This window comes from Bubalus kerabau, chromosome 20 (assembly GCF_029407905.1).
Source record: "Bubalus kerabau isolate K-KA32 ecotype Philippines breed swamp buffalo chromosome 20, PCC_UOA_SB_1v2, whole genome shotgun sequence".
Lineage (NCBI taxonomy): Eukaryota > Metazoa > Chordata > Mammalia > Artiodactyla > Bovidae > Bubalus > Bubalus kerabau.
The window spans coordinates 1,658,081-1,779,976 of record NC_073643.1 but is presented as its reverse complement, the minus strand read 5'-3'; the positions used below and the strand labels follow the sequence as shown (position 1 = coordinate 1,779,976).

The following is a 121,896-nucleotide window of genomic DNA, read 5'->3' as shown; positions in this document are numbered from 1 at the left end:
TGTTGTTCCATGTCCAGTTCTAACTGTTGCTTCCTGACCTGCATATAGGTTTCTCAAGAGGCAGGTCAGGTGGTTTGGTATTCCCATCTCTTTCAGATGGCTTACAAATAGTTTAATTGTGCAACCAAATTACTTTCACATTGATAATGATTAAAAACAGAATTGAGAGGTGAGGAGCAAAACAGAGCAGCCAGAATAGGGAAATGACTGATAGAACCGAATACAAATTCATATTTTACATTTTTTATTGTTTAATTGAAGACACATACTTACATTATAAACATATGAGCTTTGATATAAAAAATATATGATAACCCATGATAGATAAAAGAGACTGAAGAGATTTATTTTCTTAAAAATATATTTAATATTAATGAAAAATATATTTCACTACACTTCCACAGGTCTTATAAGTAATAGGTTTTGTTTTTATAGGGAACTGGGAAAATAAGAGGACATAGCATCTTGTTTATACGTAAGGAAACAAAAGTCAAAAAGTGAAATAATGGTATTTCTGATTGGATCATTCCCACAGATGAGATATGAAGAGATGGAAGCAGAAGACAACGTATCCGCAGTGATACAACTTGTTCTCCTGGGGTTTTCTGACCTTCCAAACCTTCAAGGGCTATTATTTGGGGTGTTCTCCATCATTTACATCATTATCTTAACTGGAAATAGTCTCATAATAATACTAACTAGGCTTGACCCAACTCTGCAGAAACCCATGTATTTCTTCCTGGCAAACTTTTCCTCCTTGGAAATCTGTTCCGTGTCCGTCACTCTCCCTAGGATTCTGGTGAACCTTTGGACTCAGGACAGAAGCATTTCTGTGCTGGACTGTGCTGCCCAAACGTGCTTCTTCCTTATCCTCTGAGCCACTGAGTGCTTCCTCCTGGCGGTGATGGCCTGTGACTGCTGCGTGGCCATCTGTGGCCCTCTGCACTGTCCCCTGGTCATGACCCCAAAGGTGTGCCTCCAGCTGGCTGTGGGCTCCGGGTCAGTGGAATCCCAGTGCAGACAGGGCAAATGTGCCAGATCTTCTCTCTGCACTTCTGTCATTCGAACGAGATTAACCACTTCTGTGACATTCCCCCCATTCTGAAGCTGGCCTGCAGAGACACTTTTGCACATGTGCTCTCAGTTTGTGTAGCAGTTCTGCTGGTTGCTGCAGTGCCTTTTATATTAATACTTGCCTCTTACAGTAAAATCGTCTGCACTATTTTAAGGTTGCCAACAGCCAGAAGAGCCAAAGCCTTCTCCACGTATTCTTCTCACCTGTTGGTTGTGCTTTTATTCTTTGGCTCTGCTACCATTACCTACTTAAGGGCCAAATACAGATATTCTGCAGGAACTGACAGACTCCTCTCTCTGTTCTATACCGTAGTGACTCGGATGTTCAATCCCATGATAGACAGCCTTCAGAACAAGGATGTGATTGCAGCATTGAGAAAGTTGTTACTTAAAGTATGGATTGAAGGCAGGAGCAGATGGGATGACAGAAGACGGGATGGTTGGATGGCATAACCATCTCAATGGACATGAGTTTGAGCAGACTCTGGGAGTTGGTGATGGACAGGGAGGCCTGGCTTGCTGCAGTCCATGGGGTCACAAAGAATTGGACTCCACTGTGTGACTGAAAACATAAATATAGCGTGATGAGTATATTTATAAATGTTTTAGCTGTTTGTCACACAGTTATCAGAGAAAGATTTTAAATATCTATATTTTCCCCTTAAAAACTTAACTATTTCTAGCTTATAAGATACTTTTAGATACTTTAAAATAACCCACAGTTGACTGTGCTTAAATATTTTTTGGGCTTCCCTGGTGGCTCAGCTGGTAAAGAATCTGCCTGCAATGCAGGAAACCTGGGTTTGATCTCTGGGTTGGGAAGATCCCCTGGAGGGGAGAATGGCTACCCACTCCAGTATTCTTGCCTGGAGAATCCCCACAGACACAGGTGCCTGGTGGGATAATTAGTAAAATTGTCTTCAATATTTCATACCTAAATAATCCTGTATTGTGAATAACCAACAATGTTCATGACATACTTTATGAAAAAAACAAAATAGAATTCAAGCTCTTAAGACTTTTGGCTTAAATATACCTTAAAACATGCAAGATTCCTTACCTAAATCACAGCTTCTATTTTTCTACTTCTATTGTTGGCATTTTTTGGTTCAATTGCATGGAAACTGACCAGTAGCAGTTAAGTAATGACCATTTGAAGGAGGAATTGAACAAGTGAATGAACAAATGCATATTACCCTGCCCTATGTCAGACTCCTGGCAAAGTCTAAAACTTCAAAGAATCAATAAACACTAGGAGTATGTTTATTTAGCCCACTGTTCCCTCATGAGGAATTACTTCAATCATCATAGCAAAAGAAAATCTTTTGTGTACTGAGTACTTTTCCTAACTGCATGTTATAGAAGAATCTCCCTGTTTGTCTCAACACTTTTACTTTGTATATATTTCTATATACTATGCAACAATTTTGACCCCAAAATAATCTGCTTTGAATTATTTCATCACTGCCTTCCAAACTACCCCAATGCTAATTCATATTTTAAAAATAAAATATATGCATTTTTAATGTAAAGAAAATGTTAGTTCTTTTCAGAATGGCACAAAGTTTCCACAATTGCGTTTACATTAGTGTGCCTTGCCTAATCCTCCATAGTTTTAACCTTCTATAAGTGATATAATTTTTAAACCTTTGAACTGATATTCACAAGGAAAATGAGCATCTGTCAATAGAATCATTAACAGGTATCCTCCCAATTCCATTCAGATGGCACGGTGGTAAAGAATCTGCCTGCCAATGCAGGAGATGCAAGAGACACGAGTTCGATCCCTGGGTCAGGAAGATGCCCTGGAACAGGAAATGGCAATTCACTCCAGTCTACTTGCCTGTGAAATTCCATGAACAGAGGAGCCTGGTGGGCTACAGTCCAGGCGGTCTCAAATACGACTGAGCGACTGAGCGCGCGCGCGCGCGCACACACACACACACACACACACACACACACACACACTCAGCAACTCATTTAGAGATTACGTCTGCTGGCAGTGCTTTGGACAGTATGCTCTTTTGTTGTTTTAGTTATAATTGTCCACATGTGTTAAGGCAATGTTAGCTCCCGTGGTGAAGCTAGGCATAGTTCACGTCTCAGTCTATTTGCTTCCTTTAATATCTAGGCAGTACGAGGTTTAGTTATTTAGGCATTTTATTCATAGTGTCTATATGCACATATACCTTCTAATTAAATGTTTAGTATGTTTATATACTTTTATATATAGTCTGTAATGTAATCTAGGATGAGGATTATAATAGTGATGATAAAGATGATGATAGCAGTTTTGTTTCTGAAATTTAGGAAAGCAGGAATCACAACGTCGTGGGAATAGTGCTGTTCCCTAAATTCACCAAATGTCATGTGTAAAGCAAGTGATTCAACTATACATATACATGTACCTTTTCTGTTCCAAACTCTCTCCCCATTTACATTGTTACATAATATTGGGCAGCACTCCCTGTGCAGTAGGTAGGTCTTCATTCAACATCCATTTTAAGTATAGCAGTGTGTTCGTCATATCTTTTCTTTTTAAATTTCTGCATGTAAATGATACCGTGCGATATTTCTCTATGTCTGACTTCACTCAGTATGACAATCTCTAAGTCCATCCATGTTGCTGCAAATTACATCACTTCATTCTTTTTAGCAGCTGAATAATATCAGTTTTTAATACTTTTAATGTGTGTGTTATGACTGACATTTTGGGTGTTCCAAGGGACGTGTGCGTTTCTTTTCTGTGCATGCGTTCAACCCAACTTCATCCAGTTTCTGAACTTCTGTGGATGTAGATAGCTGTGAATATAGACACATTTCATAAGCATTTTGCAAGAATTTAATATATCCACAATGTCAATGGGAAGAATAGTAAGAAAGGCCCTGGAATGATCTCTTGATATTTCACAGAAAAGAATTGCATGCTTCTGTAAGTGTGGCTTTCATAATTATGATATTCCACAGCTAGGAATTTGATGATCTTAAAGCAGTTGTTAGACAAATCCCTTACATTTTAAATAATATTTCATTTTATAATCAATTTTGTTGTTGTATAATTCTGACATGTAAAAGCATTGTTAAAACTGCAGGCCTTGAACTTTTCTTATAACTTGGTTCATGACAAGTATGACCCCTTCATCATTACTTGAAATAGTAGCCCAAAGATAAAAATGATTTCAAGAGACGTTGTTAATAATACCTGTATCTGCACTGATCTGTACTTATTTTCAATCTATTTTTGTTTTGAATATTCATAGAGTCCTAATAAACTCCTACATCTAAAATTTTATCATTAAGATAAAGTCGGCAAAATGTTTTTGAAAGGTCTCTAAAGGAGGAGTCAGTTGTCCTAATTGTCTTCACAAATATAAAATGAAGGTGAAAGTTGCTCAGTTGTGTCTGACTCTTTGTGACCCCATGGACTCTACAGTCCATGGAATTCTACAGGCCAGAATACTGGAGTGGGTAATCTTGCCCTTCTCCAGAGGATCTTCCCAACCCAGGTATCGAACCCAGGTCTCCCTCATTTCAGGGAGATTCTTTACCAGCTGAGTCACAAGGGAAGCCCAAGAATATTGGAGTGGGTAGCCTATCCCTTCTCCCGCGAATCTTCCCAACCCAGGAATCAAACGAGGTCTCCTGCATTGCAGGCAGATTCTTTACCAAATGAGCTATCAGGGAAGCCCAAATAGAAAATACAAGCTAAAAGGGAAAATATTTGAAAGTCACACATTTCAAATAAGAAATATATAGAAAGATGATGCAAAGAAGTCTCAAAAGCAACAGGAAGAAAAGAAGCCATCTAACATCAGTGTACAAGACTTTTCTTTTTTCCTTCATTGGAGTATCACTGCTATTCAGTACTGTGCTAGTTTCTACTGTATAGTGAGGTGAGTTAGCTATATGTTTGCATACATCCCCTCCTTCCGACTCCTGACATCCCATCATCTAGGTCACCGCAGAGCACTGAGTTGAGCTCCCTGTGCTTTACAGTAGGCTCCCACTAGCTCTCTGGCCATCATCAAAAATCTACAAACAAGAAATGCTAGAGAAGGTATGGAGAAAAGGGAACCCTCTTGCACTGTTGGTGGGAACTTAAATTAATACAGCTACTGTGCAGACCAGTATGGAGGTTCCTTAAGAAACTAAAAAAGTAGAACTGCCATTGACTCAAGAATTCCACTACTGGGCATATACCCTGCTGCTGCTGCTAAGTCGCTTCAGTCGTGTCTGACTCTGTGCGACCCCGTAGACGGCAGCCTGCTAGGCTCCTCCGTCCCTGGGATTCTCCAGGCAAGAACACTAGAGTGGGTTGCCATTTCCTTCTCCAATGCATGAAAGTGAAAAGTGAAAGTGAAGTCGCTCAGTCGTGCCTGACTCAGCGACCCCATGGACTGCAGCCCACCAGGCTCCTCCGTCCATGGGATTTTCCAGGCAAGAGTACTGGAGTGGGGTGCCATTGCCTTCTCCAGGGCATATACCCTGAGAAAACCACAATTCGAAAGGACACATGGACCCCAATGTTCACTGCAGCACTATTTACAACAGCCAGGGCATGGAAGTAATCTAAATGTTCACTAAATATACACAACTCTTAAATAGATACTTTACTAAAGGAGATAAGCAGAAGTCAAATGATCACATAAAGGATAGTCACTGTCATTAGTCATTATAAAATGCAAATGAAAACAAAAATGAGATTATGCTAAACATGTATTTCAGTTGTTAGAGTTAAACAAATTGCAAAATGATATAATTCAAAATTGGTTTGTATATATATAACTTTTGAATAGCTTTCAATGCAGGGCATCAAATTTCTAAATTATCTCTTTAATTATTAATCTTTGTAAGAGTATAAATCTATTCCTACTCCGTATGCTGCTGCTGCTGCTAAGTTGCTTCAGTCGTGTCCAACTCTGTGTGACCCCATAGATGGCAGCCCACCGGGCTCCCCCGTCCCTGGGATTCTCCAGGCAAGCACACTGGAGTGGGTTGCCTTTGCCTTCTCCAATGCATGAAAGTGAAAAGTGAAAGTGAAGTCGCTCAGTCGTGTCCGACCCTCAGCTACCCCATGGACTGCAGCCTTCCAGGCTCCTCCGACCATAGGATTTTCCAGGCAAGAGTACTGGAGTGGGGTGCCATTGCCTTAGTTAAATCTAATATTCTTCTCTATTGCATTTTGTGAGTTGGTGTCTATGTGTGTTTGTAGGGTGTGCTACAGAAAATACAGTTCTATTACTTTATAATCACTGTACCAAGAGTTGCCACAATTAACTTAAGGGCATGCTTGGCTGGGAAGACAGTACAGTAACTTCTTGAAGCTTTAGTTTGTGACAACTGAGGGCAGTTGATAGAAATGGGAGTCTTGGCTGGACACACAGCAGCACAGCTAGAAATATTTCCATCCTCTCTTCCAGTTTAGCCTGATATTGTAACTAATGTTGATATGAGGGGTCATGCCTGGAAATTCAGTATTCTGTTTCCAGTTTGTACATCTGAAAAGGAGTGAGTGAGCATTCCTCTGTATCCCCCTGTAGTCTGGGAGGTGGTGAGGACTATCTGGCTCATGTGGACGTAGATATGGAAGATCTGTATTGAAGATGACACAGCTGCCCTGACAGTCCTGGATTTCTTACTGCAGAACACTTAATGTCAGAAAAACAAAATTCCCTGTAAGACAGTGTATATTTACATCTTCTTAGACCATCTTTATTTTATAAAAATAATATATCATCTTGAATTATTGTTTTACAATGCTTATATTTCTTAGTAATTACAAAAATCAGCAAGAGATATAGAGAATGTGGAGAACACGTGCTGTAGACAGGTTTGGTTTTGCTTGTTGCACCAAATTTCTTAAGTGGCAGGCAGAAAGGTTTAGCTCAATTAGAAAGTGACCTGGGGAAGAAGCTGATGCCAAGGGTAAGAATAATTCCTATTTAAAGAGCCCTATTTGTTATGAAGATAGAAGATATTTTAGAGGGCGGTTAAGCCTGGTATCAAATTCTTGGTATCACTAATTACCTAACTGCCAAAACACACACACACACACACACACACACACACACACACACACACCCCTTTCACAGTTTCTATCAGCTTTTAACTCAATAACTCAATTAATAAAGCTAAGCATCATATTTAACTTCAGTCTAAACAGGTGAGCATGCCTCATTTTAGTCCAATGTCGAATTTCGTTTTAAATGTATCTGTTTATATGTAACATCAGGCAAAAACCACTCATTTCAGAAAATTTAGCAAGGAGACTTTTGTTGTTATTGTTGTTTAATTTCAAAACCCTGATTCAGATAGTCTTTTTACTTTTCTGACCCACATCATTATATTATCAAATAAAAAATTACAAAAGTACTTTATAATATAGTGGGCTAGTATACCAAAGTTTACCAACTTCTGCATCACTATCATAATAATTTAAATGCTAACTTTTATTAAGTGATTGCTATGTGTTTGTATGTATTTAAGAAGCTTGCATGTATTAAATCTGGCAATATCTCATTAAAATTAACTGTATATAACTAAGGAATAAGATAGCAAATGAACTTTATTAAAAGGATTTTTCACCCTATTTACATCAAATCCAGTTTGTTAAAAATAACTTTTATGGTAACTGAATCTGACAATATGAAAGAGATTTTGGTATGTTTTCATTTTAATCTTTAGAAGATTCAAATAAGGAATTCAGTTCCGATGCTTTGTGACCCCATGGACTGCAGCAGAAAAGGAATTAGACTTCTGGAGTCACCAATTTTAGACTTCTATTTCCTATCTTCAATTTGATTTTACAAACTTGCTTTCAATAAGCATGTACATTTTAAATCCCATGGACGGAGGACCTGGTGGGCCGCAGTCCATGGGGTCGCTAAGAGTCGGACAAGACTCAGCGACTTCACTTTCACTTTTCACTTTCATGCATTGGAGAAGGAAATGGCAACCCACTCCAGTATTCTTGCCTGGAGAATCCCAGGGATGGGGGAGCCTGGTGGCTGCCGTCTGTGGGGTTGCACAGAGTCGGACACGACTGAAGCGACTTAGCAGCAGCAGCAGCAGCAGAGTACATGCTTATTATCATCCTCACATAGTGGAAAGACTGGAAAAGCAAACATGACTTATTTGGATAAAAACAAAAGTGGCTGCATAACCTGAACAAGTTAGTGGCTCTTCTTTCGAGTGTAGTAGTCATGCTATCTAAAGGTTTCCGGAAGTTGGAAACCAGCAGCGACATTGCAAGATTTGAGAAGAAAAATTTTGATGAGATTGAGTTTATAAAATAAGTGTAACTTGGGTAGGATTTGAATAGCTTTAATATTTCTTACTTTAAATATGATTTTACATTGGTAATTCCACTTAAGATTCATAAAATCTTGGTCTATTTGACAAAGAAAAGCAAAGTTAAGAATAAAAAAATATTTCAGTACATTAAGAACACTGTATTTTTGATTGCAAGTTCTGTATTTTTACTTCTTCTGGCTATTTTTTGAACCTGAGTTTCAGTATAATTTTCAAATGGACTACCCTGTGTGAAAAAATGAAAGTGTTAGTAGCTCAGGGATGTATGACTCTTTGTGACCCCATAGACTGTAACCCACCAGGCTCCTCTGTTCATGGAACTCTCCAGGCAAGAATACTGGACTGGGTAGCCTTTCCCTTCTCCACGGGATCTTCTTGACCTAGGGATATTCAAATGTACTATCCTACTTGAACAGAAAGGAATAATTTAGACAGAAGTCCAAAAAATTAGAGAAGACCTTATATAAAAAGAAGATACAATAAAAGAAAACAAAAAAAACTGACGGTAGTTTCTGAAGGCAGAGGTTAACTCATCAAATGTAGGGTATGATGCGTAATGGACTGAAAAGATTGATAGCTCATTCAACAAGCAATTTTAATCTGTATCCAAGTATTACACTCTAATTTAAATTAAATAGGTGAATAAACATGGATAAAGGTGTCAGGATAAGGTAATGAAAAAAATAGGCACTGTTTCACAGTCTTATACACATAAAATCATATCTTAATAATGTCACCTATCAGACCCCTGTTTCTGATCATTTTAAAGACTCAGTCAAAGCATTTTTATATTTTTTAAAATCACATTTTCATTGGGAAAATTCTATAATAATAAGTTTAAATACCTTCTGATCCTTAATATATATTATATGTAAAATATAAATATATATAAGTAGCCTGAAATACTGTAGCTGGTAAAATAGATTCATGTTCAGCTTTCCTTTTCCTAGGGAAAAGACATTCCCCAGGGTGCTCAAGTGTTGGATGGACTGTTCCTTCTGCCCCATATGTGTGTCTACACTTCTGTAGCTGAAATGTTGACCCTCGTCCTCACTTAAAACTGTTAGAATATGGATATAGGCGTGTCTCTTCTTTGCAGTGGCTTCATCTCTGTGAACTTTCAAATTAGTTAACACATACCATGGAAGTTATGTATGATATACTGAAAACAATGATGTAATTTGCAACTGCTACAAGAGTGGGTGAAAAGAATATAATTTCTAGACACACACACCCTCTACACTTGAACTGTACTGGTCTAAAAAGACTGATGATTCTTTCAACAAGCAATTTTAATCAGTATCCAAGTACTACAGTCTACACTGAATTAAATAAGTAAATAAAACAGGAGGGTACAGGAGGTTGTTCTGAATTTTGGGTAGAAATCCTCGCTTACATCTTGGGGTCTATTGTAAAGAAACAATCAAGTTGACTCATTTTAATTTATTCAATAAATTAAGAAATTGCTTTTGTGAGAAAATATACTATATACTCCATAGAAAGATGTATGACTATCACAAGAAGCTCAAAATCTAGCTATAGCAAAGGACAAGTACTTAATGAAGACGGGCAACCTCAGCTCAACATATTCACATTCACATAAACAAACATACACAAAACAAAAAAAACCCCACAAGAATGAATGAATTAAATGGGGCCAGCAGAACAACAGCAATTATCAAGGATGTGAGTAATTTAGGAAGATCGCGGAGGTGAATTGTGGCTGATGTTTCTTTCATGCAGTAAGTATGTGAGGGGTGAGCATTCTAGTTAGAACTCCTAGCTGAAACCTAAGTGCTAGATGTACCTACTTCTTATCTCTTGGGTGTTCCTGGACAGAAAGATCAGCTTAATTACTCTTTTGTCCAAGTTGGAAAATCTGAATAAAAATTATGACTACTGGGACTTCCCTGGTGGTCCAGTGGTTAAGACTCCCTGATTCCACTGCAAGGGTCCAGATTTGATCCCTAGCCTGGGAACTAGGATCCCACATGCCTTGTGGCCAAACTGAAATAAATAAATGAATAAAAACAGAAATTATATATTAAAAAAATGACTGTTGCTTTTATAGACATTACATTGAAATACACACTTTTAAAAAATAAATAGTATCCCATAATACCCAATGGTCAGCTCACTGATTTGGTTTTATAGTAAAAGGGCTAAATATGCATAACATCAAAGACAAACACGATTTGGAAATACCACTGAAAGATCATTATTTTAAAATTAACTATCTTTATCCCCAAAACAATTTTAAGTGGCTTACAAAATATTTACAGGAACAATAAAATTAATTTTGAATTGATAATAATGGAAAACAGAATAGAGAGGTGAAAATAGCCCCCAATCCCTCCCAGCATCAGAGTCTTTTCCAATGAGTCAACTCTTCATATGAGGTGGCCAAAGTACTGGAGTTTCAGCCTCAGCATCAGTCCTTCCAATGAACACCCAGGACTAGTCTCCTTTAGGATGGACTGGTTGGATCTCCTTGCAGTCCAAGGGACTCGCAAGAGTCTTCTTCAACACTACAGTTCAAAAGCATCAATTCTTCAGTGTTCAGCTTGCTTCATAGTCCAACTCTCATCCATACATGACCACTGGAAAAACCATAGCCTTGACTAGGCAATAGCAATGAAGTTACTGACTTCATTCCATTAGCAAGTGTCAAGTCTTCTGCAGCCAGATTTAGCTAATATATTCTGTTCAGTGCCTACTTCAACAGCCTTTCAGAGGAAGTTTGCTTTCACCTCTAAAGGGACACAAGACACTTTACTTGACTACTCATAGGGTAGCTCGGCCATCTCATACAATTTTTTCAAGATATTAACTGCATTTAACTCCTTCTGGAAATATGGATATGACACTGTGTATAAAGGGATTCAGGCTTCCCCAGTGGCTCAGCAGTAAAGAGTCTGCCTGCTGAGCTGCAGGAGATGCAGGTTCAGTCCCTGGGCCAGGAAGATCCCCTGGGGGAGAGTATGGCAATCCACTCCAGTGTTCTTTCCTAGAGAGTCCCATAGACAGAGTAGTCTGGTGAGCTGCAGTCCAGAGGGTCACAAAGAGTCAGACACGACTGAAGCAACTTAGGACTCATGCACATAAAGGGACTCATTTGGCAGATTCATTTAGGACCATGGGAGGAGGTCATCTGGAGAAGGTGACATCTGGTTGACTGGCACACTGGACCTGTGTGCACCTCACCCTCTCCCTTGTCTTTAGAATGTGCATTCTGTCCATCATTCCTTCAGCGAGAGAGATTTCCAAAGACCACACAAGCAGTCTTGAGAGAGCAACTTGCTGTTGAGACCATCTGGACAGTATACATGCTTGAAGCTGGTCAAGACCTCTATATAAATATTTGAAATTCTGACGGGTGGGTATTGAGATCTACTTGTCTCACAGCCTCCCATGAAAAGCCCTATATGTGTGACTATAAGAAATAGTTTGATGCTTATTCTGGAACATGAGTTCAACTTTAATTCAATTGTATTTTACTGACCTGCCTTAAAGTTAATTCAACTTATTGGGATATCAGGGCTTTCCCAGTGCTTCAATGATAAAGAATCCACCTACAGTGCAGGAGACCCAAGTTTGATCACTGGGTCAGCAAGATCCCCTGGAGGAGGAAATGGCAACCCACTTGGGTATTCTTGCCTAGAGAATTCCATGAGAAGAGGAGCTTGGTGGGTTACAGTCCATGGGGTTGCAAAGAGTCAGACATGACTTAGAGACTAAACAACAACAAGAATATCTGGGTGTTGACACCAAGAATGAGAAGAATCAGGACTTTTTGTTTGATGATGGTTTACTGGAACCTGAGAGTCACAGTTTCCTGCACAGAGAGGAGTGTTATCAATTTACCAGGGAATGAGAGAATTTCTTAGAAGAAAATTTAAATTTCTGAAGAAACATATATATACAGTGAGAAACAGAGTACTAACATAATTGGAAATCTCAATTACACAAAAATCTTTAAGAACACTGAAAGTTTATTTTTCAGGACTGACTCAGAGGCATAGTGACTAGATTAGATAGTTGTCTCTGGTGCCATCTATTGTCTGAAAGATGTAAGAATTCTAGGATCCACAGTATATGGGAAGCACTTTTATTTTTTTTTTTTTTTTATTTTTTTTTTTTTTTATTTTTATTTTTTTTAATTTTATTTTATTTTTAAACTTTACATAACTGTATTAGATTTGCCAAATATCAAAATGAATCCGCCACAGGTATACATGTGGAAGCACTTTTAAAGTTCATTCCTCTCAAGCAGTGCCAATGTGAAAGAGCATTTGCTAGGAAAGTCTACTTTCTTAAGGCTGGTTCATGGTGAGCATTTAAGTATTTGAGTGGAAGTAGCATATATTTTCTTGATGACCTCCTTTACCACATTAGTTGCCAAGTTCCAAACCAAAGATCCTTAATACAAACCCTTTTGACCTTGTCATTTTTCATCCAATTCTTTGCTTTTAAAAATTCAATGTATCAATAAATCCATTCAATAAGTTGCTAATTTAGATGTATTTTTCAATTCTATTTTATTTTCTAAGGTTTCCAATCATTTGAGGAATGCCTCCCAACTTTTGTCATTTTCAATTTTTTTTTGGATAATTTTCTTTAGGATGTTTTTAGAATTATTTTTAAATTCTTACTTGCCAACTCCAATTTTGGTTCAATGTGTATTTGCTTTTGGCATTTTCCCTCTTGTATGGGCATAAAATCTTTCCTGTTTTCATGCTTAGTAATTTGTTTATTACATGCCATACAGACTACAAAGATGTTCTACAGGATTTCTCAAATCAATGAAGCTTCAGTTATTTTTCTGATGCAATTAAGAGTGATAAGCTCCATTCAATAGAAAACAGATTCCTTTGGTTTTGGCAACATGCACTGTATCTCCAGTTCACCCCTCTTACTAGGGCATAGTGATCTAGGACTTTCACATAAATACTTGAGCTTTCTTAGTCTCTTCAGCACGAAAGTAATATAGAATTGTCTATTCTTGTATTTCAGAGGTTTTGACATATCTTTAACCCCTCACTCCAAGCAATTTAAAATTTGGCAAATGCTGTGAAGGGAAGACAGCTCTGTGTTTGTAGCCATGCAAATTTCCCAGTTTGAGTACTCTGCTGCTGCTGCTGCTAATTCACTTCAGTCGTGTCCGACTCTGTGCGACCCCATAGACGGCAGCCCACCAGGCTCCCCCGTCCCTGGGATTCTCCAGGCAAGAACACTGGAGTGGTTGCATTTCCTTCTCCAATGCATGAAAGTGAAAAGTGAAAGTGATGTCGCTCAGTCGTGTCTGACTCTTAGCGACCCCGTGGACTTCAGCCTACCAGGCTCCTCCATCCATGGGATTTTCCAGGCAAGATTTCTGGAGTGGGGTGCCATCGCCTTCTCCAAGGGTACTCTAGTACTGTGTAATCACCAAAAGCTCTGAAAGTTTTTCTGAGAGCAGCTGAAATATCATTGTTTTAGTGAAACCGTCATACAAAACGCACATAAGAACAATCAAGTTGATGATGAAAAACTGTATTTATTTAGTAACTGGGATGGTTTTGCCTCCCTTTGGTGTGCTCAGGCATACGACTCTTATTTAAAAGTCCTTCTGGGACTTCCCTGGTGGTCCAGTGGTTAAGAGTCCACCTGCCACTACAGAGGACATGGGTTCAATCCCTGGTCCAGGAAGATAACCACAAGCCACATTCCATCTAAGCTGTGCACCACAACTGCTGAACCTGTGATATTAGAGCCCGTGGTCTAGAGCCTATGGTCTGCAACAGAAAGTAGCCCTACTCTCTGCAACTAGAGAAAGCCCATGCACAGCAAGGAAGATCCTGCACAGCCAAAAATAAATAGATAGGTAGATAGATAATTTTTTAAAAATAAAGTCCTTTCGTCTTCTCAGAAGGCACCTGCGATAACAGGTTCTATAGCACCCCCTGTGGGTCTCACCCTTCAGTGCAACAAAAAATATTACATTTCAGTGCTAAGGGCATCAAGTAACATTTTTAGGAACTTCCATGTGGTTTTTGAAATACTTTAAATGAGAGCTACATTTTAAAATATATGAACTATTTAAAAGAACCTCTACAGTATTAGAGTGTAGGACTCTAGTGGGATTTCAAGTGTCAGAAAAAAACAACCACAATATTACTGAGAGTAAAAATTGCCTCTTCAAACTAATGCAAACAGAATTGCTATTATAATTATGAAGCTGTTTCAAAATAATAATTCACAATAACCTACTAATTATTCCCTAGGAATCTCTTGGAAATGAACATGTTTGGAACCTTCAGTTAGTAGGTCCCTAATGACTTGAGAATGTATATAAAAGTCCTTGGTTCTATTGGTGAAATTATTCATCTAGGTAATAGGAAAATGTCTCCTTCTTTGGTAAGTAGCTTCTGTGTTTACCAGATTGGCTTTATTGATGCAAAAATAGACTTTTATGGATCTGAGGCCTCTTACGTGTGTTAAAATAGTTACAAAGTCATATGTATGAGCATATTACCCACAAATAAATTTACCCGTGTCATTCTTCTATAGCTTCTACAGGGATCCGAGACACTTACCTTGTTTAAATAATTTTTTTTTGTTAACAGAAATAAACTGAAACATGATTGGCTAGCATGTAGCCAACTGAAACATGATAGTTTCATTTAATTTATTTTCTATTCTAACATTGTTTTGCTATACATTTATGAAAAATTTAGCAAATCACTTCAGTTTTATTGAATCTTTTTGGTCATTCCCATTGAAAGCAAGAATCCAAGATTCACTCTCATCTCTGACTTTTCCCCTCGTGCTTCTCTTCTCACTCATGTTTCTCTACATGGGTGGTGGTGGTGGTGGTGGTAGAGGTGATTTAGTTACTAAGCCGTGTTCAACTCTTCATGGACTGTGGCCCCGCCCTGCTCCTCTGTCCATTGGATTTCCCAGGTAAGAATACTAGAATGGGTTGCCATTTCTTTCACCAGGGAAATCTTCCTGACCAGGGATCAAACCCAGGTCTCCTGCATTGTAGGCAGATTCTTTAAGGGCTGAACCACCAGGGAAACCCTTCTTAGTCTATTGGAAGGGATGCTTGCTGTGAGTCCCCAAGAGCAATGGACTGTGTTTTCAGGAAATAACTGAGTCATTCTGCGCTGCCTTCAGCAAGTCTGCACCACAGCCTGTCTCATGGAGGCTGCACTGTTAATTCTCTAACCACCTTCATGGTTGTCCTCATGAACTTTGACTTCACACATATCTGAATTTGAATTATACCTGTCAACTACTTGCGGAGTGACTCGGAACATTAAGCTTCAATGTCCCCGTGCAACATACGGAATCAATAATGAGAATCTAGCTTACACAGCCAATCTGTCTTGAAGTTTTGGAGGCAGGAGCCTGGGCTCCAATCGTATTTTCATCACGTCTTAGGTCTCCGCTCTCTGTGCTTTAGCTCCCTCAACTGTGAGAGAAAGACGGCAGTGACAGCAACTGCATGAAACTTTGTGCGTGTACTTCTGTGCGACAAGTAAATAAATTATATGTAAAGTGTTTAGAATATTGCATTCACATCACAATCATTATATAAATGATAACTATTATTTTTAAAATCTAGTGACATAGTTCTAATTATTAGCTAAGGATAAGCGAGAGCAGTGGGTTGTTTCTGTCGTTGTTTAGTCATTAAGCCGTGTCTGACTCTTTGTGACCCCACGGGCTGTAGCCCATCAGGCCTCTCTGTCCATGAGATTCTCCAGGCAAGGATACTGGAGTGGGTTCCCATTTCCTTCTCTAGAAGGTCTTCCCAGATCAGGGATTGAACCCACATCTCCTGCTTTGGCAAATGGATTCTTTCTTTACTGCTGAGTAGAGACCAGTGGAGTAATTGAAACTAATCTTCACTCTTTACCTATTATGTGCCAGTCTATCTAAAGTGAGACAGCAAAAAAGTATAGATAGATAGTTTTCCTAATTTAACCTGGCAGAGAAACCATGTGAAATACTATTGTCATTATTATAGTAAAATTTTAAATATATATAATGTTATATGTAATAATATACATATAGTATATGTATTAAGTATAGCAGATTCTCTCTCTCTCTCTCTCTCTCTCTCTCTCTCTCTATATATATATATATATATATATATATATATATATATATATATTATACACACACACACATAATTTTGCAAGGTCATACAGTCCAGGTGGCTAATATGAGATTCTAACCAAATGCTTATTAACTCTAAATTTAGGTCTTATCATTTCTGAACACTCTGATTACCTTGAAAACAGGCAAAGTAAGAATAAATTAACTACTATTTTAACAAGGTACTCATCTCATGCATACTCTTTGAGGTAATAACATAAGACAGCATCCTAACCCTTCTAATTCTCTTAGACTTTTCTGTGCCTATGGTATAGCATACTTTTAGTGATTAGATGATGTTACAACAATGAAGTTCTTAGCCCTGTACCTGTCTCAATAAGTTTATATAAGTGAGAGAATGACGCCAACCATTTGTTCTAGCCAACTGTGGCACTAGTAGCAAAGCTCATTGGAGGTTTCACTTGCTTGTTTTATAGATTTCCAAGTCATCTTTCAAGGTTACAATAAAAAGTCTTATACTTCAAAGTCATGTTCAAATTCTCCTTGCTTCCAGAAAACCTCTGAGATTACAGAAACAGAAATTGACAAAATTCTTAGACTCAATTAACCTGAATTATATTAGGATAAAAATTAAACACAGCTATTTTTGTTTGCTCACATATATAATTAGTGAGGAGGCTATATAGAGTGATTTTTAAAGATGAGACGTTAACTTAATACTAATTTTTTGCCCACTTTACTCAGTCATCTAATATTTATGCTGTGCTTACTAGAAGCCAAGAATGATAAAGAATGCCAAAGAGAAAAGCAGTTAATCACTTTAATCTCCTTGACTTAGTATCTTGACAGGATTTAAGGAATTTCCTTAAACTCATCCCTGTCTAAAACATGCTCTCAGCTGATGATTACTGACATTTGCTTTCATTTCACTAATATTATTTCTTTTAATGGCTGAAGTATATCTCATTGCATCAACCTAATTACAGTCAAGAGTGCAACACACTTCTATCTATTAAATACTGGACAGAAGGAGTACATTGTTCTAGAATTATCATTGCAAGATGTACTCAAGTTAACATACTTTTAATAACAGATATATTTTTCCTTTTATCATCATTTCATTTATTACTTCATTATTCATTTAATCCTCTGTACTAGCTATAGGTCTATACTTGAGAATTAAAAAAAGTAAGAAATATGAGATGTTATCTGCACATGTCTGTCCAGTGGAAGAACTAGCTATTACTCAAACAAATAAAATAAAACTATCAACCATGAGATAAAGCTAGTAAATTCTGAAATATGTTTCTCATAATTTATATTTGGAAGGAGATTGAAATGGAAACCCATTCCAGTATTCTTGCCTGGAGAATCCCATGGACAAAGGAGTCTGGCGGGCTACAGTTCACGGGGTTGCAAAGAGTCGGACATGACTGAGAGACTTCACTTTCACTTTGGTCTGGGACTCTTGACTTGATTGCTTGTTTTTTTGTTGAAACAATAAAATAACCTTATAACTATATCTAATCTTTTTCTCTATCAATATAGCATCTTAGGATGTTAGAATTCTCATAAGAAGAAAACAGCACAGAATATGGACTTTTTAGATGGAACCTATACCTTAGTAACAGAATTTATTGTTAGGGTTTCCAACTCGTCCTGAACTGCAGATTGTCCTGTTTCTCCTGTTTCTGACTTTGTACTCTATGATTTTAATGGGGAACATTGGATTGATGATGTTAATCAAGGTTGATCCGCACCTTCAAACCCCCACGTATTTTTTCCTTAGTAACCTATCCTTTGTAGACCTTTGCTATTCTTCAGTCATCATTACCAATATGCTTGTCAACCTCCTCTCTCAGAACAAGTCCATTTCCTATCACAGCTGTGCCCTGCAGTTCTATTTCTTCTGTACTTTCGCAGATACCGAATCCTTTAATCTTGGTTGCCATGGCGTATGACCACTATGTCGCCATCTGTAACCCTTTACTGTACACGGCTGTGATGTCTCGGGGCATTTGCATATGGTTGATCGTCTTGTCTTACACTGGAGGCAATATGAGTTCCCTGGTGCACACATCCTTTGCGTTTACTCTGAAATACCGTGATAAAAATGTCATTAGTCATTTTTTCTGTGACCTCCCTCCCTTGCTTAAGTTATCGTGCACAGACACATCACTTAATGAGTGGCTTCTCTCCACGTATGGCAGCTCAGTGGAAATTATCTGCTTCATCGTCATCATCATCTCCTACTTTTACATTCTCCTCTCAGTCTTAAAGATCCATTCTTCCAGTGGGAGGAAGAAGACCTTCTCTATGCGTGCTTCTCACCTGACATCCATGGCCATCATCCAGGGAACTCTGCTCTTCATTTACTCACGACCTGGCTACCTGTATTCTCCCAACACTGATAAAATCATCTCAGTGTTCTACACCATAATCATCCCAGTGCTGAATCCCTTGATTTATAGTTTCAGGAACAAATATGTAAAAGACGCTGCTAAAAGGGTCTTAAAACCAAAGCTAAATCCCTCCTGAGATTCATCTAAATCCCTGATTACAAACCCCAGCTGTGTGTATGCTCAGTCGTGTCCAGCTCTTTGTGACCCCATGGACTATAGCCCGCCAGGTGCTTTTGTCCTTGGAATTATCCAGACAAGAATACTGGAGTGGGTAGCTATTTCCTTCTCTAAGAGCTCATTACCAACCCAGGGATCAAACCCAGGTCTCCCTCATTGCAGGCAGATTCTTTACCAGCTGAGCTACGAGGGAAGCCTACAGCATTTATTATCACTCATCTCATTTCCATTTTATAAAGAAAAAGTCTTTTTTATATTTCACTGGAGTGGGTAGCTGTTCTTTTCTCCAGGGGATCTTCCCAACCCAGGGATTGAACCCAGGTCTCCCACATTGCAGGTAGATTCTCTACCATCTGAGCCACCAGGGAAGTGCAAGAATATTGGAGTGGGTAGCCTATCCATTCTCCAGGGATCTTTCTGGCACAGGAATCGAACCAGGGTCTCCTGTATTGCAGGCTGATTCTTCACCAGCTGAGCTACAGGGTAGCTCAAGAGATAAAAATATATGTGTTAAATAAGTTTGTAGAAATGTTTCCCTTCAATGAGTAAAGAGACTCTTTCTTTGGCACCAGATTATTCCCACAAAAAGGTAATTAATATTATGACAAAACAAAAATACACATCTAGAGAACTGCTCATTAATACTTGCTTAATGTCTCACCAAATACTGAACATAACATAAACCCAAACCAGAAACATAATTATTGTATTATGATCAATCCATGATATGCTGATTATTTCTGGAACTGATACAGATACTCTTAAAACAATCATGGTTTTGAGAAATATTAGAATTGTTATCTTGGTTTGTATCCACATGAATATTCACAGAAAATGTTTAGTCCTGAAGCTTACAGCCAGATATCTCTAACATTAGAGTCTCACCCACATTATTTTGAAGAGGAGAAGACAGGTAAATTTGTCAAATGTATTCTTTGAAGTAAAGAAAGGAAGGCTCAGAGACAAGCTTGTAGAAAGTAACATGCCTCACAAATTACATTTAGATTTGGCTCAGTTTCCCAACGTTCTATACCAGGTACTTGTTTTATTGAGTAATAACAGTTATGCCTTTTTCAAGAGTGTGTGCATGAATGTATAATTTTCTGAATATGAAGACAATTGCAGATAGAATTGTGTTCTATCTTATGATATACTGCAGATGTGCAGAAGTGTTATACATCCATGTGTCCTTTTCTTGATCATTTTCTGAAAGCTTAGACAAGAACAAAAAAAAATGGGTGGAGGGAATTGCTCCTCCTTGACTGGATTCATTTTCTTGGGAATTACTGATAACACCGAGGACAAAGCGACCATACTTACCATGGTTCTAATTGTTTATCTCATTGGCCATTTGGCAAATCTTGGGATGATATTCCTGATTAAGATGGATCCCCAGCTGCACACATCCATGTACTTTTTCCCCGGCCACCTCTCCTTCTGTGTCCTCTGCTATTCCACTGCAATTCACCCCAAGATGATCATGGACCTATTTGCCAAGAACAAATCAATCCCCTTCTATGGCTGTGCTCTGCAATTCTTCGTCTTCCATATCTTTGCAGATTCTGAGTGTCTCCTGCTGGCAGTGATGGCTATGACCAGTACAAGGCCGTCAGCAGCCCCTTGCTCTATGTGGTCAGCATGTCCAGCTGGATGTGCTCCCTGCTCATGGCTGGGGTTTATCTGGTGGGAATGGCAGATACTCCGATACACACGGCATTAGCATTCCACTTATGTTTCTGTGGGTCAAATGAGATTAACCATTTCTTCTGTGATTTACCTCCACTTTTCCTCCTCTCCCGCTCTGATATACAGGTAAATGAATTGGCGTTATTCACTATTTTTGGTTTTATTGAACTGAGTACCATTTCAGGAGTCCTTTTCTCTTATTATATCATCCTATCAATCTTGAAGATCCACTCTTCTGAGGGGAAGTTCAAAGCTTTCTCTACCCTCACCTCTCTTTTAAATGTTGTGACAATTTTCTAGGGAACTGTACTTTTCTTGTATTTCAGGCCAAATACTTCCTACTCTCCACATCAAGACAAAATTACATAATTGTTCTACACCCTTATGATTCCCATGTTAAATCCTCTGTTATATAGCCTACAGAACAAAGATGTGAAACAGGCCCTGAAAAACTGGAAAATGAAAGGTGGTTTTAAAGGGTGTACTATAAATATATAGACACACATACATATGTCTGTTGTTTTTGTAAAATTGTATTCATGATCCAAGGGAAATGACATTGTTTCAAATACTTTAAAGGAGTGAATAACTATTTTTAATAAAGTGTAATCTTTAAAAATACTACCGTTCCAAAACACAGCTTTCATTATGTATAACAACTAATATATAGCACTTCCTTTTTGCCAAATACTTCCAGAATCTTGCAATTTTGTCAAATATTATGATTAATTCTTTCATTCAAATATTATTTCAATTACACTAAGATTTATTGTATATTTACTGAGAGAACTTTGAGCATTTAGGTCCTTTATATTCTATGATACACACTGCATTTTCTATATTAATAACTATAAGTTAGAGCTAATAGCAAGCATTAATTAACTACACAGTCAGGTAATTCCTAAGAAGCCTCAAAATCACTCTAAAATAAAAATTGAGGACTATGAATCCAGCGGAGGCAAGACTATCAAAAGAGAAAAGGCAGTCTCTTAAATAAGTGGTGCTGGGAAAATTGTACAGCCCATGTAAATGAATGAAATTAGAATATTCTCTAACACTGTATACAAAAATAAGTTCAAATGGATTAAAGATATAAATATAAGATGAGGTATTACAAAACTCTTAGAGGAAAACATAGGCATAACAGTCTTTGACATTCATCACAGCAATATATTTTTTTTGTATCCACCTCCTAAGGCAACAGAAATAAAAACAAAAATAAACCAATGGACTTGATTAAACTAAAACAACAACAAAAACTTCTGCACAGCAAAGGATACCATAAACACAATGAAAGGACAACCCATAGAATGGGAGACAATATTTGTAAACAATGTGAGCAACTAGGGATTAATTCCAAAATTTACAAAGAGCTAATGCAGCTCAGTATACAAAAAAAAAAAAAAAAAAAAAAAAAAAAAAAAATCCAAACAAAAACATGCACAGAAGATCTGAATAGACATTTCTCCAAACAAAACATTCAGGTGGTCAAGAGACACATGAAAAGATTATCAACACGTGAATCATTAAAGAAATGCTAATTAAAACCACAAAGAGATATTATCTCACACTGGTTAAAACGGCCATAATCAAAAAGCCTACAAACAATAAATGCTGGGGAGGGTGTCACTTCATTTCAGTTCAGTCACTCAGTTGTGTCCAACTCTTTGTGACCCCATGGACTGCAGCACGCCCGGCCTCCGTGTCCATCACCAACTCCCGGAGCTTACTCAAACTCATGTCCATTGAGTCAGTGATGCCATCCAACCATCTCATCCTCTGTCATCCCCTTCTCCTGCCTTCAATCTTTCCCAGCATGAGGGTCTTTTCAAATGAGTCAGCTCTTCGCATCAGGTGGCCAAAGTATTGGCATTTCAGCTTCAACATCAGTCCTTCCAGTGAATATTCAGGACTGATATCCTTCAGAATGGACTGGTTGGATCTCCTTGCAGTCCAAGGGACTCTCAGGAGTCTTCTCCAACACCACAGTTCAAAAGCCTCAATTCTTCGGTGCCCAGCTTTCTTTCTAGTCCAACTCTCACATGCATACATGACCACTGGTAAAACCATAGCCTTGACTAGACGGACCTTTGTTGGCAAAGTAATGTCTCTGCTTTTTAATATGTTGTCTAGGTTGGTCATAAGTTTTCTTCCAAGGAGTAAGCGTCTTTTAATTTCATGGCTGCAGTCACCATCTGCAGTGATTTTGAAGCCTAAAAAAATAGAGTCAGCTGCCGGGAGCCGGCATATTGCATATTGAGTGAGGATGTGTACTAGCTCAACTGGAATTCTATCACTGCCGGGAGCCAGCGTGAGGCACTCCGCCCATGACAAAGGTCATGAGGAAGGAGGCTCGGCATACGCAAAGGCGGGATCGAGCCTCAGGAGTCCCCCTGGAAATTCTCGAGCATCTACCCCCCAAACCAGAGTCTGCCTACTTTCTGCTTTGTGCTTTCACCTACACCTCTGACTTTACAGGGGGCTGTCTCCCACTACCTCTCTCTGAAAAAAGAGTTAGCTTACAGCTCCAGTTAATAATTCTTGGATGTGACAGTGTTTCAACCTACAAACTCCTTTGGAAATCCTCTAGCCTGCCTGAATGGGTTTTTCCGGCCACATGTGATTGTTCAGAGCCTCCCAACTGTGAGAGGCAGGAGATGTTCTAAACTGCCTAAACACAGATTCCTTTGAGTAGTTAAAAGATTGATTAGAAATTGTATTGGTGAAGGGTTTTTCACTTGTTGGGCCAATGTTTGCTGCTAAGTCTCCATTCCCCTTACCTACTGTGTCCTTGGCAGTGTATTGATTGATATAATGGGTGTATAGAAATGTAAAATGCAGCTTTGTCCAATGCTTTTTTGGAGGCTGATGCCTGACTTTGGAATAATCACCTTTAGAGAAAAATAAGTTTCTTAAAATGTTAACAGGCCTCCGGGCCAGAAGATGATGTCAATCACCTGAACTTTTGCATATGATAAGTTTGCAGGAAGAAAGCCTGGCTTGCTGCATGACTCTACCCCTTCCCCCATTATCCTCTATGCATAACTTAAGGTATAAAAACTACTTTGGAAAATAAACTGCGGGCCTTGTTCACCAAAACTTGGTCTCCCCATGTCGCTCTCTCTTTCAACTTCTGGCTGAGTCTCCATCTGGAGCACGGAACCCGCCATGCTTGCTAATTATGCCTGGGCTTCTAAGATCCGACCGGTGAGGCCTCAGTGTCTCCTCTCCTTCGGGAGAACGGAAGGACACCTGCGGCCTACGTAAGTGGTGCAAACTTCTTGTCTTGAAGTTTTATTGGTCTCCCGTGTAAACCAAGCTACTCAGCCTCTTTTCTCCACTGAATTTTCCTACTGAGCTATCCTCATTCTATTACTCTTTATATCTTTGATGAATAAATAATTAAATAGGTCGCCGACGCCGTCCCCGCTTCGAATACCCTGGATCAGCCGGGGCTGGACCCCGGCAGTCAGCCACTGTTTCCACTGTTTTTCCATCTATTTGCCATGAAGTGATGGGATCGGATGCCATAATCTTTGTTTCCTGAATATTGATCTTTAAGCCAACTTTTTCACTCTCCTCTTTCACTTTCACCAAGAGGCTTTTTAGTTCTTCTTCACTTTCTGTCATAAAGGTGGTGTCATCTGCATATCAGAGGTTATATTATTTTTCCTGGCAATCTTGATTCCAGCCTGTGCTTCATCCATCCCAGCATTTTGCATGATGTACTCTGCATATACGTTAAATAAGCAGGGTGACAATAAACAGCCTTGACGTACTCCTTTTCCTATTTGGAACCAGTCTGTTGTTCCATGTCCAGTTGCTTCCTGACCTGCATACAGATTTGTCAAGAGGCAGGTCAGGAGAGGATGTGGAGAGTAGAAAAACCTCCTACACTGTTGTGGGAATGTAAATTGGTACAGCCACTATGGAGAACAGTATGAAGGTCCCTTAAAAACTTAAAAATGGAGCTAGCACATGATCCAGTCATCCCAATGCAGGGCATATATTCAGAGAAAACTGTAGTTTGAAAGGATATGTGTACCCCAATGTTCATTACAGTGCTGTTTACAATAGCCAAGACATAGAAGTAACCTAAATGTCTGTTAACAGAAGAATGGATAAAGAAGATTCAGAACATATTTATAATGGAGGATTTGTTGCTATTCAGTCACTTAGTCATGTCCAACCTTTTGCGAGCCCATGGACTGCAGCATGCCAGGCCTCCCTGTCCTTCATTATCTCCCAGAGCTTGCTCAAACTCATGTCCATTGGGTCACCATCCAACCATCTCATCCTCTGTCATCCCCTTCTCATCCTGCATTCAACCTTTCCCAGCATCAGGGTCTTTTCTAAAGAGTCAGTTCTTTGCATCAGGTGGCCAAAGTATTGGAGTTTCAGCTCCAGCATCAGTCCTTCCAATGAATATTCAGGACTGATTTCTTTTAGGATGGACTGCTTTGCTCTTATTGCAGTCCAAGGGACTTCATACTCAAAGTTTGCTCTAAGATCTTTGAATCTGGTATGACTGGGCTACTTCCGAAGATACCAGAACTATGATTCATTGGAAAATGAGTGTCCAATGATTATGATTGTCATTGGAAAAGACCCTGATGCTGGGAATGATTGAAAGCCAGAGGAGGAGGGGATGACAGAGAATGAGATGGTTGGATGGCATCACCAAATCAGTTCAGTTCAGTTCAGATGCTTAGTCATGTCCGACTGTTTGCAACCCCATAGACTGCAGGATGCCAGGCTTCCCTGCCCATCACCAACTCCCAGAGCTTACTCAAACTCATGTCCATCAAGTAGATGACAACATCTGGCCCCATCACTTCATGGCAAATAGATGGGGAATCAATGGAAACAAAGTGACTGACTCAATGGACATGAGTTTGAACAAGCTCCTGAAGTTGGTGATGGACAGGGAAGCCTGGCATGCTGCAGTCCCTGGGGTAGCATAGAGTCAGACACGATTGAGTGACAGAACTGACTGACTGAAAGAGTTCCATTGCTGTCTAGAAGGGAGAATTTGGAAGGACGTAAACAAACAATTTGGAAGGACATAGCAAACAAATAACATTTTTAAGAAAAATTATGAACTCTATTTACAAAAATCACTTGTGTAAAAATTTTTAAATGAGTCATCTTTGCATATATGAACTTTATCAGTAGAAAATTCTGGACACAGTTACATTCTTATTTTTGTTCCTCAGCCTCCACTTTAATAGACAGAAATATTACTACTATACTTAGTAGTAAATGAACATTTAGATAGTATTACCTTTTCAAATTCTTGCACTAGAAATTTTAGGAAATGAAAAAAAAATCATTGATTTTTCCTGAGGTCTTAAATGTAATATAAATATTCTTATATAAATAAAATGTAATTTAGAAAGAAAAAAATGCATTATTTAAGAAATGTGAGGGAGTCATAAAGTCAATGAAATGCCTGTAAGTAATGTGGTAGGATGAGAATAAGATAATGTGTGGTGATGATTGTTACTAATGTTATAGCATCATTATTCATAGTAGATAAAAAGTAGAAAAAACCTGATAGTCACTTAACTGAAGAAGGGATCTACAAAGTGGTATTGTATCTTTAAAATGAAATATTACTGTCCCAAAATGATGAAACAAAATACTGATATGTGGAACAACATGGATGCAACTTGAAAACATTATCTTCAAGGAAAGAAGCCTGACAGGAAAATAAACAAATAAACAAATGAACAAAACATATGAGAACAAAAAAAGGTATCACATGATTCTGTTTGTATGAGACATCCGTAATAGGAAACCACATAGAATTAGTGGTTGCTATGGGCTAAGGAAGGAGAACTGACGGGTAGCAGGTGGGCACTTCTTATTGAAGTGATGAAAATATTCTGGATTTAGAGACTGGAGATAATTGAACAATCTTGAAAGTATAATTAAAAAACAATAAAAACAAGAACTGCATACTTACATAAGAAAGATCAATTCTATGGTATATGCCTCATATTTCAATAAAAAAAGAAAATACGGTCAAAGTGTAGCAATATTTCTAAATGTATTGAAGGACACTGTTTCAAAGACACAATGACCAATCCAAAGGAGCTGAAAATGACAGAGGAAGGATCTTTTTGAGTTTCATTAGTTTTCCTCTTTGACTGGACAAGGAGGAGATGGAATCAGGGTGACTGTGAAGCACACCATACAAACCAATTGCTGTTTTCTTCTACCATAGATCAATTTGGCAGCAATAGTGAGGCTTCAAAACTCAGCCTTTGCAAAGTTGTTTCTGAATTCACAGGGGAATACACAGAAGCAGAAACATAATTAATGAAATGTTTGCTGACATCAAAACCCAGGGGCAGTAACTCAGGGATTTAAGTCCCCATATACCTGGTAAAATAAAAGATCATCTACTTATTATCATTTAGCTACCCAAGACCTGCTCACTTCAGGTAGGTTTCCAGGTCCTATCTTAAAGAATATAAGAGGAAATAACATTTTGAGAAAGAAAAAATGTATTTGTAAGTGAAACATTTATGCCTACTTACTCAATTAAATTAACTCTGCATTTATTTGCCAGAAATGATATTGATTTCTCTGATTGGGAACCATCTTCCTGAACTTGTTATCGTTGGATAAGTGTATACATGAATTGAAGGTTTGTTTCATTTTGTTTAAAAAATAATACAACCACCACAGTAAAAATAAAAACTTTCAAATTAATTCTCATGTGAAAAAACATCATATCTATTTAGGCTTAAGGAAGAAGTTCATTAAATGCATTCTATTCTTATATACATCAAAAACATATACAAGTCAAGAGGGAGGTGATATAGTGGCTGAGTTGCTTTGCTGTATGGCAGAAACCAACAAACACTGTAAAGCAATTTTACTCCAATTAAAAAAATAGGCATAGCAAACATGACACACACACAAAGACACATACATGAGAGAGGGTGTGTGTCTCTCAGAAGAATTTATTGTCTCTCGTCTCATTTCCATTTTATAATATTACAGCCCATTTAAAATCCAAACAGATGCAAATGTGTTCTATTGTTTTTAATTCCTTTTAGATCTTTTCTTTCACTCATCAAGCGACTTGATTTTTGACAACTATCTCTGCAAAGGGGTAATGAGTATTGTGACAAATCAATAATAAATTACTAGGAATAAAGGTTGATAATAATACTTAAATGTCTCACTATTAAATACAACATAAAACCAGTAACAAAATAGTGATCATTATTATTAGTCAGTGACAGAGTCATTATTTCAGGAATTAATACAAATATTCTTAAGCCAATCATGTAGTGAGAAACATTAAAGCTGTAATCCCATTTTGTTTCCATGTAAATACTTTCAAGTGGAGAGAATCCTTAGCCCTGTCTACTGCTCAGCATCTCTAATACATTACGGTCTTGTTCATATTATTTTGAGGAGGAAAAGAGAGATCAGTTCAGTTCAGTTCAGTCACTCAGTCATGTCCGACTCTTTGCGACCCCATGAACTGCAGCACACCAGGCATCCCTGTCCATCACCAACTCCCGGAGTTCACTCAGACTCATGTCAGTGATGCCATCCAGCCATCTCATCCTCTGTCATCCCCTTCTCCTGCCCCCAATCCCTCCCAGCATCAGAGTCTTTTCCAATGAGTCAACTCTTCGCATCAGGTGGCCAAAGTACTGGAGTTCCAGCTTTAGCATCATTCCTTCCAAAGAAATCCCAGGGCTGATCTCTTTCAGAATGGACTGGTTGGATCTCCTTACAAGTCCAAGGGACTCTCAGGAGTCTTCTCCAACACCACAGTTCAAAAGCATCAATTCTTCGGCACTCAGCCTTCTTCACGTCCAACTCTCACATCCATACGTGACCACTGGAAAAACCATAGCCTTGACTAGACGGACCTTTGTTGGCAAAGTAATGTCTCTGCTTTTCAATATGCTATCTAGGTTGGTCATAACTTTCCTTCCAAGGAGTAAGCGTCTTTTAATTTCATGGCTGCAGTCACCATCTGCAGTGATTTTGGAGCCCCCAAAATAAAGTCTGACACTGTTTCCACTGTTTCCCCATCTATTTCCCATGAAGTGATGGGACCAGATGCCATGATCTTTGTTTTCTGAATGTTGAGCTTTAAGCCAACTTTTTCACTCTCCACTTTCACTTTCATCAAGAGGCTTTTGAGTTCCTCTTCACTTTCTGCCATAAGGGTGGTGTCATCTGCATATCTGAGGTTATTGATATTTCTCCCGGCAATCTTGATTCCAGCTTGTGTTTCTTCCAGCCCAGCGTTTCTCATGATGTACTCTGCATATAAGTTAAATGATCAGGGTGACAATATACAGCCTTGAGGTACTCCTTTTCCTATTTGGAACCAGTCTAAATTAATTCAAATATATCCATTGAGATAAAAAAAAAGCCGGACTCTGACATGATCTTGTAGGAAGTAATATGCCTCATAAATGACATAATAGATTTGGTTCAGTTTCTCAGCAGTCTATTCTAGGCGATTTTTGTTATTGGGTAATAGATACCTGAAGAAGTGTTAGTCACTCAGTCATGCTGGACTCTTTGTGCCCCCAAGAACTGTAGCCCACCATCCTCCTCTGTCCATGAAATTCTTCAGGCAAGAATAGTGAAGTGAGTAGCCATTCCCTTCTCCAAGGGATCTTCCTGACTTTGGGATCAAACCTGGGTCTCCCATGTTGCAGGCAGATTCTTTATTGTCTGAACCAACAGAGATGCCCCAATAGATAGCTTTGCCTCTTTAAAGAGTGGGCACTTGACTGGATGCTTTTCTGAATACAAAAATACAATTATAGAAAGAAATGTGTTCTGTCTTATGATATTTTGCAGATGTGCAGAAGTGTTACCTATCCATGTATCTTTGTTATTTATTTTTAAAAATATTTTTCTAAGAGTATAGATAAGAACAAAGAGGAATGGACAGAGACAATTGCTCCTCCGTGAATGAATTCATTTTCTTGGGAATTACTGAGAAGACTGAGAACAAAGTGACCGTATTTACCTTGTTTCTCCTTGTTTATCTCATCAATCTTCTGGCAAATCTTGGAATGATAACCCTGATTAGGATGGACCCCCAGCTGCACACACCCATGTACTTTTTCCTCAGCCACCTCTCCTTCTGTGACCTCCAGCGGGGCGTGCTCCCTGCTCGTGGCTGGGGTTTACCTGGTGGGAAATGGCACCATTTGGCAGATGCTCTGATACACACGACATTAGCATTCCACTTACACTTTTGTGGGTCAAATGAGATTAACCACTTCTGTGACTTACCTCCACTCTAACTTCTTTCCTGCTCTGATACACAGATCAATGGATTGACAGTATTTATTGTTTTTGGAGTTATTGAATTGAGCTCAATTTCAGGAGTTCCTGTCTCTTATTGTTATATCATCCTTGCAGTCTCAAAGATCCATTTTGCTGAGGGGAGGTTCAGAGCTTTCTCCACCTGCACCTCCCACCCAACTGCTGTGGCAATTTTCCAGGGAACTATGCTTTTTATGTACTTTAGGCCAAGTTCACTCTACCCTTTAGATCAAGACAAAATGACCTCATTGTTTTACACCCTTATGATTCCCATGTCAAATCCTCTGATTTATAGCCTATGGAACAAGAATGTGAAAAATGCCTTAGGAAAACTAAAAATAAAAGGTGGCTTCAAAGATTTATATCACACATATGCACACACATATAGTAATTACTCTTGCAAAATTATATGGTATGACACATGAGAAATATAATTTTATCAAGTTATTTAATAAATGAGTAGCTATATTAAAGTTCAGCATAAGGAATTGTTGCAGTTTTCAAAACTTGTCATGCTTCATTGTATGACTTGATCTTATCTATGAAACTTTCTCTGTGCAAAACTTCCTGGCTCTTCAAATTCTATCATTTTTGTGTGTATCCATTCATTCAAACTTTATTATTCCAAGTATATTAATATTCATCAAATATTTAATTATTCTTTGTCTGCCTCTAAGTGCTTTACATTTCTTGAAAAACTCATTAGTTTGTGTAAAAATGGACCTTATAATCTAGATGAATAAAGAAACATTTATTAACTAACCACACATACAATTCATAATAAAGTTTAAGACTTTCATCAATTAAAAAAACAGGGTTAAAAATCTAGGAACAAATGTCAAAACATAGTGTGCAGAAGAAAGGTTTTCTTGAATGGAGATATTAATTGTCAGATTCAAAAATTTGGGAAGGAAATGATTCTAGGAAGATAATTTGACACTTGCAGAGGTCTTGAGTTGAGCAGCTGTATACCTTTCCAGGGGATTCCCAGTGGCTCAGTGGTAAACAATCTGCCTGCCAATGCAAGTGATGCAGGAGTCTCGGATTCAATCCTTGGGGCAGGTAAAGCCCCTGGAGTAGGAAATGGCAACTTGCTCCAATATTCTTGCTTGGAAAGTTCCATGTACAGAGGAGCCTGGCAGGCTCACAAAGAGTTGGATGTGCCTGAACACACAGACACACACATACACACAGCTTTTTAGAATTAAGAAATCCAAAACTGAAAGCAATTTAAAGTGCCTTGGTAAATTGCTTAGTTTTCTTTAATAATTAGCTATCAACTCCTCCTCTTCTTAGCTCTGATTAAATGTTCCTTTTTATAGTTCACAGACAACCATTTCCTTTAATCATTCTATTTGATATCGTCCTGTTTGTGAAATCATGGCCTACAATATGAGATTGTGAACAACCTTTGCTCAAGGATTCTGCATTCTGTCTGTATTATCCAAAGCACTTACCTAATGTTTGGGACACAAATGGAGAAAGAGAGAGAGAGAGAGAACAAAGCAAAGAAAAAGGAAGGAATAAAAAGAGTAGATAACATTTTTGAGTGTTTATTAGGCATCAATAATTAACAAAATAAAATTTAACTGAAGATATGGTATGTGCCTTGAATACATATATGTAATAAATTTTAAGAAAGAATATAAAATGGCTGTGAATACTAAGGTGCTTATCTATAAAGAAGATACACATCACACTAGAAGTAAAGAGCATTCAGCTGTATACATTCTTAACATGTATCTATTTTGTGGGTTTCTGCTCTAGAATCTGATGCTAAAGCACTGAATCAGCATGTCTAAACAATACAGATATATTTGAAGAAGCATGTAAAATTCATGTACTTATTTATTACAGTTGCAAAAGTTAGAAAACCACTGTTTCTTAGATTTTCTAGCTATCATTGTAGAGTGTCTTTGTGCAAAAACATTTCAGAATGAAATTAAAGCCCAGGAAGATTCTCTGGCTTCCACAGGGGGACTTTGTGAGAAACTGACCTCTTACACAGAATCACACTGGAAAGAATTTATGAAGAATTGTTTTTTTTAATAAAAGACTTCAGGGGTTTTCACCTCTGATGTGTTTTCTCAATTTACACACAATATTTTAGAACTGTTATTTATGAGCAGAAACATGGTAGAAATCATTTTTTGAGATATATTGTCCAAGAAACGGAGAAGGCAATGGCACCCCACTCCAGTACTCTTGCCTGGAAAATCCCATGGGTGGAGGAGCCTGGTAGGCTGCAGTCCGGGGGGCCGCTAAGAGTCGGACATGACTGAGTGACTTCCCTTTCACTTTTCACTTTCATGCATTGGAGAAGGAAATGGCAACCCACTCCAGTGTTCTTGTCTGGAGAATCCCAGGGACGGGGGAGCCTGGTGGGCTGCCGTCTATGGGGTCGCATAGAGTCGGACATGACTGAAGTGACTTAGCAGCAGTCCAAGAAAAATGGAGTGTTGGTGGATTGTTGCTAATTTAGAGAATATAAATGTGTAATCTGGTTAGGTAATCTCTCTCTTTTTGACTGCTCTGTATCAGAGCATCTAAAGATTCATTTATCTACATACTGGCTGTTATTATGAGATCTAGTGGATGTGAACTAAAGGCAAGAATATTTTAAGTCCTATAAATGGAATTATAAAATTAAAAATTGACTTATTCAATTGTCTGAGGGCCTCCCACCTCAATTTACCAATATCTCCCTGGAAGAAACTTGTACACATAGATACACCTCAGCTTTTGTGACTATCCTAAGGATATGGTAAAGAATCTGCCTGGAATATGGGAGACCTGGGTTTGTTCTCTGGGTCAGAAAGATCCCTTGGAGAAGGGAATGGCTACCCACTTCAGTATTCTTGCCTGGAGAGAATGGACATAGGTTCCTGGTGGGTTATAGTTCATGAGGTCACAAAGAGTCTGACATGACTGAGTGACTAACACTTTAAGGGTCGACATGTCTCCAGATCATCTGACTCTGACAGACAGTAAGACCTTCATTCAAGAATGTCACAGAAAATTTAAACCATATCAAACACTTTCCCAACCATGACAGTATAAAACTGGAAATCAGTTAAAGAAATAAGGTTTAAAATTTGCAAATGTATAGAGATTAAACATATCCCTGAACAACGAGTAGTTCAGAGAAGAAATCAAAAAAGAATTAAAAAATATACTGAGACAAATGGAAATAGAAAAATATCATGCCAAAAATTAGAGGACAATAACAAATTACAACAAACACAGCTTAAGAGAAAAGTTTGTAGTGAAAAAATGCTTACATTAAAAAAAAAAAAAAAGCTAGACCTTTTATACCCCAAGGAGCTAAAAAAGGAGAACTTTGAGCTTTAAGCCAACATTTTCACTCTCCTCTTTCACTTTCATCAAGGGGCTCTTTAGTTCTTCTTCCCTTTCTGCCATAAGGGTGGTGTCATCTGCATATCTGAGGTTATTGATATTTCTCCCGGCAATCTTGATTCCAGCTTGTGCTTCTTCAAGCCCAGCATTTCTCATGATGTACTCTGCATAGAAGTTAAATAAGCAGGGTGGCAATATACAGCCTTCACGTACTCCCTTTCCTATTTGGAACCAGTCTGTTGTTCCATGTCCAGTTCTAACTGTTGCTTCCTGACCTGCATACAGATTTCTCAAGAAGCAGGTCAGCTGGTCTGATATTCCCATCTCCTTCAGAATTTTCCACAGTTTATTGTGACCCACACAGTCAAAGGCTTTGGCATAGTCAATAAAGCAGAAATAGATGTTTTTCTGGAACTCTCTTGCTTTTTCGATGATCCAGCGGAGGTTGGCAATTTCACCTCTGGTTCATGTGCCTATTCTAAAACCAGTTTGAACGTCTGGGATTTCACAGTTCACATATTTTGAAGCCTGGCTTGGAGAATTTTGAATAAACTCTTCAGATTTTCTGAAATCTGTATTAGCTTAGAAAGGGCAAGATCTCTAAATTGAATATGACCAGTGTTAATAAACTATATTCAAGGACTATTTGTGAGAGACACTTTTGATAATGGAAGTGTCATTTCTGTGGCTCTGAAAACTGCAAAAGAGTCAAACAGAACATACAGCTATTTATAGAACATACAGCTACAGCTAAAGACTTAAAATTAGGCAAAGAAATATATTCCAAGATACAGTACTTGGCAATAGAAGCACTCATATATGTCTTTGAGTGTATTATTTATGGTATTTTAGCTTTTTAAATCTCATGTGACAACTATATTCATTAAGGAGACATCATCTAAAGTCTTACCCAGATGAAGAGTTAGTCACCTAGTCATGTCCATCTCTTTGTGACCCCATAGACTGTAGCCTGGCTACTCTGTCCATGGGATTCTCCAGAGAAAAATACTGGAGGGGATTGCTATTCCTTCTCCAGGGCATCTTCCTGACCTAGGGATTGAACCTGGGTCTCCTGCATTGCAGGGGGCTTCTTTACCAACTGAGCCACCAGGGAATCTCCCTTACCTAGGTGAGCACAGTACTAAATATTATGAATTTAGTCAGAAGTTTTCATTTCTTTTCATCTTTTATTCATCCAGCAAGTATTCATTGAAGACCAAATGTGTTTTCTAGGTAATTTTCTAGGCATTAGAGATATAAGATACAGTAATAATACCAGAAATTTCTACTCTCTTGGAGTGTATAGAGGGAGAAGGAAATGAGACAAATAAATTATTGCATGTAGTTAATGTATCATTTGTTTCTAAGCAAAAAAATATATTGTTAATGGGATAAAGAGTGATTGTCTCATTATATTAGATTTTCAGAAAAGAATTTTCTTGGAAGGTGGTATTTGAATAGGCACATACATGATTTAATAGGGGCTTCTCCGGTAGCTCAGACAGTAAAGCGTCTGCCTGCAATGTGGAAGATCTGGGTTCAATCCCTGGGTCGGTATATATACTGTATGTCACTGAGTTCAGTGTGAGGATTGGCATGGTATAAAACAGACTCTACTTGAACAATCACTTATGAGCATTTGGAACTGAGCATACTATAGAGGACTTCCCTGGTGACTGAGACGGTAAAGCGTCCGCCTACAATGTGGGAGACTCGGGTTCGATCCTTGGGTTGGGAAGATCCCCTGGAGAAGGAAATGGAACCCACTCCAGTATTCTTGTCTGGAAAATCCCATGGATGGAGAGGCCTGGTTGGCTACTGTCCATGGGATCGCAAAGAGTCAGACATGACTGAGCGACTTCACTATCTATCTATCTACACTATAGAGGGCTTCCCAGGTGGCACTAGTGATAAGGTACCTGCAGGAGACGTAAGCAATTCTGGCTCAGTCCCAGCGTCTGGAAGATCCTCTGGAGGAAGGCATGGCAACAAACTCCAGTATTCTTGCCTGAAGAATCCCATGGGCTGAGGAGCCTGGTGGGCTGCAGTTCAGGGTCTCAAAGAGTCAACAGAGTGAAGTGACTTAGCACACAGCACGCACGTGCTAGAGAGAAAGGATGACGATGCGTGGAAGGGATAGGTAGACAGGACTCTGTGATGCCCACAGGTAGAAACTATTTTTAAAATAGCGACAGAAGGGAAAGCTAGGAAATGATGACTATGAACTTTCTTAGTTCATTGAATTGGCTAAAGTAAAACAAGATCCAAAAGGGCAGCAGTAGGCAATACAACTGAAAGAATGAGTGTAAGAAACAGTCTGTGCTCAGCTGTAGCACCAGCCAGAAAGATGGAACACAGCTTCTGGGGCACAACAGCTGTGTAAGGCACAGGTTTACAAACAACCAGGAAGCAGTGATGTACCAACAATACTAAAAATTAGTTTTGTTTTTTTTTAAGAATTGTGTGTGGTTTAGGAGGAAAGAGAGAGAAGCAGAAGTCACATACCCTCCTTCCCTGTGTGTCTCTGTGTATCTTTTTTTGTTTTGTTTTTTTTTGTGAATTTTTTTTAATTTTATTTTATTTTTAAACTTTACATAACTGTATTAGTTTTGCCAAATATTGTCTCTTATAAGGACACTCTCATTGGATTTTGGGTTCACTTTATGCTCATCTTGACTCTTACCTTAATTATATCTGCAAAGATCTTATTTCCAAATAAGGTGACATTCTGAGTTCTGGGCGACATGGATATTTGGGAGACACTATTCATCTGCAGCTCTTCCATGTTGGCTCAGAAGTTGAAGAATTTCCCTGAAATGCAGGAAACCCAGGTTCAAACCCTGGGTCAGGAAGATCCCCTGGAGAAGGCAATGGCTACCCACTCCATCATTCTTTCCTTGAGACTTCCACGGACAGAAGAACCTGGCAGGCTACAGTCCGTGGGGTGGCAAAGAGTCAGACATGACTGAAAAACTCACAGTTTCACTTTTCATACACCCACAACACACATCATTTTACACATGATATACAGCTATTTTATTTGACGCTGAACTGAACAAAAACTAAGAGATCAAATAGCCAATTCATGACTCTAAATTTATGATCTAGTGAGTTGACTACATAATTTGAGTCTTCATCTCTACAAGAAGATTTAATCAACACTATGTAATGATCAAATTTCTTTTGGACATACAAATCTTCAACCAAATTGTATTCAGTGATTCATTAATTTCCTGACACTCTCCTTCACATCTTTGTTCCTGAGGCTATAGCTCAGAGGGTTCAGCATGGGACTTACCACTGTATAAAATACAGAACCTACTTTGACTCTGAGCCATGAGTTTTTGGAGCTGGGTACACAATGAAGGAACAGGACAGTCCCATGGAACGTGGTGATGGTGGTCAGATGGGAGGCACAAGTAGAGAAGGCTATTTGGCGGCCCCCGGCAGAGCGCATTTTTATGATAGTGACAAAAATGGACATATAAGTAGTAAGGATAATCTCCAGGCTGCTCACCTCATTGAATACAGCAATGGCAAAACAGAGCACTTGGCTGATGAAGGGGTCAGAGCAGGAGATGGAGACAATGACCAAGTGCTCACAGAGGAAATTATTTATGATGTTAGACCCACAGAAGGATAATGCCAGGAGAAAACAGGTGAGTGTCAGGGAGGAGACTATATCCCATGTGCAGGAACTGGCCACTAACGATGCACAGAGCTTTGGGGACATGACCACTGTGTAGAGTAGAGGCTTACAAATGGCCACAAATCAGTCATAGGCCATCACTGCCAACACGAATGCCTCTGCCACTGCAAACATACAAGCTGAGAAGAATTGCGTGATGCATCCTGTGAACGAGATGGTTCTGTCTTCCACACCAAATTCTGCAAGAGTTTGGGTGTAACTGTGGTGGAATAGCAGAAATCAACAAAGGACAAGTGACTGAGAAAAAAGTACATGGGGGTGTGGAGTTTGGGACTGATCCTGATGATGGTGATCATGCCCAGGTTCCCCACCACGGTGACTGCATAGACAGTGAGGAAAGCCAGGAACAGGGGAACCTGGAGGTCGGGATATTCTGAGAAGCCCAAGAGGGTGAACGTGGCTCCTGCACTCCGATTTCCTTCAGCAAACCACAAAATTGTTGTTGGAGAAAATCTGAGACAGTGATAATAAAATGATAACAATGATAATGATGACACTGCATGGATATCACATTTATCGTGCAGCAGACATTGTATTAAAATGTTGGTGCATTAGTTTTGACCACTAAATAAGACTTATGAATTTCAAAACAACTAGTCTCATATTTTACAAAAGGAAATGGAAGCATATATGAGTTAAGACACTTGTTTGAATTAACACAGCCTGCTAGTGATGAGTTAGGTTTGAAGTTGATCATGAGTGACAGAAATTGAATTTCGTGTAGAGTTAGAAATGTTTTCTATAGTGTTGCAGAAAAACATGTTTTTCATAGTTCCACCATTCTGAAGGTCTGTGCTGTTTAGTGCGAGTAACATAACAATAAATGAAAACATAGCACTCAAATTTATTTTAAAAAGCAGGAGGAGTAATATTTTTAGAGGTCGTAGTACTTCTATCATTATATTCAAACTGAAGATCATCGAAAAGGCAGAGGTCATGAGTCATCACAAGAATTTTCACATTTTAGAAAACATAAATGAACATTGAAGGAAATAAATCTCTATCTTCAAGTTTTCCAATGCTTCCAGTTTGATGCTAAAATTATTGTCTTTGTGTTCAATGCAGCGACCTGGTAAAGCAATGAAGTTGTATTACAATTTGTAGTACCCTCACTTTTGTTTTCTTTCCTATTTGACTGTCATTTGTCTCACTGCCACTGATGCTCTCAATATAGTCTTTTAAATTCTTTGATCAATATTTCTTAACTTGCTATCAATATTTTTAATCTAATAAATTTATTAGGAATATTATACATTTAAATGGTTATAGAATATCTGAATTACAGAGTAACTTAAAATATATTTTGCTCAACTCTTTCACAGTCTATACTGTTTTTCAAGAAAATCAGAGAATACGGTAATAAACACAAGTGGTTACATTATCACCCTCAAAACTTCTGGTGACAGGAATATTGAGTTTGATTAAAACTACAGGTGATAATCTTACTTTGAGTCATACAATCATTATTTGTGTACATTATTTTGAGAAAGCAAAAGCATCTTGTACTGGTAAGCAGTTTATAACAACAGAAGTATACTTATTTAGCAAAGATTTTTAAATATGTTAACCAATAACAAGCACACATCTGAAATATTCATTAATAAAGGGACTATTTGTTTGAACCTCATAAACACAGATGCAATTTTAGTTTTGTCTGACCATGTGAAGGGAGAAAAAAATTCATTATTTCTTGAATAGCTTTATGGTACTTTTGACACTCAAAAAATGTATTTCCTATATGCAGAAAAGGGAACGGGTGGGAAGTGGAAAAGAGTTAGTGACAGACAGACTGGCACAATAAAAGAAGCAAGGAGTTGGAAACATAAATTTAACTTCAGTTCCAAGCTTTGGCATTTACTGTATGATCTTTGGTGAATCACTCAGATTTTATGAGCCTCAACTTCTTTATCAGTAATAATGACATGATAATATATATTTTATAGGTGTATAAGTATAGGAAATGGCATTAATATAATTTGCACAAAGTCTTACAGTTATGCAGTTCAAAATATATAGGTTTTCCCACCCTCATCCATTTCAATTCTTAATACTCTGAATAATTGGTTTTATTTTTAAATGTATTATTTTAAACAATCTAAGAAACAGGTCAAGGTTCAAAGTTGGCAGCAGCAAAACTGTAGGAACAATTTGTGATGTCAAAGAGTAGCTCAACTCTTTTTCTGAATTTCCTCTTGGCCCTGTTCATGTTAATTCATCAATCACTATCCTTCAGTAAATTGTCTCTGTTTCCCCTGTGTTTTCTCATTATTATCTGACTCTTATTAATCATCACTTTTTAATCTCATGGTCACCTAGGCTTAGCCAACTTCCCTGTGATGCTGCTAACCTGCACTGTGAGAAAATCAATTTCTTGTCTTCTTGATTACTGTGGTTGTTATGACATTTTCTGGCTCTTAAAAACTTTAATTTCTCCCACTAACTAATTTATCGAATCTAAATTTCTCTGCTCAGTTTTACCTAAACCCTTATCCTAGCTATATTCTCCAGTTTTCAACCTTCTCTGCTCATGTCAGTATTCTCAGAATATAATGCCTACAATTTCCTCTTTTTCTTACATACTGATGCAGCACTTGAACAAGATATAAAGCATTTCATGAAAATTACTATCATGAGGACACTTTTCCTTTTCACTTCAGCCATATTTTCCACACCCTTGACATACCTGAAGACATTACTGTCAGAAAAATGGAATTGTATATTATGGTATTTATTATTATTTTATGCATATTATTCTTATCTTCTTTTGACTCAATTTTGAGGTGTTGAGGAATTACCAGGCATTATAATATTCTTTTTAAAAATTTCATTGCGACTACTCTGCTAAGCACAGTGTGGATATCCTCAGAGCAAAAATCAGGATGATACCCCAGTGAAGGGGGAGGATATCAAAGCTCAGCCCTCAGGAAAATGGACTCAGGAGACATTATCACACAAAGACTGACAAAGAGTGTCCACTGCTTTAGAGGTTTCAGGATCTCAGAGTTCCACAAGGAGAGAAAAGAGACAAGATAGATCATCCCGCCTGAAACCAACTCACCCCAAGATCCCATTTCTACTATGAATTGTCTCCAGGGCAGTTCCCACTCAGAATTCAAACATCATGTAAAACATTAAGGAGTTAATCAATATAGCAGGAGCCCACAAAAATTCAATGTGACTGGAATATACTTCTTTCTTAATATCCAGAAAAACTCAGAGAAAGGAAGAAACAGAGAGAGAGAGATTTGGAAGCTGAATCTGATTCCTATGAACAAAATGTAGGGCTCCCATAACCTCAGGGATTTAGACCCCAGAGAATATTTCTTGAGCTATTTATTTTTGTATCACATATCAAGAAATTAGCTTGAATGCTTTTTTTATGTGGCAGCTTGCAAGAAGGTAGGTTTTTTTTTTTTTTTTTCTGCATCACTAGAAATGGTGCCTCAAATAGTCTATTTCATGAATTTCTTTTAAAAATAATTATAAAAAAATACATGAACTGAATAAGAAAACTTGGTGACTACAGTAAAACCCAAAATGAATGATAAATAAGCTAAAATACAACTGTTCAGAGATATTAACTGCTATTATATATATTTACTGTGTGATTTTTCTTTCCCATTTTGTGTATGAAGTGCATGTGTTTTGAGATGTATAGCAATATAACTTGGTCTCTGGTTTTGTTGCTTAACCTAAATAAATATTGTCTTCAGAAACAGTGATGTTCTTTACTGAAACTAAATTGTGCTTTCTTCTAAATATAAGCAATCCACACTTCCTAGCTTATACAATTAAATAATACAGTCTCTTAAAAATGGCAAATGCATTTTGGAAACTTATTTAAGTCTCTAAAACCTCTGAGTGTCAATCTACTGGTTCTACTACAGTGAAATATCACACAGGTAGACCACTGGCTTGCCTGGTGGCTTGGTGGTTAAAAAAAAAAAAAAAATCAGCTGCAGTGCAGGAGACGTAGGTTCTATCCCTGCCTGGAGTCGGGAATAACACTTGGTGAAGGCAATGGCCACCCACCCCAATATTCTTGCCTGGGAAATCTGTTGGACAGAGGAGCCTGGTGGGCTGCAGTCCATGGATACGCAAAAGATTTGGACACAATTTAGCGACTAAACAGCAGCAACAAATGCTTTCCCTAGGCTCCTGACAACCTGACTAACACTTGCCAGACTCTACCAGGAAGGCATAACACCAGAGGCTGTTTCCCACCAGGCACAGAATTATTGTACATAGTATGGTCTTGATCCAAAATCCCACAAGTCTGCATGGTTATTCTCTCACTGAGATAGGCTTGAGTTCCACAGTACATCTTCCCCCCATTGCTGACACCTCTGTACCCTGGTCTAGCTTTGGAGCCAGTATCCACACCCTAGTCACCCAGAGGTAGCAACCTTGTTGGATATTAGTTCTCCAGGCTGCACAACAAATTGCCACCAACTTCGAGGCTTAAACTGCTATCACAGTTTCTGTAGCATAATAGTCTGGGAAGCATCACTTCATAAGATACTGCTAAACTATTTTCAAAGTTATTTAACCCTTATATGAAATGCATAAGCATTTAACTTGCTCCACATTTTCACCAGTATTTGAAACTCTTATTCATTTTAGCTATTCTAAAGGGAGTACAATAGTTTCTCCTTGTAGTTTAAGTTTTAATTTTATTTATTTATTTATTTTAATTTTATTATATTTTTTAAACTTTACATAATTGTATTAGTTTTGCCAAATATCAAAATGAATCCGCCACAGGTATACATGTGTTCCCCATCCTGAACCCTCCTCCCTCCTCCCTCCCCACACCATCCCTCTGGGTCGTCCCAGTGCACCAGCCCCAAGCATCCAGTATCGTGCATCGAACCTGGACTGGCAACTCGTTTCATACATGATATTTTACATGTTTCAATGCCATTCTCCCAAATCTTCCCACCCTCTCCCTCTCTCTCAGAGTCCATAAGACTGTTCTATACATCAGTGTCTCTTTTGCTGTCTCGTACACAGGGTTATTGTTACCATCTTTCTAAATTCCATATATATGCGTTAGTATACTGTATTGGTGTTTTTCTTTCTGGCTTACTTCACTCTGTATAATAGGCTCCAGTTTCATCCACCTCATTAGAACTGATTCAAATGTATTCTTTTTAATGGCTGAGTAATACTCCATTGTGTATATGTACCACAGCTTTCTTAACCATTCATCTGCTGATGGACATCTAGGTTGCTTCCATGTCCTGGCTATTATAAACAGTGCTGCGATGAACATTGGGGTACACGTGTCTCTTTCCCTTCTGGTTTCCTCAGTGTGTATGCCCAGCAGTGGGATTGCTGCCTCTAAGAATGTCATTGATGACTAGCTATACTTAGTATTTTTTCATGTGTTTATTTGTGTGTTCTGTTTTGTCAAATGTGTGCTCAGATAGTTCATTAAAACTTTAAGTAGGCTTTTTTCTCATATTGAGTATAAAGACTTCCTCTGTATGTTTTACATTGAAATCATTTATCAAATATGTTTTGCAAATACTTACTCACAATCTATGGCTTGTATTTTCAGTTTATTAATGGTGTTTATGCTTAAGAAACTTTTATCAAACATTTTTAATGGCAATGAAGCTCCTTTTTTGTTTTTTAAAGATCCATCCTTTTTATGTTCATTCAAAGAATTATCATCCTAACTTTTGAAAGATTTTTTCTGTTTTATGCTAAATATTTTTCAGTTTTCATTTTTATGTTTACATCTATGATTCATTCATCTATGATTCCTTGGAAAGAAAGCTATGACAATCCTAGACAGTGTATTAAAATGCAGAGGCATCACTTTGTTGACAAAGGTCCATATAGTCCAAGTTATGGTTTTTCCAATAGTCATGTATAGATGTGAGTGTTGGACCATAAAGAAGGCAGAGTGCTGAATTGTTGCTTTCAAATTGTGGTGCTGGAGAAAACTCTTGAGAGTCCGTTCAAACCAGGTCAATCCTACAGGAGATCAACCCTGAATTCTCATTGGAAGGGCTAAGGCTGAAGCTGAAGCTCCAACACTTTGGCCACCAGTTGAGAAGAGTTACTCATTGGAAAAGACCCTGATGCTGGGAAAGGTTGAGGGCAGGCAGAGAAGTGGGCAACAGAGAATGAGATAGTTGGATAGCTTCACTGACTTGATGGACATGAGTATGAGCAAACTGTGATATAGTGAAGGACAGATTGCTGTCATGTGTGCCTAAACACTTTAGTCTAAGACAATACTTGGTCATTGTATGATTTGAATAATTGTGTTGTTGATTGGTCACTCAATAAAATTGGTCATTTTATCGTTACTGTGTGTTTGATTGATTAGTTCTTGGAGTCTGTGTTGCCCTCCTGTCTTTAATTTTCCCAGACTAGTGTTTTGAAGAGGACATCATAAACAGTTTATGCCTTCTTTGCAGGAAGCTTGAACTTTCTCCTTAATCATTTTTCTTATGAGGTATATGCCAACTGTCCAAAGCAGGAAAAATAGCTTATTTCATCATATACCCATAAAGTTTTAATACAATTGAATTCACTCAAAAATAATTTATAAATACTACAAAAAGCAGTCATTAAAAAAATTTTGGTTTACATATGGTTTACAGCTATTTTACTAAACACTGAGGTATGCAAATATCAATAATCATCAATAAAATGCTATCCTGCCATAGATATACTAACTTAAAGCTTTATATTTATCAAAAGATTTGAATCATCAATTACACCACAAGAACTGAACAATCTGTAGCATAGGATATCAATTTTTTTTCAGAAATAAAATAATGAATTTAAAAATATTATGTGGAGTGACAAAGTGGTTTTGTGAAAACTAATCTTGTGAATGTATTTTTTACTTCTTTGTTCCTCAAGCTGTAGATCAAGGGGTTCAGCATAGGAATCACTACTGTGTAAAACACAGAAGTCACTTTGACTGTGAGCCAAGAAGTTTTGGGGTTAGGAATGCAGTAAAGGAGAAGGATGGTTCCATGGAAGATGCTGATGGCTGTCAGATGGGAAGCACAGGTGGAGAAGGTTTTCCAGCGCCCACTTGCAGAAGGCATCCCCATAACAGTGATAAACATGACTATATAGGACATCAGAATAATCACTAGGCTGCTCGCCTCATTGAACATGGCGATAACAAAACATAACATCTGACTGATATAGGGATCTGAGCAGGAGACAGAAACAATTACAGAGTGGTCACAGATAAAATTATGGTGCTACACTTGCAATAGGATAATGCAAGAAGAAAATATGTGTGTCATGGAGCACACTACACCCCATGAGTAAGAACCAGCCACCAAGAGAGCACAGCGCTTCGGAGACATCGCAGTGGCATAGAGCAAGGGGTTTCAGACTGCCACAACGTGGTCATAGGCCATTGCTGCTAACATGAATGTTTCTGCTACACCAAACAGGCAAGCAAAACAAAAGTGCGCAATGCAACCAGAGAAAGAGATGGTTCTGTCCTCCACAATCAAATTCTCCAACAGTTTGGGTGTGATCCAACCAGTCCATTCTGAAGGAGATCAGCCCTGGGATTTCTTTGCAAGGAATGATGCTAAAGCTGAAACTCCAGTACTTTGGCCACCTCTTGCGAAGAGTTGACTCATTGGAAAAGACTGTGATGCTGGGAGGGATTGGGGGCAGGAGGAGAAGGGGACAACAGAGGATGAGATGGCTGGATGGCATCACCGACTCGATGGACGTGAGTCTGAGTGAACTCCAGGAGTTGGTGATGGACAGGGAGGCCTGGCATGCTGTGATTCATGGGGTCGTAAAGAGTCAGACATGAGTGAGTGACTGAACTGACTGACTGACTGACAGTAGAAAAACAGAAATTGACAAAGGACAAGTGACTAAGGAAAAAGTACATGATCGTGTGGAGTTTTGAATTGACCTTGATGATTATGATCATACCTAAATTCCCCACCACTGGAGAAGGCAATGGCAACCCACTCCAATACTCCTGCCTGGAAAATCCCAAGGACGGAGGAGCCTGGTAGGCTGCAGTCCATGGGGTTGCTAAGAGTTGGACACGACTGAGTGACTTCACTTTCCCTTTTCACTTTCCTGCACTGGAGAAGGAAATGGCAACCCACTCCAGTATTCTTGCCTGGAGAATCCCAGGGACGGGGGAGCCTGGTGGGCTGCCGTCTACGGGGTTGCACAGAGTCGGACACGACTGAAGTGACTTAGCAAATTCCCCACCACAGTGGCTGTGTAGATAAACAAGAAAACAAGGAAAAGTGGGACCCGGAGTTCTGGATATTCTGAAAAACCCAGGAGAATTAATGTGGGTATGATACTCTGATTTCCTTCTGTTAGCAGGATGATTCCTGTTGAACAAAGGACCAAACATTATTCCTGAAAAATAGAAATGAATACAGAAGAGAAACAGAGAAGGCAGAAGCTTCATATGTCTCTGGGGGAGCTGGTATATATTCTCCAGATATGGTCCTCAAACCAGCAGCAGCAGGGACGCCTAAGAATATGTTAGGGATGCAAATTCTCAAGCCCTGTCTCCAACTTCCTGAATCAAAAACTATGGAAAGTAGCCCACAATTTGTGATTTATCCAGGCCTCCAGGTGATTTCTGATGCATGATAAATTATGAGAACCACTAAAATACAGACTATTCATGCTATCATTTAAAATTTAGCCCTTAGTATTTTCAATATACAACTAAAATATAAATTTGGAACACAAAAGAAAGTGTAAATCTCAAAATTTTGAGATGCCAAAAAGAAGCAGAGTACTTTGTTATGGTTCTAACAGTTACACTAAGGATCAAGGAGATCACATGGTGTGTAAAAGGTGCCGTATAAATCTCAGTATAATTTTTTCATATTCTAGTCATATTAAAGAATTGACTTTTAATTGACAAATTAAAAGTTTGTGAATTGGCATAAATCTTAAGTTGTAACTAGTTTATGCCTTTCATCTTGTGCTTAAATTAATTATAGAATCTTATTCATGAAATAATCATGTACCTTCCATCAAAACCTCCATTAAGGTTATACTGCCTCCTGGGATAATTTTTGGGTTTTTGTATTGACATTTTGCTTAACATTGACTCATTCATTAATTTAATCTAATTAACTTATATTAATTATTTGTAAATGTGATTTTAGATCATCTATTTTAATATATAAGGCTTCCATATTGGCTTAATGGTAAAGAATACACCTTCAATGTAGGAGACACAGGTTCGATTCCTGGGTGGGGAAGATTCCCTGGAGAAGGAAATGGCAACCCACCCCAGTACTGCTGTGGGCCTCTCTGGTGGCTGAGTCAGTAAATAATCCACCTGCAATGCAGGAGACCTGAGTTCAATCCCTAGGTCGGGAAGATCCCCTGGAGAAGGAGATGGCAACCCACTCCAGTATGACTTAGCAGCTAAACATTTTTTATATACATCTAAAATTATAAGTGAGTGTTAGTTGCTTTCTCGTGTCTGACTCTTTGAAAAACCATGGACTGTAGCTCATCAGGTTTCTCTGTCCACGTGATTCTCCAGGTAAAATTACTGGAGTGGATTGCCATTGCCTTCTCCAGGGGATCTTCCCAACTCAGAGATCAAACCCCAGTTTACTGAAGACAGATTCTTTACTGTCTCAGCCACGAATATATAATTAAATATATAATATAAAGTATATATAATGTTATGAGAAACAAATGATATAATTTATATTTATAAATTATATATAATTATATATAATTAATTATTATATTTACCAACAATAATTTTATACAAAATGCATTCAAGATACAGTGAAAATTACAAATTTTCTCTACCAATGAGTAAACCTCTGTTATGAGGAGGCAAACTTGGAGAAGATGGGGAAGCAAGAGCTGCAATGCCTTAAAATGAATGGCCCTGAGATATAGACATAAAACTTCAGTAAAATTAGATGGATGGTCTGCTTCATCTTTGTTTTGTCCAGATCAAGTGTCAGGCTACAGACTCAGCTCCATGAAGGCCTAGTTGATATCCACTACAAACAACTCTAGACATAAATAATATGTCATCAGAATATTTTTTCCAATAGCAAGAGGGACTGGGCAGATACTTTGTAAATATCCATTATTATTCAGGCTATTTTAACAAATGGCTTTCCTTCAACATTTGAAAATATTAGGAACACCCTGGTATATTAGGAAGACTGGAACCACTGTTTTAGTTTACTGATGCAATACTCATATCAATAACCAAAGAGACTGAAAAATTGATTTGGTATTCAACGTTAGCAATTTCAAATGATTTTGCAGAAAATCAGTGGATTAATGGTAGGTTTGTATTCAAATTGGAACTGCTGCTGCTGCCAAGTCGATTCAGTCGTGTCCAACTCTGTGCGACCCCATAGACGGCAGCCCACCAGGGGATTTTCCAGGCAAGAGTACTGGAGTGGGGTGTCATTGCCTTCTCCACATATTGGAACTAGGTTTATGGAATTACAGAATTCTCTGCATCTTTGCAATTTCCCTGTTGCTCACTGCTGCCACTTTCAGTAATACAGATCTTAATTGTGAAAACCACTTCATGCCCTATTAGTGCAAATTAAAATGTTTCTGATCATAGAAAGGGATCATCTATAGTTTGTGGAATAATCTGCACGAGTGGTAGCTCCATCTTTTCCACTTAATTTGCAAGATACAGAAAGAAACATGAACTGATATGAAACCAGATGTTCTTAATTAATTTACTAAGGATTTCTTTTTAGGATTAATGAACCTCCAGTATATTTCTTCTCAGTATTCAAACATTCTTTAAGATATTAAAAGACTTTTGGCTTGCAAAAATGGCAGTATATTTCAATGAGCATGCCAGTAAAATGTCATTTTATTTCCAGGAACATTAGAAATATTAACAAATACAAAGAAAAATTTAAAAGCTGAATTCACAGTCTAAATGCTGCCAAACCCTGGGGTCTTATATTTCCCCCATGACCATGAATATATGAAGTACACAGAATTGTAATTGGAGTATTACTCAGTGGACCACAAGCCATTTAATTAGGTGAAACACTGTCTCTTGTGTCATTTTAGTGGATGGATTTTCTGCTAAATCATTAAAGATAATTACACCACCACATCTATCCCATGAATTACTTTTTTGATATTGAACTTTTAAAATAATAGGTATTCATCGAATAAACATAAAATATAGACTTTGAAATATGGAAAAAATATAGAAATAATTGTTATTAACTGCATTTCAAATCCAGCATTCAAGTTTAGAGTAGAGAAATTTGGCCAGCTCTGCCTTAGGCAAAAGATAAAGATGGTCTTCGCCAGTGATGTAATGTGGATATCATTCACCCTGATACAATGTTCTGAGAAAAGCTTCACTTCTGTGATAAAACCATACTGAAAATCTACAATCCCAGTTTAATGTGAGAGAATCACTAGGTAAACCCATATCCGGAAACATTCTTCAGGATACCTCACCAATATTCCTTAGAATTGTCAAAGTCAAGAAAAAACAAGAAAGGAGTGAAAGACTGTTTCAGACCAGAGGATACTGAGGAGATGTGAAAACTAATCCAATGCTGCACCCGGATTACATCTCAGAAAGAAAAGAGTGTATTAGTGGGAAAAAACAAACCGGATGGAATCAAATTAAATTTAAATTTTAGTCGTCATAATGTACCTTTAATTCTCTCTTAAATTTTATTTTACTGTGGTAATAACACAATATGAGATCTACCCTCTTAAGATATTTTTAAGTGTATAATACAGTACTGTTGACTACACATATAGTTTTGTACAGTACAGCTGTGTGTGTCTTGCTAAACTGAAACTTCTTGACCATTGATTTGTAAATTTCTGCTTCCCTCTCCACTAGCCTCTGGTAGCTATTATTCCACTCCTTTATTCCGATATATCACATAAGTGGAATCCTGCAGTATTTGTCTTTCTATGGCTGACATTTTCATTTAGCATAATGTCCTCAAGTTTCATCCATGTAGTCACATATTACACAATTTTCTTATTTTTAAAGGTCAGGTTGTATTCTACTGTTCACATATGCACCGCATTCTTTTATCCAACTATCTGTCCATAGATATTTCAGTGGTTTCCACTCCCTGGCTATTGTGAATGGTTCTACAGTGAGTGTGGGAGCACTAACATATTTTTAAAAGCTTGACCTCAAATTTTTAGGATAATACCCATAAGCAGGATTTCTGGATCATGTACAGTTCAATTTTCAACTTAATAAAGAACCTCTATACCATTTTCCACAGCAGCTGCAACATTTTGCATTCCTACTAACAATGTACAGTGAGGTGTGATGAAAACTGAAATATCTTTGCAACTTATTTTTTAAATTATCATTCACATTAGTAGTCCCATTTTATTGTATCTCCAATACTACAAACAGCTCTGCTTTATGCCAACATACTATCAATTCTGAACTGAAAAAGTGTAAATGAAATAAGTAACTCTCAGTATCCCCACTTTGCATCATTTTGCTACAACATTTGCCAGACTTTGCTTTTAGTGTCTGTGACTGTCAGTGTGTTGGGGCCAGGTTGAGGGGTAGTTTTGGGGAGTAGTAAGCAATGCTGGGAGGGATTGGGGGCAGGAGGAGAAGGGGACAACAGAGGATGATGATGGCTGGATGGCATCACTGACTTGTTGGACGTGAGTCTGAGTGAACTCTGGGAGTTGGTGATGGACAGGGAGGCCTGGTGTGCTGTGATTCATGGGGTCGCAAAGAGTCAGACACGACTGAGCGACTGAACTGAACTGAACTGAACTGAAGCTATGTTTTTTAAACTTATTATTAACTAAATAACAACTAATTAGTGAATGCAAACTTACAATTTCCTAATAATGTTGGGCTGGCCATGAAAGCTCATTCCAGTTTTTCCATAACATGTTACAGAAAAGCCAGAACAAACTTTTTGACTAACCAAATATACACATTTCACAAAGAAGTAAGCAAGACACAACAAATCTAATTTCCTGGTCCAGAAAATTGGTATGTGAAGTCAGGATTCGAACACAATATTTTCTTTGCATAAATAGATAATAAAAATCGCAGTTGCTTTAGGGCCTCCTCCACTATTAGGTTCCCTGGTGGCTCAGACAATAAAGAATCTGCCTGCAATGTGGAAGAACTGGGTCCAATTCCTGGGTTAGGAAGAGCCCATGGAGGAGGGCACTGCAAGCCACTCCAGTATTCTTGCCTGGAGAATACCATGGACAAAGGATCCTGGGGGGCTACAGTCTCTGGGGTTGCAAAGACTCAGACACAAATGAGTGACTAAGCACACCAGTAACAGCCATTACTGAAGTAATCGCTTAAAGTACAGTAATTGCTTGGAGTACAGTAACTGGCCTTGGAGTACAGAATGAAGCAGGGCAAAGGTTAATAGAGTTCTGCCAAAGAACGCACTGATCATAGCAAACACTGTCTTCAAACAACACAAGAGAAGACTCTACACATGGACATCACCAGATGGTCAACACCAAAATCAGATTGATGATATTCTTTGCAGTCAAAGATGCAGAAGCTCTATACAGTCAGCAAAATCAAGACTGGGGCTGACTGTGGCTCAGATCATGAACTCTGTATTGCTAAAGTCAGATTTAAATTGAAGAAAGTAGACCATTCAGGTAAAACCTAAATCAAATCCCTTACAACTATACAGTGGAAGTGAGAAATAGATTTAAGGGACTAGATCTGATAGATAGAGTGCCTGATGAACTATGGACGGAGGTTCATGACGTTGTACAGGAGACAGGGATCAAGACCATCCCCAAGAAAAAAATGCAAAAATGCAAAATGGCTCTCTGAGGAGGTCTTACAAATAGCTGTGAAAAGAAGAGAAGCAAAAAGCAAAGAGAAAAGGAAAGATATACCCATTTGAATGCAGAGTTCCAAAGAATAGCAAGGAGAGATAAGAAAGACTTCCTCAGTTATCGGTGCAAAGAAATAGAGGAAAACAATAGAATGAGAAAGACTAGAGATCTCTTCAAGAAAATTAGAGACACCAAGGGAACATTTCATGCAAAGATGGGCTCAAGAAGGGACAGAAATGGTATGGACCTAATAGAAGCAGAAGATACTTAGAAGAGGTGGCAAGAATACACAGAAGAACTGTCCAAAAAAGATCTTCAGGACCCAGATAATCATGATGGCGTGATCACTCACCTAGAACTAGACATTCTGGAATGCAAAGTCAAGTGGGCCTAAGGAACCATCACTACAAACAAAGCTAGTGGAGGTGATGGGATTCCAGTTGAGGCTATTTCAAGTCTTAAAAGATGATGCTTAGAAAGTTCTACGCTCAACATGCCAGGAAATTTGGAAAACTCAGCAGTGACCACAGGACTGGAAGAGGTCAGTTTTCATTCCAATCCCAAAGAAAGGCAATGCCAAAGAATGCTCAAACTACCACACAATTGCACTCATCTCACACGCTAGTAAAGTAATGCTCAAAATTCTCCAAGCCAGGCTTCAGCAATACATGAACAGCGAACTTCCAGATGTTCAAGCTGATTTTAGAAAAGGCAGAGGAACCAGAGATCCAATTGCCAACATCTTCTGGATCATCAAAAAAGTAAGAGACTTCCAGAAAAGCATTTATTTATGATTTATTGACTATGCCAAAGGCTTTGACTGTGTGGATCACAATAAACTGTGGAAAATTCTGAAAGAGTTGGGAATACAAGACCACCTGACCTGTATTTTGAGAAATCTGTATGCAGGTCAGGAAGCAACAGTTAGAACTGGACATGGAACAACAGACTGGTTCCAAATAGGAAAAGTAGTACGTCAAGGCTGTATATTGTCACCCTGCTTATTTAACTTACATGGAGAGTACATCATGATAAAGGCTGGGCTGGATGAAGCACAGGCTGGAATAAAGACTGCCAGGAATATCAATAGCCTCAGATATGCAGATGACACCACCCTTATGGCAGAAAGGGAAGAAGAACTAAAGAGCCTCTTGATGAAAGTGAAAGTGGAGAGTGAAAAAGTTGGCTTAAAGCTCAACATTCAGAAAACAAAGATCATGGCATCCAATCCCATCACTTCATGGCAAATAGATGGGGAAACAGTGGCAGACTTTTCTTTTTTGGGGGGTTGGGGCTCCAAAGTCACTGCAGATGGTGATTGCAGCCATGAAATTAAAAGACCCTATTCCTTGGAAGATAAGTTATGACCAACCTAGACAGTATATTGAAAAGCAGAGACATTACTTTGTCAACAAAGGTCAGTCTAGTCAAAGTTATGGTTTTTCCAGTGGTTATGTATGGACTATAAATAAATCTGAGCACCAAAGAATTGATGCTTTTGAACTCTGGTGTTGGAGAAGACTCTTGAGAGTCCCTTGGACTGCAAGGAGATCCAACCAGTCCATCCTAAAGGAAATCAATCCTGGATATTCATTGGAAGGACTGGTGTTGAAGCTGAAACTCCAATACTTTGGCCACCTGATGTGAAGAGCTGACTCACTTGAAAAGACCCTCATGCTGGGAAAGACTGAAGGTGGGAGAAGGGGATGACAGAGAATGAGATGGTTGGATGGCATCACCGACTCAATGGACAGGAGTTTGAGTAAACTCTTGGATTTGGTGATGGACAGGGGTGCCTGTCGTGCTACAGCCCATGGCGTCACAAAGAATTGAACATGACTGAGCGACTGAACTGAACTGAATAGCAATTAACTTATAGTTTTTTTTTGATATGATACTGTCCTTGTGTTTCTCCCAATTACACTCTCGTTTTCATTTCTACATAATATTCACTGAATTGAATAAGAAGACTCTCATCATTTTTGTTTTGAGAGAAAAATATAATCTTGATGGCAAAAACTAACAAGGACAATAAAAGAAAATTACAGAATAATCTTACTAATGATCACAGAATTTTAAATTATACATAAAATATTGACACATTAAACCAATCAACTAATAAAAAGGCAAATATATAATTATAGTAATTTTCTTAGGAAAAAACACATATTTTGATATTAGAAAATTTTTTAAAATACAAGTTACCATATCAAAATATTAAAGGAGTTAAAATGAGGAAAATTAACTTGATAAATTCAACATTCACTCACTAAAAAACAAAATATAACAAACAGACACATACAAAACAAATATGTGAGATAACTTTGTTTAACATTTTAAGCATGAAATGTTTCCTTGTTAGACGAGGAAGTCAAGGGTACCCACTTTTACTGTTTATTCAAAATTGTACTAATGTTTTCAGCTAGTTAACCAAACACAAGAAAAAAATAAAAAGAATAACATTGGAAACAACATATCCAGAAAATGTTTAAGTAGAGATTGTATGATATGCATGCTGAAAATCAAAAGTAATCTACAAATAAATTATAAAATTATTAAAAAATATTGTTAGAGTTGCCAAAATGCATTGAATCCTAATTGAAAAACAATAAACATTTTACAAATGACATTTAAAATAGTATGAAAAATAATCACACATCCAGATTAATTTAAAAATATATGTAACAAATTTATAAAAATATGATATATCTTATATTGTAAAACATGAAGTAGATCTAAATTAACATAATAATGTAGCATGCTTATGATTTGGAAGACTTGAGGATGCAAACATCATTCTTTGCAAATAGATCTACAATTCTACTGTTTTTCTACACTAAATCTAAACAAGAATAATTCTAAAGTTTGCTTTAAAAGGTAAAAATAAAGAATATCTTAAACACTCTGCAAGATAAAAAGTAACTTTTTAAGAGTTGCTCAACTTGATGTTAAAGCCTATTAGTTAAGGGTAGTTCTGATTATAAAACAGCTAGAAGCATACAGAAAGTCTAGGAACAGAAGTATAGATATACTGATATTTACTTTATGAATATTCTGGCACCACAAAGCAGTGTTAAAATGAGTACATTTTTCAATAAGTATTTCTGGGGTAAATATACACCAGTAAGTCAAAATATAAAATTAGATTATAGTCATGCCCCATCAAAATTTACTTTCAGTTTGAAATAAATATAAAAATCAATGTAAAAAGAGAAAATAAAACCCTGAATTGAAAATAGAGGAAGTAGAATAGAAAATATAATACTGTATGAAATTTGTGATAATTTGGCACATAAAGTATGATAATATCTTTGTTATTTTGGAGATAAGAAGTGAATATTAAATAAGATATTAAAAGCACTTCACTGTGTAAAGAAACAGTTTGATAAACATTAATTCATTAAACATAAGGAAATGTGTGCACCTAAATACATCACCAACCAAGTGAATAGACAAGCCACGATCTAGGAGAAAATATTCATGATACGTACATCAAAGGACTTTTATTTAGAATGCATAATGAAATACATATTTAATAATAAAATATTAACAACCTAATAAAAAAATAGGTAAAAAAAAACCTGAATAGGACCTTCATAAAGAAGTAAGACAAGTCAAATGACTAATAACTAAATTATAGGGATTCAACCACATTAGTAAAGTGGAATTGAATTCATAACCAAAATGAAGTACCCCTATTCATCCACCAACCTCAAAATACTAAAATGTCTGCTATGACAGTATTAAATATTGGCAAGAATGGAAAATAATTAGAACCCACATGCAATATAGTTGGAATTTAAACTAATACATCTATTTTGGAAAATTGTTTGATGGCACCTAGCAAAAGATCAGAAACAAGCGCCTTTGATGCAGAACATTCAGAGACAGGGCATACCTCACCCAGTGAGTGCTTGTGTGCAATGCAGCACATACTTGTGTAAGAATGTGTATGCAGCATTTCCATTAAAGACAGAAAGGGTGAAATAACCAGGAGTGAAATTGCTGGCTCATATGGTAGTTCTAGTTTTAGCTTGTGTGTGTGTGTATGTGTGTGTGCAAAACGCCATACTGTTTTCTATGCAGTATGCAATTGGCTCTACCAATTTACTTTCTCACCCACAATGCACAAGGTTTCTCTTTCTTCTAATTCTCTCCAAAAATTGTTATTTGCAGACTTTATAAAGAAAGAAGGAGGGGAAATTTAGGAGTATAAAGTCTACAAAACACTCTGTATAAAATAGATAAGCTACAAGGATACTGCTGCCTAGCGCCGTAAGTTCTAGCTATTATCCTTTGTGTGCTGTGCTGTGCTCAGTCACTTCAGTTGTGTCCAACTCTTTGTGACCCCATGGACTGTAGCCCACCAGGCTCCTCTGCCCATGGGATTGGGTTGCCATGCCCTCCTCCAAGGGATCTTCCCCACCCAGGAATCAAACCCATATCTCTGGCATCACCTGCATTGCAGACAGGTTCTTTATCCACTGAGACACTAAGTTTTAATAGCATATAGTCTAAAAACATAATGAATCACTGTGTTGTGCATCTAAAATTATTATAACACTGTAAATAAATAATACTTCAATGAAGAAGAGGAAATAGCCAAATTCCATTTGTAGTAGAAGTATGAATAAACATATTATCATATCAATATATTTATTTTGTGGAACATTCTTCAGCAACAAAAATGGAACTACTGTTACAGTCAGTCACTTAAAAATTCTTTTGAAAAAAAAATGCCGAGCCAAATAAGCCAGACATAAGGGAATATACTCTAAAATTTTAATAATACAAATTTCAAAAGCAACAAAGTTAAATTTTAACTCTCATAAAAGTTATGACCAACCGAGATAGCATATTGAAAAGCAGAGGCATTACTTTGCCAACAAAGGTCCGTCTAGTCAACGCTATGGTTTTTCCAGTGGTCATGTATGGATGTGAGAGTTGGACTGTGAAGAAAGCTGAGCGCTGAAGAATTGATGCTTTTGATCTGTGGTGTTGGAGAAGACTCTTGAGAGTCCCTTGGACTGCAAGGAGATCCAACCAGTCCATTCTGAAGGAGATCAGCCCTGGAATTTCTTTGGAAGGAATGATGCTGAAGCTGAAACTCCAGTACTTTGGCCACCTCATGCGAAGAGTTGACTCATTGGAAAAGACTCTGATGCTGGGAGGGATTGGGGGCAGGAGGAGAAGGGGACGACAAAGGATGAGATGGCTGGCTGGCATCACTGACTCGATGGATGTGAGTCTGAGTGAACTCTGGGGGATGGTGATGGACAGGGAGGCCTGGCATGCTGCGATTCATGGGGTCGCAAAGAGTCAAACACAACTGAGCAACTGAACTGAACTGAACCTATTCTCTGTGTAGAAGAAAAAGTTTTGAACACAGCAATGAAGTTTGCTCCTAGAGGCATCAGAGGGGCACAGTGACTAGAAAAATGCTTACAGAAATGCTGTAAAGAGCTGATATGTCTTTAATTTCTTGGAGAAAGCAACAGACAGGATTATTATACAGAATTACTTGTCTATTTATCACATTTCATAATTTGAGAGTGAGAAAAAGAGAAAAGAAATGAAAGGAAGAGAAAAAAAAAAGAAAGAAGACATGGAACAGAAATCATTTGCAAATTTTGAGGATTTTAGGATGTGGACAGCCTTTTGCTGTGCTGTGCTTAGTCACTCAGTCTTATCCGACTCTTTGTGACCCCATGGACTGTAGCTCACCAGGCTCCTCTGTTCATGGGGATTTTCCAGGCAAGAATACTGGTTGGGTCGTCATGCCCTCCTGTAGGTGATCTTCCCTACTCAGGGAAAGAACCCAGGTCTCCCATATTGCAGGGGGGATTCTTTACCATCTGAGCCACCAGGGAAGCCCATGGACAGTGTTAGATGATCATTATGTAGCCTATAACACTCTTTTTTTTAATTTTATTTTTAAACCTGAAACACTGTATTAGTTTTGCCAAACATCAAAACGAATCCGCCGCAGGTATACATGTGCTCCCCATCCTGAACCCTCCTCCCTCCTCCCTCCCCACACCATCCCTCTGGGTCGTCCCAGTGCACCAGCCCCAAGCATCCAGTATCGTGCATTGAACCTGGGCTGGCAACTCGTTTCATACATGATATTACACATGTTTCAATGCCATTCTCCCAAATCTTCCCACCCTCTCCCTCTCCAACACTCTTAAAGTGAGACATAAACATAATTTTATTTCTTTTTTTCTTTTAAACTGAAGTTGATATTTTAAAATCACATTGCAGTTTAAAAATCACATTATAAAAATCACATATATATCATATGATATATATATCATATGATATATATATATATATATATATATATATATATATAATATACAAGAGATTGTATCCCATTGTGTATGAGTCACTAAAGAATCAACATGCACTTCAGGAGACATGAGTTCCATCCATGGCTTGTGAAGATCCCCTGGAAGAGAGCATGGCAACTCACTCCAGTATTCTTCCCTGGAGATTCCCCATGAACAGAGAAGGGGTCTCAAAGATCACACTAATCAGCGAATAAGCACACATTTGAAGAAAAATGTAATAACCATCATACACTGTGTAAAGTACATTTAAGAAAGTGTTCTCCTCTATCTCTCGTCTCATTCAAAATTACATTAGGTGAGAAAACATTTTGGTGTTGACTAATTTTCTGATGGTCTCCTTCACATCATTATTTCTAAGGCTGTAGATAGGGGATTTAGCATGGGGATCACTACTGTGAAAAGCACAGTGGCTACTTTGATGAAGAGCCATGAGCTTCTGGAGTTGGGTACCCAGTAGAGAAGAAGGATGACCCCATGGAAAATGGTGATGGCAGTCAGGTGGGAGGCACAGGTGGAATAGGCTTTTCAGAGTCCACCGGCTGAAGGCATCTTGATGATGTGACAATTATGAAAACATAGAAGGTGAAAATAATCAGGAGGCGACACACCTTATTGAGAGTAGAAATTATAAAACATGTCATCTGACTGAAGTAAGAGTCAGAGCAAGAGGCAGAGCCAAATGCAGAATGCTCACAGCCAAAGTGATGTATGACGTTAGAACCATAGAAGGACAGCTCCAAAAGAGAACATGTGATTGTCAAGGACCACGTTCCACCCCACGTGTAGGTTCCAGTGACCAGGAGGCTGCAGAGCTTAGGAGGCACAGCAACTGTGTAGAGCAGGGGGTTACAAACATCCACAAACCGGTCATAGGCCATCACTGCTAACATGAGCATCTCCGTAATTACAAGTGTGCAACAAAAGAAGAACTGCAGCATGCAACTCATGTAGGAGATAGTCCTTGTGTCCACAACCAAGATCTCTAAGAGTTTGGGTGTGGTTATATAAGAGTAACAAAAATCAAGAAAGGAGAGATGGCTGAGAAAGAATTACATGGGGGTGTGAAGTTTGGGATTGATTCTGATGGTCACAATCATACCCAGGTTCCCCACCACAAAGACTGTATAGACAGTGAAGGAAACCAAGAATAGGGGCACCTGGAGCTGTGGGTATTCTGAGAAGCCTGAGAGGATGAAGGTGATTCTGATTTTTCTCATCCATTACTATGGTTTCTGCCAGAGAAAACCAGAGTTCACCCTAAGCAACCAGACATGACGGAAATAGAGGGTATTTTTTTTTTCCCCAGCCTGGACAGGGGAATGGTCTGCTGTGGTGAAGTCTGGGATTTCCCAGGAATATGAATAAGACACAGTTGGAGCCCAAATGGTGTACTGTGTGTCTACAGGTGTGGAGAGTGCAAGTCAGCTTCTGATGGAGGGGCAAGGAGAGGATGGACTGGGAAGAACTGAGTGTCACGGTGACTCAGAATATGTCCTTGTTTGAATTTCTCCCAGCTCTGTCTCCCTTTTCTCCACATGGAGAATTCCTTTCTTTAGCTTCATTTAATTGAACTTGTTGATTGCGCTTGCAAATTCTTATGTTTGTTCAGGCCATTCTAACTGCTCAAGATGTCCTGTTTTTCTCTCACTTTTCCTTAGTGCTCTCCAATCAGAGAGAGGCTTCTCAGGTAGTGCGGTGGTAAAGAATCCTCCTGATAGTGGAGGAGATGCAAGGGACATGAGTTCAATCCCTGGGTCAGGAATATCCCCAGGGGAAAGAACTGGCAACCCACTCCAGTATCCTTGCTGGTGAAATCTGATGGACAGAGGAGCCTGGAGGGCTACAGTCCATTGAGTCGCCAGTCACACAACTGAGAGATCCAGCACACACCTCATCAGAGAAGCCTCAGGTTTACCTTCCCTTAATGATTTCACCAACTGGCCAAACCTTGGTAAAAGGTCACATATTGTATCTCCTAGAGAATATGAATGATGTCTTGTTAACATTCTAGACTCTGTAATTAAGTCAACTTGCCTTCAAATTTAACCTCAGTCACTTATTAATATGTCTCTGACAAGTTAAGCTCTCTGAAACCTTACCTATAGAATATAACTGTATTATAAGAATTTGTTTTTACTACACAATTATGTATAAAATATAACTTAAATTAGTGAATTATTTTCTAAAACATTTAAGACTTTAATTTTACATGCAATAAATGCCCCCCCCCCACACACACCAAATTTAGTTTAGAATACTGGAGTGGGTAGCCATTCCCTTCTCCAGGGGATCTTCCCAACCCAGGGATTGGACCCAGGTCTCCCACATTACAGGCAGATTCTTTACCAGCTGAGTCACAAGGGAAGACCAGAAATACTTGAGTGGGTAGCCTATCCCTTCTCCAGCAGATCTTCCCAACCCAGGAATTGAACTGGGGTCCCATGCATTGCAGGCGGATTCTTTACCAGCTGAGCTATCAGGGAAGTCCAACTTTAATTATTTTCTAAAACATTTAAGACTTTAATTTCACATGTAATAAATGGCCCCCACCAAATTTAGTTTCTTCTCTTGTATTTCTAATGCTGTTTTTCATGTTTACTTTCAATTTGAAATATTTGACCTCAAAATATTCTACAATGTAGCATTGCATATAATTTTACCAAGTCTGAACTGGTGCAAATAGTGACTAAGAAGTATAAAAAATGCATACACGGAGGAAATCTTTTTCTTACTTATTTTCTAATGTTTCCTTCTTAGCTGCACATTTTCATTAATGTCTCAAGCCATCAAGGCATGAGCTTTGTTTTGTTCATTTTTCCCTGTCCTTGTCTGTATCTCTATGATTTCTTTTCCATCCAAGGTTAAGGCTGTGAAAAATGTAATCAGGGCAAAATGAACATATTCTTCAAAATACACTCCCATCTTAATTGCTAGCTACCACCCATTACTCAGCAGCTATCTTTATTTAGCCTACCTACAGCCATCCTTCAGGACTAATTTTCATTCAATCTTAGCTTAAAATCATGCTCAAATGCTTCAGTTCAGTTCAGTTCAGTCGCTCAGTCATGTCCGGCTCTTTGTGACCCCATGAATTGCAGCATGCCAGGCCTCCCTGTCCATCACCAACTACTGGAGTTCACTCAGACTCACGTCCATCGAGTCAGTGATGCCAGCCAGCCATCTCATCCTCTGCGTCCCCTTCTCCTCCTGCCCCCAATCCCTCCCAGCATCAGAGTCTTTTCCAATGAGTCAACTCTTCGCATGAGGTGGCCAAAGTACTGGAGTTTCAGCTTCAGCATCATTCCTTCCAAAGAAATTCCAGGGCTGATCTCCTTCAGAATGGACTGGTTGGATCTCCTTGCAGTCCAAGGGACTCTCAAGAGTCTTCTCCAACACCACAGTTCAAAAGCATCAATTCTTTTACAAGTGGTTGACCAGAGTTCCCAGCACCACTTGTTAAAGAGATTGTCTTTAATCCATTGTATATTCTTGCCTCCTTTGTCGAAGATAAGGTGTCCATATGTGCGTGGATTTATCTCTGGGCTTTCTATTTTGTTCCATTGATCTATATTTCTGTCTTTGTGCCAGTACCATACTGTCTTGATAACTGTGGCTTTGTAGTAGAGCCTGAAGTCAGGTAGGTGGATTCCTCCAGTTCCATTCTTTTTTCTCAATATCGCTTTGGCTATTCGAGGTTTTTTGTTTTTCCATACAAATTGTGAAATTATTTGTTCTAGCTCTGTGAAGAATGCTGTTGGTAGCTTGATAGGGATTGCATTGAATCTATAGATTCCTTTGGGTAGTATACTCATTTTCACTACATTGATTCTTCCAATCCATGAACATGGTATATTTCTCCATCTGTTAGTGTCCTCTTTGATTTCTTTCACCAGTGTTTTATAGTTTTCTATATATAGGTCTTTAGATTCTTTAGGTAGATATATTCCTAAGTATTTTATTCTTTCCGTTGCAATGGTGAATGGAATTGTTTCCTTAATTTCTCTTTCTGTTTTCTCATTATTAGTGTATAGGAATGCAAGGGATTTCTGTGTGTTGATTTTATATCCTGCAACTTTACTATAGTCATTGATTAGTTCTAGTAATTTTCTGGTGGAGTCTTTAGGGTTTTCTATGTAGAGGATCATGTCATCTGCAAACAGTGAGAGCTTTACTTCTTCTTTTCCAATTTGGATTCAAAAGCATCAATTCTTCGGCACTCAGCCTTCTTCACAGTCCAACTCTCACATCCATACATGACCACTGGAAAAACCATAGCCTTGACTAGATGAACCTTTGTTGGCAAAGTAATGTCTCTGCTTTTGAATATGCTATCTAGGTTGGTCATAACTTTTCTTCCAAGGAGTAAGTGTCTTTTAATTTCATGGCTTCAGTCACCATCTGCAGTGATTTTGGAGCCCCCAAAAATAAAGTCTGACACTATTTCCAGTTTCCCCATCTATTTCCCATGAAGTGATGGGACCAGATGCCGTGATCTTCGTTTTCTGAGTGTCGAGCTTTAAGCCAAATTTTTCAGTCTCCACTTTCACTTTCATCAAGAGGCTTTTTAGTTCCTCTTCACTTTCTGCCATAAGGGTGGTGTCATCTGCATATCTGAGGTTATTGATATTTCTCCCGGCAATCTTGATTCCAGCTTGTGTTTCTTCCAGTCCAGCGTTTCTCATGATGTACTCTGCATAGAAATTAAATAAGCAGGGTGACAATATACAGCCTTGACGTAATCCTTTTCCTATTTGGAACCAGTCTGTTGTTCCATGTCCAGTTCTAACTGTTGCTTCCTGACCTGCATACAGATTTCTCAAGAGGCAGGTCAGGTGGTCTGGTATTCCCATCTCTTGAAGAATTTTCCACAGTTTATTGTGATCCATGCAGTCAAAGGCTTTGGCATAGTCAATAAAGCAGAAATAGATGTTTTTATGGAACTCTCTTGCTTTTCCATGATCCAGCAGATGTTGGAAATTTGAGCTCTGGTTCCTCTGCCTTTTCTAAAACCAGCTTGAACATCCGGAAGTTCACAGTTCATGTATTGCTGAAGCCTGGCTTGGAGAATTTTGAGCATAACTTTACTAGCATGTGAGATGAGTGCAATTGTGCAGTAGTTTGAGCATTCTTTGGCATTGCCTTTCTTTGGGATTGGAATGAAAACTGATCTTTTCCAGTCCCGTGGCCACTGCTGAGTTTTCCAAGTATGCTGGCATATTGAGTGCAGCACTTTCACAGCATCATCTTTCAGGATTTGAGACAGCTCAACTGGAATTCCATCACCTCCACTAGCTTTGTTCGTAGTGATGCTTTCTAAGGCCCACTTGACTTCACATTCCAGCATGTCTGGCTCTAGGTCAGTGATCACACCGTTGTGATTTTCTGGGTCGTGAAGATCTTTTCTGCACAGTTCTTCTGTGTATTCTTGCCACCTCTTCTTAATATCTGCTGCTTCTGTTAGGTCCATACCATTTCTGTCCTTTATCGAGCCCATCTTTGCATGAAATGTCCCCTTGGTATCTCTAATTTTCTTGAAGAGATCTCTAGTCTTTCCCATTCTGTTGTTTTCCTCTATTTCTTTGCATTGATCGCTGAGGAAGGCTTGCTTATCTCTCCTTGCTGTTCTTTGGAACTCTGCATTCAGATGCTTATATCTTTCCTTATCTCCTTTGCTTTTCACTTCTCTTCTTTTTCCAGCTAAGTCATACAGTGACTCATTTAGTGGCTCAGTCACACACTTGATAATGTAAGGAACAACACTTCTTGAAACAGGCAATATAGAAAACAATAGCAGTAATAGTAGAATCATAAGTAAGAAGTTAAGTCAAGAACTTCTAGTAGGTGTAGCCCAGTGACATCTCCATGTCATCTGACTTAGTTTGCTAAATGACTATAGCTTGCTGTTGATATCCTGGTTGTAGATCCTAAGCATCTGATCTTGATTCAAAGACTGGTTATTGAGATAAGCTTTAGAAACAAACTCAGAATGTCCTTTTTAACAACTTAATTAAACCTCTTAGCAATGTAACATAACCACAAGGAACTATCTAAGGAGTGCGTCTTAGTAAATACAGACCTTAACTTAAAAAACTGGAACTTAATATTCAGTGAAACATAATAGATGCCATAGGCCTGACATCAGTTAGGTGGATTTTTCTTTTAGAGCTCCCCAGTATACGTTGAGATTTCTGTATATGTCGGGAGACAGTCTTTTTATTTACCTGAGAAGGCTGTTCAGAACCCAAGTGTCTCCAGCTTCTGGAGGGATGAGGCAGAGAGAAAAAAGGTATAATTTTACCCGTAGGAGTAAATCACTAGATTGTTTTAAATGACCAGTAACTCGAGGAGAAGTGCTTCTTTATATCTGAAAACACAGAGTAAAAATCAACAATATGTCAGACAAAAAGTCGTGAAAATTGCGGTCATATTTAGCAGTCTACTCCATCCCATGCAATTGACCCCTTTGTTCTGCTGTCCTTGCCCAATGGCCAAGGACATCAGTGAAAGCAGTAGTCTCGAAGAAACTCATGAAGCTTTTGTGAATGTCTGTATGACCTGTCCAGCAAAGTGGGTGCCCTGATCACTGGAGATTGTGGAAAGCACCTTTTAACCATTTTTTCTATTCTGAGATATTAATTCTGAAGCCAGGAAAGGCATTATCAAATAAAAATGAGGTTTGTCAGGGAGCCAGGAAAAGCCAAGTGGCCACGTTGGACCTCTCATAGCCCCAACTCTTTGGTTTATGGCCATTTTTAATCCATTTTAAATTCCCTGAAGAGGCGTTAACTTTTGTAGAAGCAGAATGAGCTTTGTTCATATGTGCTGTAGTCTGTTATCAAAAGCCACATTCCAAGAAAACTTTGTTCTTTTAATCAGTGAGAGAAAACCAAATTCCAGTTTGGTAACAGCTTATATTCACTGTGAAACAATAGTTATTCACTTAGTCATAGTCACAATAAGACTTCAAAGGCAGTTTAATGTCTTAACAAACTTGTAGCATGCACAAAACTCTTCTTTCACTTGCAACACACCTTTTTGCACTTTCTGTATTCGTCACTTCATTTGTCCACTTAGAGGACAGCCACCTGTACGTTTAGACTTACTTTGCTTTTCCTTAATAGAATGTAATTCCATTCCTTATTACTTTTTATTAAAAACACACATCTTACTTTTCTTCAGAAACCATGACTTGTACTTTACATCATCATTCTGTCGATTGGTAAGGATAAATCACCCAAAGTTATATCATTTATAAAAGTATCTGCACAATGTCTCTGTTAATTAGATCAATAAACAAACATCAGTATCATGTATCAATACAATAATGATTATTTCCCAGTTCACACAAGCCTCGAATTCATTTACTTTAATTTCCTTGAATTTAGAATTGTTTGATTTGTAAGCACTTACTTCTCTTTAGGCCAATTAATTAGAGCTCATTGAACCACTTAGCCTTTAGCAATTTTTTCCAAGGATGGAGACATACACCGAGACACACACAAATCTGGACAGACAGAAACCTCACAGTTTTCCACCTGAAATTTAAATTGTCTCTTTGTCCCTTTTATTTTCTTGGCTTGAGTTCCAGCTCATGGCTGGAGTCCCGGATCGAGTGGGCTGTGTATCTCAAGGACATGATAAGAGTTAACTCAGGTTTTTCCCCAGGCATGTTTCTGTTTCTCAGGCAGGATCAGAGCTCCCCAAAAGAGTATTTTCACAAGTCAAACTTTTAGTAATTACATGTGCAAAAGGAACCAGTTTTGCAATTTCAAAAAGATTCCATTTTACCTAGTTTTCTCCGGAGTCTAAAGAATACACATGGCCATTCAAGGTTCAAAATGTCATTTCTCCTTCATGTAGTCATAGCTTCATAGCTAAAATTTAAACCAGAGAGTGCTCAAATTGGCTCTGATGACAGGGGTAGACTGATCAAGAAGATGTCCCAGCAGGGATTATCTCTCTGGGCAGGTGAGGTCGTCTCTTAAAGCAAAGAAACCCCATATATAAGGGATTTTTAGGCCTTGAGGATCAAAATTATCCCAGTTTTTCAAGATATTATTCAAGGGGGGGTGGTGGTTCTGGACTGTTAGGCCCCATCTGTAAGAGAGAAAAAAGCAGTGCCCAGTGCCATGGCTTTTTTCTACCAGAGGTGTCTGCCCCTGCTCTAGACGGGGTTGGAGACTGATTTTCCACCTAAGCTTCCTTCCCTGGCCAGAGCTAACCTGTCTCTTACAGGTGAAGGTGTCCTACTCCCACCCCCCCTCATTCTACCACCCAGGCATGGTGGAGATGCACCAGGGTTAGACCTGATGGCATCCCAGATTGATGTCCAGGTCCTCACCATTAAAACCTTGGTTTGATTTCCCTTTTATTCCGGCACCACCTGGGGTGGAACAGAGTAGTTTTCCGGATGCTCGCCGAGCCAAGACCACTAGGGGAAGCACCCAACTTCTGTGTACCTGCGCACATTCCTCATAACAGTATAAGTGGCAAGTCATAAAGGGATGAACAGAAAACCCAAGACATCCTCCTGAGAGTGGCCACACGAGTCTATTTAATAACAAAGGAGGCGATGGAGGGCCCGCCTGCGAGGAAAAACTAATCCTTCATATGCATGGAGTGCCAACATCATCCTTTTGATTCCTGTCCCTCAGACTGTACAAAAAGAATACCTAAGGAGTTGAGACAAGAGCCACTGGAGGGCTTCGTCTGCTCTGCTAAGAGCTAGCGCTACTAAGGGAAGAAGCCCAATGCGCTTTCAATCTGCCCAAATCTGGGGTGTCCCAATCTGTGTCCTCAGGAATCTCATGCTCACCAGCAATGCCTCAATCCATATAGTCCAGAGGCATAGCCACGACAAGAACTTGCCTGTGTGTCTGTGGGGTCAGGATGGTGATTTCCAGTCTGAGAGATGTCCCTGGAGCTAGAGCTCCAGCTCGCTCCCTAAAGTGCTCCTGTCTGCAGTGTCCTGTAAAACTTGGAATGGGGGCCTTGCTAGAAAAGCACAATAACAGCATGGATTGCAAGTCCCTTGAAAGTCTACAATCCGGCACACGAGGTTAATAACTTTAATTCCCCAAGCAGATATGAAATGGTCAGAGGGACCAGGAAAAGCTGACTGGGGAAAAGAAGTTCAGTCCACATGCTTCTGATTTAGTAAAGTAGCTGCTGCTGCTGCTGCTAAGTTGCTTCAGTCGTGTCCGACTCTGTGAGACCCCAGAGTTGGCAGCCCACCAGGCTCCCCCGCCCCTGGGATTCTCCAGGCAAGAGTACTGTAGTGGATTGCCCTTTCCTTCTCCAATGCAGGAAAGTGAAAAGGGAAAGTGAAGTCACTCAGTCGTGTCCAACTCTTAGCGACCCCATGGACTGCAGCCTACCAGGCTCCTCCGCCCATGGGATTTTCCAGGCAAGAGTACTGGAGTGGGGTGCCATTGCCTTCTCCATAGTAAAGTAGAGACCACAGTAAACGAGCAAAAGAATCTCAACTCCGAGTGTTCTTACCTTGTCTTGAAGATCTTGGACAAGCCCCCAAGATGATAACCTAGCAGTCAACGGTGACCGATGCCACTGGATTCATGGTGTCTGAAGAAGAAGATATTACTCTGGGGCCAAAGACAGTCTCAGTCATTCAGAGCTTTGTGTATATTTTATTTAAAGTGAAGGTGACAGAAAAAGCTTCTGACACAGACATCAGAAGGGGCTCACTAATTTAAGTGGGGCCATATATACGTCTCAACTAGCCTCTGAGAATAGACAAAAAACATCTCAAGGATGTGAGCGTTTTGCCCAGACCCTTTCCTATAGCATACATCCAAAGCTCAAAAAGAGGAATGTCCTTGAACCTGAGATACTGCTCCCTACAATGCCTACTTGTCTTAGGCCAAAGAATGTGAAAAAGCAAGCAAGCTTGCCTCCTCCTTAAAGGGGCTTTAGGCTTGGACTCTTTATCAACCTGCTGGGACAGGTAAGTATACAGTTAAAATCAGAAAACTCTAATGTGGTAATGGTGGTGAGTAAAGCATTTGTATAACATACCACTGATAACTCATATAAGTATATCACTTATAAATTCAGTATGAAGGTCAAAAGATAAAATATCAAAATAATGATAACTACAAAATGAAATAATGGAACCATGTTTGAAGAATTAGATGACAGTATGATACTAAGTCAACAAACAGAGAGACCCAATGAAGAGCTACAAATTATTTTTTTTAAAGGAAACTAACATAAATTCTGGATTTGAAAACTAAAATAATTGAAATGAAAAATTGATAGGTTCAATAGCACATATGAGATGCTGGCAGAAATAATCCATAAACTTGAAGATGAATTCATAGAAATCAATGTAAAAATAAAGAGAAAAAAATGTTGAGGGAAAATGATCTAAGGCATCCATTCATTACACCATCGAGTATGGAAGGAGAGAGACTCTCAGAAAGCAGGGAGAGAAAGGGGAAGGAGTAAAATTACTTGTAGTCGGAATGGCTGACCGGCAGGTCAGAGCGAAAGGGAGGCGCAGCGCAGGGCTCTTAGGGCGCCGGGCGGCAGCGGCCTCCGTCTAAGGCCATAGCACCCTGAACGCGCCCTGTCTCGTCTGATCTCGGAAGCTAAGCAGGGTCGGGCCTGGTTCTTACTTGGATGGGAGACCGCCTGGGACTACCGGGTGCTGTAGGCTCTTTGCCTTCCCTCTCCTTTAGCCCCCGCCCCCACGTCCCAACTCTTGGGCTCCCAGACCCCAACCCCTCCTGGGGGTGGGTGGCCAGGGCACCGACTCCCGCTGCAGACCTGGGGTGCCTCCGCGCGGCCCGCGAGCCCCTCTGCATTTGGCTTCCAGGAAACCAGAGGACCGTCCCGCGGGTCTCCGTCTGGGGCTCCCTTGGCGTGCCTCAGGCAATCCCCGGGGGGCTGCACCAGCTCCAGCCCCAGCCCCAGCCCCAGCCCCAGCCCTACCCCCAGCCCCACCCCCACCCCCACCCCCCCATCCTTGCAGGCGAACGCCCGAGCTCGCGCGCATCTGCGTGCACACACAGATATATGTGCACAGATGGTGCATGTATCTTGTTCAGTTATACTTTTGGTGGATATGTGCCTGGGAGTGGGACTGCTGAATCATATGGTACTTTTAGGTTTAGATCCTTCAGGAACCTCCATACTCTTTTCCATAGTGGCTCTACCAACTCACATTCCTACTAACGGTGGAGGCGAGTTCCCTTTTCTCCACATCCTCTCCAGCATTTGTTATCTACAGACTTTTCCATGAGGACCATTCTGACTAATGTGACGTGGTACCTCGTTGTAGTTTGGAGTTGAGTCTGTCCAATCATGAGTGATGTGGAGCAAGATGACCTTTTTAAAATGCAGATGCAATTCTATCACCTCCCTGCTCCAACTGCTCTTGTATTTTCCCATCATAGTGAAGATATGACCAAATCCCTTCATTGCTTGGTCCCCACTTTCTTCTCTGATTTCTTTTCACTGGAATGCCTTCTGCACTCTTTTGGTTCCATCCCATAGGGCATTTTTTCATTTCTTTTCCTTGTCACGTAGCCTTCCAAGATGCTATTTTACCTGCCTGAAATTCTTCCTGCATCTCAACCCTGGTTTACGTTGGTTCAACCTATGGATCTCAACTCAATTATTAGTCTGAAAAGCCTTCTCTGACACCCAGTTTTTGGTGAGGGAAGAGGCCCCTATAGAAGTTCTCAAAGGATCTGCCTGTTATTTATCATTAGATTAGTCTCAGGGAAAGAAGGAACTGTGTGTCTTCTCTCAGGATTCTATTTCCAGAAACATATTACATGCCTACTAGCTCATAGTAGGTGCTCAATATTTATTCAGTGTGTGAAAGACAGAAAAGTTCTGTGAAGCCTCAACTTTTCACTTGGCTCAGCACTTTTGATCTCTTTGTATCTTTGTCCATCCAGTTCTTTTCTTTCTTCTGTTGATGTGCACACTATATTCAAGGCATGATCTAAGGCATGAAGACATATCAATAAATATAGGTTCTTGCTTTCCAGGAACTCGTACATCAGATTTCTATAATTCAGGGTTTTTTTCTTTAATGCTCTAGAACAATGTGAACTTTTAGTATTATCCATTTTCATTTCAAAGAAAGATCATTTTACTTACATAGCAAAGGTGGAGACCTTCCAACTTTCAGTCCAATACTTATACCTTTACCATTTCAGGCAAGTCTTGTGGTTCCTTCTGGAGGTGTGCGGCTCTTCCAGAAATGTGAAGATCTTCCATAGTCCTCAGACTTTGGTGTGATTTGAAATCATCAAGAAAGTTTCCAGGTATAGGTTCCAGACCACCACCTCAAAGAGTCAGTAGCGAATGGAGTGGATTCCAGGAACATGCATTGTTAACCAGCATCACTGGTGATTCTGTTGCTACAGACTCAATGCAGTGGGCAGGGCCTGGACTGCCCACTGGGTCTGATGTGGAATGGAAAGAAGGGCTTCCCCCCTCCACTGTTTCTAGCCTTGTGACTAGAAACGGTCCCCAAACAAAAATCAGACAAACAAGATAATCCCAGATGGTAGTCCATGAGATGAAGGAACTAAGCAGCTGGTTGAGATGGAGCCAAGGGGAAAGGTTGCTCTTTTTTTCTCCACCTCTACTCCTTTCTTCCTTGATGCCTTAGTGATTCATCGTGGAGATTTGAAATAAAGTTCACAAGAGTCATATTTGTCGAATAAAGATTTTGCATTGAACCAACTCTAAAAAATGAAGAAAGTTTCACCTGCCACATGTTTCTTTTAAAAAGTCAATTGCTTTTCAACTCTGGGGTTTCTCCATTGCCTTGTTCAAGTAGCCTTAATCGGAAAAATAAAATATAACTAAATAAAGATTTAAATATACCAACAAAGGAAAGCTTCCGTTTCTTAAATCATCTTTCCACTTAGTAGAACACTAGCTCTTTTCTTTGTGTTTTGACTAGGCAATTAGTTGTATCGTGGCTCAGATGGGAAGGCATCCGCCTGCAGGAGACTCAGGTTTGATCCCTGGGTCGGGAAGATCCCCTGGAGAAAGAAATGGCAACCCACTCCAGTATTCTTGACTGGGAAATGCCACGGACAGAGGAGCCTGACGGGCCACAGTCCATGGGTAGCATAAAAGTTGGGCACAACTGAGCAACTAAGAGCAGAAGTATTTCCAAGGGCCACATTCAAGAGATTTGGAACTCTTGCTTGACTCCCTCATGTTGACCATGTTGACTAGGCAGCAGATAGCAGCTGATTCATCTGTACAATTAAAAAAGAATGTGTCATTCTGTTCTATACTTTTCTGTACTGTAGGCAGAGACTGTACAGAGCAGATGTCTGGACTTGTACAGGACTTTCGGTCCTTTAGAGGATTACAGTGGCACCATCAATGCTTGCCAGAGGTGGCAGGAAGGCGGCCCTGGAAGTTTGAGTCCAGACATGTCCAGTGTTTTAGACTCATATATCAGATGAGTCAGAGTGCATTTACCCTTCACTATGTCTCCATAGAAAGTTGCTTTGGGTTTGGAGGTACACACACACACACACACACACCCTGCCGCCGAGACAGGTCAAGAGCTAGAAACCACAGGTAAGGGAGACGGAGAAAGAGGGAGAGAGAGACAGCAAGAGGACACGCAAGCTTCCCAACCCCCGGCCTCCACACCCTCCCCCTCCACTCTGGGTATCCACCCGGCCCCAAGTCGACCCGACCCCACCCTCACCCACCGACACACTCACACACACTCTCACACACTCACCCTCTGGCCTGGGGGTGGGGGCTGGGTCTCGCCTTAGGTAGCCAGGCTGAAGGGGACCTTTGAGACCTCGGCTTCGAGGAAGTCTTGGGGTCCCCACGGGTGACCGCCAGCCCCAGGGCACCGCGTCCAGCCGGGGCCCGGCCCAAGGCTGACGCCCCCTCCCTTGGGGAAGCTGCTTCTTCCGTGTGGCCTTCCTCTGAGGTGCGTCACGGGCTGTGCCAGTGTGTCTGTCTCAGATCTGATGCCATCCTCTCTCCCCTGTCTGTCTCCTGTTTGCTGTCTCTCTGTCACTCGCTCTGTGTCTCCATCTGTCTCTGCTTCCCTGTGTGTGTGTGTGTGTGTGTGTGTGTGTGCACGCGCGCACATGCGTCTGTCTGTCTGTCTGTATCTCCCTCTCGCAGTCTTGGAGTCTGTCTCTGAACTTTCATCTCTTTCTGCCTCTGTCTCTCCTGACACCCGGCGGCCCGTCCGTTCCTCTGGCCCCAGCCTCTCACAGGTGCTATGGCTCTGGCTGACGAGCTTGCGACGGCGGGCTGTCGACTGTCTGTGTGTCTGTCCGTGTGACTGCCTGTCGCTCGTTTGCTCTCTCAGGAAGGTTGTGTGCTTGTCCGGAGGCGTGGGGGAAAGTGGGGGGGGGGGGCTCGGTAGGGCGAAGGGGCGGGACTGAGGCGCTCGGGAGGACTGCGCCTCCGTGGCTCCCGGTGGGTTTGGGCACCGGGCAGGTGTCCGGCAGGATGGGCGCTCAGGGCCCTGGCTGGGCTGCGCCTAGGCCCACAGGAGGCTCAGAGGCCCGCGGGCCGCGGGGGAGCGGGTGGCGGCGGGTCCGAAAGCCAGACACCTCTGGGCCGCACGGCCCTGAGCAGCGAACGGGATCCGGGGAGGCCCGGTTCGCCGAGCGCAGCCGGGCCTGGAGAGGCCCGGGGTGGGAGGGCACCGAGACCTCCGCGCCCCTCAGCCCACCCCCCAGGCCCCGCACGCACGCACGCACGCACGCCCGGCATGCCGCTGGGGGTCCTGGAAGCCCTCCGGGCTGCCGAACCTGGCCAGGCGTTTGCTGGCCACGGGGCGGCGGTGTTCGGGGGCGTGGCGGCATTGGCCGGCCGGAGTCTGGTCGCGGGTCCTTCGGCTCAGGTACAGCGCGCGCCCCCGGGGAGAGGTGCGGCCGGCTGGCCCGACCGGCAGGTCAGAGCGAAAGGGAGGCGCAGCGCAGGGCTCTTAGGGCGCCCGGCGGCAGCCGCCTCCGTCTACGGCCATACCACCCTGAACGCGCCTGATCTCGTCTGATCTCGAGGGCTCACATTTGATGGTGGGCTTGTCATCTCGTACCTCTTTCTCGTAAAGCTGGCAGCTGAGGGAATGAGGGAAGTGTAAAATTGAATAACAATAGACTATGTGGAATCTGTGAATCTGGACCTCTGTGAATCCCTAGGTCTAAGGAGAGACTGGCAGCTGCCGATGTGGAGTATCTGTCCCCATGACCACGTTTACGTTATCAAATGTGCCATTGACCGCCCTCCCCCCACCCCGAGGGGCAGGGACCCCCACGTGGCAGCCTCCAGGCTCGCTCTCTCCAGCTCATCCACCCTCTAGAAGTTTCCCCAGACCCTCAGTAGGAGTGGGCACTGCTGCGGGTGTGCGTTGTGTGTCCTCGTGCCCCATGTGACGTTGCACGACTAACCGCACTCTGTGTTTGCACCCTTCCTCCCGCGCTCATGGGACCAGGCAGCGTGGCGGGAACGCAGGGGCTGGATTCTGCTACAGTCAGGACTTGCTCCTGATGTGCTTCGGGGTGAGTACAGGCCGGCCTGGTCCTGCGGGGGCAGGGAGCCCACGCCCCAGGGAGTGGAGGGTCAGCGGGTCTCCGGAGGTTAGCCTGGGAGAACCCTCACAGCAGAGAACGTGACCTTGGTGCCCCACTGCCGCCGGAGTGGTCAGAGCATGGCCAAGGCCCCTCGCATAGGGACGCGTGGGTATCCCTCCCACAGTGGCAGTGCTGCCGGCCACGCCCTGCGTGCACGTTCTCGGAGGGAACAGGGCCCAGACCGTCAGGGTTCACGAGGCTGCCCTGCCCTGGACCTCTCCGTGCAGAGGCCAGCATTTCACACGGAGGTGCACCGGCATCTGGGGCTCGGCGGCCACTAAGGGGCCACCCTCCCTTGCAGGTGCTGCTCTGGGTGGTCCTCTGGTGGGTCCGGCCCTGGGGCCCAGCCCTGCTCGAGCAACTCTGAGGGCAGGAGGCTGTCTGCTCTGTCCTGTTCACATCTCAGCTAGAAAGCTGGATTGGGCTTTTGAGGGTTTTTTTTTTACCAGCAGCTTTTAGCTGTATGTCAGAATCAAGTCAGCCACAGAGTTCTCTCCTTGATCTGCTTGGTCCTCCATGTTTCTCTGAATTCTCAAAGCAGCTGAAGCCCCAAATGGGGTAGGGGGTGGGGGTGTCAGGAGGGGCAGGGGCTGGGGCACCAGCTGCCAACCCAGGACTGACTTTTCTGTGTGTTTGTTTCCAGTTTACCTGCACGAATTCTCCAGATGTTTATACAGCATCCAGTATACAGCAAAGACTACATTTTGAACTCGATGTCATCTTTACTCTGTTAATACTTGTTACATGGATCCGAAGATATTACAGGGTTTTTAATTAGTGAAAAATTCATGAAGACCATAGAGAAAAAATATTTTAGAATTTAATGTTTCTGATATTTATGTAAACTTATGACTTCATTTATAGAATTACTTCCTTTTTCTTGTATATTCAGGCTATGAATATCCTTTCAGATCCATTCATGTTCTGATACCTGGTTTCAGTCTTTCAAATGAATGTACTGTAGTGCTTGTCTGTATAAATCCTATGAACAAACACAGGGCTTTTGTAAATGATGCATTTATTGTCATTATTCTTGTTTTTCAATGTTAAACCATGAGAGAAGGGGTTTTCCTGAGATTGTAAAATCATCATGACACGGTGTGCATTATTATCCTTCCAGAATGTAACCAAGCTCTCCAACAATCACTCTGAAATAAGCAAACTTAATTTCAACCAATTGTTGGTGGATGTTAACGACTGGCCTAAACTGTACTTTTTCTAGCAAGAAATGGTTTTTGTCCACAGCGTGAAGTGATTTAAAGGTACTGGGTGTTAAATGTGAGCTTCTAATGAAATTTGGGCTGAAAGGATGCCTAGAAGACGACTATGAAGATCTCTCCTGTAACCTAGTCTCTGTGGACCCGGATCCCTCCTCTCCCGTGAGACTCTTTGGGGACCAATTGCGATGCCCTGCACCTGCTGCAGAGCCATCGAGCTGGACAGTGAAGGTGCCACTTCCCAGACAGACAGGGTAGTGCAGCTCTGACAAAGGCCTTATTTTTATGTAAATCATCTTTTTACATGTTTGTAAACATGTGTAAAGAATGGACCTAGGCGTACATTTTTAGATTGTGATGACATAGCCATTCTGGATTGTATAAATAGCAAATGTAATCTTTACTTTTTCAGCAGCACATTAAAAAAGCCAGCAAGAGATGCGTTCAGGTCACAGTGTGATATTTATTATGCAGCTGGTATCTTGGTAGACAGAGACAGCATGTCTCTTTACATGTGGGTTCCGCCTTTAATTTACTTGTACAATTCATTGTTATCATTCTATTTTCCTATTAATCTTTTGTGAACTTCCCGAATATGTGACAAAGTATGTACAGTCTACTTTTGAACTATTTTTATCACAGTATTATTTATTGCTTTCTTTCAATCAAGTACTGAAGCAAAATTTCCCAGGGCCAATAAAGAGTGCCGAGGGTAAGCTGTACTCTCACTGAGAACAGACCAGAGCTGGTAATGGGAGCCCGTGTCATCCCACGGACATTCTCTTAAGAGAAACGGACGGATGCAATGGAAAGGCCAGAAGGCGGAAGCATAGGTGTCCCTAGAGGGCGCCCGACGGTGTGTTCATTCCCTTGGCTCCGGAGACAAGAGGCTCCATCACTTCAGCATCTGCGGGGACAGGGCCCCTCTGCTGCTGAGGCGTGGGCAGCGGGCCGAGGGTGGGAACAAAGTGCAGGTGTCGAGGCTCGCCATCGGTCACAGGGCGGGGTGTCCGAGGGCAACCTTGACGGGGACCCGAATGATGCACCCTAGTCCAGCATCAGGTCCTCCCTCAGCATCAGACCCTAGGTCCAGCATCAGACCCCAGTCCAGCATCAGATCCCAGTCCAGCGTCACGGCCCTAGTCCAGCATCAGGCCCTCCCCCACCCTCAGACCCTCCCCCCACCTCCGACCCTTCCCCAGTATCAGGCCCCCCACCTCCAGTATGAGGTGTGGCAGCCCTAACTTGTCTGGTACTCCTGAGCACACTCAGGCAGCCCCAGAGCAGCAGGACAATAGCTCTGGCAGGAGGTGCATCTTTAGGAATCACCTGCGGAGCAGCAGCAGCTGGCGTTTGTTTCAGGTCAAGGAGAGACAAAGAAAAGGCACTTGTGCAGGAGGCAGTGGAGGTTGTGTGCACGTTCCCCAGCTCTGCTTCCTCCCCGTAGGGGCTTTGCTCTCCTGCTCTCTCACAGGCCCCAGGGTGGTGTCCTTCCAGATTCACGGTCTCCTTGATATCTCAAGCCCAAGTCCTGAGTTGCGTCCCAGTCCGGTGTGGCAGAGGGCTGGGAACACCCAAGCTCAAGGGCTGAAAGGATCCCAGGGGGACAGCCGGGCCCCAGCAAGTAGCAGGGCAGGGCATGAGGGTGGCCGCCCACAGAGGGCCCCGGAGCAGCACTGGAAGGAGAGCGGTGATGCCTGAGCTCACTCGGGGACGCTGCCCGGCCTGGCACTCAGAGAGGTTACTGCCAGCAGCTCTGGGGATGCAGGAAGCCCGGTGAGTGACACCACGCCACCCAGGCCGTGTGGTGGGCACTGCTGACCATGGCCTCGGTTTTCATTCCGGTTCCAGCTGTCCCTCCAAGGGCTGACGGGCTCCTCTTCCGAATGGCACAGATATTTCCTCTATGTGGGTGAACGCATCCCTTGTTTCTGTTGGCGCTGTTGTCGCTCATCGTGTTTTCCTCTTTACAACCTGTGCTTGCTGCTCTTCCAGTTTAACTTAGGAGTGGCCCTTATGTTCTGCGTTTCTAGTTGTCAGCATTCACTGGGGCTTTCCAGGTGGCGCTAGGGGTAAAGATCCTGCCTGCCAATGCAATAGATAACGAGAGATGTGGGTTCGATCCCTGGGTTGAGAAGATGCCCTGGAAGAGAGCATGGCAACCCACTCCAGTCTTCTTGCCTGGAGAATCCCATGGACAGAGGAGCTAGCGGGCTACAGTCCCTGGGGTCGCAGAGTCAGACACGACTGAAGCAGGTTAGCACACACTCAGGTTTTAGTTCAGTCGCTCAGTTGTGTCCGACTCTTGCCACTCCTTGGATTGCAGCACTCCAGGCTTTCCTGTCCTTCACTATCTCCTGGAGTTTGCTCCAACTCATGTCCATTGAACCATCATGCCATAGAGCCATCTCATTCCTGTTTCATCCACGAGAGAGGTGGCTGGGGCTCGGCAAAGTGCCTGGTCCCACTGGGTGGGTGTGAACCTGCCCTCACCGCTCCCTAACCACGTGACTGTCACTGTGTCCTCCTCTGTGAATCGGGAGGGGGCAGCACCTGCTTGCTAAGGCGCACACAGCATCTGGTACATAATCAATGCACCATCCATCTATGCATTGTATTTACTAATAATAGGGATAGCATTTAATAATCTGCTCCTTTTTCTCTCTTGTCACTTAGCTGTGCTCCAGACCACATCTGCTTTACTTACCCCTGTACATCCCACACCCAGCACAAACAAGACTCAACAAATTTGTGGCTGAAGAGGCAGGAACATATGCTGTCTGTCCTCAAGGAGAGGAAGCTGAGTGATATGGGGGCCTGATGATAACCCTGTGTGATGAGGGGACCCCAGGAGGACCTGTGTGGCTGTGGGGTGGGGTGGGGGCATGGGCAGAACCCCTGATGAGCTCCTGGGGATGGGGAAGGTGGCAGGAAGGAGGGCGGGCTGTTCCTTGTGGGGTGTCCACAGATTGTACCTCACCCCTCACTGAGGACCACTTAGGCCGTTTCCAAACACATGTCACTGTTAGGATGAAACAATCATTGCCCAGCTCCTACTCAATCAATTGCGTAGAATATGTTTCTAGCACTGGAGTACAATCATCTGCTTTATTCATTCCATGCTCCATTCATCCACCCATCCAGCCAGCCATCTGTTCATCCATCCACCACTCACTAATCCATCCATCCATCCACCCAACCATCCACTCATTAACTCAGCCGATCATCTCAGACCCATTGAGAAGACAGACGCCTCCTCCACTCCTGCTCCCAGGAGGACCCCCAGCGTGATTGACAGGAGCCTCGTGGGGACGACGGGGGAGACACAGAAGGGAGATGCCTGCAGGCCCTCCTCCCTCTGAACGGTGAAGCACCCACCTGGTCCTAACGCCTCCTTGCTGGGGTGTTCAGGCCGGCCCTTTTCCTTCTTGCGAAACAAGCGGCTGATGGAGGACTTGATGCCCTTCTTCTTTGGGGCTTTGTGCAGCGAGCCCTGGCTGCTGGTGCTGCTGCTGGGGTTGTTCCCGGGGCTGTCCTGAGAGCCTGTGGAGCTTCGGGGAGAGAAAACGACCTTTAACTGGCACCCTTGTGCAAACACACACCCCTCCACAAGAGCTACTGATAGAAACGGGCACCCAGCAACACCTGCGCCTCAACCTCGCAGCTGACAGTTGGAGTCTCCTTCACCAACCACACTCCACACAAGCAATGCAGGCTCCCGGCGTCAGACAACCGCACTGGGAAGCTGAGATTCTCTGCCTCGAGCTCTCCCGCGAGGAGGGCTTGACTCCAGGCCAGCTGGTGCAGAGGGCGCTCTGACCCTCCCTTAGGGTCGCTGCTTGGCAGGTGACGACGCTCCAGGAGAAGACGAGCTCCCCTGCTCTGGGTAGATCCCCCCGCCTCCCACAGGGTAACCATCCCCGGCCGTGGCAGGAGAGCGACGGTCACCGTGCAGGGCCGCTGGTCAGGTGACCACATGTGCCCTCCATCGAGTGCTGCCTGGCTCAGGACGGGAGCTCAGCAAGTGGTGGTCTGAATGAGGACAGTGTCAGTCACAGGAGGGGACAGGGTCTCCTGAGAGGAGACCCCTGCAGGAAAGGGAGGGACCCTCAAGAGCGAACCCGAGAGGCACGGGGCCGTCACCGTCAGGAACGTGCCCCAGGCCGGGCAGACCTCTACCAAGAGCGGGAAGAAAGCTCCCACAGGAGTCAATCTGTAGAGATGGACGTTTTCTAAAATCACTGAGGTCACTGAGCTCTTCTTCCCCAGCACCTGAAGTTCACCACTAAACACAGGCACCGAACTCAGTGGTATTCCTTTAAAATCATCCTTGCAACTCTTTCAAGACAAGAGGCGCAGGGCTCCTGAAACTGACGACGCACACACAGGCCGCTTACTTGTGGGCATCCCTGAGGTCCTCGTGGGTGGCTGTGCGCAGCGCCCCCGTGTGCAGGCGGCCCAGCCGAAGGGACCGCGGCCAGGCGAGGGTCGAGGGTTCACATCTGATGGCGGTCTTGTCATCTTCTACCTCTTCCCGTAAAGCTGGCAGCTGAGGGAGTGAGCTAAGTGTCAAATTGGCTAACAATAGACTGTTCTGAAAAAGGCAATCACACAGGCTTTACATTATAACCAGAAACTTATTTGAAAATCTATTAGCTATGCTTTCCCCCAAGTACAAAAAAACCCTTGTTATAGCTTAATGCCATCTTAAAGGACTGTCTTGTTCAAAAAAAGTGGGGCTATGGGGCAGCGAGAGCATCTGACTGAGTGCAGAGACCCCGGACGGGAGCCTCCCTGCAGTCGGCCTCGGCCCTCCCTGGAATCCAGCGACCAGATGGCCCTGTAGGGCAGGACAGCAGAGCGATGCTGGCACCGTGGATCCTGCACGGCATGAACTGCCCTGATGACAGGACTGTGCTCATCGCCAGATGCTGCTCAGAAGCACCACAGCTAGAGTACAAAACCTCTCAGCAAAGCCGTCCAGACCTTTCTGTTTGAAGGAGAAAAAGACACAGCTTGTGCCACCATCCAAGATCATTTGTAGTGATGATGCAGGTTACTGGAACCCATGACAACAAGAGAAACACAGAAAAGGTACCTAACCCCTCCACGCGAACACCATGTGCCTGGATCGTATTTCTCGGTAACATACAGACTGGGGACTACCCACTGAAGTACTTACATGCTGTTCGAGTGTCACTTGCTCACAGTGGTTTCCATAAGGCACCCCCAGGTCTTCACTAACAGATGATCTTGTATCACCCTAGAGCGGTGGGAGGTTCAAAAGGGAGGAGATATATGGATACCTATGGCTGATTCATGTTGAGGTTTGACAGAAAAGAAAATTCTGTAAAGCAATTATCTTTGAATTAAAAAATAAACTAATTAAAAAAAAAAAAAGAAGAAGATGATGATCTCTCTTGGACTCCCAGCGTTTCCGCTGGTCCTGGGTGTGAGGAAAGGAAGACAGTGTGGGAACAGATTAACCCTGCAGGGTCCAAACAGGTCTCACTGATACATTTTGGTGTGTGGCTAAACCTGGGGAGGTTTTAGGAAACATGCATGGCATGTATTGTTATAAACAATGAGTGCGTTGTGTTAACCAACTAACCTGTGCCTTTTTGGTGGGATTCTGTAAAGAATACTGATCCCGTGCAGCCCCAGAGGAGCTTGGTGACAACAAAGTAACTTAGTGCAAAATACAGCTGAACTCATTTAACAGCAGCTGGATAAACTGGGCTCCCTCCCCTGAGCTCTAACAAGAACCCTCAGACAACAGAAGGCTACAAAGGCTAGAAATTTTCCACATGGAACTGAACAGGGATCAATCTCAAATTCAAGTTAAAATAAGCATTTATAAAAATCAGAAAACAACAACCAACAGAGCAGGGAAGTGACACACCTGGGTTGACTATGGACTCAGTGGAGACAAACACCTGCCTCGGAGTCAGGGCCCAGGCCAGCCCCTTCCCCCGGGCCTCCTCCTGAGGAAGGCCTCTGGGTCTGCAGCCTGGCTGCCCTCCCCCAGGATGGGAGCTGCCCCACTGGTGCCACATGTGGCTAGGAAGGGCAGTGCCGTGTCCTCGCTGAACAGGAGGGCAAAGCAGGCCACAGAGCGGGCGAGCGGCACGCCCAGGTCACCAACCCCAGGGGGACGGCGCTGCTCTGCTGTGCCCAGCAGAAGGGCTCCCGGGCACTGAGCCGCCTGAACTGGAGCACGGCCACCCCAGTCCTGCGGGAAGGCCCAGGAGTGCTCGGCCAGCGGGCTGGGAGCAAGAGAGGGACAAGGAAGGCCAGCCCTTGGGGCACTGGACTCCAACAACAGGGGCTCATCCAAGTGACCCGAGGGGAGAGGCAGAGAGCTCCCTCCTGATGCTCCCTCCATCAGGGATGCCGTGATGGACACGAGAGCCTCTGGAGGAAAGCGGGCTGGACAGCACCATGGTTAAGTGTCCAGGCTCTGATCAGACCAGTCTGCACACGCTGCTGGGTGTGAGAGCCTGGGCAGGGTGCCCGGCCTCGCTAAGCCTCAGTGTCTATGTCTGCTGAACGGGGATAGCAGTAGACTGGACCTCAGCTGGGGATGAGATGACAGACTCGGAAAGCGCGTGCCCGGCACACAGAGTCTCCTGCACACTGCTACCCACCATCATTAAATTGGCTTCCCGCAAATCTAACATCTATGGCTCTGATTCAGTCATTTCTTATATGAAAACACTAAGCGGAAATTCCATGGTGGTCCAAAGGTTAAGACTTGGCACTTTCACTGCCGGGACACTGGTCTGATCCCTGGTTGGGGAACTAAGATCCCATAAGCTGTGCAGCACGGCCAAAAACATAAGTACAGAAATTTTTAAAAATAATAAATAATACTATGTCTATTATAAACAAGCATGAGATGACCAGAAGGCCAACAAGTGGGAGAAAGGCACACTGTTACAATTGTCCCAACGAATGACCAATTTCCAACAGAACCATCAGCACATTTTAAGTGGTGGGTGAGTTTCATCACTTCCATTAAACCGTCAATTATTCACCAGGACATAACCACACAGTGTTCATTCACGTTAAACGATAAGGACTCTTCAATACTTCACAGAGAAACAAAGGCCTGCTAAATTACTCAATAGTTTACCTTTCGACGCTGCTTCCTTAAATCACTAGGCTGATAGGTGCATGCAAAGAAATGAAGAGAAACCAGATTTATTGCGACTTGGAAGCTAAAATTTCAAGAATCCGTAGAGGCAAATACAGTAAAGCAAAAATGATGGCAAACATGTAAGTGACATGAAGATTTAGAGAAATGTGACTGGAAACAGAACATTTTTTTGACCACAGAAGTTAAATAAGCTATTCGAGATTTACTAGAGAAACACTAAAAATTATTACTCAGGAAGATACCATTCTATTACAACATCATGATTTATTAAAGCACAGCATTCTGTACAACAAAGGGCCTTAACAGGTGTCTATTCTCAGCCAAATCTCTCTATAAGTTAGCTTCTCTTAATCAAAAACATGTTACACTTTAAATTAGTAATTTAACTGATGAGGAAGTTACCATAATACCTAGTTTAACATTGAACAAATCTAACCACCTCTTGGACATTCATGTAAAATCCTGACATAGAATTTGATTTAAAACTTCTCAAAATAAATTCATTAAAGCAAGTTCCCTGTGAAAATATGTAAGAATGAAAGCTAGCACAATAGCAGGTGCAGTCTTTACATTTTATTAACCATAGAAGATACTTTTTTAACGAGTCTAATAGAGACATTAACTGTGCAAAAGCTGATGAGATTTACAGTCTTAAATACAAGCACCAACACAGAAAGGATATTGTGTCAGTTCAGTTCAGTTCAGTCGCTCAGTCGTGTCCGACTCTTTGTGACCCCATGAATCGCAGCATGCCAGGACCCCCTGTCCATCACCAACTCTTGGCGTTCACCCAAACTCATGTCCATTGAGTTGGTGATGCCATCCAGCCATCTCATCCTCTGTCGTCCCCTTCTCCTCCTGCCCCCAATTCCTCCCAGCATCAGAGTCTTTTCCAATAAGTCAACTCTTCACTTGAGGTGGCCAAAGTGCTGGAGTTTCAGCTTTAGCATCGGTCCTTCCAATCAACACCCAGGACTGATCTCCTTTAGAATGGACTGGTTGCATCTCCTTGCGGTCCAAGGGACTCACTCTCAAGAGTCTTCTCCAACACCACAGCTCAAAAGCATCAATCCTTTGATGCTCAGCTTTCTTCACAGTCCAACTTTCATATCCATACATGACAACTGGAAGAACCATAGCCTTGACTAGATGGACCTTTGTTGGCAAAGTAATGTCTCTGCTTTTGAATACGCTATCTACGTTGGTCATAACTTTGCTTCCAAGGAGTAAGCGCCTTTTAAGTTCATGGCTGCAGTCACCATCTGCAGTGATTTTGGAGCCCCCCAAAATAAAGTCTGACACTGTTTCCCCATCTATTTCCTATGAAGTGATGGGACCAGATACCATGATCTTAGTTTTCTGAATGGTGAGCTTTCAGCCAACTTTTTCACTCTCCTCTTTCACTTTCATCAAGAGGCTTTCTAGTTCCTCTCCCTTTCTGCCTTAAGGGTGATGTTATCTGCATATCTAAAACTCTACTAATTCTACGCTTAAGAGGATCATTTCTTTATGTAAGCACAATCTCATTTATGAATTATACATGATATGTAGTTTAGGATCCATCTACATACATTATGCTTATAACTGCGTGCTGCTGCTGCTAAGTCGCTTCAGTCGTGTCCGACTCTGTGCGACCCCATGGACTGCAGCCTACCAGGTTCCTCCGTCCATGGGATTTTCCAGGCAAGAGTACTGGAGTGGGTTGCCATTGCCTTCTCCTGTAACTGCATAGTGATACACCAATTCAACTTACTGCTATGGGGGAAAAACACCATTTAATGAGACATGAAGACAAAGCACAAACCTGACTAAGGGGACACACGCTGTGGACCACAGCACGGCTATGACCAGAGCAAGTGAGGGGACGGGGGAGGGGAGATGGATGGGTAAACTACAGCCTCGGGGGCTGGGGGGGGGGATCTGGATTCATGACGACTAAGCAGACAACAGGATGAGAGAGGGAATCAAAACCAATGATGAAAGCAGACACACTGTCAGAGAACTCCAACAGCAAGGAAAACATGCAGAACTGTTCTTTTCCAAATATTCGGAAAGAAATCAAGCATGAAACCACAGAGAAATCATCAAAGAATTTTAAATATCAACTAATTAGCCAATGATGCAAATTATAAAAACAGTGTGTCAAAAGACCACAAAATGGACTAGTTACCACTTCACAGGCCGCTAAAATGATTCACGGTTAATTTAATTATAAGCTGACTAACAATGCAGCTAACATGCAATGGGTGGTAACAGAAAAAAGAGACAATACAAGTCCAGTTACAAAGCAGAATGTTGTACACGTGATTTCATGGGGTGAACAGCAATGCACTCACAACACCTAAGCTAAACACGCAAGAAAGCTGGAACATGTGCTTTAGAGCCACACACTCTGTCACCAAAAGCCCTAGGTCGTCATCCCAGTTTTAGACTCGGAAAAGTGAGGCAGCCCGACGTCTTCCCTGGGGCCCTGGGCCCTGGGCTTTTAACCTGGTTTCACACGCAGAGCTGGCCTGAGCGCGTGGCCAGGTCCATCAGTAAGCAGACCAATGTAGATTCTTGGTTTTGTTCCCACCGCATGCCCTGCACCCTGTAGCCAGGCATCCCCAGTGGAAAATCTGCTGCACGGCTTTCCCATGCCATGAGAGCTGCCTATGGTTACTTTCACGAAGCTGTCTGCTCCCTGAGAACAGAAACTTCCCTGCAGCTGCTGTGCCCTGCACAAGGCCAGGCCCAACGTTACAGAGGCAGGCTCTGGCTGAGTTCATGATGACGTGCTAAGTGGTGGTCCAAATATCAAGACTAATTTGTCGCTGTGCCATTGTGGAATGATTAAAGACGAGGCAGTTTAAAAACTTTTAGACCTCTGAGCGTAGCAAATGTACCTGATTTTCTTCTGGGTATAAAGAGAAAAAACAAAAAACAAACAAAAAACAGCATGCTGGGGGAGGGATGCGGCAGGGAGGAGGCAGTCACATACCAGAGTCATGATGCCCAGCTGGTCTCCCTCCTGCGCCAGGCTCTGCTGCCTCCTTCTGGGCTTGGGCAGGGGCGGGCAGGAGCCAGCATGCGAGGAGGTGGGAAGCAGGTTGAGGGAGCTCACTGATTTAAAACGACGGAGGCTGCCTAAGCTCCCCCTGCCCTCCCTGCTCTCAGTCTCCTCGGCCCGCTGCTCCGTGTTCTCCTTCTCTTCTTCGATCAACCTAAAATAGAATAAAAGGCGTCACCTGCCTTTGTCAGCAGAGGAACCTGTCTGGACAATAAATTTGTGTCATGATTAGCAAATTCCAGAAACAGTTGCTCAATTAACATCTCAGCCAAAAGGTTCTACCTTTCCTCTTTGGAATATTCTCAAACTTAGAATAACTTAGCCTTGAGTCTTACAAACTGGCCCTGACCATCCACGCTTGATTTCACTTATTTACTCTAACATTCTGAAGGGGCCCCGGTGGCAACTCTCTTTCCTGTGAAGAGATACCTCAAGTTGACAACCCTTGCCTCCCCTGCTCTCAGGGCAGAGATGCACGTCAAGTGCCTCAAGTCTTTTCCGCTGGGAATCAGGAACTCTGTATAATCAAAACAGCAATTCACAAACAAGCTGCAGTTTCTAAACACAAGTCTCCAGACCAGATGAAGTGCTGAGTTGATCATTTTTTTTTTTTTTTTAAGGTTGTATACATACAAACGCATCACTTGATGAAGTTCTCCACCAGCTTTGTGTGAGTTTCTGGATTCATGTCAATGTGCTGCATTAACCTAGAATTCACAGTTTCTGCTCTTCTCCCCTAATGTGTGGTGGATGTTTTTATATAGCAGTTTAAATATACGATTATGCAAATACAATGATTTTCAAATTAAAATACAAGATTCTTACAGGAAGTAAACTCCAGCTGCACTTCAACTCATACATCTGCAAAGTTTTTCACTGTTGATAACAAGTTGATGGACAGAATTGACCGTTTACATCAAGTCAACTTGTCGCATAAGGAAAAATCACTTTTACCTGAAAACTTGCTGTAAAAATAAAAATATTAATCTATAACCGTTCCATATTTCCTGCAGGGACGCAGAAAGACCATCTTTCTGAGCTCGTCTGTGCTCAAACACGGCCCACAAAGCTGTCTGTCTTGGCGTGAAATGGGCAGGTGACACCACCTGCGTTTGCTGGTTGTCCCGTTCACCCCGTCTCTCCCCCGGAGCCCCGCGCTCGGCCGACAGGAACGGGCACCTCGGCCTGGGCTGACGTGATGAGACCAGTCTGAGCAGCAGCTCTGCCTGGTCCTGTGCAGGGTCACCGGCCTGCGGCCACTCTGAACGTGGACTCGGGACACGGGCATAGCTGGGCAGGTGTGGCACCAGGCAGGCCTCGGGGCCCCCAGCCACCTGGCTGCACCCAGACCCAAGGCCCCCTGCTCACCACGAGGCAGGCCTTTGGATTCTATCCTGTTTTGAAAATTGTTATACCTGCCAAGATGGTGTCTAAAGAAAACATCTTAAATATACTGAGGAGATGAGAAAAACTCAAACACGTGTCCTTGGACCACTGTCTTACAACAAGCCAATCTTCATACTACATTAAGTTAAAAAGGAAAAGGCAGATCTGAGTGGGAATTTGCCAACCCCAAAACCCCAGCTTTCACCAGGTGGCTTTTCACCAGAACGTGGGGGGCTCTGAGGGACACAGGAGGGTCCACGGGCCGCAGGGGACACCGCCTCGGCACCTCACCCACCTTGGGGCTCAGAGCTGAGGGGGGACACCCCACAACGCCGCCCCCCCCGCCCCCACAGAGCGCTGACACCACACCGTGGACAGAACGCCCCGGCTGCCCGAGCTCTGTAATCAAGGGCCATCTCAAAACTGAAAATTCTTGAAGCAGACCTGAGGTCAGGTTTCTTACTATGGAACACTCAGACGTCCCTAGGAGAAGACAGCTCCTCAGAGAAACCGAGTTTCTGGGGAGCTGAGTTCAGGATCACCCACCGGATCTCTTCATTGATGGCGTCCAGCTGCTCCTGCATCATCACGGTCAGAGTCTTGGCATTGGCCTGCCTGCTGGGCGACAGCTGAGTGGCCGAGCTGAAGAGGGTGACCCTGTCGCCCTCGTCGTCAGACACGCCCTCGTCACTCTCAAACGCCTGGGCCACATCGGCCAGCATGCTGGCTTGCTGCGTGCGCTCCCAGTCCTGCTCCTTCAGGGTCTGCACCTGGGCACGAGAGGACCACGTCTCGTCAGCAACATTCAGGGCAGCTCAAGTCTATCAGGAACTGAACCCAATTTTACATGGAAGCCCTGACTGTGGATAAATGGGCCATGCTCATGAGACACTGCCATCTCTTAAGCGAACAGGACTCAAGAAACAGGCAGGGGGAGAATCCAGTTCCTAGATGGCCTGGTGACACCCAGGTCTCAGCGTGGACGGCAGGCAATCCTATGAGGTTATTCACAGGGTGGGCTGATGGAGTCAGAGACAGAAACCGAAAATTACAAAAATATATCCATGCCTCCATCAGCCAGGCTGGAAGAAAATAAGAAAAAAGAACCCTTCAGCTCGGCAGCCACTGGGTCCCTATCAGCGGTCATCACTGGTACCAGTTCACCAGAGTGTGCCGTCCTCGCAGGCTCCCAGTCCTCCGTTTCCCAGGCTGGTCTGAACACCCACAGAGAGGCGCAAGCAGGGGCAGCCAGGAGACGGGAGGGCCAGCCCCTCCGCGGCTCTCCTCTCGGGACACAGGCCCTTGGGCTGTTCTGGGGGATGGCTCCTCGCACCGCAAGGCTGGCTCTGTCATCAGAGACACATGGGATTGTGCCTGCGGTGCCCCGTGCCACCCTCCCGCTCTCACACCTCACACCCTTGTCTCTGCAAACGTCCCCCCTGCCACACTGTCACCCAGGTCCTGCCTTCTTTCCCAGACATGACCTCAAAGGAACTGAGGGGCAGCCTCGAGGTGCTGGCTTGCTGGCTCCCTGTCCCCTGTGGCCAGTGCCCTCGCCTCCTGTCTTCGTCACGACCCCGCCCCAGGGCTGGGCTACCCCATTCGCTGGCTCCAGGACCACCTGCCATCATTCCTGCTCTGCTCCAGCGAACCAGCTGCCTATGGGTTCACCCCCATCAAGCCCGGTCGGCATGTCCTCTCCCTTCTCTCGCCTTCCAATCGCACAAGGGGAACCAGCAGATTCCTCCTCCAGGGCTCCCTGCAGCGCCCACTGCGGGTCTCTGAAAGCTCCTTGGGAGTGGCCTCTACGGTCCCCCTCCCCACCCGGTCTCCACTTCTCTGCCAGCAGGCGGTGAGCCCCGCCCTGCAGGGCAACTCCCCGGGGGCTCGAGGAACCCATGTTACCAAGCCCCCTCCCTTCCTTGCCCTCCCCCACGCCACCCCCCCACCCCCAGCATGTCTCTCCCTGGGCTCCAGGCCCTGCCCTCACTGTGGTTATTCCTCAGTCCCTTGCGCCCCTTCTCAACCTTGGAATGCAGGATGCCCCACAGCTCTACCCTTGCACCCCATCTCTTTCCACCGGCACCTGCCTGGTGACTTTACCATGCTCGTGCCTTTAAATGCCATCTGTACGCCCATGACCCCAAGTCCACCCTGAGCTGAATGAGTCCTCTCCCGGATGCAGGCCGGAACACTCAGCTGTTCTCCTGACACGTCCCCGGGACACCCCATGGGCTCGTCCACCTCAACAGGGCTGAGGCCCGGCTCTTAGCTCCCCGCCCCGGCAGCCCTCCTCACCTCAGGAAACAGGCTCTGGCCTCGAGCTGCTCAGGCCTGAGCCCGGGCTCCTCCCTGATGCGGCCCGCTCTCTCCCTTGTCCCCGCTGGTTGACATGACCCTTTTTCTATCTCCGAGTGGCTACTTCTCTTCCTGCCTCCGGGTCTCTGGTTCAAGGTCACCCTCCTGGTGTCACCTCACTGGCCACCCTGTTTACACACGATCGTCCCCTCCTCCTTGGACAACTCAGGCACTCTGGTCTCCTTTCCCTGCTCATTACTGTTCAACAGGCTGCGCGGGTTTAAAAAGGGGTCCACAAATTCTTCCATCCTCCTCCCTTCAAGAGGCAGAAGGGGCAACTCCTGCTCAGCCCCTGAGCGAGGCAGGACTTAGCAGCTCACTCTCGCAAACATAAGTGAAGGTGTGCGGCCTCCAGACCAGGGCGTGAAGGGCCCCGGGCTAAACCCCGCACTCTCGCTCTCAGAGGGTGTTCCGAGGAAAGCCAGGCCATGGGAAAGCCACACGGCAGGGACCTCGGCCTGTCCCCAGCAGCCAGGTGAGTCTGAAAGCCTGCCATCCAGCCCTGGGGTGCCTTCCCGCGTCTGTGCCCTCAGGAGGCCCTGAACCAGGCCCGCTTGCTACAATGCACAGGCACTGAGGACTGTGAGCTGCTCCCTGGGAAGTCACTAAGCTCTGCAATGATTCGTTACGTAGCAGTGGATCAAGAACACACACGGTTTTTAATTCACTGCTGGAGTCCTACTTCTGACCATGTCTGGCCCAAACTAACTGCTCACTGAATGTGGAAGCTCAAAACACAGACATGTATGAACAAATACATGGCATGAATGAGGTGAAAACATAAAGGCACTTAAACTTCCAATGAGAATTCCTCTCACTATAAGCTGATGGATATGTGTATCCATTTACTCGTAGGACGATTTCAAAACTGTGCTAACTAGTACCATGCTGGGCCTCACAATAGGCCACAAATTATTAAAATTGGTTAAGGAAAAAAAGCATGCCTTAAAAGTAAACTCTTAGCCAGAAAAAGGAAAATGGGAAGACGTAAAGCGACCTATCAGCGCTTTGTTCCAAACCCACCTCAGGACCACAGTGTGAGGGGGCAGGTGCCTCACAAGGTGCCCACCAGGGATGGGAAGGGGGCGGCGGGGTCCTTGCCTCGGATGGCTCATCGTGCAACGCTGCCAGCCGGCCTTTCTGGGGGCACCACAGCACCGCCCCGTTGCCCAAGGAGTCTGCCGGCCGGTCCGCCACAGGGAACCTGAGGTCCGGGGCGCTGCCCAAGTGGGGTCGGCTGAAACACACGGCAAAGAGCAGCACTGTTAGAAGAAAAGAGAGCTCACTCTGTCAGACGGGCCAAAGCCTGTCCATTTGGAAGATCGGCAATTTCACAGCAAAAGGGCCCCCGGGAGGGCACTGCCCTCCTGGCTCCAATAGCAACAGGCCGCCCGCTGCTCCGCAGACACTCAGGGCTCATCCCCAGCAGCTGGAAAACTCCTGTATGTGGGGAAGGCAGTGCTGACGCGAGGGTGTGGAGCTGACTAGGACAGGATCGGCTGTCTGGGGTTGGGGCGTCCAGGGTCCCCCTGGAGCCCGCTCTCAGGTCCCAGGGCAGGGCCTGCACCTGCTCTGCTTTCCCCTTGGCACCCCACCTCCCCTTCGGCCCACGCCTGCTCTGACCTCCCTCTCCCACGGGAAGTCCGTGGATCACAATCACCGGTCTGCCTGGAACACTGTCTGCACAGCTCTCAGTGTTTTTAAAGGCGCCTCAGACAACCCGCAGCAGAAAAGCCTCAGACCCACAGCTCGGAGCTGAGCACCATTGGTGTCTCCCATTAAAGCAGAGGTGAGCGTGTCACCGGACTCTGGGCTGAACAAGGCCCAGCACAGATGCTCAGGCCCTGAGCACTAAGGCCTGGGCCTGCAGGTGCCAGGAGCTCACTCAGCAGGGGCCTGCTGGGAGGCAGGGCGGCCCCGCCTTGACTGTGAGCCGCCTGCACTGCAGGACCGCCCGGGCTCTGCTCAGTCTTCTCTCTGGGAAGAGGGGGGTGCCTTCACGTGCAGGAGTCCCTAAACCCAGGAGACAGGGCCTTCCTCCGAGGACAGGACACCCCATACGCTGCAGAGTGGCCAGGGCCGACCACCAGCTCAGCCTGCTCGGGGTCACACGCTGCTCTGCTCGACGGTTTTGCAAGGAACACTGTGCTGCACAGGAGATGGAAGTCTGGAATCTCCCGGAGCCACACCTGTCTTCCCTCCCGTCTCCCCTCCCTCCTGACAGAACTGTTCCCTTCTCTGCTCCACTTCCACCCAAGGGCCTGGGGCTAGAGCACACTTGGGAACTGGGTGGGGGGTACGACACAGTCCCGCTGTGGACTGCGGGCCCTCGAGGGTCCTCTGAGGGCCACAGAAGCCTCCGGGTTGGGTCGCCCCCCAACCATCGCCTCCCAGTCCCCTCGCGGGGTGCAGCCTTCATCTCTCTCCCCCTCCTCACCCGAAGCTCTTTCCTCAGGGAGAAGGTCTCAGAGACAAGGTGACCAATTCCTCTGGGAGGTCCCACCAAATACGCCGTGCCTGCCCTGCCTGGGAGCCAGTTTTCAGTCCCCACTCCCTCCCTCCTGAGGCAGCACAGTGCCCCCCACCCAGCCCACACTGCCCACAAGCCCCACTCCGAGGCCCCACCTGTGCTGCTTGCTAAGTCACTGCTGTGACCCCTCCAGAGCTGCCTCCTGGAGACACCCCTCCCTCGCACCAGCCGCTGTGGCCCACTGTCTTCAGAGCACAGCGGCTCCTCCTGCCCCGCGGCTGCTTCCTCTTCTCGTCTCTCACTCTCACTGACACACACGGGACTGGTGACCAGGACCCAGGCTTCTCCATCTGAAGCCCCCAATTGTGTCAGGCCTCGGGTCCTGGCACCAGGTCCCTCCTCCTTACCCAAAAACCCCCAAGAGGAGGAGGCCGTGTCCACCTCCTCTTCCTCCACTGTCTACGCAGTCCTCCTCACACTCACCTCGTCCACCCCGGGAGCAGGGGTTCCCCACCTCTGACAGCCCCAGCCCCTCACCCTGGAGGAGCTCTGCCACCAAGTCCGGCCACGTCCCCTCCTGTTCTACAGGGCACGTGCTCTCCTTGAACTCCACCCGCCGTGGTTTCAGACACAGGACCAGTTTCTGGCTCTGCCTTTGTCTCAAATGACATCTCCTTTTCTCTAGAAGAAGGCTGGGTGGGGGCTCTGGACTGTGAGGATCCCCTAAGCACACAAACACAGAAATATGCGTATGGGCTCCAAACTGTCTCCTAAGTCAGGCTGCAAGCAGTAGTCGATTTCCTACAGATGAATGAATGTCACCAGTAAGCACTTAATCACCTTTGCTAGAGTTTCTCTCTCACTTGTGACCGTTTTCCGTGAAGAAGCCAAAGAAACATTTAAATACTCAATAAGAATTACCGCCCCTCTAACAACGAGGAAGAAAAAAGCAGGATGCTCAGTAATCTGCTCTCCTCATTCACAAGCCAGGTGATTCCTCCCACCGCGGTCAAAAGACTACAGGTCATTAACCTTCTGCGACTCTTCAGAAACATCGGTGTCACAGTCTGTCAGGCCCCTCAAATGAATACGCCCAAATATCAACTGGTCGGCCCCCTACTTCCAAACCTCTGCCTGTGGTTTTGAGTGTTGTCAATCCTGTGACTACCACTCCGTGGTACCAAGTTTGACCCTAAGGAACGATGCTTGTCTCTTCCCTCTCGCTGGCCACGAAGCTACAGGCTCCTTGAGGTGCGACCATGAGCAACACCCAGTCATACTGTCCACACACCAGACAGGCCCTTGTCACACTCGACAGCGCTGAGGGGAGCTGCCCGGGGGAGCAGCCTACCTGTGGTGGAAGGGAGCCCCTCGCAGTCTCGTCTGGTCCACTTCGGCTCTCAGGGGTTCCAGGTTTAGAATCAGCTGGTCCTACGAAACAGCAAATGACACAGCCTGCACCGCTTGCTTTCTGGATGTCAAGTGACTTGCACCAAAATGTGCAGAACAGGTTACGTGAGTAGGTATCAACTCCCAACATTTTAATTCTGAGAAAATGTTCTCTAAGAGTCCCTAGCAAATGGAAACACTCAGAACAATATTAACCCTTATAAACCATAATGAGGAGGAAGTTCCATCTCAGGTGTAGAAAAGGTTTCTCTGGAGGAAACATGGCAAGCCATTAACAACGATGAAGTCTGTAGAGAGAAGCTGGACTTCAGGCGGGGGGTTCGGGTCAGGGGGACACGACTCACTCTATTGCCCTCCCTCCTCTCACTGCTTTCAATTGTCTCCATGGAGCTCACCTGCATTCCTCACATTCATTCCTCTACAGCCCACTTCACTTGCTCATGGGGTAAAACAAGTCAAACGGGCCAAGTCTGTGAGTCACTCAACTCAACCTGGAAGCTCTGTGCTGTCGGCCATGGCAGTCACTCGCCTCGTGCAGCCCCTGAGCACGTGAGACAGGCTGCTGCAAAGCCCGATGTGGAAATCACACAGAGGATTTCAAGACTCGTGGTGAAAGAAGGACGTCGAGTAGCCCGTTGGTTTTTAGGAAATTTTAGATTGTGTAGGTGGCTCGTATTATCTTTCTGACGCACAGCACAGCCCACGTGAATGGCTCACGCTTTGTCTCAGCTCTTGGGTGAATCCAGAAAGGACTACTCAGAATTCTGAACCACACACAACAGCCACACACTCTAAATCCATCTATAATGCAAACACATTCAGTGTTCAAAACCAGAAGTGCTATACGTGTTACAGCAGTGGATTAGCCATAAGGAGAACGTAACTCGACTTCTGCTAAGCATCTGCTCAAACTCATGTCCATTGAGTTGGTGATGCCGTCCAACCGTCTCATCCTCTGTCATCCACTCTCTTCCTGACTTCAATCTTTCCCAGCATCAGGGTCTTTTCCAATATGAAAATTCATATTAAAAAACTGGAAATAATTACCTCAAACAATTTTTAAATGCAATAACAAAGTTGCCAAGTCTGTGTTTTATAAAATGAGCATCAATTTCAAGGTTTATAAAGCTGTTTCAGAACCTACTGTATTAAAAAAAAATGGAGAGAAGACAAAAGAATGATCTATTTGAGATTGGCTCTGTATGAGAAATTGCTGAGATGAACTGACGGGACGGGTCATGGGTATTTATTATACTACTCCATCCACTTTTGTGCATGTTTGCAATTTTCCATCGTAATACATTTTAAAAGTTTATTTTCTGTTAAAGCAGAGTCTTCTCCAACAACACAATTCGAAAGCATCAATTCTTCAGTGCTCAGCCTTCTTTATGGTCCAACTCTCACACCCATACGTTACTACCGGAAAAACCATAGTTTTGAGTATATGGTTTGAGTATATGGTTTGTCGGCAAAGTGATGTCCCTACTTTTCAATATGCTGTCTATGTTTGTCATAGCTTTCCAAGGAGCAAGCATTTTTTAATCTCATGGCTGCAGTCACCGTCTGCAGTGATTTTTGAGCCCAAGGAAACAAAACCTGTCACAGCTTCCACAATAAGGCATCGGCCTTCAAAGATTTTTAAAGCAAAACAAATGTTGACTTTGAATTGGCTTAGTCTAGTCATAAACAGCATCCCGATCTCAACAGCCTCTGAGCAGCAGTTATGAAAGTAAGAAGTGCACCCCTGATTGGGAGATATTGAGCTCTCCGCCTAAGCAGGGAGGGCGCCTCACCGCGGGTCGCATGATGGGAGTCAGAACCACTGCCCCCTGGAAGCCCGCCTGTGAGGCTCTGCAGTCCAAGTCCAAGAACACAGGTATGGTGGGGACAGTACTGACACGTGAGGCTGGACCCGGGATCCCCACTCCATTTCCTGGATGGTCTGTATTGCCGTGTGGCCAACCTTTCCGGGAAACCTCTCTCAGGACTTGGTGACGCGAGCCTCCACCATCACCCTTTCCTGTCGTGATGCGCCTTCTGTCGCAGCACAACTGCGCTTCTCCTGTCTAGAGGCAGCCATCCTACACACACACCGTGTCTGGACCAGCGGTTTGGCATGTGGGACTCCAGCGCCACGTCCGAGGCAAGCAGGCTCCACACCTGGGCGCCATGCCTTCAGTTTCATGGGCCCCGGGCTGGCACCCCAGGTTTGTCTGAGGGGCAGTCGTGAGGTCCACCTGTATCCCAAGCAGCTCCCCGGACTGGCTGGTCAGAGCAACAAGCAGCCTCTTTGAATGTGGGGAGGCCCTGGCTCCTGCCCACTGCCTATGGGCGACCACCTCTGGCCCTGCTCCCGAGGAGGTGGGTGCCCGGATCAGCAGATGGGGCCACACAGGCACACACTCGATGCCAGAGACGGGAGTGGTGGAGAAAGGCAGTGCTGGCCCCCGCCCAAGCCACGTCTCCTGCCCAGACGCCGCCTCCCCGTCAGCACAGGCACCCGCTGCAGCTCCTTGTTCTTTTCCTCCAGTTGGGCCTCCATCTGGCGCAGCCTATCCTCCATGCTGCTGTGTCTCTCTCTCCTGCCTGTCGGCCAAGAACAGCGTCAGCTCCGCTCACAACAACCCTGTCCTGACGGCACGCGGGCTGTGATCGCAGGGGCGGCAAGCGGGCCATGCTCTGTGCGAACCACGGGCCCTGGGTTCGTGGGGGGCACGCCCACATGCCTGCTCACACAGCCTGCGCGGCTTCGTGTGTGACACATGGCTCACGGAGGGGGCTGGTGACCAGCTTGTGAGAGGACACGTGCTCCCCGTGCCCCGGGCCCCACACCCACGGCCGCTGCGCTCCCTCCTCGGACTGCCTGTGGCGAGCCCGCGCGGGCAGCAGACAGCGGCAAACGCGAGGCACACGTTCTACCTTCCTAAGCCGGGAAGGAAGTTCGAACCGTTTAGCCTCCTGAATGGTAGAGCTTCCGGAAGACAAAAGGTCGGACTACAAGGCCGACTGGGGATGGACAGCAGAGATGCCAGGGGAGAGGAGAAACCAAGCCTGGAGAGGAAGATCACAGCAGAAGGGTGCCCCCTGGCGGCTGTTAGTGACCCTGCTCTGGGAGGGTTGGCGAGCACGGGACACCGGCAGCCTCCCGCGACGTGATGGCCCCTCGGGCGCTCACTGAGCTCCTGGCAAGGCTTCCGACAGCCGCGTCAGCACAGACCCGGCCCGACTCTCTATGTTCAGCCAGTGCCCACCGGCAGCGCAGGGCAACACCTTTCCCGCCACAAGGACAGGATGGCTGGCTGGCTGGCAATGGGGTCGATGCCCCCAGCAGTGCCACATCCCACGGACATGGCCTCTCACCCGCGGGCTCCTGGGGACGGCGAGTGGGGAGTGGGGCCTCGGGTCTGCACGTGCCCTGCTGGGACTTCTTTAACAAGTGTATGGATAATGACTTAAAACTGTGTTCATTACAGAGCTATTTTGGCCATCTCTTAAATGAGAATGGGATTTTTCTAGGTCTCTATCCTGCTAGGCTTTGAGTGGCTGACTGAACTCTGAGCAGCAGTGACTCGGAGCTGAAGCGTCCTAGGGACACACACAACTCGGGACAAAACTGGAGGGAAATTAACGTAGGGATGACGCAGAAGTGGGGCCTGCCTGACACTCAGGGAGCGCTCCCATCTCAGACGGGCAGCACGACCCCCGCGTCTGCGCTCCTGTGTGGACTGAGCAGCACGGGCAGGGGCGCGGTGGGAGAGCAGGGGAACAGGCCCTCCCTGCGCCCGCCCCCCAGGGACCCAGAGCAGCACCTTGGAGAGCGAGGCCACCCTCTGCGCCTGCTCCGCCTCCACCTCGGGCAGCGTCTCTGCCCTCCGCAGTCTCGGCTGCAGCTTCTCTACCAGCTCCAGGCGCTCCTGCAACTGGCGGTTCTTATCCTCTGTCTACAAAGGGAGAGCACAGGATCAAAACAGGCCGAGAGGTGTAGCCACTGTCGCTTTAAGCAAGCTGAGACAAAACCTAAATGCACGTGTCTAGTGGATTCATTCTGTTTCGGAAGCTCCGTCAGGGTAAATTTTCTCTCAGTGTTCCTGGGCTTGGGCTCAGTGAGCAGAACACCTCCTGCCAGAGTATTTGCTTTTCCTAAACGTTCCCCAAGGACGTCTTAAAAAAAAAAAAAACAAATTCTTATATATTAAAGAAGATCTGTAGAAGCTTATTCATTCTTATTGACAAGTTAAGGGAAGAAGGGTTCACTACGGACCCTTCTTAAAACATCACCAGAATCATCACTTAGAGGGAACCCTACCGACCGCAGATGGCTACGGGCGTGTAAGCCAAAATATGGCTTTCATCTCCTCTGAAATACAGACCTGATAAGAGCGTGCCTGGTGAAATGCCAGTCAACTAGTATTTGTAAATGCACGATTATTCTTTTAACACATCTTCTTACTCTGAAAAACTTTCAATGTAGAACAGACAGATTCTTTTTTAAAAAAGAAAAAAATTAAAGTATCTATAAGCTCAGGTTCCTGAGAGGTTAGCATTTGTTTCTAAGCAGCTTTCTTACTTTTTCTGTGTGCGTATTCCTCTATGTACGTACACAAACAATATGCTGTGCTTTAAAACCCTCAGAAAACAATAGCATATGGTACATAGTATTTTCTGATCTGCCTTTTACAGCCATTATTTTGTATATCGTAATGCTTTTAGTTAGCATTCCCCATCATACATTTCAATGGCTTTCTAGTATTTAATTTTTGTGGTGGGGACAATGATACACTTTGGCACACACCAGACTGACTCACTTTGTTTTGGAGAAGCCAGATTTGGTTTTCCTGGTTAAATCCTGATTATCTGAGACCACTCGGGAACAGGAGCGAGTAAGGCTCACCAAACCACAGGAAGTAGAAACCCTAATCAGACCGGAGCTCTAACCCTGCCTTTTGTCACAGTGACCCCAGTTCCCAACAGGCAGCCAGCTGCCGTGAAGTTCCCTGCTGCCCTCTACTCTTTCGGTAAAAACTCTAACAAGCCAACAGATTCACGTTCAAGTAAAACAAAAGAGTCAGGAATGGAATTCCACAAAATGGTTAAATCAAGTCCCAAATAATGCAAACCTGTAAGTTGCAGTCACCTGCAATTTTTTAAAAATGTATTTCCTTCCAGTACAGCTGATTTACCATGATGTACATCCACACTTTTGAACACAGTATTTTAGGGTCATAAGAACTTTACACTGGGACTTGATTTCCAATGTGGGAGTCACATGAAAAGATCTTTACCTTCCTTCCTCAGGAATTCACTACTATATAAGTCAGACACAGTTCAGAAAGGCCATTACCTGTCGATGCCTAGAATCCTTATTTGCAATTTCATTTTCAAGTTTATCATTGATGTCGTCCTAAGTTTCAAATCAAACATAAAGTTAACGTCCTCAAAATAAAAGTCCTAGACATGGCAGTTTTCTCGGACGTGAGCAAAAATGCGCCTATCCCAAAGGTCACATTTGCCACGATTGGCACCCATCTGTCTTAACGTTCTGTCCAGCCACTTGGTTGACCAAGCTTCTTTTCTACATAACAAACCCAAACAGCAAACGAAAAGTATACTAAACTACCCTGTTATTGCAACAATTCCAGGAGGGAAGGTATCTGGCCTGAAGTCAGGACCTCTGTCTGCTACACCATACAGGCGGGCTTGACCCAGAACAGGGAGGGACCTTCAACAGATCCAACGGGGAGCTCTGAGGCTCATTTCCTCGAGTAAAAGTTGGAAAAGTCTCATGCAATTTCCTCAGAATTAAAGTAGCATATTAACGAGTGGAAACAGAAGTCAAATTGTACACAACTGGGAGCAGCCTTCTCAAGCCTAGTTCTTCAAAAGCAGACTTACACCACATGGATGAAACGCTCAAACCAGGACCAGAACTTGCTGCTGGTGCAACTCCTGTCCGCCACCTCAAAATCCACTTCAGGTCCCTCCCTGGTCACTAAGTAACCAATGTGGGCAAAGTCCTAACTTTAAAAGTGTAAGGTCTTGAAAACGCTTTTTCTAGAGATCTATACGTATTAAACTCTGACACCTAATCTCCTGTTGTCAAAGAGTAGTGTGAATAGCTTATACAAACCTGTGCAAATATTTCTGTTTTGAGTTCTCACACAGAATTACTCACACCAAGCTACTGAACAAGTACACCTGCTGTACCACATGTTGGAGGGGTTCTCTCTGAGACGGTCTCACGGGGGAGGGGTGGGCAGGGTGGGTGCTGTCTGTCTGTGCACAGAGGAGAGGCGAGGCTCACAGGAAGAGGCCTGAGTCCCCAGCACTCTTCTGTTTTCACAGTGACCGCTAGGGAGTTTCTCATAAATCATGACACCTGCAGACACGACCGCCAGAGACATCACGATTCCACATGGTTACACAGCTCGGGCCTGAGGATCTGAGCGTGAGCAAACACCACTCGACTTGTCTGACCGCCGGTATCACTGTCACACATCCCTTCACGGAGCGGAACCTCAGAAAACTCGAGAAGATGGCCAGGCAAGCTGCCTCAGCAGAGCCCACACAGCATGCTCCCATCTCTCCAAGAGAACAGGCTCCACAGGTGTCACCAGACTCGCCTGAGTGAATCAGAAGCAAATTTCAGCATCATCAGGAACACATTCGACAGGCAGTTGCGGGGGGGCGGGGATGAACCGGGAGACTCGGGTTGACATATATACAGCACTGATACTACACAGGAAGTCAACGAGTGAGGACCTAGTGTACAGCACAGGGAAGTCTACTCAGTGCTCTGTGGTGAAGTAAACGGGCAGGAAATCTAAAAGAGAGACAGATACGTAAATAGATAGATAGATAGATGACTGATTCACTTTGCTGTACAGCAGAAATTGACACAGCAGTGTAAAGCAACTATACGCCAATAAATGAATGAATGGATGAATGAATTTTTAGAAAAGGAACACAGTGGGCCCCCTAGAACTTGTGGAAAGGAGGAGTCCACACCCAGGGTGCAGCACAGCGTCAGGGCTGCCCTCGTGTTGCTCCACTGCCAACGGACTGCCTGGACCAGGCCTCTTCTCCTCCAGAGACCTCGACGCAGAGGCAGGGAGGCAGCCAGTTGCGGTCTCTCCAGCGCTCTGCTCTTACTCACGCAGCCATCCCAAGGCTGAGATCCCCGGGAGAACAAGAAACCCACATTCCACCTCAGGACAACAGACACAGCTGCAGTCACTCACTTCGCGGACGTCCCGCTCAAGTTTTCTGTTCCTGTCCTTGGACTGGAGGAGGTCCTTCCTGGCCGTGTCCAGGTCCTCCTCCAGATGTTTCACGTGGGCAGAGAGGGCTGCCAGGCGCTCCTCCATCTGCCTCTGCTCCCGCAACTGCCTCTGTATGATTTCCTGGAGCTCTGTCTCCTTCGCCAAGCCGTCCGAGGGTCTCTAAGGGGGAAAGGAAGCCTTACACAGCCTGGTTTTGGGAGGGAGGGAACACAGTACTTCCGGGCAATCTGTGAGGTCAAAACTGCCTTCTGCGCTCTGGGAGCTCACAGGACCCTCACGGCCACTCAGACCTACATGGTGCATCGGTGAGAGGTCCCAACAGCCCCGCACAGACTGGATGGTAAGACGAGAACCAGACAGAGAGCGAGACCAAGGACTTGCCTTTCCATTGGCGCTTGGCATGTTTTCTTGCTCATGATGTACATCAAGCACCCTGTCCGTTAGTATCTTTTCCTGGTTATTCTCCTCTGAAAGAATCATCTGCTAAAACCAAAACATTGAATCAGAGTAAAGAAATTAAGTAAAGACAGCAAAACTCCACCTGGAAAACTCAACTCTAAACTGAAAACACAACATAAAAAGAAAATACATGGTGACGCTATCCATCCCGAACACCACCAGGTGATTCGAGTCAGAATTTGTCTTCTACTGGACAAAGGGGTACTTAAGAGATCCTGCAACTCTGAGCCACAAATCTAGTTTACTAGTCATTAAAGTAACCCTGGTGGGCGGGTCCTCAATCAGAAAGATAAATAACATCTGATGCCCACCACTACAGCCTTCATTCTTTTTTAAAATGAAAGGATTCAAATGACAAACCCTTCACGGAAATTACACAAAGAGTGATCAAACTTACCTCTTTATGTGTGGCACCTAATTCTTCTTCGAACAAACTACAGCTTTCGAGTGCTACTCGTAATCACACTCTCAACTCAAATAAAAGGGGCCGAGTCACTGTGTGTTGATGTGTGTATATATGTTAGTATACTTCTTAGTGTATACTCACCCTAATACATGGGTACTGTCACTGAATACCTTTAATGTCTCTCATTGATCTTAACGTCAAGAGAATCTGCTTGTTAACAGCTTTAAATTCTAAGTTTGAGAGAACAAAATGTTATCCTAAATTAATTATTACCCAGTTTTTAACTGCAAGTTGATATACAGAATATAATAAATCTTGAGACATTCATGCCAACGAATACTTTTTAACTGGGGGCTTCCCAGGTGGCTCAGTGGTAAAGAATCCGCCTGCCAATGCAAGAGGGCAGGTTCGATCCCTGGGTCAGGAAGATTCCCTGGAGTAGAAGATGGCCACCCACTCCAGTATTCATGACTGGGAAGCCCCATGAAGAGAGGAGCGTGGTGGGCTACAGCCCACAGGGTTGCAAAGATTCGGACATGACTGAGCATGTACGCAGGCAACGCTTTTTAACCATGACTCTGACTTCTTACAGAAAAAAAATGTATATACAAGAATTCAAGACGCTCAAAACTCAACTAGTTACATAAATATGTGCATCATCCACCTAACAAGGCAGCAAGTGTACAAATCCAGGACGGCCGGATGGCTGGTACCTTCTCGTCCAGGGCCTTGTGGTGTTCAAAGAGCAATTTCAGCGCCCTGAGCACCTCCACCTCACTCGTCATGCCGGCTGGGGACTGCGCCTGCCGCTTGCGCGCTGTCATCCCGACGGGTGGCCTACATCGGGAAACCAGGCGCTCCAGGAGCTCCAGCAGCAGCTGCAGGGCAGGGCCAAAGGAACACCTTCAACCTCATGCTCGAATTCCGGGCCGATAACTCCTCTCAGCCTCACGCTATACCCGGAAACATGCTAAGGCACGTCGGAATCCCGCCAGTGCAGTCGAAAGTTAGAGTGGACTTCCCCAGGGGTCCAGTAGTTAAGACTCCACACTTCTTCAAGGATCATGGGTTTTAACCCCTGGTCGGGGAACTAAGATCCCACACAAAGTGTAGCGTGGACAAAAATGTAAGTTAAGAGAACTCCCCCCTCATATGTACTAAAATTACATTAGCTCTCATCAGAAATTTGAAGCAAGGTTATGAGAACCCCGAACTGATCCACCCTGGTCTGCTCAGTGGGAAGATGTGAAAAATGACTTGAAAATCAGACAGAGTTTAAAGACAGCACACGGAGGCCAGCGGTGACCCCCACGGGGCAAATGTCAACACGTGAGAATCCCCCTACTGACCCTGGTGTTGTTTCTTTCAGCTTTTAGCTGAGCGATCTCCTCTTGTCTTTCACGCAGCTGCTGCCTCCATGTGTGTAGTTCTTCAGGAGCTGGAAACTCCTAGAAAACAGTTCAATGAGAAACTAAATGCAAACATAAATTAAAAAGAGAGCGAGACTGTGAAGACTGACCCTGTCGAGTCTCTCCAGGCTCCACACAAAGGATCTCCATGCCCCTCCAGAGAAGAGGGGTCCACTGACCCCAAGACAACACAGGCCACCACAACTCAGACCGGCCTTCGGCCTCCACCTCGACCTGGCAGGCACGTGGCAGGAGAGAACCTGGAATCCAAGCCTGCCTTCTCAAGACCCAGGGACATTTGAGAAACTTTCCAAAACGTAAACCTAACAACAAAGTGGATAAAGAGATTCTTAAACGACACACAGACCAGTGACCTAGAGCCACTGGGGAGAGTGAAGAAAAAAAGGAAGGTCTACAAGGCCACGAGGCTTTGGAGTGTTCCTCTGGGAAAAAGGCGGATGGCACCTCAAAGCCATCTGTTAGCCTGACTCCACGGAAGCCACCCAGTCATTCACTCAACCGGTTAACATGTTAAATTTATGTTAGATGTACTTTACCACAATTTGCGTGCATGCGGGGCCGTCCACGTGGTGAACTTGCTCAAACTGAACCACACGGAGTCTCTCATTCTTCTCTTTTTCTTTGCAGAAATTAAAAAATCCTGGGCTACTATCCCCTACTACATACTGAGTGTTCAGCACCCAGAACAGTGCCCAGCACTTGTAAGAGGCATGTAGTAGACATGTGTAGCTATGAGGGTGTATGTCATACACGTAAGCAGCAGGTACCTGTCATTAAAATACTAGACACACTGGTCTGTGCTTTGTAAGATGGGAGACATTAACGGGCTTAGCCTTTCTGCTTCATGGACTGACTCTCTAGCTCGATCCTCATGCCCCAGAGATTCCTCCAGCCCGTATATCCTTTCTTTGCAAGAAGGGAGACATTAAGGGGCTTAGCCTTTCTGCTTCAAGGACTGACTCTATAGCTCAGTCCACGTGCCCCAGTGACTTCTCCAGCCAGTGTTTCCCTTCTTGTGGGGCCCCCGCCCATCCTCCACACAGCAACTGCACAACCTCTTACAAGGTAAACCTGCTGGGGTCGATCCTGCCCACTAAGGCCAGAACGCCCTGGCCGGCAGGGCCCACAACCATGCTAACAAAATGAAACACAACCCCAACGCTTCGCCGGGTGAGGGCCAATCTGATGGGCCCAGCCCCTGGCTGCTCTCACCTCAGGCCGCTCTGCTTCCAGGACGTGGGCTGAGGCCAAGTCCTTCCTAGTCTTCGCCTTTGCCTTGGGGTTGCAGCGCTGGAATAATGCCCACAGGCGGGCCCTTCTGCGACCCATCCTCGCGGATGGGGGAAGCCCCCCACTCGGGGGCAACCGCTGTTTCACGGTAGGATACCTCGGCTACCACCACCAATCTCACACTACAACCACCGCTCTCACACACACACTGCTCTCACACACCACTCTCACACACACCGTTCTCACACTATGACCACTGCTCTCACACTATGACCACCAAATGGCATGAAGGCTCTGCCTCCGGCACGTCTCCCAGGAGCCCAGAACTGGAACCCACTCAGTCACAAGGGGCTCCGTGGCAACAGGGGGGCTGGGCTCAGGCCCACTGTCAAGGGTGCAGAGAGGGGGGAGGGGCTGCCAAAAAGACAACACTTGAGCGTGGAGTGCAGGAGAAGGCAGGCTGTGCCCACGGCTCAGGCCCCCTGTCAAACATGACCCTGCAAGGTACTGGGTCACAGTCGAACCGACCAGTATAAACTCCTTCAGAAACCACCACCCCTGGGAATGAGCATGTCTTCTAAGTGGGCTTCTGCCCCCCTTTAAGCCCCAAACAAGCCTCCAGTGGGGCTACTGAAAGGGCAGCCCTGAACTCAAGGGTGTCCCCAGAACCCACCCGGCTGAGGAGGACTCACCATGCTAGCTGCCCCTCACTCCCACCCTGAGCTCGGTCCTCCCTGACTGACTCCCTCACTCGAGCTCAGCAAGGGCTTGACCCACCTCGCTCCAGGCACTTAAAATGAACCCACAGTGGGTACAGGGGTTCATTCAACCTGCTGCGAACTTGCCCTCTTAACTTCGACCCTTGGCTGCCAGATGACTCTGCCCTGTGGGGGCTGCATAGTGGAGGTTCAGGGGTGTCCCTGCCTTGAGCGGCGACAGCCAGCGCCTCCCAGACCCCGCCTGAGTCTCCCACCCCTCTCCTGGCTCCACTCCCACCCTCGCGGCTCTCCACTCGCCAGGGCACAGGCCACTTGCTCCTGGCTCAGCCCGGACCTCTGCTGTCATTTGAGGACCTCGGTCCCCAGGGTGCTTGGGGTCCTACATCCACCCATCTCAGCAATTACACACTCTGGGAGAGACGGAGTACAGTTTGGGGTCCCGCCCGCAGTTCACCCTGAACACGTTCTCTTTTTTTTAGCTTTATCTACTGGAGTTCTCTGAGATGTGTTCTTAAAGCATCAACTGTTGCTTTCAAAAAGACTGTAAGGTCACTGTGCTCAACTTTATGAATAAAGTCTTCGTTTTCCACCTTAAAGTGAAACTGGAGGGAAGACTAAAAGCAGTCATTTTTTCAAACTGAAAAAGAAAACCCACATGTGACCATGTCACAGAATACAGGTCACGTAATCCCTCCCTCCTCAGCCTTGGCCTCCACCACCAGCAGCCCGTCATCGCAAGGCCTGCCCTGGGCCGCCAGGGGCAAGGGCAGAGGGGAGACCGGCTCCTCTGTCTCCAGGCCGCGTGGGCCGCCTGCTCCACCTCCTTCCCAAGTTCACGTGGCACTGAAACAGCCCGGGCAAGCTGGGGATTCTGACCAGAAACACAACCGTGGGTACCAAGCAAGGACCCCTGGTTCTTGTTTTCCCTGGTATCAAATAAACTTGATCAAGACAATTACTGTGGCTGTTACATGTGGCTTCAGATGACAGAAGACCCCCCAGGGTGTCTCCACTTCCAGTGACAGACGCAAGCATCTTGTAGGTCAGCCTACCAAGAGCAAGAAAAGCTTTAGCTTTTAGCTTTTAAGGTTTAAAAGAGGTCCTTAGGCAGCCACAATCCAAGATTTCAAACAAAAGCGAAGCCCAGTGAGGGAGCTGGAGACTGAGAGGGCCGCTCCTTCCCTCGGGGCATCTGAGCAAAGCCGACTCTGCGAAGAAAAGGAAGGGAAAAAGTCAAGCAGAGGGGGCTGGCTAACACAGCTCTGGAGGGTTCCTTGGGCTGTGGAGACAAAAAGTCGAGCGCAGGCCTGACGAGTCAGTCCGGATGTCAGAAAACGTACCCAACACTCTGCCCAAACCGGCTGAGGGCTGACTATCAGTCACCTCATGGTGCTCAGGAGAGACGGTGAGCTTCAGGACCTGCCGAGAAGGGGGGGCCCTGGGAGCCACCCCAGGCTTCCAGACACTGGAGACGCTGGAAAGCTCCTCCCTGGGGTCGGGGGAGGGGGGGGAGGTGGGTGAAGGCTGCTGAGACTGAGCTTACAAGGACCCCCAAGCCTCAAGTCCCTCAGGCCCTGAGTGAACAGACAGCTCTGTCCCCACTGGAGGTCTGCGTCAGAGGAAACTCTGGAGAAGGCAGCATCACTCAGAACCTCTAGGGTTTTCCAAACATAATGTCCAACATGCAACCAAAAAAGCAAAAGAGGGAATAACAACAAACAGGACCAAGAGGAAAAGAACTGAACCAGATCCAGAGGTATGAGATATGTATCAGCATATCAGAGGCATGCTAGAGGTATCAGATGCAAATGTCACCTGTTCAAAAATATACTTGACAAAAGGGGAAATTTCTGAGAATCAAAACCAATCTAGAACTTTACAATAACAGTGACTGAATTTAAGAACTCAGTCTCTGGGCTTAACATCAGATTGGACGTAGCTGAAGAGAGGATCAGTGAACTGAATGACGGATTGGTTACAATATATATATATAAGAGGGAAAAAGGATAGAATGTATTGAAGGAGTCTGCTGTTAAACTATGTTGTTAAAAACTATAAATGGGGACCCTCATGGTGGAGAAAAGACAGAAAGGGGAATAAGACATGCCTCCAGGGGTTGAAACTAAAGAGCCTCTTAATGAAAGTGAAAGGGGAGAGTGAAAAAGCTGGCATAAAACTCAACATTCAAAAACTGAAGATCATAGCATCCGGCCCCATCACTTCATGGCAAATAAATGAGGAAACAGTGGAAACAGTGACACACACTTTATCTTCTTGGGCTCCGAAATTACTGCAGATGGTGAAATTAAAAGATGCTTGCTCCTCGGAAGGAAACCTATGACAAACCTAGACAGCATATTAAAAAGCAGAGACATTACTCTGCCAACAAAGGTTCATTTAGTCAAAGCTATGGTTTTTCCAGTAGTCATGTATGGATGTGAGAGTTGGCCCATGAAGAAGGCTGAACGCCAAAGAATCAATGCTTCTGAACTGGGGAGTTGGAGAAGACTCTTGAGAGCCCCATGGGCTACTAGGAGATCCAATCAGTCAGTCAATCCTAATGCAAATCAATCCTGAATATTCATTGGAAAGACTGATGCTGAAGCTCCAATACTTTGGCCACCTAATGCAAAGAACTGACTCATTGGAAAAGAACCTGATGATGGGGAAGACTGAAGGCAGGAGGAGAAGGGGACGACAGAGGGTGAGCTGGTTGGATGGCATCACCGACTCGATGGACATGAGCTTGAGCAAGCTCCAGGAGTTGGTGATGGACAGGGAAGCCTGGCGTGCTGCAGTCCGTGGGGTTGCAACGGGTCAGACGTGGAGCGACTGAACTGACTGACAGGGACAGTGGCAAGAGCTGGTTCAAGAATCAGACCATTGAGTCAAAAATGAAAACCACACATTGGTTTCAGCAGCTCTGCAGGTGCCTAAGGCAAGAAGAAAATGTTCAAGCGCTCAGAGGAAAAAGGGTGTGGCTTTTAACGGCACAACAACACTGAGAGCTGACTTTCCAAGAGCAAGGGAGTCAGAAGATAATGGACTGGCATCTGTAAACTGCTGAAAAACAAATAACCACCAACCTGGAATTCTATATCCAACAAAAACTCTCTTCGAAAGTGAAAGCAAAATAGAGACTTTTAGGGCAAATGGAAATGAGACAACTCATCACCCACACACAGGAACTAAAAAAAAATATTCAGGCAGTGCTTTGGGAAAAAGAAAAGTAGTCTCTGACGGAAATATAAAAAACAAGTAAAGACCAACAATGAGGTAACTGTGAGGGTAAATACTAACTCTACGAAACAATGATGTTAACGCCAAAAATATATCTAACAGTTTAAAGTGTGACAGTGACAAGGAGGAAACAGTCGTGTCAGGGAGGCAGTAAGAGTACTAAGTTAGACTTGAATGTAAAACACACGCTGTGTCTGCGAATGTACACCCAACAACCTGACAGAGGAGCACAGAACTACAGAAAACACTTCATACTTCTAAAAGAAGGCAAGAGCAAAGAACACAGACTAGGTGGGACAAACAGAAAACACACAGCAACATGGTGTCTACACACTGAATATCAACATTATAAACAGAGCCAATACTCAAACTGATTCCAGTGAAAACTATACACTATTCAGAGGTACATGTTAAGATGGAGGGTCTTTTAGACAGGTGAAAGTAAAAGATACCCAGGCTAACACGGATAGAAAACTGACGTGGCAATATCACTGTCAAATAGTGTCTAAAGAAAGAAGCATTACTAGCGATAAAAAAGAACATCTCATACTGATACAAGTTCAGTCTAGCAAGAAGATGAGGATTCTAAACTTGAATGTACCTAATAACATAACCTCAAAATATCAATACATAAAAACTGACAGAAATAGAAAAGGAGTAACAGTCGAGTTCATAATCCCAGTGGGAGATGTTAAAGACACATCTCTCGTGGAACTGGGCTCCCTGGTACGTAGTCACCTGCAGCCATGAAGTACCTGAAATGTGGCTGCTCTACAGTGAGATGCGCTGCAAGCCTGAAACACACACTGGATTTTAAAGACTTAGCATGAAAAAAAGAATGTGAAATATTTCATTAGGTTTTATCATGTTGATTACACACTGAAATGATAATATTTGGGGTGTGTTAAAATAAAATATATTACAGGTAATTTCACCTACTTCTGCTTTTATTCAAGGTGGCTACTGGAATCTCAATTACATGAGTGACAAACCTGATGTAACTGATACACACGGAACACTGCATTCCCACTGATACATATTATTTTCAAGAGCCCAACGAACATAAAACAAAAAGAACATGTATTGGGCTATTAGGAAAGCTCGAATTATTTCAAAAGACGGAAGTAATGCAGAGTATACTTAGGGACTGCAATGGGCTGACAGTTTATGGGCCCTCAAACTTCACCCCGCACGTGGTGATGATCCTAGGAGGCAGGCACTCTGGGAGGGGTCAGGCCAGGAAGGAATGGGCTCCCGTGCTGCGAGGACAGGGAGAAGCAGCAGGCATCTAGGAACCAGGAAACATGACTCACCAGACGTGGCACCTGCTGGTGATCTTGGGACTCCCCAGCCTCCAGGACTACAAGAAACAACTTTCTGTTGTTTATCAGCTAGTCTACGGGATTTACAACAGTAGCCCCAAAAGACGAAGACAGGGCTCTTTGATGGTGAAGGACAGGGAAGCCTGGCGTGCTGCAGTTCATGGGTCACAAAGAGTTGGACACGACTTAACGAATGACCACCACCACCACCACCACCACCACCGGTTGATCTGAATTAAGACTAAAACGGAACTCATGGCTTAGGCTATTTAGTCTGTTTCACACAGGCCAAAATGACTCGTATATTTTAAAGTATTTATCCAAAAGTGCCCCTTGATAGCATTTTACAGCCTGTACATAAGAGGATGAATACTTTTAAAATACATTTAATAGTCTATACTTCTAAAATATATTTCAAAATATTTTCCTATAAGAGACTTTGAATATTTTTTCAGTAACTCTCCCTCTTTCCCTCTATTACAGGCACTGAACAATTTTGAGGAAAAATCAGTTTGGTGCTAGGAAGTCACAGGCAGGATACTTCCCAACTTTAAAGATTAGTAGCAGGAAAAAAAAAGATTAGTAGTATATACTATCTATTTATAGAGAATTACTTGCTGTCATTAATGTTGCAAGAGCAAAACATACCCATTTCCTTATGGTCCTTTCATAAACAATGCTTCTCTAGTTTGTCTTTTAAACACATAAACAGTGTTTCTCTAGTTCTGTGCTCCTCTGTCAGGTCCTTCTGTTATTGTCTGGTGAAGGGGAAACACTGTTATCAGAAGATGAAACTAAAATTATGAGTTAGATATGATGTTATTGTTCTATTTTTGTATGTTTCTGAATCAAGATTAGATAAACAACAGATGGGCTGCCTTCTGTGGCTGAAAATAGAAATAATGGGTTGTTTGTTTTCTACACAAATAATTTTTTTTTTAATTCTACAAATGGCTCTAAGGTGAACTGACAGTCTTGGCTAAGCTGCTTCTATTACGGTAACACATTTCTATTATTGAAACACAGGTTCTAGTATCAAAATTCCTTGGGACATAGATAACTGGATTAGATGGATGAAAGAGAAAAAAATGAAGGGGGAAACTTTAGGAAAGGAAACATGTTCTTTTGAAAATCAATGTTTAAAAGACAAAATGATGATTCTAATACAGAATATAAGAACAATTCTTTTTTAAACCTCAGGAATTATGTACTTGCCACAACAGAATAATGAAATGTTTCTTTGTGTATGGCATTCAAGTAAGAGGCTTAACTTGATTTTCTCATTTAATCTTCACAGCCACCTATGAGGTAGATATTACTGTATTGAACATATTATTCCCTATATTTACATGAGGAAACTGAGACTCAAAGTGTTACAGATGGGACTGTAAACCCCATGTTTTTAATGAATATGTTACATGTGAATGGCTTTCTAGAAATATCAACAAACTTTGAAATGTGTAACTCTTTCATAAAATGCTTTGAGCCTCTTAGAAGCCCCTAAATAAATAGGAAGATGTGGGAAAACAGAAATGAATATTCTCTGTAAAAACAAAAAAGAATGCCTTAAGAGACATATAAAATACAAAATAATTACGTGTAATAATAAAATGATAAAGACAGGGGTCAGAGGAACACTAATGGGGGAGTGATCATAGTTATTATTTGTATTAGAATACTGTAAGTCAAGAGTACATATCATAATTTCTGGGGTAAGCAATAAAAGAATGCACAACTAACTAGGTAATCAGAGAGAGAAATACAATAATACAAAAGAAGTCAAGACAGGAGAGAGAAAAAGAAAAACAGTTTGGAAAAACTGAAATCGAAGAATAAGATGGCAGATATTAACCCAAATACATCACCAATCGCATTATATATAAATGAACTATCGACGACATAAGAGAGTAAGATTGCTGGACTAGGTACAAAAAAAAATTTGCTGATAGGAATGTAAAATGAGGCAACCACTATGGTGACTATTCAAGCAGTTAAACATAAAACTGCCACATGATCCAGAATTCCACTCCTAGGAATATACCCCAAATAATTTTAAATCATGTCTAAGCAAAAATAATCCTGCTTATTTAACTTCTATGCAGAGTACATCATGTGAAATGCCAGACTGGACAAAACACAAGCCGGAATCAAGATTGCTGGGAGAAATATCAATAACCTCAGACGTGCAGATGACACGACCCTTATGGCAGAAAGCAAAGCAGGACCGAAGAGCCTCTGGATGAAAAGTGAAAGAGGAGAGTGAAAAAGTTGGCTTACAACTCAACATTCAGAAAACTAAGATCACCGCATCCAGTCCCACCACTTCATAGCAAATAGACAGGAAAACAATGGAAACAGTGACAGACTATTTTGGGGGCCTCCAAAATCACTGCAGATGCTGACTGCAACCATGATATTAAAAGACACTTGCTCCTTGGAAGAAAAGTTATGATCATCTTAGACGGCTTATTAAAAAGCAGAGACATTACTTACCAACAAAGGTCCGTCTCATCAAAGCTGTAGTTTTTCCAGTAGTCATGTATGGATGTGAGAATTGAACTATAAAGAAAGCTGAGTGCCAAAGAATTGAGGCTTTTGAACTGTGGTGTTGAAGAAGACTCTGGAGAGTCCCTTGGACAGCAAGGAGATCAAACCACTCCATCATAAAGGAAATCAGTCCTGAATATTCATTGGAAGGACTGATGCTGAAGCTGAAACTCCAATACTGTGGCCACCTGATGGGAAGAACTGACTCACTGGGAAAGACCTTGATGCTGGGAAAGAATGAAGACGGGAGGAGAAGGGGACGCCAGAGGATGAGATGGTTGGATGGCATCACCGACTAAATGGACAGAAGTTTCAGCAAGCTCTGGCAGTTGGTGATGGACAGGGAGGCCTGGCATGCTACAGTCCATGGGGTCGCAGAGAGTCGGACACGGCTGAGCGACTGACCTGAACTGAAGCAAAAATGTGCATATGACTGTTCATAACAGAGCAGTGTTATTCATAATAACCATAAAGAGCAAAATAAAGCAAAAGCAAGCAAAGGAAAGGAAATAATAAAGAAGAGAAGTCAATGACACTGAAATCAGAAAATCAATTTTTTTAAAAAATCACACAACCCCAGAGCGGGTTCTTTGAAAACTTTAGTACAATTGATAAGGTTCTAGTACAAATCATTTAAAACGACAGAGAAACACAACTTAACCAATATCAAGAATGAAAAAGAGGGTATCACTAGAGACTGTACCGACATTAAAAATATAATAAGGAAGGACTTCCCTAGTGGCCCTGTGGTTAAGAATCTGCCTGCCAATGCAGGGGACATGGGTTCGATCCCTGGTCCAGGAAATTCCCTCATGCTTCAGAGTGACATGCCCATGTGCCACAACTACTGAAGCCCACACACTCTGCAGCCCAGGCTCTGCAACAAGAGAAGCCACCACAATGAAAAGCCTAAAACCAAGAGTAGCCCCCACACTCTGCAACTAGGGAAAGACTGCACGCAGCAATGGAAACCCAGCACAACCAAAACTAACTTTCACTTTCCAATAAAAATGTTAAAAATACCTAAGCACTATTACAAACAACTCTATGCATATAAACCAGACAATTTAGATGAAGTAGACCAATTCCTCAGAAGTCAGACTGCCCAAACTCACCCAAGATGAAACTGATAATATGAACAGTCCTGTAACTATTCAACAAATTGAATTTGTAGTTTAAAATCTCCTGAACAAAGATGTTCAGGCCCGATGCTTTCATTGGTAAAATCTAACAATTTTAAAGGAATACCAATTCTACACAATCTCTTCCAGAAAACAGCAGAGAACTAATCCGAACAAATTCTACGAAGTCCAGATTACTTAATATTCAGTTCAGTTTAGCTGCTCAGTCATGTCCAACTCTTTGAGACCCCGTGGACTGCAGCAAGCCAGGTATCCCTTCCATCAGCAACTCCCAGAGTTTACTCAAACTCATGTCCATTGAGTTGCTGATGCCATCCAACCGTCTCATCCTCTGTGGTCCCCATCTCCTCCTGCCCCCCAATCCCTCCCAGCCTCAGAGTCTTTTCCAATGAGTCAACTCTTCGCATGAGGTGGCCAAAGTATTGGAGTTACAGCTTTAGCATCATTCCTTCCAAAGAACACCCAGGACTGATCTCCTTTAGAATGGACTGGTTGCATCTCCTTGCAGTCCAAGGGACTCTCAAGAGTCTTCTCCAACAGCACAGTTCAAAAGCATCAATTCTTTGGCGCCCCAAAAATCAAGACACTGTGGTAGTGGTGGTGAAAGAGGCACAAAGATCAACAAGACAGAATAGAGAACCCAAATATAAATCTATACAAGGACAGATAACTGATTTCTGAGGAAGAAGCAAAAGCAGTTCAATGGTGGAAGGATAGATAGCCTTTCCAACAAATGGTGCTTAAGCTAGTGGATATTCACAGGCAAAAAAACGAAACTCACTTTTACAAATTAACTCAAAATTGATCATAGATTTAAATGTGAGACATAAAGCTATAAAACTTCAGAGAATTTGCAGACCCACTGAAGAATTCTTAGAAACGACACCAAAAATGCAGTCCCTAAAAGGAAAAACACTTGGTAAACTGGACAGTGTTAAAATTTAAGACTTCTAGTCTCCTAGACTTTCTTAAAAGGCTGAAAAAGCAAGCTATAGACTGGAATAAACTATTTACAAACTATATTTCCAACAAAGGATTTGTATCTAGAATCTATAAAGAACTCTCAAAGCTCAAAAGTAAAAAGCAATTCAACTGAAAGTGAACAATAGACATGAACAGACATTTTATCAAAGAAGATACATGAATGGCACATGAAGATGTTCAATACTATTAGTCGTAAGGGAAATGCAAATTGAAATCATGTAAGGTATCAATCACATCATCTGAGAAAAGCTGAATAAAACATAGTGAAAATACCAAATGGCGGTAAGAATGCTGAGAACATACGTCTCTCATACACTGCTGGTAGAATGTAAAATGGTAGAACTTCTATGGAAAATAGCTGAGTAGTTTCTTAAAAATTCAAATACATGCTTATCCTGCAACCCAGCAATCACACTCCTGGGCATTTATTTACATGAAAGGAAAATTTATGTCTGCACAGAAACCTGTACATGAATGTTCAGAGCAGCTTTATTTGCAATAGCAAAAAGCTGGAAACAACTCAGTATCCTTCAGTGGATGATTAAACAAACTGCAAAACATCTCTGTAACGGAATACTACTCAGCAATTAAAAACAGTCACTACTGGTACATGAAGCAACTTGGATGGGTCTCAAGGTATTATGCTAAACGAAAAAAGTCAATCTCAAAAGATTATACACTGTATGAATCTATTTATACAACATTCTTGACAAAATTAGAGGGACAGAGAACAAATTAGTGGTTGCCTGGGAACAGGAAAGAGTGGTAGGGAGAAAGGAAGCACAAGAAAGATGTGGTGATAAAAACAGTTCTGTATCGTTTTGGTGTTTTGTTTTCTTTTTGCCACGCTGGGCGTCTTGTGGGATCTCAGTTCCCCAACCAGGGATCTGAACTCGTGCCCCCTGCAGTGGAAGCACAGAATCCTAACCACTGGACTGCCAGGGAATTTCCACAGTATCTTAACCAAAGTGATGGCTACATGACCTTATACATGTGATACAAATGCAAAGACAATAAAAATACATGGACATGTGCATATACAGACACAAAAATGAGTACATGTAAAAACGGGTGAAATATGATAAAGGGCTAAAGCGTATACCTATGATAACTTTCCTTTTTTTTTTTTTTTTTTTTTAAGATCACCTGTGCCTTTAAAACTTTTTATTTATTTATTTGGCTGTGCTGGGTCTTCACTGCTGAGTGCAGGCTTTCTCCAGCTGCAGTGAGTGGGGGCTACTCTCTAGTTGCGGTGTGCGGGCTTCTCATTGCAGCGGCTTCTCTTGTGGCAGAACACAGACTCTAGGGAATAGAGGCTTCAGTAGTTATGGTACCTGGGCTTAGCTGTCCCGAAGCATGTGGGATCTTCCTGGATCAGGGATCAAACTGGTGCCCCCAGTATCAAACTGGCAGGAGGATTCTTAACCACTTGACCACTAGGGAAGTCCAAGGTCCCAGTTTTGATACTAATGGCTACATAAGAGAGCAAGACACAGTTCCCCAGCCCCCCGCCCCCAGTGAAACTAGCTACAGTATATAGAATTTCTACCCGCCTTTCATTTCCTGAGCTGCTGCTGTTGCTAAGTTGCTTCAGTCGTGTCCGACCCTGTGCGACCCCCATAGATGGCAGCTCACCAGACTCCCCTGTCCCTGGGATTCTCCAGGCAAGAACACTGGAGTGGGTTGCCATTTCCTTCTCCAATGCATGAAAGTGAAAAGTGAAAGTGAAGTCGCTCAGTCGTGTCTGACTCTTAGCCAGCCCATGGCCTGCAGCCTACCAGGCTCCTCCATCCATGGGATTTTCCAGGCAAGAGTACTGGAGTGGGTTGCCATTGCCTTCTCCCTGTGAGTCTATAACTATTTTAAAGTTTAGGGAGTCCCTGGTGGTCCAGTGGTTAAGAATCCACCTTGTAATGCAAGGGACACCAGTTCAATCCCTGGTCTGGGAAGATCCCACATGCCACAGGGCAACTGAGCCAGTGGGCCACAACTAGTGAGCCCGAGCTCTGGAGCCTGCAAGTTGCAACTATTGAGCCCACGCTCCATGACTACTGAAGCCTATGCACTTTCGAGCCTGTGCCCTGAAACAAGAGCAGCCCCTGCAACGGAGAAGCTCTTAAACCACAACTAGAGAAAGACTGTGCACAGCAACAAAGACCCAGTGCCACCAAAAAAAAAAAAAAAAAAAAAAAAAAATCAAAGCTTAAAAATGCATTATATTCACATGCTGATGTATGTATAGACATCACACATACAAGCATATGTATGCCCTAAGTAAGTCTCAAACTTGCTTAGTCCTCAACTACACAATACCAACTAATCTGATATTGATATGTTACCATGTTAGTAAAACCTGCATTTGTGAGCCCCATCATGAATTATAAAACTGACTTGAATCACCATTTTGTGCTGTTTGCACTGAGTATAAGGCTTTAAGTGTACGCTTCTGTCACTCACTAGCTGTAAGTCTCTTGTGCTGTGGCTCAGCTAGCATTGATGGACACTCACTACAGGCTGGGCAGCGCTGTAAGTGCTTCACACACCTAACTTAATCTTCTCAACAATCCCATAAGGCAGGTACTATCATTAGTCATACCACTTGAAAATAAATGTGAAGAAAAGAAGACACAGAAAGCTAAGTAGCTCGCCAAAGATCACATAGCTACAAAGACAGTCCCAAGAGTTAAACCTTGGCATTCTTGTCCAGAGCCCTTGAGCTTATTAACCAGTTTGTTCTCTGTAACCTCTCTAAATTTCAGCTTTTCCTCTATAAAATGGTGTTAATATATATAGAAGTATTAAGGAGATCAAACCAGTCCAGTCAATCCTAAAGGGAATCAACCCTGAATATTCACTGCAAGGACTGATGCTGAAGCTCCAATACTTTGGCCACCTGATGTGAAGAGCCGACTCACTAGAAAAGACCCTGATGCTGGGAAAGACTGAGGGCAGGAGGAGAAGGAGATGACAGAGGATGAGATGACTGGATGGCATCACAGACTCAATGGAGATGAGTTTGAGCAAATTCCAGGAGATGGTGAAGGACAGGGAAGCCTGGCATGCTGCAGTCCATGGGGTTGCAAAGAGTCGGACACAACTTAGCGACCGAACAACAACAACAACATATACAAAGAAGAATATATAAAATAGGATACAGCTCCTAGTAAATGACAGCTTAAAAACAGATTAGGAACGAGTTACAAATTAATAAAGCTGCAGAAGGCCTATTTGATGGGCACCAGGAACCCTGCTCAATTCCCTGTGCTCAACTACCAAGTGAAAAAGTCAATTGTCAACTGGAATGGTGTTTTTAAAAAGCAAAATAAAACATGCATTAAAATCTAAATCACAATTCTGGGTGAAAGGAACCAGACATAAAAAAGTAGATGCTATATGTACATTCATATAAAACTCTAGAAAATGAACACACTCATCCACAGTGACAGAAAGCAGATCAGTGGTTGCTTCCGCAGGGAGTCAACTCAGAGGGGTGGACTACAACGGGCACAGGGAAGCTTTTGCAGCGTAGTAGTGTTAGTTGCCTGGAGAATCCCAGGGACGGGGAAGCCTGGTGGGCTGCCGCCCATGGGGTCGCAGAGTCGGACATGACTGAAGCGACCTAGCAGCAGCAGTGTTAGTCGCTCAGTTGTGTTGGACTCTGTGTGACCCCACGGACTGTGGCCCACCAGGCTCCTCTGTCCGTGGGATTCTCCACGCAACAATACTGGAGTGGATTGCCATTCCCTTCTCCAGAGGATCTTCCCAATCCAGGAATCGAACCTGGGTCTCCTGCATTGCAGGCAGATTCTTTAGTGTCTGAGCCACAGGGAAGATCCCTAGGAAGCTTTTGAGGTGATGGAAATGTATGATATCTTGATAGTGATGATGGTGTCACAGATACACACTTCTGTCAAAACTCAAGCTGAACGCTGTTCAATGGGTACAGTTAACTGTATACAAATCATACCTCAACAGAATTATGTCAAAACAAAAAACATTAATATTTTTCAAATAAGCAAACTGCCCTGATTATAACTCTTAACAAATTTTAACTTCATCAAAGTAAAAATTAAATGTTAGCCAGCATACTGCCAAGTTGAGAATATATATAAGGAACACAGACTATCAAAGCTCTATAAAGGAGGAAAAAAGAATCTTCAGCTGATAAAGTTTTTAGAAGAGTCTTACTGAGTACTCCCCTAAGCAGCAGCACTTTTCTTCACTAAATTAAGACCAGGGTATATGAAGTTTACAAACTGAAAAATAACTTTCTAATATTAAATTTCTGGTTTCTTCAACAAAGGTGCAAGACAGGGAACCTTCTATTTTTTGTTCAAGTTCAAATCAACCAAGCCTTTGTGCTCCTATTCTCTTTCTTCTTTGAAATTTCCATTCCAAGCTTAGCAAGGAGTGTGAAAGGGGGACAGAGTCAAAGGCCAAAATTTGACTCGTGAGATTCAGAATTCCAATCTTTGTCACTCTACAAAGGGTCTGAGAACCACAGAAACTGTATCCTACTGGGTTTGGGAATATTATGACTAAATTTACTAAATGCGAAACCAAATGTGGAATGGCCTTGAAAATTCAAAAATGGTATTCATTCTATTTTAGATCCAAATTAGAGTAAGAAATTATTTTAAACAATTTTTTAGAATAATTTTAAGTGACGTAAAATAAGACCGTTGAAAACGTTTTTGTACGAATAAAATTCTAAAGAGAAAAGGTCTAAAACTTTAAGAATTACTTTATATAGAATATATAAAAAATTCTACGTTTGTAAAATACCTCTAGTCCCACAGATTTGCTTTTCTTTTACAAATTTATTTTGTTAATGTCTTATGACAGCATATTAAATACTTTCCAATATTAGTTCAGTGACCTAGTTTGCAGAAATATGACTTTATCACAGGAGTATATTTATCTTAAGTCAAAGGGGAGCTCCTGCAGCAGCCCATAAAATCTGACTTTGCTTCAGGAAGTACTTTTAACATGTCAAGTATCATGAATGGTTGTGAATTATAGTCTGACTCAAAAGATAAAACTTTACAAACCAAATTCATCACAATTAATACTTTAAAATAAGCATTTTAAGGCATTCTTTTAAAGTGATCTAAAATGCAAGATAATCAATTAAAATTTTAAAAGCTTATTTCTCCTTAAAGTCAGAAATCACTAAATGCAATTAATTCTCCACTACTTGTGTATTTTCCACACTTTTCGATTTAGAAGTTTCCTAATTCCTGGCTGGTTCCCCTATCACACAATAGGCTCTTCAATCCACTTCACCAGGCTGTTGTTTGCTTAGGGAAAACCACCGTAATAATACTAACCCAAATAGAAGATAATAAGTCAGTCTGCTGGGTAATGCACGTATCCTAAAAATATAAGCCATGAGCTTAAAGAATAAATACAATCAAACAAATTTCATTTCCTCAAATGCCTATCCACAAAATGTTAATCAGGGGTACTAAGGGGTATTAAATTACAGTATCCTCTTAAAAACAAAACAACAGAAAACTCTGTCTTTCAAGGTCAAGTCAAACATCATCTGCAACTGATCCTTTCCACACATGATCCTTTTCTCTTTGAATCCTTGCAGCACTATATGCCTATTTATGGCATTTACCAAGTTCTTCCTTAAGTTTCAGTCATTCAGATAAAAACATATTTAATAAAAGTTACTAAGTCTTAGACACTGCAACTGGGAGCTAGACAAAAAAGGACAGCTGGGATTTTTAAAAATAAAGTTTCTGTACTAATATTACTATTTTAAAAAGACAATGTGTTTCTTACAAAAAAACCAGAAAACACAAACAGTAAATGAAAACCACAGAAAACACAATAAACTGTGCTAATTCAAGAACAATCACTGTTGGTCTTGACAAAAATCTTTCCAGATCACTTACACTACATGAACATGAATACACTTCTTTTCTTCAACAAAAACAGGATGATACCATATATAGTATTTTATGATCTCTTCCTATTTATTTCCTATTAATTAATGTATCAGATTTGGCTTCCCTGGTGGCTCAGTAGTAAAGAATCCACCTGCCAAGCAGGAGACTCTGGTTCAATCCCTGGGTCACAGAGAGTCCCTGGAGGAGGAAATGGCAAAGCCACTCCCGTGTTCTTGCCTGGGAAATCCCACTGACAGAGAAGCCTGGAGGGATCCATCAAGTATAACCATTAGAATTTGACAGGCAAAGATGGAGATAAGATGATTATTTAGGCAGAAAGAGAATGAGAGGTCTAGAGATAACAAAGCGGGTATGTTTTAGTCCTTTACTTTACTATACTACTTACAAGTATAAACACATACTGTCGAAAGCTTCAAGTCACTTTGACCTCTCCTCGCTCCAAAAAAAAAAAAAAGGGGGGGGGGTGCCCAAGTAAAACACTGGTGTTCACAGAAAAGTGGTATCTCTGGTACTCCTGTCAGGACTACCATTACTAACCCCAACAAACCCACAGCTACTTACAATTCCAGGAGATCATGTGCTTGGGTACAGCTCTACAACCTCTACACGACTACCACCACCTCTTCTGGAATTCACAGTTTATGAAGTTCATTAACTCACTCAAACATTTACTTAGCAGTTACCTATGACTGGTTCCAAATACGAAAAGGAGTACGTCAAGGCTGTATATTGTCACCCCATTTAGTTAACTTATATGCAGAGTACATCATGAGAAACGCTGGACTGGAAACACAAGCTGGAATCAAGATTGCCGGGAGAAATATCAATAACCTCAGATATGCAGATGACACCACCCTTATGGCAGAAAGTGAAGAGGAACTCAAAAGCCTCTTGATGAGAGTGAAAGAGGAGAGTGAAAAAGTTGGCTTAAAGCTCAACATTCAGAAAACGAAGATCATGGCATCCGGTCCCAACACTTCATGGGAAATAGATGGGGAAACAGTGTCAGACTTTATTTTTCTGGGCTCCAAAATCACTGCAGATGATGACTGCAGCCATGAAATTAAAAGACACTTACTCCTTAGAAGGAAAGTTATGACCAACCTAGATAGCATATTCAAAAGCAGAGACATTACTTTACCAACAAAGGTTCATCCAGTCAAGGCTATGGTTTTTCCTGTGGTCATGTATGGATGTGAGAGCTGGACTGTGAAGAAAGCTGAGTGCTGAAGAATTGATGCTTTTGAACTGTGGTGTTGGAGAAGATTCTTCAGAGTCCCTTGGACTACAAGGAGATCCAACCAGTCCATTCTAAAGGAGATCAGCCCTGGGATTTCATTTTTTTTTTTTTTTTTTTAGCACAGAAAGAGTTTTTTGTTTTTTTTTAATACCAAAAATCATTTACTTTGTTGCAAGTATAGGAGTCAATGCACATTTTGCCATTTAAGAGGAAATAATGTGTGGATATCTGAGGGAACATATTTGTGGCTTGTTTCCATGATAGTTCAGAGCTCCCTATCCTGCCTGCCTAAAAGAGATCAGCCCTGGGATTTCTTTGGAAGGAATGATGCTAAAGCTGAAACTCCAGTACTTTGGCCACCTCATGCGAAGAGCTGACTCATTGGAAAAGACTCTGATGCTGGGAGGGATTGGGGGCAGGAGGAGAAGGGGATGACAGAGGATGAGATGGCTGGATGGCATCACTGATTCGATGGACATGAGTCTGAGTGAACTCCGGGAGTTGGTGATGGACAGGGAGGCCTGGTGTGCTGCGATTCATGGGGTCGCAAAAAGTCGCACACGACTGAGCGACTGATCTGATCTGATCTGATCTGATGTGTTAGGTACTATGTTACCTGCTGGCCCTACAAAGATGAATAAGGACCTCAATAGCAAGTTCTGCTTTCAAAAGCAAATGTCCTGCAGTAGGACCTGAACTAAAAAATGAGGACGAGTTCGTACCCAATACAATGGCTATTATTCCAAAACAAAAACCCAGAAAATAACTAGTGTTGGTGAGGATACAGAGATACTGGAACCCTTGTGCATCGCTAGCAAAAATGTAGAATGGAGCAGCTGCTATACAAAACAGTTCGGAGGGTCCTCACAAAATTAAACAGAATTATCATGCTATCCTAAAATTTCACTTCTGAGAATAACCAAAAAAAAATTTAAAGCAATGTCTGGAACAAATATTTATACATCTGTATTCACAGCAGCTATATTCGTAATAGCCAAAAAGTGGAAGGAACTCAAGTGTCTGATGCATGAATGATTAAACTAAACGTTGGGCATAAATATGCAATGAAATATTATTCAGTCTTAAAAAGGAAGGAAATTCTGACACTTGTTACGACGTGCATGAATCTTGAGGACACTGGACAAAGTGAAATAAGCCAATCACAAAAGGACAAATATTTTATGATTTCACTTAGATGAGGTACTGGAGTAGTCAAATTCAGAGAGAAAGAAAAAAAGTAGAATGGTGGTTGCCAAAGGTTGAGGGGAGGGGAGAACAGGGAATTAGTGTTTAATAGGTACAGTGTTTCAGTTTCAGAAGCTGAAAAAGTAAAGGATAGTGGTAATGACATACCAAGGTGACTGTACTTAATGCCACTGAACTGCACACTTAAAAATGACTGGAATGGGGGAATTCCTTGGTGGTTTCACGGTTAGGACTCTGAACTTTCACTGCCGGGGACTGGGTTGAATCCCTGGCTGAAGAATTAAGATCCCACAAACTGTATGGCATGCCAAAAAACACACAAGAAAAGATTCAAATGGTAAATTTTATGTTATATATATTTTGTGTACATGCATGCTAAGTCACTTCAGTCATGTCCAACTCTTTGCAACACTATGGATTGTAGCCTGTCACACTCCACTGTCCATTGGATTCTCCAGGCAAGAATACTGGATTGGGAAGCCATGCCCTCCCTCGAGGGGATCTCCCCGACCCTAGGCTCGAACCCACATCTCCTGCATTGGCAGGCAGTTGCTTTACCACTAGTGCAACATGTATATTTTGCCACAATTAAAAAAAAATTCTGAGGAATATTATCTATAAGTGCTACTATGAAATAGCCAGGATATATTGTTAAGTAAAAAAAAAACAAGGTAGAGAAAACAAACAGTATGACACTATACCAAAAGAGCGTGGAAGAATATATAGCTATACACAGATATTATATAGACATTTTCTACAATTACTATAACTTTTAATGGAA

At 43.0% G+C, this 121,896-nt stretch overlaps 7 pseudogenes; 4 read left to right on the top strand and 3 right to left on the bottom strand.

Moving 5' to 3' along the window:
• Positions 1 to 529: 529 nt before the first annotated feature.
• On the top strand, positions 530 to 6,727 carry LOC129635504 (olfactory receptor 10AG1-like; annotated as a pseudogene).
• An 11,358-nt stretch (positions 6,728 to 18,085) lies between these two features.
• LOC129635477 (olfactory receptor 5I1-like) lies at positions 18,086 to 19,029 on the top strand (annotated as a pseudogene).
• A 1,275-nt stretch (positions 19,030 to 20,304) lies between these two features.
• On the top strand, positions 20,305 to 21,254 carry LOC129635503 (olfactory receptor 5W2-like; annotated as a pseudogene).
• Positions 21,255 to 36,651: 15,397 nt separating this feature from the next.
• On the bottom strand, positions 36,652 to 39,849 carry LOC129635502 (olfactory receptor 5D13-like; annotated as a pseudogene).
• A 4,109-nt stretch (positions 39,850 to 43,958) lies between these two features.
• On the bottom strand, positions 43,959 to 46,176 carry LOC129635501 (olfactory receptor 5D13-like; annotated as a pseudogene).
• An 11,439-nt stretch (positions 46,177 to 57,615) lies between these two features.
• Positions 57,616 to 58,546, bottom strand: LOC129635500 (olfactory receptor 1165-like; annotated as a pseudogene).
• A 9,342-nt stretch (positions 58,547 to 67,888) lies between these two features.
• On the top strand, positions 67,889 to 68,007 carry LOC129635658 (uncharacterized; annotated as a pseudogene).
• Positions 68,008 to 121,896: the final 53,889 nt, after the last annotated feature.